Source organism: Arvicanthis niloticus, chromosome 19 (assembly GCF_011762505.2).
Source record: "Arvicanthis niloticus isolate mArvNil1 chromosome 19, mArvNil1.pat.X, whole genome shotgun sequence".
Taxonomy (NCBI): Eukaryota; Metazoa; Chordata; class Mammalia; order Rodentia; family Muridae; genus Arvicanthis; species Arvicanthis niloticus.
Genome location: NC_047676.1, coordinates 29,165,909 through 29,278,655, shown reverse-complemented (window position 1 = coordinate 29,278,655; position 112,747 = coordinate 29,165,909). Strand labels below are relative to the sequence as shown.

The 112,747-nt window shown below is 41.2% G+C and overlaps 2 protein-coding genes across 5 annotated transcripts; both read left to right on the top strand.

Annotated features, from left to right (window-relative positions):
- Positions 1-13,436: 13,436 nt before the first annotated feature.
- Cplane1 (ciliogenesis and planar polarity effector complex subunit 1) lies at positions 13,437-98,289 on the top strand. 4 transcript variants are annotated; one of them, XM_076916118.1, is made up of 53 exons: positions 13,441-13,852; positions 16,359-16,487; positions 22,208-22,343; positions 22,620-22,739; positions 23,729-23,961; positions 25,524-25,630; positions 26,960-27,116; positions 27,787-27,890; positions 29,043-29,225; positions 32,218-32,467; positions 32,605-32,757; positions 32,911-33,665; positions 34,448-34,656; positions 34,853-34,933; positions 40,243-40,407; positions 43,183-43,341; positions 45,123-45,348; positions 45,932-46,071; positions 46,616-46,833; positions 47,042-47,206; positions 48,922-49,060; positions 51,305-51,414; positions 51,565-51,723; positions 52,822-52,930; positions 54,928-55,222; positions 57,523-58,459; positions 60,358-60,497; positions 61,400-61,446; positions 62,107-62,177; positions 62,834-62,913; positions 65,713-65,790; positions 67,531-67,711; positions 67,912-68,184; positions 69,093-69,830; positions 71,558-71,715; positions 72,562-72,691; positions 73,501-73,555; positions 75,156-75,260; positions 77,412-77,483; positions 78,439-78,548; positions 78,862-79,057; positions 79,260-79,409; positions 81,254-81,555; positions 83,623-83,710; positions 84,779-84,943; positions 88,443-88,473; positions 89,894-90,025; positions 91,092-91,257; positions 92,951-93,009; positions 93,520-93,687; positions 94,260-94,384; positions 96,766-96,923; positions 97,815-98,289. In XM_076916118.1, the coding sequence occupies exons 2-53, from the start codon at positions 16,407-16,409 to the stop codon at positions 97,989-97,991; spliced, it is 9,546 nt and encodes a 3,181-aa protein (XP_076772233.1). In that variant the 5' UTR covers positions 13,441-13,852; positions 16,359-16,406; the 3' UTR covers positions 97,992-98,289. The 4 variants fall into 4 exon arrangements, with proteins under 4 accessions (XP_076772235.1, XP_076772233.1, XP_076772232.1 ...); XM_076916117.1 differs by having other exon boundaries at positions 61,400-61,566; XM_076916119.1 differs by lacking the exons at positions 13,441-13,852; positions 16,359-16,487; positions 22,208-22,343; positions 22,620-22,739; positions 23,729-23,961 and having other exon boundaries at positions 25,524-25,635; positions 61,400-61,566.
- An 8,020-nt stretch (positions 98,290-106,309) lies between these two features.
- LOC117723733 (endogenous retrovirus group K member 104 Pro protein-like) lies at positions 106,310-106,924 on the top strand. Its single transcript, XM_034523265.1, has one exon. It carries the CDS (start codon positions 106,310-106,312, stop codon positions 106,922-106,924), a length of 615 nt encoding a protein of 204 aa, XP_034379156.1.
- Positions 106,925-112,747: the final 5,823 nt, after the last annotated feature.

Genomic DNA, 112,747 nt, shown 5'->3' with positions numbered 1-112,747 from the left:
TCAGCTATTAAAACAATGACTTCATGAAATTCTTAGGCAAATTGATGGAACTAGAAAACATCATCCTGAGTGAGGTAACCCAGACACAAAAGAACACACATGGTATGTACTCACTGATAAGTGGATATTAGCCTAAAAGCTCAGAATACCTCTGATAAAACCCACAAACCATATGGAGCTTAAGAAGAAGGAAGACCAAAGTGTAGATGCTTCAATCCTACATAAAACAGGGAATTAAACAATCATAGGAGGTAGAGGGAGGGAGGTACCTGGAAGGGAGAGAGGAGGAAAGGAACAGGGAGAGGGGCAGGATCAAGCACTGGAAGAGATAGGAGAGAAGTACAGAGTGTCAAGAAATGGAATAGAAACATGTAGCAGTGGGGCACAGAGAGCTGGAGGTAGCCACTAGAAAGTCCCAGATACTAGGGAATCGGGAGGCTCCCAGGACCCAATAGTGATGACTTTAGCTGAAATATCCAATAAAGGGGAGATATAACCTGTAGAGACCACCTCCAGTAGATTGGCACTGCCCTCAGTTGAAGGATGGTGCTACCCATGCATCTCAAAATTTTTAACCCAGAAATGTTTCTGTCTTCAACCTTCTGGCCCAAAACCATCTGACAGACCTTAAGTGAAGCAGGAATTATGAAGGACTAATTTACTCTGTCTTGGCAGAGCTAAGCTGTCAACTATCCCAAATCATGTGTCCTTTCCTGGACAGTACTTTTTGTCTGTAGATGAATTAGGGCAATTCTTGCCCACTGGCTACCTTGCCACAACCGGAGCAACTATATGGACGTTATGATGCTCAGTATCTTCTTTGAATTTTGAAGGGTGAGGGTACTTTCAGGAGCAGACATGTCTCTTAGTCAAAATTCTGTTAATAATGAAATTATTTTAAATGTCATAATCTGTGGATTTCTGATGCTTTTGAAGTATATATATATGAACTATTAAACTCTTAGGTATTTCTAGCTGAATAATAATGAAAGCACCTTATTATAATTAAATCAGTATCTAATATAACCGTGAGTTTATGATCTGGCCCTTAACTTGCATTACTTAATCATCCTAAACAGTTTGTAATAACAGCTATTAGAAGGACTGGGTCAAAGCCTTATATTCTTAAATGAGTTGCATAGGCACAATGCCTGTCTGAGCATAACAATATTAATTTCAAATTTTGTATCAATATACAAAGATTTATACCAATGAAAACCTTAAACCTGTATCAATATATAAATTCTGTACCAATGTAAGGAATTAATAACTTCAAGTTTGGATCAAATACAAGATTTCTACCAATGTAAAATTATGGCTATACAATGCTTTGTTTAAGAATAATTTTAGCCAGGCAGTGGTGGCGCACGCCTTTAATCCCGGCACTTGGGAGGCAGAGGCAGGCGGATTTCTGAGTTCGAGGCCATCCTGGTCTACAGAGTGAGTTCCAGGATGGCCAGGGCTATATAGAGAAACCCTGTCTTGGAAAACAAAAAACAAAAACAAAAACAAAAGAATAATTTTAGTAATCCATCGCATATATCTAATTTTTTATTCTATCACTCTATCCCCCTTTTCCCTTCAACCTCCTTCCTTTACCTCAGAAGGAAAGAACAGAGAGGAGAGGAAAGACAGAAATCCCTAAGTCTAAGCTCTCTTTAGTGTCCTCCCTGTTCAAAATTATGACCATTTCTGAATTATCCCTCAAAATGACAGCCTATTTATAATTTATAAAATAACCATAACCAAGGGATTGGGATGGCAACTCTCCACATCTTCTTCCTGCTGAATTGGGTTGATGAATATTTTTAAGGGGTGGGAGGGGTAGGAAAATTGGAAAACAAAATGGTTAGACTTAAGAAAGCTAGCTTTAGCATCTGTTATCCAGTCTGTGTATGCTTAGAAGGCTCAGGGCTTGACTGAAGTGCTGACTGGATCCATCTGAAAGGCTGGATGAACTTAGTCATTCTGGAATCAGCAGCTATTCTTAAAGCTGTTCTGGAAGCAATTCTGTGGAAACAGCATCAGGAGGCAGGGAGCTGAAACAGCAGGTCATTTCAGCATCCATGCGTATGAATCTTGTCAGAGCTATACATTCTGCAATATATGAATCTTCCAACCAAAATTTTAGTACTCTAAGATATTTGTATGGATTATGCAAAATGCACAGATCAGTTAAGGATGAATTTTTGCTCCTTGTTTGAGCAGGTAAAAGACAAGCATCCTTTTTATGTGTTAATTTGATCTATAACCAGTTGTGATGAATCTTCATGCCATGTGAAGGAGTCCATGGCCAACAAGATTTATTGTCTAATTTTAGTTGAAGTTTTGGCTAGAGACATTTTTCTGTCTAAGCCAGTTACAGGGCTGTTCCCATGTGGAGGAATCGGCAACTCTATCCTGTTTGATCTTGAATTTTTCTTTTCTGTCCTTAACCAACATCATCAGGGATCTTCCCCTACCATATCTGATCCATATCACTTTGGAAGGGGTCTAAAGACTTTTCTTCTTTTTTATTAACACAAATATAGAGCCTCTCTCCCAAAATAGCATGTCCTTGGTCCAGTAGCCTGAAATCATCAAAGGTAGAGATTGATTCAAATTAGCATCCTCCTTTTCTTCAGGCCTGCTCTGTTTTGACCTCTCTCCCAGAGGATTTTAATATCATAACCACCTAACTTATAATCACACACATTTTGATAATTAAAACAATTCAAAGCAATTAAAGCAATCTAAACGATTATTGTTATCCGTTGAGACAGTGCCTCCTTCACTATCCCCTGCCTTGTTCTTACATGATTAATTTTTATAATGAGATCACAACCTAAAATGATTTATTCATCTCTGCATACCTAAATTCTCCCCTCTGTGGAGATTAATATCTGTGAATATATATATATATATATATATATAATTGTGTATATATATATACCTTTCTCTTTATATAACTTGAATTAACATCCTTTCCTATGTTTTTGACTTCAATTAAATTCCCTTCTACTTATACTTACTGTATAATTAATTATACAGTATAATTATAGTATAATTATAAGTATAATTCCCTTCTACTTACTGTATAAGCCTACTTCCAGGCCATTAATTTGTCATACTAGGCTAAGCAATCTGAAAACTACCTAAGTACTATAAGAAATTGAATCTGAAATGAGAAAAAAAGCAGTTCTTACCAAATGAATGTACAAATTTAATGCATTTCTAGTTAAATTCTTAGCTGAATATTTGAAAGGAAAATGTATACATTCTACTCTAAAACGTATATAGAAGGCCAATTCAGCAGTTCGTTCAGTTGTTGTGGATGCCTGCCATGAAGCCCGGTGACCTGAGTTTGATTGCCAGGACCATGGAGTAGAAAGAAGAGATCTGATTTGTAATGTGTTGTCCTCTGATCTTCACATATGTTCACACATGTACACAAAATAAGAAAATTTCCTATTGCATCCTGGGTAGCCCAAGAGACTCCCCACACAATGTTATCTATTGCTGTTGCACTCGGTTGCTTTTCAGAAGTTGAAGTTAAGTCCCTATTGCTGAAGACATCATACATTTCAAAAAGGACTCAGAAGATCTGACCTGAAAGCCTCCTCCCAGAGCTCTAGCTTTCATAATGCAAGGTACCAAAGAAAGGAATCCATCAATAGTCTACCCAGCTGTGATGCCTATGAACCACAACTGCACAGCAGGGCAAGGTATCCCTAAACGTCCCATGGTGGCATTTATACCTTGGCTGTTGCCAACAGCTAACAGGAAGACAATCATGGGCAGAACTGGAAAATCTAGCCTAGTGAGATCATGGATCTTCCAGGAGAACCTACTACGCCCACTTTACTAGACCGGCATGATTCTGGTTTTTTTTTTTTTTTTTTTTTCCGAGACAGGGTTTCTCTGTGTAGTCCTGGCTGTCCTGGAACTCACTCTGTAGACCAGGCTGGCCTCAAACTCAAAAATCTGCCTGCCTCTGCCTCTGCCTCTGCCTCCCAAGTGCTGGGATTAAAAGCATGCACCACCACTGCCCGAGACCAGCATGATTCTTAACTGCATTCTAGAGATTACATCCATGTGGAGCAGTGGGCAGTGCCCACTAGACAAAAAAACTGGTAAGGTCAAGCAGATTCAGGAACCCCAGCAATTCTAATTGAGAATGGTAGGCATTTAAATCTACTCCTGACCAGGTTCTGTCCTAGAGCATGTGACCACGAAACCCCAATTGAGAGAGAGGACTGTGACAATCAGTCACATAGGGAGAACACCTGAAGTCCTTCCACATGCAGATGAGGCATCCCTAACATCTCAGAGCCAGTAGAAAGCGTCTGCCTCTAGATCCTACCCCCCAAATGTTTATAAGGTCCTATCCATAAGGAATAAGTGCATAAGTTAGTTCACTAAATATTGTCTGAGATTGCCTGTCTTATTGAACTGTAACACTCCAGGGAAGAGTTTTCATTCCCAAAGCTTTCTTCACTGGACCCTGGCCTGGCCCAACCAGCTGAGTGTGCTTGCTTAACTACAGCCTCTTCCTGCTTGGTGACCCCTAGTTTGGCCCCTAGCTGACCCCTGCATCTTGTATCAGGCAGCAGCAGTCTCTAAGAGACCTTTCAGCCTGCGTTGCTCTGTCTTCCCCTCAAAGAACTGTAACACTTTGGTTGTTCTGGTGATGCTCAGTCCCCTTGAGACCTTTTGCTCCTGTCAGCTAGGCAAAGGATTCCCTGCTGGCTGCACCCCAGTATGCACACCAAAGATAAGTGTAGCTTTTCCCTGTCATCAAAGAAGTGTCTCTGCAGCAGAGAACGTTTCTGAAAGCCATAGTTAAGCACAATCCAGAGACCAACTGACCATGAAGCACCCATGAACACATCTACATAGTTCCTACACTGAAGGCTCAAAGAACGGCACAGAAGAGGGAGCAAAAAGAAATCAAGAACCAGAGGACTAGGAAGTGTACTGTGAAGGTATGTTAGCTGTAGACGACAGGGAAGCTATACCTATACCTATACCTATGATATCTCCACAGTCTAGCTGCCTAAAACCTGAACAAGGCCACTATGCCAATGTGGAAGGTAGAAATCACATAGAGCTTCAGTCCTAGACAACTATACGCACCTAAGGGATGCTCACTGATGGAGAATTTATCTTTTCCAGGGACGAGCCCCCTATTTGTGCATGCAATACCAAGTGGCCAGCCCTAAAATTGTATGCACACAAGCAACACTAAACAAACTCGGCAGGTTGTATTCATGCACCTGTGTAACAATAAAGGAAAGGGACTGTGAATACCGTGGAAGGGTTCATATGTGAGATGGGTGAAGGGAGAAACAAATGGGAAAGAGAAAAGGGTGTGGTTATATTTTAAGTCAACTTTAAAAACTAAAAATGGAAGTTAATATATAGAAATAATAGTAAAATGGCTTAAACAGTTTTCAAAAGTAAGAATAAACTTTAGTTTTGGGATAACTCTTTTTATACACTGTGTGACAATGTTTCTCTGTTCTTCTCCACCCGCCTAAGGCACTTTCTGATTGGATTAATAGAGTCAAATAGCCAATAGCTTGGCAAGATTCCTGAGCAGAAACAGAAACTCTGGGAAAGAATCAGGCATGGAAGCTTCACCAGCCAGACATGGAGGAAGTCATATGTATGAAACTGGGGAGAGGTAATGAACCATGTGGCAGAATGTAGATTAAAAGAAACCAGTTAATTTAAGAGTGGAAGGACTAAGTTAGCCAGTGCCAGGCTGACTCCACCACGACAGACTACAAATAGGCAGTTTGGGAGACTAGGCCTAAGTCTCTCTTTCCCAGAAATAAGAAACCCTAGATTCAGGAACCCATTGTCAGCCAATCACAGCCACAGGCAGCCAATCTGAAGACGTCATCTGGCCTGAAGTAAGAATATGTAACTAGAATGAGTAAGCAACCCCCTGGGCAGTCTCCAGAGCCTAACCAATTGTACAGTCAGTCGAGTTTATTTATTTTTCTTCATGCACGTGCATATGTGTTTGCTAACCAATCAAGGGTACACACCCCTCCCTGAAATTCCTCTGACAATAAAAGCTGGGCCTATGTGCCACCAGAGGTCTCCATTCCCAAACAGGGAGACCCCTGCATGCAAGAAATTCAGCTGAATAAATGCTCTTTGCTTTTACATACTATTTGGATCTGGGATATCATTATTTGGCTATTCATGGACCCTGACATTAGTTGAGAACAAGCCTAAGCTAAGGCCTAAAGCATTCATATTAATAAAAGATCTCTGTGACATTATTTAGGAGTTGGTGCTTCAGAGACAGTCCAGCAGTACTCAATGTCTCAGTAGTTAAGCCTGTGTACTGCTTTCGTCAAGGACCCAGGTTCAGTTTCCAGCACCCAAATTTCATTGCTCACAACTGTCTGCAATCCCAGGTTCTAGGGAGCCAGTGCCCTCTTCTGGCCTTGCAGATACATGGCATACAAACACATATGCATGTACAGGAACAAAAAAATAAACTTGAGCATATACTAATTGCAGTATTTTCTTACAAAGCTACATCAATTTGTTAAGTGGTGGTGGCACATGCTTTTAATCCCAGAACTCAGGAGGCAGAGGCAGATCTCTGAGCCAGGGCTACACAGAGAAACCATATCTTGGAAAAACAAACGAAAACCAGCACTTATGTTGAAGTAATGTTGTAAGAACAGATATATTAATGGAGCAGACTAGATACATATATGAACAGTTGATTTGCAGGAACAGTGCCAAGTTGAATGAGGGAGGACTAGTCAACAGATAGTACTAGAGCAACAGTAATAAAAAAAAAAAAAAACTGTATGGTATTGGCATAAAACAAACAGGCTGATCAATGGAATTGAATTGAAGACCCAGAAGTAAATCTACACACTTGCGGACAGATTGTAGGAGCCAGAGGGAATCAAGGACACCATAAGAAAACCCACAGAATTAACTAAACTGGCCTTATAGGGACTCACAGAGACAGAACTGCCAACCACGGAGTCTGCATGGGACTGACTTAGGCCCTCTGCATATGTGTTATACTGGTGTAATTTGGCCATCTTGTGGGTCAACAGTGGGAGCAGGAGCTATCTCTGACTCTGTTGCCTACTTTTGGAACCCTTTCCTGCTTCTGGGCTGCCTTGTCCACCTTAATAGAAGAGGAGGTGCCTACTCTTACTGAATTTGATATGCCATAACTAGATGATTTCTACGGGAGACCTGCCCTTTTCTGAAGTGAAACAGAGGAGGAGTGGAGGGAGGCCAAAGAGGAGGGAGGGAAAATGCGGTTGGATATAAAAATAAATAAACAAATAAATACATAGATAAATACATAAATATGAATTGTCCATTTTACTCATTTGCCCAGTCATTGACTGGATGATTTAGTTATATTTAGTTTTTTAAAATTCCTTGTTAGGGGTCTAGATACTGCCCCTGTTGTATATATTTGGCAAAGATTTTCACTCACTCTTTTTTTTTTTTTAAGATTTATTTATTTTATTTACATGAATACAAAGTAGCTGTCTTTAGACACACCAGAAGAGGGCATCGGATCCCATACAGATGGTTTGAGCCATCATGTGTTTGCTGGGAATTGAACTAGGGAACTCTGGAAGAGCAGTCAGTGCTCTTAACCGCTGAGCCATCTCTCCAGCCCTTCCACTCATTCTTTAGGCTGTCTTTTCAGTCTACAAATTGTTTTCTTTGCTGTGCAGTTTTCAACTTACGATACCCATTTGTTGAATCCTATAACTTGGAGCTCTGTCCTCCCCATTATTTGGCAGTTTCATTCGTATCACCTTCATTTACGTATATAATTTAGGAAACATCTTCTGCCTTAGGTTTTCAGATGACCCTTCAAATTGCCATTAATTTTAGTTGTCCTCTGGCTCCCCATCTCATCCTCCTGTTTCAGTCTGGCCATTTGCTCATCCACCCCTACCCCCCGCCCCCCATCCATAACTCTATTCTGTTTTCCCTTTCCAGGGAGATCTGTCCCCTCTGTCCCTTACTCTATATCTAACCTCTGTGGTTCTATGGATTGAGGTGCCCATCTTTTTGTGTTGGTTTTGTATCCTGCTATCTTGCTGAAAACATTTATCAGATCTAAGAGTTTTCTGATGGGGTCTTTAGGGTTTTTAAAGGATAGGATCATTTTATATGTTAATAGGGTTAATCTGACCTGTTAGTCAGGGTTCTCTAGAGAAACAACTGATTGAACGGATTTATGTATATGACAATGGAATTTATTAGAGTGGTTTAAAGGCTGTGGTCCAACTATGCCAACAATGGCTGACTCCGACAGAGAGTTCAAGAATCCAACTGTTGTTCAATCCATGAGGCTGAGACCTCTCAGCTAGTCTTCAATCTATGCTAGAATCATGAAGAAGGAGGTTCTAACACCAGTGAACAAATCAACTTGCCAAAGAGTTTATTGCCTGAGGGCAAGCCAGCAAAGAGCAAGTGCTTCCTTCTTCCTTGTCCTTTATAGACTGCCACCAGATGGTCTGGACCAAATGTATCATAGGTCTGGATTCAGGGCAATAGTCTGACCTCAAATGATCCAATTAAGAAAAATCCCTTATAGGTATACCCAGAAGCTTGAGTTTTGGTTAGTTGAGATGTAGTCAAGCAAGAGTAGACATCATACTTAACTCCTTTTCTCTTTCGCTCTCATTTCTTTCTCTTGATTTGTTGCTCTAAGACTTTGAGCAGTACATCAAAGAACAGAGACAGTGGGTACATTTGTCTCATTCCTTACTGTTGAGAAAATGATCTTTTTATATTTAATATAATGTTAGATATCTATAGATAGATACCATGAAGGGATGATGAACTTTGTTCTTTTTGCCCTTTCTGCATGTCTTAAAATAATCGCATTATTTCTGTCCCCAATTCTACTTACATGCTATGTTACATTCTTTGATTTGTATATTGATTTGTACATTGTTGAGCCATCATGCAATCATGGCATGAAAACAACTCAATCATAGTATATAATCTTTTAAATGTGTTGTAGGACTCAGTGTACAAATATTTTATTAAGAAAATCCACATCTAGCCGGGCGGTGGTGGCGCACGCCTTTAATCCCAGCACTTGGGAGGCAGAGGCCGGCGGATTTCTGAGTTCGAGGCCAGCCTGGTCTGCAGAGTGAGTTCCAGGACAGCCAGGACTACACAGAGAAACCCTGTCTCGAAAAACCAAAAAAAAAAAAAAAAAAAAAAAAAAAAAAAAAAAAAAAAAAAAAAGAAAAGAAAATTCACATCTATCTTCACCAGGGATATTGCTCTATAGGATGATTTTTGTTTTGTTTTGTTTTGTTTTTTTGCTGTGATTATCTGGGTTTAAATCCCAATAATGCTGGCTTCATAGAATGAGCTTGGTAGCATCCCTTCCCTTTTGGGCTAGTTTAAGGAAGATTAGCACTAGTTCTCTAGACACCTGGCTTTTCTATATTAGGATATTATTATTATAGCTTCAGTAACATTGCTTGTTATACATCTAAGTAGCTTATGTCTTCTTGACATATATGTTTAGGAACTTATTAATTTCTTCATGATTTTCAGTCTTTTTGAAATGTAGCTTTCAAAGTATTCTCTAATAGTCCCCTGGATTTCACTAGGATATGACCTTGGTGAGGCTCTTCCCTTTTTTCCTCTAAAATCTGCTGTTTCAGGCTGGCCTCTGTGTTAGGGAAAGGGAAAGACTGCAAGCACCTATGGGTATTAAAGATACTCTTTGAGAAATTTAAAAGCTAAGCCATCTCCAGTAGGCCTCATTATTACTTATCCCTAGTATAACAATGCCTGCAGTCTGAACAGGAGACTGAAAGCGCATCTTTGGGGAGAGAGCTTAATCAGGAGCTCCATGTGGCTTCTCACTGCATTTCCTTAGCCAATTCCTGTTGAATGACTGTAAGAGTCCAGTTTAATAAGGTATATTCCTTTCCACTCTGCTGGGTATCACAAGCTTCTAATTTGGTGATGTTTTCTTATGTGACGCTTCTGCCGATCTGCTACTTGTTATTTGTCCACCTGACTTACTCTCCATTTTTTCCCTATCAACTTCCTGTCAACTGGTTATTTACTCCACTTCTTGACCTATGTTGACTTTATTTTATCTTGTTTACAATAAACAGAAAGGTCTTGGATTAAATGTGTGTGTTAAGGCTGAGCCACACCACAATTAGAAACAGTTTCTCCAGTAAATAACACAATCTCAGTGTTCACAGTGTGATCAAATATCCTGCAACATGTATGATAGGAAATATTAATTAATTTTTATTTAAAACCTTACATTGTCAATTGACATCACTTACAGAAAAGTACTCAAACTACAGGCTACATTGTCTCTGAGTGGTGATTTGAGTAAGAATGGCCTCCGTAGGCTCTTATATTTGAATGCTTTGTCACCAGGGAGTGGACCTTCTTTGAAAGGATTAGAATGATTAGGAAGAGTGACCTTGTTGGAAAAAGTGTGTCACTGGAGGGTGGGCTTGGTGGCCTTGGTCATGATGTCTCTTCACAGCAATAGAACAGTGACTAAGATACTTAGTGAACACACCTATTAACCACTGTTGGAGAATTCTGTTATTAAGGTTGATGTCGCCCATGTCCAAATGGCTCTCCAAGCTCGACACAAAATGGAGGACTCCTCTTAGCTCCTTCTCCATCATCATGTCTGCCTGCATGTCACCATGTTCCCTGCCATGACTAAACATCTTAAACTGTAAGCCAGACCCAATTAAATGTTTTCCTTTATTTAAAAAAAAAAAAAATGTAAGATTCCCTTTCTCAGCAGGGCTTTCCTTTCTCTGCCTGACCTTGTCTGGAGAGTGTCCCTGAGCACGGGTGCCTGGCCTTGTCTGAAAAATGACCTTGTGCAGAGCTCTTTGCATATTTCAGCACAGTCCCTCTCTGGCTTCCTGCCTGTGTGATAATTAGGTACTGTGTTATGACCAATTAACCCTTTCCACCCATACCCCCCAAAGCCCTCATATACCCTATTCCTGGAACAATAAAGTAGCGTTGTCTCACTGCAGAGGTCTACAGACGTCCTTCAGCCATACAGCCGACTGGCCTCTGCTTGCTGCTTCTGCTCCCTTTGTCCTCCAGGAGCCAACCCTGAGAAGAAAGGAGACCTACAAACCACTGATTAAAGTGTAGAACTAGAAACTAGAGAGATGGCTCAGCGGTTAAGAGCACTGACTATTCTTCCAGAAGACCTGGATTGCTACTCCCTGCACCCTTAAGGAGGCTATAATCATGACTGCCTATAATTTGAGTTCTAGGAGATACTATGCCTTCTTCTGGCCTTCACAGGCATCAGGCACACACACTATGCAGACATACACACAAGCAACCATACAGAGAAAAATTTGTGTGTGTGTGTATGTGTAATTTATATATCTATGAGGCTGGGGGAGTATGGGTCATTCAGAAAAGGACTTTGCAAGCATGAGGATGTGAATTCTGTCTCTAACACTGACATAAAAAGGTGGCCATGGTGATTCTCTTTTATTTCCAATGTGGGGAACCTAGAGACAGGATTCATTTGGCTCATTGGCCATGTAGTCAGGTTCAATAGTTGACTCCAGGCCAGTGAGAGACTTGGAAGGATTCATATTATTAAAAAGTCCAACTAACCAAAGCCATCCTCAGATTTAATTCAACCTCATTCAAATACTAGCTACATTCTTCACACAACTAGAAAAACAATTCTACAATTTATATGGGAGTGAAAGAGATCCCTAATAGCCAAATCCATGTTGAACGAAAGAGCAAAGCTGAAGGCCTCGTGATCCCTAATTTCGAGACATGCACAGAGGCGCAGTAACAGAACAACACTGTACTGGTGTAAGGACAAACACAGAACAATGGGACGCACTGGAGCGCTCAGAAATAACCCCATGCGCTTCCAGCCGATTGACTCAAAGGTGACAAAAAACATACAAAAGACAGATTCTTCATCAAATGCTGCTAGGAAAACTGGATATTTACTGCAGATCAACCACCATCTCAACCAATACCCCAAGGGCTTACTAGGTAAAGATACTTGCTGCCAAGCCTCTGAGTTGAACTGGAACCGACATGGTGGAAGAAGAGAAATTACTGCTAGAATTTGTTCCCTGACCTCTATATATGAGCCGTAGATGTATGACTCTACACAAATAAAGGTGGAAAAGAATAAACTCAAAATGAGTCAGTTGTTTATGTAATACCTAAAACTCTAAAACAAAAACAAGAAAACATGGGAAACAGTTAAAGATATTGCTGTAAATAATGATTTTTTTTTTTTTTTTTGGATAGGATTCCAAATGCATGGGAAGCAAAATTTAAAAATGGCAAGTGGAATTACATGAAACTAAACTTTTTTTTTTTTTTGCATATCGAAGAAGACAAAACTCAAGAGACAATTTACAGCATGGGAAAGAATACTTGCTGGCTATTTATCTAACAGAGGTCTAATATCCAGAATCCATAAAGAGCCAAAAAAATAAACATAAAGAAGAACTACTTTAAAATAGAGTAAATAAACTAGATAGACACTTCTGAAAAGAAAAATTAAATCTGTACAAATGAAAAGTATATTCTAGGGCTGGAATAATGGCTCAGTGGTTAAGAGCACCGACTGCTCTTCCAAAGGTCCTGAGTTCAATTCCCAGCAACCACATGGTGGCTCACAACCATCTGTATGGGATCTGATGACCTCTTCTAGTGTGTCTGAAGACAGCAACAGTGTACTCATATACATTAAATAAATAAATAAATAAATATTAAAAAAAAGAAAAGTATATTCTATGGCTCTCCATCAGGAAAATCTATTTCATTAGTATTCTCACGAATGGATAGCAGTCAACCTTTTTCTTTCAGTTCTATGTAGGGCTCCTCTAGGGAGTTTTAGGGTGTTTGGGTTTTTTTGTTTGTTTTTGTTTTTACTTGTTATTTTATGAGTATTTTGCCCGCATGTATGTATGTGCACCACCTTTGTGCCTGGTGCCCACAGAAGCCAGAAAAGGGTGTCAAATCCCCTGGAACTGGAATTACTCAGGGTTATGTCACTATGTAGGGGCTGGGGATTGAAATCACGCCCTCTACAAATGCAACAACAGCTCTCCACAGCGCTGGTGCTGGTTCTTAAAGCATTCTCCAGCCAAGCTCCACGCAGAGCCCGGAAACTCAACAGAGTAGCACGAGAGGAAGCCATAGATGGAGAGAGAAGGGACTACAGAGCTGAGGAGAGAGCGGGCGGGCAGGACAAACCCGGTGGAGGAAGTTGACTCTGGCAGGCTGGCAGCGCTCTCCCAAAACATAGCTGGAGACAGCTAGGAGACGGCGCCGGGAGCCGCTAGGTGCCCGCCCACTGGGCGGCACGGAGCATGCGCAGTGGGGCGCCCCGCCCACGCGTCTCCTGGACACGGCTCTCGGGAGGCGGGCGCGGCCTCCTCGCCTCTCTTCAGGGCACAGCATTTTTTTGCAGGCTCTGGCGACCTCAACGGGAGGTAACGGCCTTGGAACCTTCCCCTGGGGCTGGGTCCCCGCGCCTCCCGTCTCCCAGGGTCTCCGGTCTAGCTGAGGCACCTCCGTTTTCCTCGCGACCGCTCGCCGTCCCGCCCCGGTCCTCCCTGGCGTCGCAGGCGCCCCCTCCCCGCCGTGGCCCCCCACACCTCCACGGGGGACCTTCGGGCAGGACTGTTCGGCCACAGTCACGAGGAAACTTCTGAGGAGACCCCAGCCGACGACAGAGCAGCGAGGAACGGACGCGGGTTCCTAGCATCCTCCGTGGCAGCAACCTCAGGACCTCAATGATTTTCTTGAAATTGCACACTCCGATTTGTTGGAAATAAAGGTACCCTTTCCCCGGTTCCCCTAGACTGGGCGGTTACTCCTGTCATATATTTTTGCTCAATGGAGCTGATTTTTAGCAATTCTTCCATCAGCGGTGCCTGATGTGTGGTGCTTGATCTCTATCCAGTAGCATCAGTGTTTTGAGAGGCTTTGCAGTATGCGTCAGAAAATGGTGTTTCCTGCATCCCAGGAGGTGATTTTTTAGAATTCTATATGATGGGACGTTGTACGTGATTCTGTAGGGCACCGTCCCGAAATCTTGAAGTAGTTTGCTGTCTTTTTTATCTTTAACGTTTTACTTGAAAAAAAAAATAATTCTACATATTTCCAAACAAATCCTTTGCATAAATCCTTGTTTATCTTTCATAAGTAAGGACGCATTAAACAAAAAAACATAGTACAATTAATCCCTCAAAACCAAAACTAACAATGTCTCCAGTACATCTATTAGAATAGTCACCAGTAGAATCTGAGTAACTGAATCGTGTTGTGTTTTCTTCAGTTGCCTTTTATCGATTTTGCATTTACATAAAAGTTGTAAAAATAATATGATTAAATATGTATTTTATTCAGATTAACCAGTTCTTTATGTTTTGCTGTACTTTATTTTTCTTTGCATGTGCAAATATTTAGGAACTATTAACTACCTAGAAATAGCTTTTGGGTTTTGAGGATGATTGCATGTATTTCCCATTATTAGATTCACTTGTCATATTCAGTACAATGCATATTTCTTTCTTTTTTTTTTTTTTTAATTTATTTATTTCACTTATATGAATACACTGTAGCTGTCTTCAGACACACCAGAACAGGGCACCAGATCCTATTACAGATGGTTGTGAGCCACCATGTGGTTGCTGGGAATTGAACTCAGGACCTCTGAAAGAGCAGTCAGTGCTCTTAACAGCTGAGCCATCTCTCCAGCCCCACAATGCATATTTCTAGTAATGCTTTTTTACATAAGTAGCCATCAAATTTAGGAAACAGCATTGAATAATATAGCATTTTGTTTTATTTTTTTTTTGGTTTCTGTGGCAGGATAAAAATGCTACATTTACCTGAGCTTTTTGTTTCTTCACTGATGCTGGTTAGCTAGTTTCTTGTCGATTTATCACAAACTAGAATCATTTGGGAAGAACCTGAGTTGAAAAAAAAAATGCCTGCCCTCCCCCACATTACCGCCCCCCCCATTGGTATGTGGCCAAGCCTGTGGGGCATTTTCTTGATTGATGATTGGTGTGAGACAGCTCATCCTTGGGCTGGTGGTCCTGGGGTGTATAAGAAAGGCTGTGCAAGCCTCAAGCAGTGGGGAACAAGTCTGTAAGCCCCACTGTTGAACTGAGAACCTCATATGCCAAACCAGTGCTGAGACAGGGTCGGCTGGCCATGAACTCAGTCTTGGCACAGAGAAGCCTTGGATTTAGTCCTCCTGCCTCAGCCTCTGGAGTAGCTGTAACGTCATGTGTAGCAACAGGACTGGCTAGGCTTCTTCAGATGAGCTAGTTTGGACTTGCTCACAGCCGTGTGGGCTGTTGGCAGTTTGCTTTATCTGGTTACTCCAGAGATTTCTTTTCTCACCTTTTGTGATTTAGCCTTGGATATTCATACTGTCACTTCCATTGTACGTTCTTGGCCCACGCTCTACCTTAACATCGAGGGAATAGGCAGAGCGGTAGCTAAGTCAGAGGAAGAGCAGGAGGCTAGGGAATTTTCCCTTCTTTACTAATATAGCCAGCTATACTGAGAAGTGCAGGTCATATGGAAACTTTATGTTTATGGCCATTGTCTGAGAAGTAATGTGTTTAAGCGAATACATTTTGCCCCCCGTTTAGGATGTGGATGAAATACAGAATGCATTTTTTTTTTAACCTTAAAAAGAGAATTATTGGGGCTGGAGAAGATGGCTCAGCAGTTAAGAGATCTCGCTGTTCTTCTAGAGGACCTGGATTCAATTTCTAGCACCGGCATGGCAGCTTGCAACTGTAACTCCAGCTCAAGGAGATCCGACAACCTCACACAGACATACATGCAGGAAAGACACCAATTCACATAAAGTAAAAATACATAAATTATTTTTTAAATAAATAAATCTTGACCTAAATTAACATGTTCAGTGTTATCATTTGAATTACAGATGTCTCCCACAGCCTCATTTGCTTGATTGATTACTTTGTCCCCAGCTTGTGATGCTGTTTTGGGAAGTTCAGGAAACTTCAGGACTTTGGTCTGGTTAGAGGACATAGGTCACTAGGGGTGCACCTTTGAAGGTTATACCTGCTCCACTATCCCTATCTTTGCTTTCTTTCTCCTGTGAGGTGAAGACTCTCCTCTTCCCTGTGCTCCTACAGCATGGTATTCTGTGCAAACAACTAGCTGTGAGTTGAGCCTTCTGAAACGATCTCTCCTCCCTTACTTAGGTGGTTTTCATCCGTTATTTTGTCAGTGTTGAGAAAACCTGTCCTTTGTAACTATTACAGGCTATTTGTTCTTGCTGTTGTTATTCACAGGACCTTGTGACTGGCTTTGCTTGACTGGTCATTGGTATCTCAACAAGCATGGAGATGAGATTAGAAGTTTTGACATCAACAAGTATCAAACAGAAAAAACCCTGGCCCAGAGTATCCTGGTTGGGTCAAGTGAGTTTTCCTTTATTTATATACTAAGGGATTTATATGTGTTAAATATGTGCTTTTCCTTGTAAGATATAGGAATAGTCTGTGGCTTCAAAAAAACAACAGTGTGTGTGTGTGTATGTGTGTGTGTGTGTGTGTGTATGTATGTATGTGTGTGTGTTAAAGCTATAATGTACAAGTTAGCATTTTCAGAAAACATGTATGGGTATGGCGGGTGAGTGTGTCAAAGTTATAATACATAAGTTAGCATTTACAGAGAATGGAGTCATCTAGGTGAAAGCTTTTGTTTTCAGTTTTTTTCTTCATATGAAGTTTCTTTATATCAAGGGAGTATTGAATTTCTTATACTTGCACTACCAAAACAGTGGAGTGTTTTCTAATATTGTGTCTTTCGTGAGTGTGCTATAAAATAACCTTAGAGCTGGAATAGAAGAGGTGGGCCATAAGGCATTACTAATCCAGGAATGCCATTTATAAAATATGATATAGCACTTACACCTCCCTTCTAGTTATAATGATCACTGACATAAAGATTCAAATTTTCAGTGAGAAATTCTACCCTTAAATAACTTACTTGTAACAGGAGTTTTTTTATTTTATTTTTTAAAAAAGATTAATTTTCTGTGTATAAACGTTTCCCTTTCATGTATGTAAGTAGACTACATGCATGGCTGGTTCCCACAGGACAGAAGAGAGGTACAGTTGTGAGCTGCACATGGGTGCTGGGGATTAAGCCCCCCCCCCAAAAAAAAAAAAAAGTAGCAAGTACTCTTAACCACTGAGCCATCCTCCAGCCCACGAGTTTTCAACTTTTATACTCATCAGAGTCATCTGGACAGGTGAAATTTATTCAGCCATAAAAGCAGAATTTTGAAGGATCATGTGTGAGATGGTCCTGTTGTAAACAAGAGAGGCCCAACACAGAAAGACAAGCCCTCCATGCACTTTCTCAAAATGTGAAAAAGCTGCATTTAAAAATAAATACATACATGATATGAAACTAGAAAGGGGACCCTGTGGAGGAAAAAGGGGTCCAGGCAGGGGGAGGAAGGAGGGTCCAGGGGGAGGAAGGAGGGGTCCAGGAGGAGAAAGGAGGGCTCCAGTGGGAGGAAGAAGGGTCCAGTGGGAGGAAGGAGGGTCCAGTGGGAGGAAGGAGGGTCCAGTGGGAGGAAGAAGGGTCCAGTGGGAGGAAGGAGGGTCCAGTGGGAGGAAGGAGGGTCCAGTGGGAGGAAGGAGGGTCCAGTGGGAGAAAGAAGGGTCCAGTGGGAGGAAGAAGGGTCCAGTGGGAGGAAGAAGGGTCCAGTGGGAGGAAGAAGGGTCCAGTGGGAGGAAGGAGGGTCCAGTGGGAGGAAGAAGGGTCCAGTGGGAAGAAGAAGGGTCCAGTGGGAGGAAGGAGGGTCCAGTGGGAGGAAGAAGGGTCCAGTGGGAGGAAGGAGGGTCCAGTGGGAGGAAGGAGGGTCCAGTGGGAGGAAGGAGGGTCTAGGGGAAGGAAGGAGGGTCCAGGGGAAGGAAGGAGGGTCCAGTGGGAGGAAGAAGGGTCCAGTGGGAGGAAGGAGGGTCCAGTGGGAGGAAGAAGGGTCCAGAGGGAGGAAGGAGGGTCCAGGGGGAAGGAAGGAGGGTCCAGTGGGAGGAAGGAGGGTCCAGTGGGAGGAAGAAGGGTCCAGGGGGGAGGAAGAAGGGTCCAGGGGGAGGAAGAAGGGTCCAGGGGGAGGAAGAAGGGGTCCAGAGGGAGGCAGGAGGGTCCAGTGGGAGGAAGGAGGGTCCAGGGTGAGGAAGAAGGGTCCAGTGGGAGGAAGGAGGGTCCAGTGGGAGGAAGAAGGGTCCAGTGGGAGGAAGAAGGGTCCAGTGGGAAGAAGAAGGGTCCAGTGGGAGGAAGGGGGGTCCAGAGGGAGGAAGGAGGGTCCAGGATGAGGAAGGAGTGTCCAGGGTGAGGAAGGAGTGTCCAGGGGAAGGAAGATGGGTCCAGTGGGAGGAAAAAGGGTCCAGTGGGAGAAAGGAGGGTCCAGTGGGAGGAAGAAGGGTCCAGGGTGAGGAAGGAGCGTCCAGGGGGAGGAAGAAGGGTCCAGAGGGAGGAAGAAAGGTCCAGTGGGAGGAAGGAGGGTCCAGGGGGTAGAAAAAGGGTCCAGAGGGAGGAAGAAGGGTCCAGTGGGAGGAAGAAGGGTCCAGTGGGAGGAAGGAGGGGTCCAGTGGGAGGAAGGAGGGTCCAGGGGGAGGAAGAAGGGGTCCAGTGGGAGGAAAAAGGGTCCAGTGGGAGAAAGGAGGGTTCAGTGGGAGAAAGGAGGGTTCAGTGGGAGGAAGGAGGGTCCAGGGGGAGGAAGAAGGGTCCAGTGGGAGGAAGGAGGGTCCAGGGTGAGGAAGGAGCATCCAGGGTGAGGAAGGAGCGTCCAGGGGAAGGAAGATGGGTCCAGTGGGAGGAAGGAGGGTCCAGAGGGAGGAAGGAGGGTCCAGGGTGAGGAAGGAGGGTCCAGTGGGAGGAAGAAGGGTCCAGTGGGAAGAAGGAGGGTCCAGTGGGAGGAAGGAGGGTCCAGGGGGTAGAAAAAGGGTCCAGAGGGAGGAAGAAGGGTCCAGTGGGAGGAAGGAGGGTCCAAGGGGAGGAAGAAGGGGTCCAGTGGGAAGAAAAAGGGTCCAGTGGGAAGAAGGAGGGTCCAGGGTGAGGAAGGAGCATCCAGGGTGAGGAAGGAGCGTCCAGGGGAAGGAAGATGGGTCCAGTGGGAGGAAAAAGGGTCCAGTGGGAGGAAGAAGGGTCCAGAGGGAGGAAGGAGGGTCCAGAGGGTAGAAAAAGGGTCCAGAGGGAGGAAGAAGGGTCCAGGGGGAGGAAGAAGGGTCCAGTGGGAGGAAGGACGGGTCCAGAGGGAGGAAGAAGGGTCCAGGGGGTAGAAGAAGGGTCCAGAGGGAGGAAGAAGGGTCCAGTGGGAGGAAGGGGGGTCCAGAGGGAGGAAGGAGTGTCCAGGATGAGGAAGGAGTGTCCAGGGTGAGGAAGGAGTGTCCAGGGGAAGGAAGATGGGTCCAGTGGGAGGAAAAAGGGTCCAGTGGGAGGAAGAAGGGTCCAGTGGGAGGAAGAAGGGTCCAGGGTGAGGAAGGAGTGTCCAGTGGGAGGAAGAAGGGTCCAGTGGGAAGAAGAAGGGTCCAGTGGGAGGAAGGAGGGTCCAGTGGGAGGAAGAAGGGTCCAGTGGGAGGAAGGAGGGTCCAGTGGGAGGAAGGAGGGTCCAGTGGGAGGAAGAAGGGTCCAGAGGGAGGAAGGAGGGTCCAGGGGAAGGAAGATGGGTCCAGTGGGAGGAAGGGGGGTCCAGAGGGAGGAAGGAGGGTCCAGGATGAGGAAGGAGTGTCCAGGGTGAGGAAGGAGTGTCCAGGGGAAGGAAGATGGGTCCAGTGGGAGGAAAAAGGGTCCAGTGGGAGAAAGGAGGGTCCAGTGGGAGGAAGAAGGGTCCAGGGTGAGGAAGGAGCATCCAGGGGGAGGAAGAAGGGTCCAGAGGGAGGAAGAAAGGTCCAGTGGGAGGAAGGAGGGGTCCAGTGGGAGGAAGGAGGGGTCCAGAGGGAGGAACGAGGGTCCAGGGTGAGGAAGGAGCATCCAGGGTGAGGAAGGAGCGTCCATGGGGAGGAAGGAGGGTCCAGGGTGAGGAAGGAGCATCCAGGGTGAGGAAGGAGCGTCCAGGGGAAGGAAGATGGGTCCAGTGGGAGGAAAAAGGGTCCAGTGGGAGAAAGAAGGGTCCAGAGGGTAGAAAAAGGGTCCAGAGGGAGGAAGAAGGGTCCAGGGGGAGGAAGAAGGGTCCAGTGGGAGGAAGGACGGGTCCAGAGGGAGGAAGAAGGGTCCAGGGGGTAGAAGAAGGGTCCAGAGGGAGGAATAAGGGTCCAGTGGGAGGAAGGAGGGTCCAGGGGGAGGAAGAAGGGGTCCAGTGGGAGGAAAAAGGGTCCAGTGGGAGGAAGGAGGGTCCAGTGGGAGGAAGGAGGGTCCAGAGGGAGGAAGGAGCATCCAGGGTGAGGAAGGAGCGTCCATGGGGAGGAAGGAGGGTCCAGGGTGAGGAAGGAGCATCCAGGGTGAGGAAGGAGCATCCAGGGGAAGGAAGATGGGTCCAGTGTTAGAAAAAAGGGTCCAGTGGGAGGAAAAAGGGTCCAGAGGGAGGAAGGTGGGTCCAGGGTGAGGAAGGAGCGTCCAGGGGAAGGAAGGTGGGTCCAATGGGAGGAAAAAGGGTCCAGTGGGAGGAAGGAGCGTCCAGAGGGAGGAAGGAGGGTCCAGGGTGAGGAAGGAGCGTCCAGGGAGAGGTAGTTATGACAAAAGAATGTGATGGAAAGGGAGACAGATAAATATGCTGTGCTTTTTTTCATGTTTCATGTTTCATCTAGACATTATATGTATGTGCATGTATGACAAAAACAGAAGGGGAGTGAGTTCTTGGAGGTAGGAAAGGGACAAGGAAGGTTAATGGGCCAATATGAGCAAAATATGTGTTTTCACCCTGGATGCTCCTTCCTCCCTCTGGACCCTCCTTCCTCCCACTGGACCCTTTTTCCTCCCACTGGACCCCTTCTTCCTCCCCCTGGACCCTCCTTCCTCCCACTGGACCCTTATTCCTCCCTCTGGACCCTTCTTCTACCCCCTGGACCCTTCTTCCTCCCTCTGGACCCGTCCTTCCTCCCACTGGACCCTTCTTCCTCCCCCTGGACCCTTCTTGAAATAAGTATGTTTTCAAGTATTGTAATGAAATGATTTTGAAGTACTTTTTACACTAACTAAAATAATAATAAAAATAGATTGCTGAGCGCCATAGCATTCCCAGCTCAGTAAGTCTGGGCCGCGGAATTTACGTTTTTCTGTTTGCTTATTTCGTTTTTTTAATGTTTAGAATGCTTCTTAACTTTGTTTATATATTTTATGTATATGAATATTTTGTTTGCATGTATGCTTGCATACCAGAAGAGAGTATCAGATTCCATGAAAATTCCATGAGACTACAGTTATAGTTGGTTGTGAGCTACCGTGTGGGTGCTGTGTATTGAATCAGGACCTCAGGAAGAACAGCCAGTGCTTTTTCTCCAGTTCTGGTAATTTGTTGTTTTTAACAGGTTCTGAGGTGTCATTGCTGCTGCCGGCTCCACAGACTTCATCAAAAATACCCTACTTTTTCTAGACAAAAAGAGTGATCAGAGTCATGAGCTTATGGATTTCCATAGCCATATGTGTTTTAATCTAATCAAACAGTATAAACACTTGTTCATACAAATGTTCACATAAATAGGACATTAACTTTCACCTTACCCTGCAATTTTAGCAAGAGGTATTTTATTATTATTATTTTTCCAAGACAGGGTTTTTCTGTATAGCCCTGGCTGTCCTGGAACTCGCTCTGTAGACCAGGCTGGCCTCAAACTCAGAAATCCGCCTGCCTCTGCCTCCCAAGTGCTGGGATCAAAGGTGTGAACCACCACTGCCCAGCTCGAGGTATTTTATTATTATTTACTTGTTTCATAGTCCTGGATGCAGAATCATGACCTCATGCATGCTGGACAAGCACTCCTATCACTGAGCAACACCCCGACCCAAGACATTTTAAAACAGAATGGAAAATGTTTAGATTGTAGGTTAATGTTTACTTTAGATCTGTGGTGTAAATTATTCTTGTTCTTAAATGTTATTTTGTTTTCCTTTCTAGAGTAACTTATATAGACAAGATTGAAATCACTCTTGGGATCACCTAAGACCTTCACATTTTTTTTTTTTCTTTTAGGAAAATGAAGCTGTTTTTCTTTTGGATGAGAAATTCATAAATGAGATTAATTTGCTGTCGGGAAGAACAAAGAAGAAGATTCCTAGTCTGCAGCCTTTGTTGAAGGATGTTGTTTTCCTGGCAACATCCACCAATGGTTAAGTCATGCTGACATTTTTTGTTTGTTTGTTTGTTTGTTTTGTTTTTTGAGACAGGGTTTCTCTGTGTAGTCCTGGCTGTCCTGAAACTCACTCTGTAGACCAGGCTGGACTGGAACTCAGAAATCTGCCTGCCTCTGCCTCCCAAGTGCTGGGATCAAAGGTGTGCACCACCACTGCCCAGCATCATGCTGACATTTCAAAGGCTAGCTTACTGTGGTTTTAAAGAAAATGAAGTGAGTGATGGTGTTAATGTTGACTTTGCTTTTGACCAGATGTGTGGCTGTCTGGGGTCCTCACTACTGGAGAGCTGTTCCTGTGGAACAAAGATCAGGATTGTTTGAAAAAGATCCAGGTGACTGACACGCCTAAGGAGGCTGTGAAAGCTGCAGTAGGTAGGGAGTTTGACATTTTTGTTTGAGGAGGGAAAGTATAAATTTTTTCATAGTGCTATTTTGATAACTGTATCTGTGCCTGTGTGCTTATGTGTGTCTGTTTCTGTCTGTATACTGTATGTTCCAAAATTTGGCTGGTGGTGCTTTGCACCTAATTCAGCTTGAAGGACAAAGCCTGGCATGTCTGTCATTGCTGTGATAACAGGTTCCTGCTGTCACATAATATTGCAGGTTTTATGGTACAGGTCTGTATTCCCAGCAATTCAGGAGATTGAGGCAGGAAGACCAGAAGGCTAAGTATTGCTTGTCCCTCAGATTGAGCTGAAGGTCAGTTTGAGTGCAGACCATGTCTTAAAATAAAAGATGAAAAGAACATTAGTAGTGGGTCTCAGTGTTAGAGCACTTGCCCAGCATGCACAAGGCAAAGACTCACTTCCTAATATGTTATCACTAATGCCAGGCATGGCCGTGCACACCTTTAATCCCAGCAGGGAGGTAGAGGCAGGTGGATCTCTGTGAATTTGAGGCCAGCCTGGTCTACATAGTAAGTTCTAGGACAACCGGAGCTACAAAGAGGGATTCTGTCTCAAGAAAACAAACAAAAAGTAGTAAATGTAATTGTTGCTTGTACTTTTATTATTAATACTTTAGTTCTAACATCCTGAATGTAAACAGCTTGAGGTAGCTAACCTTGCCAGGCAAGCATTTGGAAGGCTGAAGTAGGAGGATCACAGTGAGTTTGAGGCTAACCTGGCTACAGATTGAGACCCTATTTCTTAAAAGCCAAAAAAACCCAAAAAACAAAAAACCAAAACAAACAAAAACCAAAAAAAAAAAAAAAAAAAAAAAAAAAAAAAAACAAAAAACAAACAACCCCAAACCAACCAACCAAACAAACAAACAAACAAAAAAAAACCCTTGTGTTTTCTTTAAAAATTCAGATTTCAAAAGTTTAATTTTTCTGTTTTGTTTTGTTTTGTGTTAATTAGCAAGCTCTTCAAGACTATACTTATATGTAGCTGAAAATGGGAAAAGAATTCTGCTTATTACGTCTTCTGGCTGCATACTTCTGTGGGAATATTTGGAACTGAAGAATATCTTATCTTCTAAAAGCCTTTCTTTGGTGGGTCAGTGGTCCCAGATCCTGCCCGAAGAAGCAGTTTTATTGCCTTCCACTAAAGATAAAGAAGCTGTAGTGGATGCTGTTTTTGTAAAAAATGAGGTAAAATCCAAATGATACACTATGCATGGAGTAGAGCTCTTAGGCTTTGAGACCTGGTGCTGTCAGTGAAGCAGTTTAGTCAGCGGTATAACTGCATAACTATTTGTTACTAGTCAGCAGATGCGAGACTACTGTTTGGAAAGATGATTTTAAAAATGATTTCAATTTATAATTCCCTTTCTCCTAGTTCTTTTTTTCCCCCAAAAGTTATTTATTTTATATATTTTATGTATGTGAGTACATGCTATCTTCAGACACACCAGAAGAGAGAATCCCATTACATATGGTTGTGAGCCACCATGTGCTTGCTGGGAATTGAACTCAGGACCTCTGCAAGAGCAGTCAGTGTTCTTAACCGCTGAGTCATGTCTCCAGCCCTCTCCTAGTTCATGGTGGTACATACCTGCAGTCTGAGCACTTGGGAGGCAGATGTGCAAGGACTACCCCAAGTTTGAGCCATCCTGGGTTGAATATTAAGCTCCAGGCCATCTTGGCTATATAGCAAGGCCTTGTCATAACAACCAAGTTAAAACAAAAGGTGTTTTCTAAGTTAATAAGTTAGGACTGGTAGTGTTGAATAAGTTGTTACATTCTCAGGATATAGTAGATTCACTCTTTAAAATGTAAATTTAAAATAGTGTCAAGTCATCTCTGTATGAACTTTCATCTATTACTTAATCCACTTTTGTTAGACATTGTAGTTTGAAGTCAGGCCTGATGGTTCATGACTATAATCTCAGCATCATGGAAACAGAAGCAAGATGATCAGTTCAGACCAGCCTGGGCTATGTAAGAGCTGGGTGGTGGTGGTACAGGCCTTTAATCCCAGCACTTGGTAGGCAGAAGCGAGTTCTAGGACAGCCAGGGCTGTTACACAGAAAAACCCTGTTTTGAAAAACAAGATAAAAAAATACTGTATTTTGAAATTTTATTAGTCCCTTCCAGTAAGGTGATGCTCTAATATGAATAATATACACTATAATAGAGAATAACTTTACAGCACCCTTCCCAGCAACAGCAAATGGCAGTATATATTTTTAAACTAGTATTTGTACATATCTATGAAGTGGCATATAGTACTTCTATACATTTATATATTATATTCAAATCTCGATAATAAGCATTTCCATGCCATCAAGTATTAAACACATTAATATGTTGGGAGTTTTAATCTTTGAGTCACTTTGATGAAATTGTATTATCTTATATTTTATATTATCAATCATAATACTGATAATATGGTCAGCAGTTACCCTACTGTGCTATTGAAAAACCAGTACACAGATTCCTTTTCTTTGGCATCTCTTATTGGACTTGAATGTTAACAACATGCTCAAGGCCCTGGGTTTTCTCCCCAGCCCCAAAAAAGCTCTTTCCTGGCCTTAGGCTGATTTCCCATTTGGGTCTTGCTTCTGGGAAAAGAAAAATAATGTAGGCTTAAGCTTACTGTTAAAAATAAAAATATAAGCTGGGTCCTGATATTTTCCACTTACAGGAAACATTTTCATATGTCAATTTATTTTCAGATTAATTTTATACTAAATTACTAAATTTATCTACAGTTACTTGGCGACTGCTGCCTGTGTTCGTTTACTTTTTATTCTGGAGAATGCTTGAAGTTAACATTTCTGGCTATTCAGTGGTATGAGAATATATTTACATCTGTAAGGTGAGGTAAATATTTCCCTTTCTCTTATTTTCCACATTTAAACTAGCATTGTCATTTTTTGACCAGTATGTATTTAAGATTTTTAGATCTCCATTTTGGTTTTTCTAGCTTTGTAGATCTTTCTTTCCACCTTTCACTTTCAAACATTTAATCTAGACAGTCTCTCTTGCTTTTATTTCTTTTCCTAGAAGGGAGAACATATAAGAGATAACATGGTTTGTGGTGGCATATTTGTCTTGATACTATAAAAATAATTACTTTGAAATGAATTGAAATTTAAAAGGGGCAGAAATATTTGGATTTACATTGTACTTTCGAAATGCTCAACTGTTTTGTTTTACTCTGTGCTTTTGGACAAAGCCTCACTGTGTAGCCCTGGCTCTCCTGGGACTCTGTGTGAACCATGCTGGGCTCGGATGCAGAGATCTCTTGTTTTTATATCCCAAATGCAGGAGCCATCAGGCCTATCCAAGAGTTCTTTTTTTTTTCTATTAAAATTTTTTTAATAGTAAAATAGTTTGTATTTTACTAAGCTCCAGAAAACAGAGCAAAATATATTAAAAACTTGTAATTCCTATGTAATATTTGGAAGACGAATGTGCCTTTTATGATTTCTTTGTTAACAGTACATTGTTAGTCACATAAAATAAAACAGTTAAGTTTTTAAGTATGTGAGTAAATTTATACACCTATCTAGTTATGTCTCAGAACAAATGTGGAAAATTGGCATAATCTAAAAAGGTGGTCTGTTTTTCTCAGTTGAAAAACTGAGAAAAAAGGTGTACTTTTTTCTCAGTTTTTCAACTAATGTACATTAGTTGCATAAACAATAAGTTTCTTTATCCATTTTTCTTTCTTGTATTCATATCCCTAGCATCCTCGCTCAGCCCTCTTCTCTATTTTGATGATTCCAGTAAAATGTTTTCTGCCACATGAATGTTTAAACATTTAATTGAAGCAGGTATATTTAGGTTTGATTATGGAACATAATTCTATTTAGAAATCTCCAACACCAAACTAAATTGACTGACAGCTACTGAAGAGTCACTAATACATATATTTCCATGTCCTGAAGTGTAGGTCTACCCTTTTATTTTTTGTTATGTACTGTATATCAACTTCAGAATTATTGTATGAGTTTGGCATGGTCTCATATGCCTGCAGCCTGTTACTTGGGAGGCTGAGGAAGAAGGCTCACTTGCTTCTAGGAACTCAGTGCCAGTCTGGGTCATATGTTGAAACCTCATTTCAAAACAAAATACACACACATCAAAACTAAGTATACAAAATTATTAAAGCTTGCTATCATTTATTTCATTACTTTGTTAGGTCATTCCCATTTCGTGTTCACTGGGCACAACAGGAATGTCTTCTGTGTAATCTGATTCCTAAGTGTGCATCAGTGAAGTCAAGAGGAGCTTTGATCTCTGCCTTCTCAAGAGATGGCCTTGCCCTAGCAGTAACTCTTAATCAGAAAGATCCAACGGTCAGTAATAACCTCTGTCCTTACTACTACTTTGTTTTAAAATTGATGTTTTGAGTTGATTGTGTAAGTTATATAAATTAGCTGCTATAATTTTAAAAACTTGTTCTGGAAAAATATAAAATTAAAAAGTTTACCTTGGCTGGATACATCTTTAATCCAGCACTGGGGAGGCAAAAGCAGCCAGATCTCTAAATTCAAGACCATCCTGGTCTACAGAGTGAGTTCCAGGACAGCCAGGGCTACACGGAGAAATCCTGTCTCAAAAACAACAACAACAGCAGCTTATCTTGGTGGCAAATGCCTATAATCCCAGCACTCTGCACACTGGGACAGGAGGATTTGAGTTGAAGGCCAGCCTGGGCTACATAGCAGAACCCTGTTTCAACACAGCAAAACAGAATGAACAGTGAAAGGAGGATAGAAACAGGGAAGGAGAGTGGAGAGCAGGGCTGCATTTGTACTCACGCCAGCAGTGAGTACAAATTGCAGGACGGGGGTGGGAGGATTTCAAGTTTAAGGCTACTGTGAGCAGAGTCGTGGCGGGCTGTCAGTATGGTCTGATTTAGAAAGACTGCTTATAGCAGTGTATAACGGCCCTCTCAGCCTCCAGTGTTGTCAGCAGTGCACACAGCATGATAACTTCATTGCTTGTCATGTTTCCCCCGTCTAGGCAACTCAGGTGTTATTTATAAACACAATGAATTTTGTTACTATCTGTGGTGGCCTTAAAGGATGTAGTAATAAGAATCCTGTGGTTCCAGCTACACTTACCAGGTAAGAACACATGTACTTATTTCTAAGGAGGGCTTTTGTTTTCTTTCTAGTACTTTAAGAAGTTGGAAGCTCTACTAACACAGGAAATAGCAATTTGATGAAGAATTCAGCTTACCTTTTTATCTGGTAAATTCTGAAAGTTGCTTTACATAAAGAAAGCCTCAGATGATTTTAAAGGAAGGGTAGGGTAGAAAATACACAAATGTATTTTCTTTTTATTTCCCTATCTCCTTAGGAATGCAGTTGTGAGTAGGTAGAACAGTTTGAGGCTTTGTTAGGGATGGTAGATGGAAAACGCAGAAGGGAGACCGTCACTCATTCAGGAAGGCTGGGGTATGTATAGCCTTTAAGACAGTTGGCATTGATGGTGACTTTTGGATAACAACATGAACTATAAGATCTCTACAAGTTGGGTGTGGTGGCACACACCTTTAATCCCAGCACTCTGGAGGCAGAGGCAGGGAGATCTCAGGAAGTCTGAGGCTAGCTTGGTCTATGTAGCAAGTTTCATGATGGGGCTATAGAGAGAGATCCTGCCTCCAAGAAGAAAAACGAGATTATAAAAGATTGTAGTATAAATATTTCCTCTTAAGCTTCTGATATCTTTGTTTCTGAACTCCTGTGCTGTCCTCTGAGTCTGCAGAGTGGTTAGGTCATCCAGCCCCTTCTCTTCATTCCTACCCCACCCCCACCAGCTCCTTTTCAAGAGCAGCACTGCGCTCAGCTCAGGGGTCCTTTTGACTATGTCTGCCACTGTCAGAAGGGTTGGGAACTGCTTTTTATTCTAGTGACACATGATGCTGCCAGGGAGTTACAGAGCAAGGAACAGCCTTAGGAAGAGGCAGTGTGCTGGTGAGTGGATTTCTATTAGGCTGCAGAGTGGATAGGCACAGTCTCAGAATCTGTCCGTCAGTCTTGGTCATAGGCACTAGTGAGATCACAGTTCATTCTCATCAAAAGATCAGTGCCTCAACTTTGGGGAATATTTTCATTTCTGAATTGCTTACAAATCTAAGTAAATTTCTAATTGAAATGATGTTGAAATAGATATGTGTAAACCTTTTTTTTTCTTCTATGAAATAAAATTCACAAAATTTATGTGAGAGTTACCTACTATCCTGTCCTTTCTAAAACTGTCATTTGCCCTTTCAGGTCATACTGGGTTGGTGACATTAGCTGGACGCATGACAGTCTATTTCTGGCTTGTGTATTAAAACGTGGCTCCCTGGTTTTATTGACCTGCCTAGGTGAATTGCTAACATTAGTTACGTTTGGTTGCTCTATAGAATTTGGGCCAGCTGAATTTATTCCTCTTCATCCACTAATAACATATAGGTGAGAAATTTAAATTGTTTTGTTTACTAACTTAGTTTCTTTGGTGATTAATTTTATTATATTTTTACAAAACCAATTTCATCCCCAAATTTATTTTTTTCTTTCTGTGAGTCTGTCATGTCAATATCTGTTTCTTATCTGTTCCTAATTATTTATAGTTTTCTTCCTGTTTCTTTTTGTGGCTTAATCCTGGTGAAAATTTGACATTGTGACTATGTAAGTATAAAGTTATTTAAATTCTTAATAGTACTAAAAACTTTTCTTTACTATAAAAGACAATAAAACATGATGTTTGTTATTTTAAAAATGTAGTGCTCAGAGAAATTAGTAACTAAAAATTAACATATTTTTCCAAAGGTCAAAATCTGTTACTAATAAAATATACAGTGTATTTGGACTTTAATTGTGAAAGAAGGTAGCAATTTGACTTCGGAGTTAGACAAATCATTTCAAATACTAGTCTTCTATTTTCTAGTTCTGTAAGTGATAATTTTTTTTAATTCTCAGTTTTTTTTCTCATGAGATGAGGATGATAGTGATTGCCTTCTAGGACTGAGGGAATAAAGAAAGGACATGCATTTTATATGTGATTCTCAATAAGATAAGTGCTGAGTAATTTTTGATTTACTGTGTATAGTTATATGTATAGAGAGAGCTGTTTTAAAAATGAACACATCTTAAAAATTGTGTGAGGAGATGGGTGCAGTACGAGTGGAGGGGGAGCCTCAGACACCCCTGGGGCTGGAGTTATGGGGACTGAGTGCCCCACATGGGTGCTGGGGATCAAACTCCAGTCTTCCAGAAGGGCAGGAAAAGTTCTTAAACCAGTGAGCCATCTCTCCAGCCCCAAGGGCTATTTTTTAGATAGAAAAACTGAAGATGGCATTTGAAATTTATAATTCTATAGAAAGGAAACTGACACTGGTACATCCTTGATTTGTTTAGCACAAAAGCAATGCTTAATTTTTAGTGACAGATTAATGTTAAGAGAACACTGTCAATTCCTAGAGTGAAGGTTTTTTGTTAAGCCTTTATATTTTTATTTTGTGTATATGGGTATTTTGTCTGCGTGTATGTCTGTGAACTTTGTGCATATGGTGGCCAGGAAGGTCAGGTAAGGGTGTTAGCTCCTCTGGGGCTAGGGTTACAGGCACCTGTGAGCTTCCATGTGGGTGCTGAGAACTGAACTCCAAATCTGTGTTTCCTCACATTTCCTCACATTATTTTTTAAAATTACTGTTTTAAGGCATTTCAAATTGATTTTTCTTTTCTAATAGGTATTCATTATTTGAAAAAATTCTGAAAATCACAGCACATTATTAAATAGTATAAAAATTATTCTTAAATTCCAAATCCTCAGAGATAACAATTAATATCTTAGGGTATTAATTGTCTTCCAAACAAAATACTCATATTGCATTTATTATAATAGCAATATGTTTATTTCCTTCAACATATGATAGATTACGTGAAACAGCCTTTTATATTTTTATTTTTAAGTTAAGTGTATTTTGTATGTATGTATGTGCATGCTATGATGTGTGTATAGGCACAGGTATGCTGCAGTAAACATGTGGAAGCAATTCTCTTCTCCCACCTTAACATGTCAGACTTCTGTGACAAGTGCTTTTACTTACTGAGCTCAATGGGTCACCCTCATCTGGCCTCCTGGGCATGCACTGGCATTAATCTAGGCAAAACTCCCATGCACATAAACCAAAAGGTTAAAAATAAAATACTTTCACTGCAGGAAATGACAGTTTTCTACTAGCATTTATCTGTCACTGAATGTTAGGCATTACGTCAGGCTGTGGTGGTGCATACCTTTGATTCAGCACTTGGGAGGCCAAGGCAGGTGGATCTCTGTGAGATCAAGGCCAGCCTGGTCTTTTAAAAAAAGTTTCAGGACAGCCAGGGTTTACACAAAGAAACTGTGTCTCAAAGAAAAACAAATAAAATTAATTAAGTATGAGTACATAATAATGAGTACACTGTAGCTGTCTTCAAACATACCAGAAGAGGGCATCGGATCCCATTGCAGCACACCAGAAGAGGGCACCGGATCCCATTATAACACACCAGAAGAGGGCATCGGATCCCATTATAACACACCAGAAGAGGGCATCGGATCCCATTACAACACACCAGAAGAGGGCACTGGATCCCATTATAGATGGTTGTGAGCCACCATGTGGTTGCTAGGAATTGAACTCAGTGAGGACCTCTGGAAGAGCGGCCAGTGCTCTTGACCGCTGAGCCCCAGACACTGTTTTTTAATGGTTCCATACATTGGCTAATGAAAAACAGTCTGTACTAGAAATCTTGGGCATCCTGACTTGTGTTTGTGCAGTGCTAAAGATCAGACTCAGGACCTCATACGTGGTAGGCAGGTCTCTCATATCTGTATTTTAATAGTTCTCTAGCCCAACAAATTACAATGTATTAATCTGTCTCATATTTATAAAATGTTAACTATAATAAGCAGCTATATTGCATAATCAGAGTCAGCTATATATATCATTATAACAGATATGTATATTTATGTGACTCATTCAATTTTAAACTCATAAAATGTCACTCATGGTTATATTCTCCAAATTTTCTTTTTTTCTCTTTATTAACAATTGTACTGATTGTAATTACTGATTGTAATTGTAACTCCTATGCTTATATATTTTAGAAGGAAAGTCAGCTACTTAACTCTTTAATAATTAAAGTAAGATTTCACAGTTTTTTTTGAAACAGGTTGCATATAGTTTTAAAAAAACATAATAAATGCCACAAAATTGAGAAAAAAATCTGGAAACATATAAGGACATATGTTTTGATTAATATATGTTTCCTGGAAGATGAATATATGATTAATACATTCATGTCTGTCTCCTCTGCTTGCGCTCATCATTCTATGTGCTGACTTTGCCTTGTTTTGAATATTACTTCCTTTAAGATCCTTTCTCTTACTAATTCTTGACTTTTCATGTTTGTTTGCTAGACCCCAGCAGCTTCCATTTCAAGATTCAAACAATTGTGGAGACTCGTCAGCCTCTGAGAGTGACCCTCTGAGACAGAGGTTTTCTATAAAAGCACACTCGCGGCTACCCTACCTTATTATCTCTGATGGCTACATGGTCACAACCCTTCGGTTTCTTGATAACCAGTCTCCAACAGTGCTCATGAGGACCTTGCTTCTTGATTCAACCCAGAGGCTTGAGAAAGCCTACCAGAGGATGATGCTGTCGAAGGTACAGTACCATTGGGTGTCCTTTAAACATTAAAACTGTTGACAGTAATAATAGCCTTTTTAGCACTCACAGTTGTAATTGCTTTAGGTTTATAGATAAACATTTTTCTTGGAAATCATTTGTCTATTTTTCTACAGCCCAAGGACAAAGGGCTGAATTTGCGATCTCTGGATTCCTTGAGGTCTAGCCTGTTAAAGCGTCAAGGGAAGGAAAGTTCAGTACAATGCGCTGTCCCCAGATTTTTGCAGGTAGAAGAAACAATGAAGTTAAATGAAACCTCGGATGTTCAGGTACTTATTAGTACATACTGACTTTATTCTAAGCAATTCTTTGGTTTGTTGTTTTTGGTCTTTGTTGTTAAAGGAAATAGAAATTTAAGAATAATACAGTGATTCTCTGCATAAGGCTTGAATGGTATTAAATATTTCTCCCCTTGTGTTTAGGATTTTGAAGGAGAAGAAACTAATGAAGTTGAACAATTTCTAAACAGTTCATTTTCTTTTGGTAACCAAAGAAAAGATCTACTATTTAATATTGTCAAGGAAGGAAGATTGGAGTTTGCATCTATGTTTGATACAGTTCATGCAAAGGATGATTCCAAGGAGACAGACAGAACCACTGCAGAACTGCACTGTATCCAGAAAAAACTACTTACAGCTTGGACTATAGGAATTTCAAAAAATGTAACAGAAAAAAAGTTAATGTTAAATTACACAGTACTTTGCATCACTCATTTTTTCTATATTCTTCAGTTTATAAAATGTCCTTTGCCTAAGTTTGGCCTGTTTTTAAATAAGAGTCTGAAGCATAATACATGGGTACTTTGTATCTTTCAACTTTTTCATCAGTGTTTATCAATTCACTATTGGGATATGAGGTACAGACAAAATATGGGCCATTTGATAAAGCTCACCACAAATACTGTAAAGCTTTTATTGACTCAGCCACAGACAAATGGATTGTTCTCAGAAAAGCTTTCAGCTTGCCTTTCTTTACTCCAAACTGTGACTGACTATTTAAATGGCATATGCAGTCTTCAGCCTGAGGCTGTTCCAGCAGCAGCAGGCGAAAGTAGACCAGCAGAGCTAGACTCGTTAATGGTACCTATCTTTCAAGCTTCTAAGGAAAATTGGTCTTGGGGCTCATCTTTAAAGATTTATCCTCAAGTGACAAATCTTGTTCAGAAGCCAGGTCACAGGTAAGAATACTGATGTTAGTAAAACACCATTAGATTTCTTAGACTGTAATAACAAATGTATAATTGGTACTTTTTAGTATACTTAATAGGTTTTAAAACTGTTAGTACTAATCACAGAGTAATTTTTCACTCTAGAAGGAAACTTTGTAACCACTGAATTCCAGTATTAAAATATGTTAATTTAAAAATATTAAGTACCTGTTTCAGAATAGCAGCACATCTTTCTGATAGATCCATATGATTTTTAAACATTTTTAAAAATTTATGTCTGTGTATTTGTGTTTATTGAATCCTCTGGAGATGAAGTTACAGGCAGTTGTGAGCTGCACATTGTAGGTGCTGAGATGCAAACTCAGGTCCTCTGGAAGAGCAGCAAATGCTCTTAATCCCTGAGGCATCTTTCCAGCTTCTCTATATAAATTTTATTTGTCAATCAAAAATTGTTTCAGGTTTTTCCCCAGATATTAAAAAAAAAAACACACACATTTTGGGGGGGTGGTCTTGGGCAGCCATAATGATCTTGAAAGTATATAATAAAAGTTAAGTATGTAATGAAAAATGTACACAAGTGCATAAAAATTTTGTGAAGATCTTATGGTCCTTATATGCATTTGCCACATATAGTATATATCTTTTGATTGTGGACTGCGATCATTAACTTGGTCACTGTGTTCTGTTGGATCTGTGAGGAAACTAAGCAAAACATTGCTGATGAAGGGAGCTAAACTTATTCTTGTCACTCATAACATTTGGTTTTAAAGATTATCTAATTTTTTTTATAGATTGATTGCTCTTTGGAGACTATTATACAAAAAAACTTTATGGTATCAAGTGCAATTAAGCCGAAGAACTCCTGATGGTGACAGACAATTAACTGAAAATATAACACATGAAGTATCTTTTGTCAAGACTCTGTTATGTCATGTCCAGACTAACCTGCAGATGGCTGGGGAGAGCTTGAGTCAAGCCTTAGAACTTACACCTATCAGTGGTGAGTGTCTGTAAACACTTTCTAACTCCTTGGATATGTGAAGTGATGGCCTGTGCTTTGGGTTTTCAAAATGGGTTACACTTACTCGATTTTCAGAATAATTTCAGGCTGGAGATGTATCCACTGAATTTTAAAACAAAGCTTTTAAACGTTATGTAATGAACTGTAACTAACTGTTGGATACAATCATTTTTAGGTGAAGAATGTTTTCTGCTAGCATCATATGAAAAGTCAGTTTGCCTATGGAAGAAGGCTCTGCAAGAAACCCAAGAGAAAGGTAAGGAGTGTTGCCAAAAAAGTAACTCTGGAGTGGGAAGGACATAAATTAACTTGCTGCAGAGTTTAAAGATATTAAGTTCGGAGTGTTCGCACTATTTTATTACCTTATTCTCTAAGTAAGATGCAGATTGTAGGGAACTTGACTGTCACAAATACTGTATTTTAAGTTATTCTTGATTTTTAAAATCATGGCACCAAGAATCTTTTCAATGCACTCTAGTCTCCTGCCCGCCACACCCCACTTGTTTAATGATATACCTGTGGTTGAATGTTAATGGACAGAATGAGATTCACACCCTAAATATTTTTTTTCCTTTTTAAGGCACCACAAATATCTAAATGGGAAACTATAACTCAAATATCCTACCACCTTCCTACAGACACTGAGAGAACTATGGAGCTAAGCCTCCTGGCCTTTAAGAGATTTGAGTGTTTTAGGTTAAACAGCGTGGGAGTTAACTCTGATTTACATGGGGTTTTTATAATGACATAGGACTCTAGGTTCCAGAAACTGATGGCGTCTTTTATGATATTGGAGTGAAGGTGTGACTGAGGTGAAAAAGTAGTCACTGCCTGGTCAGAGCACTATGCTTCACATTTATTTTCTGGCTGTTGTAGCTCTGCATAGCTGGGCTGTGTCTGCTGTAGCTCTGCATAGCTGAGCTGTGTCTGTTGTAGCTCTGCATAGCTGGGCTGTGTCTGCTGTAGCTCTGCGTAGCTGGGCTGTGTGTCTGCTGTAGCTCTGCATAGCTGGGCTGTGTCTGTTGTAGCTCTGCATAGCTGGGCTGTGTGTCTGCTGTAGCTCTGCGTAGCTGAGCTGTGTGTCTGCTGTAGCTCTGCGTAGCTGAGCTGTGTCTGCTGTAGCTCTGCGTAGCTGAGCTGTGTCTGTTGTAGCTCTGCATAGCTGAGCTGTGTCTGTTGTAGCTCTGCATAGCTGGGCTGTGTCTGCTGTAGCTCTGCATAGCTGGGCTGTGTGTCTGCTGTAGCTCTGCGTACTCGCCTCTCCATCGACTAGTGTTTTCTCAGTGCTTGCTGTAGCCCAGCATTGCGCAAGACACTAGAGATAACAGAATAAAAAGCTTACCTTTTGTCATAGTTGGGCTCGGGAACACAAGAAGAGCACTTCCATACTCTAAGCCTGAAGGTACAGACCAGCTCCAGGGAATCCTGGAGAGGCTCATGTTTAAGGCTGAGTTAAAATCAGACAGTTCAGACAGCAGGCTGGGTTAACAGAGGACGAGCGTTCCTCATGAGTTTAGACCCTAAGTGAGGCAGGCAAGCTGGGTCGCACCGTTAGCCCTGCATCATAAAAGCTGTCACCAGCTTCATGAATCTAAAGAAATCAAAGGCCTGAGAGATGCTAAGAATTCGGCAAGGTGCAGATTGTTTACTCAGAATGTGTGATCCATGTATGCAGTATTAGTGTTTGGTAGGTCAGGAATGCTGAGAGGGAACAGTAGTGAAGAGGCCTGTATGAAGTGACAAGAAAGACAGTAGTGTCAGGTGATTTTTTAGTTTTAAAACCATGGTCTGTCTTTGTAGCTCTGGCTGGCCTCTGTTACTGTGTAGACCAGGCTGCCCTTGCCTGCACATCTCTCCACCCCTGCCGCCTGAGTGCTGGGATGATAGGCCAGTTTGAAAAATGACATTTGTTCATGTGGAGGGGTGCATATTTGCTACAGAATTTTCTGTGGAGGTCAGAGGATGCCTTGTAGGAGTCAGTTCTCCTTCCACCATGTGGGACCTGGGGTGGAACTCAGGTTGTCAGGCTTGTGGCATGGGGCTATCTTACTACTGGTCCACTTGTAGGGAAAAGACTGTCCAGGTGAGTACAGACGGTCCCTCATTTACAGTAGTTTATCTTTAAACTCTTAACTTAGCGATGACAGGAAAGTCATGTATATTCACTAGAAAGCTTCAGATTTGTTTTTCCAATTTGTCCTGAGCTAGACGTTCTGTGCAGTATGCATTGCTGAAAAGCAGCAGTGAATCTTAGCTCCTAGTCAGCTGTACAACACCAGGGTAGCAGCTAATACTCCATGGTGTGTTCTGATGATTGGTAGGTTAGGTATGTCATTGCATTTTTTAAATATTTATTTTTATGTTATGTGTATAAGTGATATGCTTGCATTTGTGCCTGATATCCGTGTACCATGTATGTGCCTGAGACCTGTGGAGGTCAGAAAGAAGGTGGTAGATCCCTGGGAAGTAGGTTACAGAGGGTCGTGTAGGTGATAGGAACCAATACCTAGGTTCTTTGCAAGAACTGCAAGTGCTCTTTAATGCAGATCTATCTTTCCAACTCACATAAATGCATTTTTAATTTATAATATTTTCTATTTATGATATGTTTACAAATCAAGGAGCCCCTTTATAGGTCAGTTAATAAGGTCACTTTATACATTTGTGGTCGGAGGGGAGTGGACTGTGTACAAAGCAAGACCTTTACTCTCATGAAGAGACTGAACCAAAGCAACATCTGTGCTAATGGAATGGAGTTTAAATTTAACAGACACACAGCAACTTTGATCAGTGGATATTGTGATTAAGTAGACGTGGGGGAAACGTTTAATGTAGTTCTTGGTTTTAAGATCTGATTAACTGGATAAAGGAGAGGGATTCAGTGAAATAGAAAGTTTTAGATCTGCGGCTCTCCTTTATTTTATTTTAACTTTATTGATTCTTTATGAATATCACATGTACCTCAATCCAATTCATCTCCCTGGCCTTCTGTATCTACTCTGCCCTTGCAACCTTCCCACAAAACAAGCACAAAAATACATCACTGTGGAAGTTGTGGTGTATGTCACAGTATACCCTTTTGCTTAAACAGCTTTAGTTGCAAATGTTCATTGCCGTGAATTATAGGTCTGGTTGAGGCCTCTGGCTTCTGCTACCTATCAGCACTGGATCTTCACATGGCCTCCTTGGATATCTGTGGTTGTCCTGTGTCATGGAGCTCTTACAGCTTTGGGTCGGGAGGATTAGCCTCTTCATGTGCTCCAGCAGTTTATAGATGGCATAGATGTTAGGGTGGTAGCTGAACTGGTCAGCTTGGCAGTTCTCCTGCACCCATATTGCAGGATATGTGACCACACTGTGAACCCTGAGATTGTGTTATTTGCTGGAAAAAAAAAAAAAAAAAACTGTTTCTACTTCCTTTTCCTCTTCCAGTGACTATGCCTAGAGGCACTCAGGATGGTCCAGCATTTGGCAGTTTTCACCCACACCAACAGGGCCAGCTCTGCTCTGCTGCCCAGGCAAGGTCAGGGCCAGCTCTCCCAAGTGCTACAGCTGGCAAGGGATAAGGCCAGCTCTCATGCCCATAGGACCAGCTCTTGCCATGCTGCCCAGGCAAGGAGAGGGATCATATCTCCCTCGCTTACACCACTGCATGCTCAGTGAGGGGTGGGGCCTGCTCTTTTGTGTTCACACCCTCAGGGCCTGCTTACCTGTAGCTCTCCAAACCAGGCCTGTGCTTCCTGGTTGCTCTCCCTAGTGCAGTGCTGCAGCCAGCAAGGGCCAGGCCAGCTCTCATGCCCTTTGGGCCAACTCTCCTGAGTGGTGGGCAGGGCTCATCTCCAGATCAGTGGTTATAAACCTGTGGGTTGAGACTCCTTGAGAATCAAACAACCCTTCACAGGGTTTGCCTAAGACCCATCAGAAATTACAGATACTTATGATTACATTACAGTTTATATAACATGACAGCACAATTGAAGTTAGGAAGTAGCAGGCAAATACTTTTTAAAAAAAAAAGATTTATTTATTTTATTTATATGAGTACACTGTTCTTTTCTTCAGACATACCAGAAGAGGCCATTGGATCCGATTACAGATGGTTATGAGCCACCATGTGGTTGCTGGGAATTGAACTCAGGACCTCTGGAAGAGCAGTCAGTACTCTTAACCGTGGAGCCATCTCTCCAGTCTGAGGCAAATACTTTTATACTTGAAGGTCACTACAATATGAACATCTTAATGGGTTGTAGCATTACGAAGTTGAGAAACACAGTTCTAGATGAAAATAGTTCCCTTATGAGTCCACTGTGGGCTGTTTTTTTTTTTTTTTTTATAACTCTACACATAGGTGTGACTTCTGATAGTGGACAGTTATAATAGCAGTGGCTTCAAAAGAAAGTGTCTTAGGGATGGACTAGAGGCTGGCAGACTTGGGCTGATTTGGTGTTTCTGTGTGCACCTCCAAGGACTTAGGCTCCTTTCATTTTTCTGCTCTGTTAGTATTAAGACTATTTCATGGGCCTTCGTTCCAGCCATCACATGCATGTGATTGGCAACTGACAGGGAAAGACCAGAAGCATGGGAAAAGGTCCCTTCCTAGCTGGGCTGCCTCCTGTAAGTGAGCAGCATTCTGTAATATTTGCACAGTGTCATGTCTTGGTTCACACAAGGGCTTATTGTATTAACCCCAAATAAAATTAAATTCTTTCCCTTTGAAACTTGAGGTAGAAATAAGCAGAAGATCTTCATGCTAAGATAGTGAGAATTTGCAGCTTTTGGGTCACATTGATCATCTTAGGGCCTACTAAAAAGAAAACAAAATGATTTAGAGTATAAAATGAAAAGACCTAAGTATTGCTGACTTGTTGTTGTTGTTATCGTTATTATTATTTTGAGATTGGGTCTTCCTTTGTAGCCTTGGTTAGCCTAGACTCTATATGTAGACCAGGTTGGCCTTGTTGAGAAATCCTATTGCCTCTGCCTCTGATTACTAGGATTAAAGGAATGAGCCACCATGCTTGTTTGCTGCCCTGTTTTGTTTTTTTTCTTTTTATAATATTTTTATTGATTATTTGAGAATTTCATATCCTGCACCCAGGTCTGCTCTCCAACCCTTGTGACCTCCCTCCAAAAAGGAGGAGGAGGAAGAAAGAGTTGAGTATGTGTTACTCATACTCACTGGAGCATGGTCAAACTCCCAGTAGCCAGTTCCTTAAAGAATACTGAGTCAGAAATTCTTTATTGAGCCGGGCGGTGGTGGTGCACGCCTTTAATCCCAGCACTTGGGAGGCAGAGGCAGTTGGATTTCTGAGTTCGAGACCAGCCTGGTCTACAGAGTGAGTTCCAGGACAGCCAGGACTACACAGAGAAACCCTGTCTTGAAAAACCAAAACAAAAGAAAAAAAAAGAAATTCTTTATTGAAGTATAGAACAGATGCAATAAAACTGCATGGCATAATTGTATAACTTGATGACTTTTCACAAATATCACACAGCTGTTGACATGGCAGTAGCCAAGAGCAGTCCCTTGCTTCCATGCTTGTAAGTTGAACTCTTCTGTTTCAGGAGGAAGAAGGACGTGTCTTCTTCAGTTACGCTACTATCTCTCTCTCCTATACTGTCACCTCTACTGCTATAATTTGAACGATGCTCAAGGATTATGTGATCACCTAGTAAGAGAGATACTCAACTGGTCCCAGCTACCTGTAAAAGAAAGTAAAGATTGCTCAGGTATATTTTTTAAAATTCACTATGTTATTTGTTTATTTTGAAGCAAGGTCTTGCTCTGTTTCTCTTTGACTTTCTTGATACTCATGTAACCAGCCCATGCTGGCCTCAGCCTCATGGCAATTCTCCTGCCTCACTCTCCTAGGTGCTGGGATTATAGGCATGTGCCATCCCACTGACTTAATAGCATTTTTCTTTTCTTTATGGATTTAGAGAACAAATTGTTTACATGTAAAAATTGCCTTGACTTTAACAGTGACTAAGTTATTCTTTGTGGATTTTGGACTGTCAGCTTCTAACATTACTGTTATTTGAGATTTATCTAAGAACTCACTAAAGTCATTTCTCTCAAGGAGTCAAAATATGTTCACTGGCTTCCTAATTTTTTGCTTTTCTCAGTTCTTTGTTATTTAAGTCCTTTGTATGTTCCGGATCTTAAGCTCTTGTAGGATATTAGCTGCTAAAGTTATCTCCTGCTTTGTGGGCTTCTTCATCACTAGGTTGATTGTTTCCTTTGCTGTGCAGAAGCTTTTCATCTGTCAGTTGTTGGCTTTGATTTGTGAGTGAATGGAATCCTGTTAGAGAGTTCTTTCCAGCCCCTGTATCCTGTGGAGGACTGTCTGTTTTCTTCTTGTAGTGTCAGGTTCCATATTGAGGTCTTTGAGTGAGTGGAGCTCTGTTACGCATGGTGAAAGATAGGGTTTGGTTTCATATTTCTAAATGTGGATGTCCAATTTTCTCAGCCTTATTTGTTTTAGTTTGCTTTTTGTTGTTACACTGACCAATAATCTCAGCAGTCAGGAGACAGAGGCAGGTGAATCTCTATTACTTCAGGGCCAGCCTGGTCTACATAGCGAGTTCCAGGTTAGCCAAGAGCCCTTGTCTCAGAACAACCAAGACAAAAGCAAATACACACACACACACACCCAAACCTCGAAACACTGATCAAAAGAAACTCGTGGAAGAAAGGGCTTATTTCACTTTACAGTGTACAGCCTGTTGTGAAAAGAAATGAGGCCAGGATCTAAAGGTAGACACTGAAGCAGAGAGCCTAGAGGAGTGCTGCTTACTGCCTTGCTCAGTGTACTTACTCTCTTAACCACCCAGGACTGAGGTGGCACTGTCCACTGTTGGCTTGGATCCTCCTAGAAAATATCCCACTGGCATGACTACAAGCAGTCTGATGGGTGCATTTTGTCAACTGAGGGTCCTCCTCCTAGGTAACTCTAGCTTGTGTTAAGCTGACAAAAAACTAACCAGGACACCATATACTGAAGTTGATGTCTTTCTTCAAGTTGTATTTCTGGAGTCTGTCAACTATTGGATGGTTATAATGACATATACTTAGGTTTGGATCTGGTATCCCATTCTGTTGATCTGCTTGTCTGTGTGTAGTACTCTGCTATTTTTATTACAGTAACTCTGTGACACAGCTTGAAATCTGAGTTAGTGATCCCTCTAGAATGTTCTTTTTACTCAGAATTCCTTGGCTATCTGAAATCTTTTGTGTTTCTCTATGAATTTTTTATTTTGGTGAAGAATATGAATATTTTGATTAGGATTGTAATGAATCTGGTTGAATCTGTAAATTGATTTTAACAGGATTGTCATTTTTTACATTATTCTAACTATCCATGAACATGGGAGATCTTTCAATCTTCTAGTGCCTTTCTCAGGTTAGGTTTATTCTTGGATATATTTATCTGCTGAGATTATTATGAATGGGAGTGTGTCCATGATTACTGTATTGTAATTGGTGTACAAAAGGCTACTGTTCTTTGTAAATTGACTTTGTGTGTTTGTGTATTCTGCCACTGTACTGAGAATTTTGGAATTTTGGTTTCTTTAAAAAACACAGAAATATTCTAAAAATGTTTTTGTCTGAATCCCAGGTGTAGGGTATGGAGCTGCTTCAGATCATCCATAGCAACTGTGTTTGCCTCCTGCTCTAGCAGAGGGATGATTTTGCCAGCTGCAGATAGTTTCTGCAGTTGTGTGATGTTTGGAATTCTGGGGACTTTTGAGAGGGTATATAAATGCTTGAGCCCTGAGAGACAGAGTGGGTTGTTGGTGGTTGTTGGTTGATGTTTGGTAAGTAGTGTGCAAAGGAAACAACAAGAAACTAGATATCCTGACAGTGAAGATCAAACTTGCCGCAAGGAATTTGACACCCCAATCAGCAGGAAATAGTTTAACGATAACATTGCCCCTGTTCTGACCCTGACAGTACTCAGGGAACTCTTTTCTTTCTCCTCTTTCCTTTTTTCTCTCCTGTCTAGTGTTTGGGGGGTGGGGGGGGGTTGAAAAGGTGGAAGAAAAGGGGTAAGAAGAAGGGTGGAAGAACGAAGATCCTACACACACAGTAACCTGCAACAGCTACAGCCACATTACTGAGTATATTGTTTGTTTATAGAAGTTTCCTGGTGAAATTCTTGGTATTTCTTAAATATATTTTCATATTTATGATATATGATATATGACGTCATATATCATAGATATAGGGATAATTTGACGTCTTTCCTATCACTGTCCCTTTAATTTCCTTCTTCTGTCTTAATGCTCTAGCTGTAGCTTGGAGCAGTGTGTTAAAAGTAGCTGTGCTCACCTTATCCCACCAGTGTACCACAAGCAGTACACTGGAAGGCGTGGGGATAGTGTAGAGCGGCTCCAGCTGGCCTGAGCATGTGGGCAGGTGGTTTGAGTCGGGGTCTGAGTCTCAAATAATTTTACTTTTTATAGCTTGTTGAGACTCTCTTGGTCATTTGCTCTATTGCTTAGATTCTGAGATTGCAGTGACTGGAAGTGTACACCCCGAGGCAGCAGTCAGAGTTGTCCAGTGTATGGCCCGTTTCATGGCTGCCTACTTCACCAATGAGCCGCTCTTTATCCTGCCGCCTCACAGCGTGAACATCCTTCCTCCGCTTCATGTGAAAACAGGTAATGCTAAAACGGTTCTACCTTGTTTTTTTCACGTGCTTTTTAAGTCTGTATCCTATTGAATTTACATGGTTTTCAGACTCAAGCTTGTCTCCTTTTCTGAACCTATAGTTTGTTTTTATTTTTTCATTTATTTGATTTTTTTTTTTGAGACAGGGTTTTTGCTTTAGCTTCTTGAATAGCTGAGATTATAGGTGTGAGCTGCACAGTTTATCTTTCTTCCTTTCATATTTTCCCTTGTTTATTACATCCTTCCACCCATCAATCCACCCATCACTCACCATCCACCGTCCACCCACCCATCCATCTATCTATCTGTCTGACCATTAGAGGTGTTAAAGTCAGAGTCTCATGCCTGTTTGGCAAGAGCTTTATCATTGAGGTGTACTTCAGACCCTTTTTTTTTCTTGTTGCTTGTTGAGCCAAGGTTTCGTGTAGCCCTCGTAAGCTTTAAACTCACTGTGTAGCCAGGAATGGCTTTGAACTCCTTTTGACCCTTTTGCTTCCTAAGTACTATAAGTGACATGTGCTATGTTTGGCTGCTAGTCTGTGTGTGTGTGTGTATGTGCTGAAGCCAGAGAAGACCTCGGGTCGTTGCTCAGGCACTAGCTACTCTTGCTTTCTTTGAACTCATTTTTGAGTCAGGACTGGTTCCCTCACTGGGTTGAAATACACCAAATAGATTATTCTGGTGGACCAGCAACTCAGGCTCAGTCTGTCTGTGCTGCCCCAGTACAGAGATCATAAACACACAGACAAGCATGCCTGGCTTTTGAAAATGTGGGTTCTGGAGATCAAACTCAAGTCTTCATGTGTATACGGCAACCACTTTATTGACTAAACTCTACCCAGATACCAGTCCTCTTTTTTAATGAAAAGTGATGTATTTTGTATGTTTTGAATATTTTCTGAAATTGGAAAAAAATTTTTGTGTCTATGGATAATGTAAAATGAAATAAAATAGTCTCTTTCAGATTTCATAATCTGCTATGAACAATAGGGACACATTTCTGAATAGTTCAGTTACTGTACATTATGATCCAATACATTTTAAAGATTATTTTATTTTTAGTATATGTGTATGTTTGTGGGTGGTTATGTACATATTACTGCAATGCCCAAGGAGGCCAGAAGAGGGCACTAGGTCCCTTGGAACTGGAGTTACAGGTGATTGTGAGCTGTCATGGGTGCTGGGACTGAATCCTCATCTGGTAGAGTAATCCATGCTCTTAACCACTGATCCTTTGTGGCCCAGCAGTGCTCAACCCATGGGTCGCGACCCCTTTGGGGGTCAAATAGCCCTTTCACAGGGGTTCCCTAAAGCCATCCTGGATATCTGATATTTACATTAACATTCATAACAGTAGCAAAATCACGGTTATACAGTAGCAGCAAAAATACTTTTATGGCTGGGGGTCACCACACCATGAGGAACTGTATTAAAGAGTCCTGGCATTAGGAAGGTTGAGAACCATGGCTGCAGCCCCTGGTCTGGTACATACGTATGTAGGTTTTATCTAACTCATTAAATAGTGTTTACCTTTATTTTGTGCACTTACTCTGTTTCTGCTGTGTTTTATTTTTTTTAGGGATGTTTGTATTTTACACATAGCCCATTTAAGGAAGCACATATTTCAGTACTAATAAAACTATTCTAGATGGCATTATTTTATTTTATATGCCTCTTCATTGTCATGTTTGAAAATATTAACTAAAAAATTATTTCATGAGTTTGGGTATATGTATGCAGTTGTGATATCATTGTCTCTAATTGATTGCAGAGCATTCCCTGCGACTGATTCCTCTACAGCACTCTAAGGTGGCCAGTATTGTTAGAGATCAGAACCTCTCCAATGTGTGGACAGTTGAATATACTCTCGAATTATTATTTATTGGTGGCCTGATTCCAGAGGCTGTGTGGATGGCACATAAACTTGGAGACTGGAAAACGTCTGTTTCCATTGGTGTGGCCTTCCAGCTGTTCTGTAAACATTGCAATTCTGGGCGGTATGGATTTTTAAAATACTTATTGTTTGTGTGCGTGCACATGTGTGAGTGCGTAGTGTCCTGTGTGCATATGTCATGGCACCTATGTGGAAGTCAGAAGAAAAGTTGTAGGAGTCAGTTCTCTCCTTCTACCTTGTGTGTTTCAGAGAATGAAGTCAGATTATCAGACATGGCAGCATGTCTTTTTACCTGCTAAGCCAGGTCACCAGCCCAAGGAATGGATTTTTAGATAAGCTTCAAATATTGCATAATACCAAGTGAGGGGAAGGCCAGAAACATCCCATGTAGGAGATGCCCCTTCAGATGCACACTGGAGGGTAGGTAGCATTTTGATGAACTGAGCATCCAAGGCGGGCGAGCATCTTATGCATGAGCAAGAGCATTTGGCAGAGAAGCTGTGGGTTACTTTGGGTAGAGGTAGGTATGAAGGACGGCAGTGGGAATAGAGAACTTGCATCCTCTGGATGCCTTGTTGTAAGTAACAGAGCAGTTGGCTCTAGATTTTCTTAAATATCCTTATTTTATTATGTAAAATCTTTTTTCAAAAATTTTATTTATTTCTCCTACCTTGATCTTATTGCAGGTCCAAGAAAAAGGGTATGGACCTCCCATTAAATATGATACCGGCACAGATTTTCCAGGAAAAGCTGCAGTGTTTTTTAGGTCAGCCAGTCTCTTTGGCAGCAAAAAATGAAAAGGGCTCAAAATATAAGCAATTTACAGGTATGTTACCTACATGAGCTCTAAGTGTATCACGTTAATATAAACCCTATGCTATTACAAAAACTTATGAATATTTCAAAATATAAACACCCTGAAGAATTATCAAAAATTTAATGATGATATTTATACTTAATCATGGGAGCACTGAAAACTGATGTCAGTGAGCTGGAGTGGCAGCTCAGTGGCAAAGGACTTTCCTGGCACGTGCTTTGTTCAAGGTCTGCTCTGAGCACCACAGGAAGAAAGAAAAGGAAAACTGATGTCAGGTGAAAACATGCTTACTCAGTAGTAGAACATACAACTCAGTAGTAGAACACTTGCTTGACATGTACGAGGTCCTGGATTCAATCTTCAGCACTGCCAAAACCAAAATAGCCATACTGGAGTATATTCTGTTTTGTCCATACATTTTTACTTACTGTTATCCTAGAGTTGGAGTCTTGTTAGCTATCCCAGTGTGACCTTGATCATTCCTTCTGAGTGCTAGGACTATAGTCGTGAGCTACCATACCTGGCTAATGTTACCTCCTGTCGTGTTTGTTAGATCCCATTGAAGAAGAAGATGCTAATCTGCTGTTCGGGTCTGTGCAAGAAGTGCTGAAAGCATCAGTCATGGCCGATGCAGATGTTGTTTCAGAAACACTACAGCTCTTGATGGACTCCGCTAAGGACTTCAGTAAGAAGCTGTGGGGCTTAGTGCCCATTGACTTGTATCTTCCAGCGCCTCCATTGTATTGCCCGCAGCCAGCTGTTCTTAGTGAGGTAAGCTCAGTGGAGTCTTCTCTTGGTAAAAGGTGATTTTGTCTGCTTTTTAAAAATAGCCTGCTTTTTAAAATGATCATGTTAGAAATGCAAGAGCTGAAGATAAACTAGTGTGCAGTGTAGTAAATATCTATTTACTACATGTACAGTCTCAGGTAACATACCCAACAGCTGTCTGAGTGATAGATGACTGTTTTGTTGTCTGCAGGAACATGGTGACAATCTTCTTTTAAAAGCTGAAAAAGATAATCGCCAAAAGCTGTCTGGAATCCTGCAGCGAGTTCTCTTGCTTTTCCGGGCATCTCGGTGTTCTTTTCCTGTAGCACAGTGGTACATCTTACAGCTGAGGTGGGCAAGAAAGGTCATGCAGAAGGTATGCAGTGTCTTAGTCATTCAGGCGCTCAGTGCTTTCCTAAGGAGTCCTGCCCTGTGAACCATAAATCTTGGGCTTATTTACAATAAACAACTCAGGCCAACTTCTGGCTGAGATGACACCATGAGGTGAGTCTCTGGATTAGCTCACTCTGTATGGTAATAGAAAGTGTCACGACATAGTAAATTCTTCCAGACTGTACCTATTCTTCCTGCCCCCCAAATATTGGAAGATTTCCTCTGTTTAGGACACCCCCCTTCTAGAAAGTTAAGATCTTTGTTCTGTGGCAACCCCAGTAGGTTCCAAGCGTGGACAGTTAAGAGTGAGTTCTTGGCTGTTTATGTCCCGAGACTTCTTTACTGACCAAGACTTCCTTCACTGTCTTCTGAGATGCACAGTTTGATTCTGGGCCTTCCATGCCTTTCCACCCTGACGTGTGCTGACTCACCTGTTCTGAAGCTGAGTGGGTATTGGATGTGTTTCTCTATATAGTTGTCCACTCTTACTGTTTCTGTGCATCAAAGTCCTTCCAGCCAAGCTGCTTCTACCACAGAGCTATTCATGGGTAACAGCAGAGCCGTGCTCCCTTCTAGTGCGTTTTCATGAAAATCTGTTTCCAGACTCATTGAGGTTGTGAGTGGCCGTGGGACTGAGGTTCCCATCTCCTTGCTGGGTCTCCCTCTTAGTAGCACCCTACCAGGAAAGTGTTGGATGGAGGGGCTGTCATTAGCATGCTTATGGAGCATTTGATTACATTGTATCTTTCTTGAAATAACAGGTAGAAAGATGCTATCAACTTACTGCTCATCTTTTTTTTTTTTTTTTTTTTGTATCTACAACAGCATCTTCCTCTTTAAAAAAAAAAAAAAAACAGGAAAAACCCCTTAATATATTAGAGAAGCAGTGGTTGTCCTGTACTCCATGTTTGTGATTGTTGAGTGCCATTCACCTTGTTCATTCTATTTATTTCCTGGAAGCTGGTTGTTGATGTCTACCCACTGAAATACACAGGTTTGATGATATTCAGGCTCGGATCTTCCTGGAAAGGATCCTTTGTAACTATCATATACTTCTCTGTCTTTTTCAGTTCTAAAAATGATATAGCACAAGGAATTAGGGTCAAGTCAGATCCTGTATCAAGTTCCGCTTCCACTCATCAGCTTCTTTTCTACTTTGACATTTGTTGATAGTCCGTATTTACAGTCATTATCTTTTAGGAGGTGCCAGTTCATGACTTGCTATTGTCATTTATAGATTTGTTTTTTAAAATTTATATAAGTAAGGTTCTTTTTTAACTTGTTTTAAGTACTGCACATTTAATTTCAGATGACATTTAAATATTTTCTGACTCATGACTGTTTAAATATTTAAATAAATATTTAAATAAAAATAAAATAAGTAAAAATAAATAAATAAAATAAAATATTTAAATAAAATATTTAAATATTTTAAATATTTTCTGAATCATGACTAGATGATTCTAGGAAACTGACAAGAGAATGCAACTGATTTAACACCTTTTTCTTTTCCCACAGAATGTAGTGATTGAATGGCTTGAACTAGATTTGTGAATGGAGTCTCTGAAAGTGCAGCCATTGCAGGGCTGCTTGTGCTCTAGCAGAGGCCTGGTGCTGCCTATGTTCTGTGTTTTCCTCGACTACCTCCCCTGTAAAGATTGTCTACTGTTGACTAACACATTCTACCCTTCCTTTCAGATTCGAGTGAAAGGCTCCCTTCCTTCTCTTAGTTCTTTCCCTGAATCCTTACTCAATTACTGTAAAGGAGGGATAGCATTCTTTAGACCTGGAGCAGCTGGAGACCACACGCTTGATGAAGTTTCCATCAAAATCCTAGGTTTGTCACAAATGAGCTACTTGGTTGGAACTCAGATGCATATGAACTGTAACAGGATTTTCACTTGGTCTGGGAAAGTTTTCTAAACGTATTAACTCTAGTTTGCTCTTTGATATTGTACCTAGGGGTTTACACTTAGACATTCTCCAGCATGTATATGTATGTGGATGCATTATGTATGGTCATAAATTAAACTTTTATTATATAAAACAAATTGTGACAATTATGACACTATTGTTGCTTCCTTGTTTAAATTTGGAATTTCAGCACTCAAGAATACCTTTTCTGTAGCATTCCTTGTAGGAGGGTGTCCTTACTACCACACTGTTATGTGGGCGGGCTTTGAACCTGTCTGTAGAGATGTGCCAATTTTGTTTCCTGTTTTTCTGATTTAACCTACCTAGGTTTCTTTTCATATATTATTATGAACTAGTTTTGATGGCTTTTATTAGCAGACAGGCATTCAGTTGTCTCTGGCATATCAGTTCTGACTTGGATTATGAAAAGTTTCCTTAAAGTCTCAAAAGTGGAATTTCTGAGTTAATGCATTTAGTTATTTCTTACCTCTTGAAATAGGATGTCAAATTTATTTGATGCCAAAAAAAATATTGTTAACTTTATGTTAACAATGGCCTTGATTTTGAGGTAGCATCTCCCTGAGATAGTTTTGAGCATCTTTATTTGGCTTTATGTTTTGAGAAAGTCTCTCATGCTCTGTAACCAGGTTAGCTGAGTTCATGCTCCACATCCTTTAGCCTTTGAAAGCTAGTACCGCACATATGTACCATCATGGCAAGCAAATCTAATGTCTTTATGACTAATTATATTGTTTAATTCTTTATTTGCGCTTTCCTTTATACATTAACTTTTCAGCTCATAGTTTGTGTCCAGTTATATGTACAACAGGTCTAAAAGGTAGCAAAACTTTGGAAGACAGAAACAGGGAGAGAAGGAAGGAGGGAGGGAGGGAGGGAGGGAGGGAGGGAGGGAGAGTGTGTGTGTGTGTGTGTGTGTGTGTGTGTTTTTTACAACATTAGGAGTCAGACTCAGGACCAGGTCTAAACAATAGAATCCTGCATTCAGGCCATATGACATGTTATATAAATTAGTACTCTGGGCCTGTGTAATGGCTCATCAGGTAAAGGTGCTTATAGCCTTGCCTGGCAATGCTGGAAAGCCGTGTCTGACAACCTAAATTCAATCCCGGAACCCAAGGAGAGCTGACTCTTGCATGTTGTGTTCTGATCACCAAATGAAAGCCTATGGGATATGCACAACTGTGCAAACACACAGACAAACACATGCGCACGCGCACCCGCGTGTGCACGCGCGCGCACACACACACACACACACACACACACACGCATGCATAAATAAAGTAAATGTAAAACTTCTAAAAATTAATATTGGCATTTGGTTTTAGAATTTAAAAAATTGAGCAGTACCAAAGCAGGTGGATTTCTATGAGTTCAAGGCCATCCTGGTCTGTATAATGAGTTTAAGTCCATCCAGGGCTACATAGTAAGACCCTGTCTCAAAAAAAGAAAAAAAGTTTAAGTAAAAATGCATATCAATAAGAAGTTTTCAGGTTCGTAGCTCAGTGTTAAAACATTTGCCTGCCAGGTATGAGGCCCTGGGTTCAATTCCTAGTGCTATAAAAAAGTAAGTGATACTCTGAATAATAATTATTATAGGGTTTGTGTTAAAATTGAAAAATATTTATAATACAGTATAAATTTATGAGCCAAGTAAATTGGAACTAAATAGATTAAATAATTTAGTCTGTAATTTTTTTATATCATACAACTGATATTTATAAAATATTCTAGAATATTATATATTAAAATGCTGGGAGTATCTCTATAACTTTTATATAAGATGCTTATAGTGACCACATTTTTGATTTTAGCATTGTGTATTTATATATATACATGTATGTGTTTGTATACACACATGTGTATGCATATGGAAGTCAGAGGTTGATATCATCCACCTTACTCTGGGCATCCTGCATCATCACCTCTTGAGTGCTAGGATTGCAGTGGGCTGCCACACTGTCCCAGTTTACCTGAGTGCTACAGGTCTGACTCTGATCTGTACACTTGCACGGCAGCAGGCACTTTACTCGTTGCACTGTCTACCCAGGCAGCCCTCACATTTTTCTTTTATAATAAACAGAGTAAAAACATAAATAACCTGCAGATGTAATATGCACATAATTTCCTTTTATGTTTGTGTTTTTAGGTTGCTTCAGAGAACTTTGTGCTTTGTGCTGGATGTTGCATATCCGGGATAAATTATCATACACTTGCAGGCAGTATCAGAAAGCAAGAGAAAATGCAAAGATAGAAAAGGTATCTATCAGCTCAAGAGTAGAAAATAAACATCACTTGGAAAATTATTGCTTAGTAGAAGTGTTTACTGTTTGTAGTAAACTCTTCTTTTGAACTTATTCTGGTCTGTCCATGTAAACTGAAAAGACAATTTTCTTCTTATCCACACAGGACCTCGAGGTGGAGTTTGATTCTTGTGTGGTTGAGCACTGTTTTCATGCACTGGAATGGGCCTGCAGGATGCTACCATTCTCTCGGTTTTTTAATATGGAAGAACTTATTCAGGATATAATTTTGAGCCTTATTGGAGAACTGCCACCAGTCAGAAAGGTAATATGATTGTTGGTAATAAAACAACAACAACAACAACAAAAAAACCCAAAAACTAAATCTGAATAATAGGCCCTGATGGATTTCTGTTGTTTTAGTTAGGGATAATGTTGCCATTTCCTGTCAGACTGATTGTACTTTGGATAATATCCTCCAGGTTCAGAAAGATTGCTACTGTACGATCTCACAGGTAGACCCTAAAGGTCATCAAAGCAGAGAGCAGCCAGGGCTGGGGTGTGCTGGAAATAGGGAGGCGTTAGAGGTACGGTAGACATGGGGTCATATCACCCCACAGTAAATAGTCATCCTCCTGTCTCTTCTTAAGCCTCTGATATCCTCTTTGCTTCTTGGAACGAACAGTTTCCATAAATCCTTGAGGCTAATGGATCATTGTCTCTCAGATCCATCTCAGTTTTTTTCCACAGATTTTTTTTTTAAATATTGGTTCTGAGTACATAGAGAAAAATAAACTATTTTTTAAAGGGTTGGGAGGGATGAAGAGATGTTGCCTAAAGTGTCCAAACTTGCATTCATAAGATGAATTAGTCCTAGGAGCTAGTGTACAGCATGGTGACTGTAATGAATTATATGCTATCGTTTACTGAGGTTTAGTGAAGGAGGTAGATGTAAAGTGTGCTCACCGTGTGTGCACATACAGTTGTTATTACATTTGGTTAACGACATGCTAATTTGGCTGATATACTCGGCATAAATTATATATCTGATTATTATATCCTCTACCTTGAGTACACATAATTTTGTAAATTTTTTTTTCTGGTTTTTTCGAGACAGGGTTTCTCTGTGTAGCCCTGGCTGTCCTGGAACTCACTCTGTAGACCAGGCTGGCCTTGAACTCAGAAATCCGCCGGCCTCTGCCTCCCAAGTGCTGGGATTAAAGGCGTGCGCCACCACCACCTGGCACAAATTTTTAAAATTCAATAAAAAGGAGTAAAAACGATGCTGATTTCTGGTAGCTTGGTTGAACAACAAAAGAGTTTTAAGTAGACATTTATGTTCTGACTTAAAGTGTTTGAAGAATAAAAAGGAGAAAGAAAAAGACAATGTTGCTCATAAAACATTAATTTTTTTTTTCTGAAGGTAGCAGAAATTTTTGTGAAAGCATTTCCCACTGCCGAGGCTATAAGGGTTCCTTTAAGAGAGAAATACCACTCTCTTCAACAGACACTCAGACATGCTGTTGTGAAAGGTATTTGCTATTTTTCTGATGTTTAATGGGTACATATGGTTGACGATGTTCTGTGTTTAAAGGATTTACTTTTATTTATGTGTGTATGCCACGGGTGTGCAAGTGCCTCTGGAGACCTCAGTTCCCCTGGAGCTGGAGTTACAGGCAGCTGTGAACCGCCTGATGTGTGAGCTGGGAGAACTGAACCCAGTCCTCTGGAAGAACAGCAGTGCTGGGAACTAGTGAGCCGTCTCTCCAGCTCTAAGATGCTCTTGTTTCAAAACTATCTGTTGTCTGACACCCAGGTATCTGAATTTCTACCCACCCCTAAAGGTAAAGAATGAGAAAGTAGATGTATGACCCCATTGCAGAACTAATTATGTTACCTTGCAATGAGATGTAGCCAACTTCATGTCATAGCTCTGTCAGTACCTGTGGCTTAGGCAAGTTGTTCAGTATCATTAGGCCTTTACTCTAGGCATCATATTCTTATTTATAACTAAAATAATTATTTTGTTACCTACTTGATTAATATGTATTGAGAGAGGACTATACAAGGCAAGAGATAGATACAAAATGAGCAGAGGGTCTGGGGTCCCCTGTGGGGAGGATTGCTTGTGCTCATGTTTTCAAAACCATTCTGGTCCATACAGAAGAATTTCCCCCCAAATGAAATAGATCCTGTGGTCTGTGCACTTCATATATTTATTGAAAACTCTTATTTTTTTCTCTTTGCTTAAAGATACTTACGTTTTTGATTTTATCCTGTACATTCAAGTTGGCCTTGTAGACTTTCTATTCTGACAAAATGTATAGAACACAAAGCCTGCCATGTCACCTTCCTGATGCAGAGCCTCTCGGCATCTTGCTCATGCTTCACCACCAAACTATGCCAGCCACAGAGAACCTTAAACTGTCTTTGTTGTTGTCTTAACTGAAGTAACAATTGGCTTCTTGTGTAACTTGCACTTGAATACTTCTTGATACTTTGTTCTATCTTCTAAAATATTCTCTTTTTATATTAATAATGCTTAAATTTTTAATAGACAATCTTGGGAAAACCTTATTGTTGTTATTATTTCTCATTACTTATAGTAAGAAAGACTTAATTTTTGCTAAAAATCTTCTCTATTTTCCCATTCAGTGAGAGTGGAAAATAATTGTTGCCATTCCTTATTCATAATTGCATGTCTTCTTAAGGAAACAAGGCATGTTTACTTGTCCATGTCTTCATTGAGGTACTTTTCAGTGACATGGTTGGCTTTGAGTTTCCTTGCTTGTAGCTCTTGCCTACTGTACAGTTGCAACCAGTCATGTTGTGGGTCTCTTCTTGTAAACCAGTTGTGCAGAGACTCGCCTACTCTAAGGCATTGACAGCTTCATGAGGAAGGCCGTCAGGGTGAAGGAGTTCTTCAGAATCTTTTTTAGAAAGTCATATTAGCATCTACTGTCTATATCAGAAGTAACTTCTTCAGCTGTGGTGGGGTTTGTTTGGTTCATTTTGAGATGGGTTTTCTAATCCACCTACTTCAGCGTCCTGAGTTAGTATAAAATGTGCAGGTGCACATTCATACCCAAAGATTATTTCCCCTTCTGATACTCTTTTTACAAAGGAGAGCAAGGGAATCTGGGTTCTTTGATTTATTATTATTTTTATTTATTACTTATTATTATTGGCTCTTATTCAGCTTCTGCAGTTCTGGAAAGGGCCAAAGCTTTCCAACTAATATCAAAGAAAACATAATCTGCAATAATGTGGAAATAAGCCTAAGTAGTTAGCTTGATTCCATGTCTTCAGTCAGAATCGGATCCCTTTCTTCCTCTCTTCCTTTCTTTGACACAGCCTTGTAGCCATAGATGGTCTGAAACTTAGTGTGTAGACAAGGCTGGCCGGAACCTGTTGTGATCCTCCTGTTTGTGCCCCCAAGTGCTGGTGTTGCAGTCATGTACTACTGGGCCTGCCTTAAATCTTGAGTTGAAACATTTCTATGAACCATAAGGACTTTGTTTCCCCCCAGGTCCTCAAACTGAGGAGCTGATGTCTACAGTCATGAGGTCTGCCCACAAAGTGAGGGTGAAAGCCCTAAAACGCGTGCAGAGGAACATAGGCGCTTTTGAGATGGATATATGGGAGCCGGATGAAGAAGAAAAACCAGCTGTTGCTCCTGCCGCTGACAGGTTTTCCCTGGGGACCAGTTTGAGCAGAAGTACACTCACGTTAGAACTGGGCAATTCTCTGCTACACAGTGATGCAGATACCTTCTCTGAAACCTTGTCTTTTGAAGAAAAAACTTGGATACACTTCTATCAAAGGTACACCTGGGAGGCGTAATACAAGTACCCACTTCCTCCAGAAGACGGGCAAACGATGAGCTTATTTCCAATCCCAGAATCCTCAGCAATATAAAAAGTAGATAAGTGCCAATCTCTAACTCACGAGAGCATTACAAGTTTATATATTTGAAATTCATTGTAAATATTACTGAGATTATGGAATGGTTTTGACATCTGAGATGACAGATAAGTAGACACAATTCAGTGGGTGACTTGAGGTCTTTTTTTTTTTTTTTAATAATCTTTAGATTTATTTAGGGTGAATGAGAGTGTGTGTGTGGTATTTGTTTTTATTTTGAGACAAGATCTTATTATGTAGCCCTAGCAGGCCTGGAATTCAGAGATCTGCCTGCCTCTGCATCCTGAATGCTGGGATTAAAGGTTTGTGCCACCATGTCCAGCTTAATCTTTATATTTAAATACAAATTTAACATACTTAACTTAAAAACCTAAAATATGAAATTCAGCTTTAAAATCCAGTAAAATACTAAAAGTTGAAAATTCATGCTTGATTTTTTTTTTTTTTAATGAGAGGTCAAAGTCAATATGTATACACACACACACACACACACACACACACACACAAAATATACTATCTAGACTTCCCCAGGCCACTAGAAGTAAGGATTATGGGATTATTTAAGATATAATAGATGGTTTTGTTTCTAGTGCTGGAGCAGGAACCCAGGCCCTTGTACATTACAGATAGTTATTACATCAGTAAGCTTCCACAGTTGGGCCTTATCCCCAAGACATTTCATTCCATATATGCAAATATCAACCCCCTGCCTCAACCAGTAAGAACCTACCCAGACTGAAAATACTTCTGGTCCCAAGAATTCTAGATAACAGATACATAATCTGTAATTCGAAGTGATTGGGTAGCCATGTTATGTTTGAGGACCCAAACAAAGAAACTTGAACAATCATCTTTAGAACTCATTATAGATTCCTGGCAGATTCTTCCCTATTGTATAAACCTGTGATTTAAGATCTTGGATTTTGTTGTTTTGATTAAAATTATAGTAACTGCAATGTAATATGTTCTCTTCAACTTAAAAATTATATAATCAATAATTTTCATCTTGATTTAAGTTAAATTATCATATGTACTCCAAACATACTTCAACAAGATCTAATAACATTTTAATAGCATGCTTTTTTGACAAAACAACTGTGCTTAAATACGTAGACCTACTCTGCAGGCTGCTTTTGTGCTGTCTAGGTAAGCAGACATGCACTGACTTGGGCCCAGGGACTTCCCAACTTGCTGAGAGATCTGAGTCTGTGTTCTACCCTAGCAACTGTATTGAAGAGTCACTTGAAAGCCGTTGTGCGTGATGGCTAAGGTGCCTGCCAAAAGCTTTCATGGAGCAATTTGTTTTCACTGTCATAATTTGAAAAGACTCAAGCATCTGCGTAGTAGAACTCAAGGAACTGTGCTCCTTGTTCACGCTGTGTCTCCAGGGTTGAGAGAGGCAGTGGGAAAAGAACTATGGAACACGGGATGCGTATTGGTGGTTCGTGACTTTTTTGTTGACTTTAATTTTCTAAATGTTTATGTTAGAGGGCCATTTTCACCTTCAGAATGGACATTCATGCGTTTTATTTTTATATTTGTATGTCTGTCTGGTATGTGGGGGATATGCATGTCATGGCATTCCTGTGGAGGTCAGAAAACAGTTTAAGAGAGTTGATTTTCTTGTTCCATTGTGTGGATTCCAGGGAAAAAACTCAGGTCATGAGACTTGCCAGCAAGTGCCTTTACCTGCTGAGCCATCTTGCCAGCAGCACCCTTATTCTCCTTCTGTAGTAAACTGTATGTGAACACATGTTAATTATGCCTAGTTTCCTTTGCATGTTGTACTTTAAAGATATTTATTTCTATTTTATGTGTATGTATGTGTACTAAGTGCATGCCTGGTTCCTATGGAGATAAGGAGAGGGCATTCGACTTCCTGAAACTTAAATTACAAATAGTTTTGAGCTGCCTGTTAGAAGCCAGACTTCGGTCCTCTGGAAGAGCAGCTGGTGCTCTCAACCGCTAAGCCAGTTCTTCAACGCCCTGTTCTTTCAGCCTTGTAGAATAGTCTGCTTATTAGAAATCATGTAGTTCATCATGCTTCATTGAAAAGATAGGCAACTGAAACACAAAAGTGATACACGACATGATCAATACAGAAATATTTTTAAAATTCATTATGAGATCAGTATTAAACAAACAATGGTTAAATTAATTTTGTTCTTCCTTTTTTTTTTTTTTTTTTTTTTTACCATAGGCATGCCCCAAGTCGTATGGAATTAGCATTGGTTGGTAAGCCCAGGGATAGAAAGAAAATAAGTAATCAGACAGAAAACTCCCAAAGGAAAGAAGATCATGCAACATCAGGGAAAGAAGCATTGCCTGTAATTGGTGTTTGGGAATTTGAACGTGATGATGATGAATATATTAACTTCCTTGAGCTCTTCTTGAGTTATGTTCTTGAAAGAGACCTTTGTTCCAGTGATCCTGGCATTCCATTTTTGACGAGCTTTTCTGGGCGCCTTAGAGAATATGAACTTAATTCTTTACTCTTTGATGTACATACAACATTAAAACGACGCCAGAGCAAAACCAGCAGTGAGAGTGTGTATAGAGCTGGTTCCTGCTTTGCTGTCACTCCTGAGTCACAGGAATTTGAAAACCTGTCCTCTTTAAACAGTGTGGGTGCCCGAAATTTAGAAAGCCAAGCCCTTTCAGCTTCAGAACTAAGTAAGCAGTCAGGGGGCACCTCAGAGAACCCTCTACCTGAAGTCGTGAACCTTGAAAGAACCGCAGGATTGTTTGGCTTAAAACAAAAGCCAATTTATAGAGTTCCAGATGACAGACGAGAGAAACCCACAGTGCAGAGATCATCAAGCCACTCCTCTTGGATCCCCAAGTCCATTAAAACCGTAAGACACAGGTTCCAAGCTCTGCAGTGCAGTGCTGGCCACCCTCGGGAAGACCTTCCTCTGGCACTTCAGAACATGTTTGGGGATGCGGGGAGACTGGTAGAGTGGATGACCCGGTGGTCAGATCGGAGACTCCTCTGTGACTCTGGGGTCACTCGGTCGTCCTGTAAATACAGTCCAGTAATTCGTGTGAAGACCTCTGCAGCTGCCATTCTCACCTCATTATGGCTTCTGGAGCGACCCTACTCTGCTGCATATATGGCAAGAAAGGGCGTTACTAAGGTAATTGCATGAGTCGCAACAAGTGAAGAACACACCATTCTAGTTTAAAACTGGTTTTACCCTGTAAAAACTTATTAAGTAATAGCAAATTAATGACAGTGCTGATTATACTCTGTATCACCCACTGTATTCTTTTTCTTCCTAAAGGGATTCCTTTCATTCTTTAAGAAAATTACAATGTAAGTGCCTTCAGGGAGGCTGGGAGGATTTTATTTATTTATTTTTTATGTTGTTTGTACACAGTAAAAGGGGAAGAAAACACTTTGTTAACATTTTAAATGTTTTTACGTTTCTGTTTTTTCTCTTTTAAGTCTCAGGTGTTAGTTGATAAAGGGACTGACTGGGCTACTTGGTTTCTGTTACTGAAGTTTTCAGCGAGTGCATTGGGGGTGTTTTTACTTGTACTCAAGACAAAGGTTGAAAAGTCTGACCCAGAAAAACAGCTATGGAGGAGCAATGCTTATAAGTTCTTCTTTAGCACATGAATAGCAAAGACCTTCCTTCTAAAAACAGTGCTGAAGAAGTGTGTGTGTGTGTGTGTGTGTGTGTGTGTGTGTGTGTGTGTGAGAGAGAGAGAGAGAGAGAGAGAGAGAGAGAGAGAGAGAGAACATTATTTTTTGTTTTTTTCTTTCCTTTTTAAAAAAATATCCATTTCTGTTATTTTAAGGTATAAAGTTTATGTGAAATGAGGGTACTTGTTTTCTTGAAGTTTGTATTTCTAGGTAACACATGTCTGAGTTAGACAACTACATTACTTGTATTGTTTTACATTTTTTTCCTTTTATTTTTGTGTGTATGGTGTTTTTGCCTGTATGTGTGTCTGTGCACCACACACATACAATGCCTGAGGAAACCAGGAGAAGGAGTTAGATCTCTTGAACTGGAGCTGTAGATGGTGGTAAGCCATGAAGTTAGTTCTGGGAATCAAATCAAATCCAGGTCCTCTGGGAGAGTGGCCAGTGCTTAACAACTGAGTCATCTCTCCAGCCCAGTCACTTGTGTTTTTAGGTGCATGTGATCATAAAAGTGTGTTTGTGTGTTTGTGTGTTTGTGTGTGTGTGTGTGTGTGTGTGTGTGTAGGGGGAGAACACATATGCTCACAGAGGCCTGAGTTTAACCTTAGATGTCATTTCTCAAGTGCCGTCTACCTGGTTTTCAGGCTGGGTCTCTCACTGTCCTAGAACTTGCTAGGAAGCTTGGCTTGCTGGCAGGTGAGCCCAGGGATCCTCTCTATCTGCCCATGGTTGGGGATACAGCTGTGTGCCAACACTTCTGGCTTTGTGCCATTAGTTCTAGGGGTCTAGCCTAGGACCTTATGCTTACACAGCAAGGAATTTGAGGACAGAGCTCTCTCTCCAGTTCCCAGATGTCATCATTAATGGCAAGCAGAGGGGGATAAGTGCATCCATTTTTTACTACTTTTGTTTTATGGCGAAAAAAAGTTATTATTGGTTAAGTATGTGGAAGAATTGTTTCATTTCTTTTCCTTTAAAAAAAAAAAAAAAATCCCCTGAAAGAGGGTTTCTCTGTGTGGCCCTGGCTGTCTTGGAACTCACTGCTGACCAGATTGGCCTTGACCTCAGAGATTCGCCTGCTTCTGCCTTCCCGGTGCTGGATTAAGGGTGGGCACCACCACTGCCTGGATTAAAGGTGTACACCACCACTGCCTGGCTGAAGACTGCTCTCTTTTTGAGCTTTATGTAGGAAATTAAACTTACTTTTTCCAGGTAGACTAAAGATTTGACCATTGCTTCTAAAAACAAACAATTGAATGTACAAATGCAGTAAATAATAAAAGTTTAAAAGAATCAGTTCTAAATAACACATGGATGATACAAAAGTATGCTTTTAAAAAGTGGTGTAATACTCCATATAAAATTCTAAAATGTTTTTTTTAGGTTCTAGAGAATCACACTGTGTCTCAAGTGGCAGCCGAGAGGGAGAGCAACAGTAATGTTGACTTTCCAGTTGCAGTAGCAGCTCAGACAGGAACTGAGGAGAGAAATGACCAGAGTGAATGCCATCAAAGCCTCTGGAAGTAAGTTGCTCTGTGTACCCTCCTTTTCAGTAAAGCCTATTGGCTTAGGAAGAAGAGTTTAGCTCTTAAAAATGAAAAGGAGGAACATTTCTTGGAACTACAGGAGCAGAATGTAAGCTTCCTGAAGTGCTTGGAATTCATTATAAACTGTTTCTTCCACATTGGTCTCACATGTCTTTTCTGAGAGAGGAACCAATTCCTTCTGAAAGACCCCTTTACTGTGAGACAACAGCAGGAGCAGTATTATTTGAGAACAGTTACTCGGGTTTCTGTCACTATGTTGATAAACATGAGGTAGGCAGCTTACAGAGAAAGGTTTATCTGGGCCACTGTATTAGAGGTTCCACTTTATGGCTGGTGGCCTAATTGCTTTAGCCCCTCACTGAGGCAGGATATCATGATGGAAGTACATGGTAGAACGAATCACCCACTTCTTGGCCAGAAAACAAAAAAGAGGAAGGGCCGGGACTCATCATCCTGTTTGAAGGTACACGTTCACCAACCTGTGACCCTCCTGGGGCAGCATTCCTACCTCTCAGTGCTGCCATCGCCGCCACCCAGTGCTGCTGCTCTGCGAGCTCAGCCTTGCACAGCAGCAGCCTCAGAGGGACAGTGACCTGCATACACCAAATACCATGGCAAAAGCATGGTGACTCCTCTGTGAAGGCATGAATTTTACTCTAAGCTAAATTTACTCTAGTGTTTTAAGTAAATGAAAGGCCCTTCCATGTATCAGAAATATAAGAACCATTTTTAAAAGGCTTAGAAAATGTGAAAATGAAATTTGTTTATTGTTGAAAAAATAATTAAATGATGAGAAATTTGTTGAAAAAATAATTAAATGATGAGAAATTGTTTGTCTCCAAGAATGGATCTAATTTTCATGGCTACATTTTCATTAGGAAAATGCCAGCTGAAGCAGAACACCGTGGAGTGAAGGAAGCTGAGGGTGAGCTCATTCCTGCGACTCATAGGACTGAGAGAGACTTTGTAGATGTTGACGAGAGTCATTCAGAAGTAGAGTCATTTACACAAGATGACATGGATATGCACATCTCAGACTCTGAAGGTCAGTTCATGCAGGTCATGATTTCCATTGGCATTACTAATTTACAATTAATAACATCTAAAATAACTTTTATTCTTAAATATATTTGCCTAAAACATGGAACTGAAGGATGTAAGTAGTATTTTTTAAAATGCAAAGCATATTAACTTACTTATAACTTGATTTTCTAATAGAACTGAAAATGTGCAAGACATTTTTATGTTAGTAGGTTTCTGAGCTGAACCTCTTACCATGCCTGGGTAGTGATTCTCAGCGTCTTGATTCCTGTAAACCAACTGTAGGCCTGTCCCCAACAGTCACATTTGAGACAGCTTCAGCAGCTTGGCTTGGACTTACACAAACTAGTGCAAGGCCTCTCGGGGCTCTCCTGACATTTACTAGGTGAAGAAATAGTTTCTAGGTGTTTTTGAAATGTATTTGTATGAGGTTAGGAAACATTTCTATCATATTATTTCCAGCAGTATCTCCTAAGCCTTAGAGAGCGAAAGAGAAAAGTTTATCTTTAAAGCTCAGCATTCCCTCCATTTCTAATCCTTCCAGAAGAACCTGTTAGGAGCCTCAGAGGTCCCAGTGCTGCCACCTGCATGCCAGTGTCACAGCTCTCGTCAGAGGTAAGCGGTGAGCAACACACGAGTATGTGACTGAGTCTTAGTGCTTAAATGACACCTCAGATGCTCATCCACTGTACAGTATGTTAGGGCAAAGCTGCTGTCTGTCACAGATGCACTGCCCTGAGGCAGTGTGCTGAATTTCTCCCTCTGAGATTCTGTTACATGTCCTGTACTTTCAGACACTGAAGCGTTCTATTTCCTGAAGTAGCAAGCTGGTCAGGAGTATGTGTGTGTCCTTGCTCATGAAGTGAGGTTCAATTTCAGTGTGATTTGCAAGTTTCTATGTATTTTTCAAAACCAAGTTTCTAAGTGGAACATAGATCTTTTCTGTTATTTTTACATTTATTAAAAGAAAGCATTAGTTTTTCCTCATTTTGTCATAGTGTTCATAAGTTAAGTGACATGTGATTTATAAAACAGTCTACGGCACCACCTCATCTTTCTACTTTGATAGACTCAGCAGCTCATCCTGATGAGCTAAAGGCAGTTCAAATGTATAAGGACTTGCTCAGAGCAGGACTGAACCTTTTAAGGTTCATTTCATCATTTGCTTTTTAGACTGGTATTTAATATAAAATTCAAAATACACAACAACCGTCATGCACATGTGTCTCACCTCTTTTTGTTGTGGGTACGGGCACTATTGACTTTTACAGCATTCCACAGAAGAGGCTCAGTGTTCCAGGAAAGAACCACTGGAGACCAGTGTGGATACAAAATTGACAGAACAGAAAGGGTAAGGAAAAGAAAGTATGGGCTGGGCGGTGGTGGCGCACGCCTTTGATCCCAGCACTTGGGAGGCAGAGGCAAGTGGATTTCTGAGTTCGAGGCCAGCCTGGTCTACAGAGTGAGTTCCAGGACAGCCAGGGCTACACAAAGAAACCCTGACTCGGAAAAAAAAAAAAAAAGAAAAAAAAAAAAGAAAAGAAAGTATGGCATATGTCCTTATCACTTTTCTATTGCTGTGAAAAAACATCATCACTAAGGCAACTCTTGTAAAACAAACCATTTAATTGGATGCTTGCTTACAGTTTCAGAGTCAGTGATCATCATAGTGCTGGAGCAGTAGCTGAAAGCTTTACATCCTGATCCACAGGCGGGGGGGGGGGGGGCAGGGGGAGAGGGAAGACAGGGAGGAGAGGGAGGGGAAAGGAAGGGGGAGGGAGAGAGAGAAAGACAGAGGGAAAGAAAGTGGGGAAGGAGAGATACACAGAAGGAGAGGGAGGGAGAGAGGGGAAGAGGGAAAGGGAGGAGAGGGAGAGGGAGATGGAGATGGAAAGGGCCTGCCATGGGCTTTTGAAACCTCAAAACCCAGTGACATACCTCCATCAAGGCCACACCTCTTCCACCAAGGCCAGCTCCTAACAATTCCACTACAAATTAGAGACAAAGCATTCAAACATAGGAGTGTATGGGGGCTTTTCTCATTCAAACCACAAAAACATGATTAGAAACTGTTTTTTTTTTTTTTTTTTTTTTTTTTTAGATCTTAAGCTTTCAGACATTTTTCATAATTTATATATTTTAGGTTGATATTATTGCTTTTATTTATAATGACAGTGAATTGTAAATGGAATCACTGGTAGAAGTAATTATTTCTTTTTTGCTTTTGTCCTCTAGTCACTTGGCCTACCAAAATGAATTCTGTCCATTAGGGCTATGCACGACGTGCATAATTTGTTTCTGGCACATCACTGTTTCAGGAAGAGGTGAAAATTTTAGAATTTTAGGAAGTGTAAGGGCTGGTGGATAGTTGCTCCAGTAAACTGCCTGTCATATAAACTGCATGTCATATAAGCACAGGACCTGAATTTCATGCCTAGTGCTCATGTAAAAAGCGGGTATGTTGGTATTCACTTAGGATTCTAGTGCTGATCAGTGGAAGTGGGCAGATCCCTAGGACCCGCTGGCCAGACAGCCTCACCTAATTGCTGAACACTTCCTGAGGAATGATACCCAAGGTTGACTGGCCTCTGTCCATGCCAATGCTCCTGCACACCATTTTACACAAGACACACACGAGGGGTTTCACCGTTGTCTGTTGTCTCTGTTTTTCTCCCCTCTTTTCCTCCCTCCCCCTCCCCCACTTGACACAAGCCATAGTTATCTGGGAAGAGGAAATCAGATGAGAAAATGCTTATCAGATTACTTACAGTATATAAGACATTTTATTGAGTACTGAGTGTTGTGAGAGGGACATATTACCCCTGAGCAGTTGGTCCTGGGTTGGATAAGAAAACAAAGTGAGCCAGCCAGTAAGAGTTTTACTCCACAGACTCTGCTTCAGTTCCTGCCTCCAGGTTCCTACCCTGGCTTCCTTCTGTGATCTTGTGAAGTGAAATAAACCATTTTCCTTGCTAAGTTGGTTTGGCTACTTTTTACCACAGTGATAGAAACCTAACTAAGACACTTGATAAAAGAGGTAACATTGGACTCCTTTTGTTTTCTCAGATCACAGATTTTATTTCTATCTTGAAAAGTTAATACAATTTTTTTGTTTTGGTTTTGAGACAAGACCTCATTATGTAGACCTGACTGGCCAAGAACTTGTGTAGACCAGGCTAGCCTCAAATTCATAATCTGCATGCTTCTGCCTCTCAAGTGCTAGGACTAAAAAGTGCTAGGACTAAAGGCATGTGTAGCCACCTGCAGCCACGAATCAACTAGGTTCACCTGAAAGGGGGGCTGGGAATGCAAGGGGACGAAGGGCGAGAAGAGATGAAGCCAAGACAAAGTTCTCTGATTAAGGCTCAAAGCTTTAATGTTCAGCTCTCGATTTAAAGGGGAAGGCCCAACCCAAAACCCCTCCTGGTTTTAGCCAGAGATGGGTGGGGTAATCCATAATCCATAATCCATAATTCTTAGTCACCAGCCAGGGATATCTCAAGGCAAGCCCAGGGGCAATTCTGCTTCTGTGTTCTGTGCAGCTAAGGTGGGAAACTCCACCTAGATCCTATCACTTGGTCTGTTGTGGTAAGCAAGGTCTCCCAGGCCTGCTCAAGGCTGGGGGAAGGGCACAGGCATGTGCCACCACAGCCAGCTGAAACATTTTTTTTCTTGAGGTGCTATGGATTGTGTGTAGGGCCTTACACATGATGGACAAGCACTTTACAAATGAGCTGTATCTCCTGTCCACTAAAGAATAAATGTAAAGTCTTGTGATGCCATTGTAAGTATTAGTATTAAGTATTTGTGTTTGTAAAAATTAATCTTCACAATTTCACATCTAACAGAGACTCTGCTCTGAGTAAAGTGGAACTGTGGGTCACAGGTGGCTTCGTGTCCTCTAGCTTTAGATTTGTTGCTAAGCGATCATTGCTGCTCGAGTTGTGTATCAAGTTCTCGAGTCTTTGCTGTTGTTTGAATCTGGAACTAATTACTATGGAGACCAGTGTAAACAGATTGTGATTATGAGCTAAGCATTGCAGCATTATTAGAGGAGGAGATTCTTAGGTGGCCAACCAGTAGTCGTCATGTGTGCATCTTAGAAAGTGTAAAGGATAGCGTGCTCCTAATCACTTAATTTTTTTTGTAGTACGACTGAAGCCTTGTCAAAACCTGAACATATCATTCCTCATTCACTTTGTATAGATGCAAATTCAGAAACTACTAGGTAAGAATTTTTATCTACTGTACAATTTTGAAATCATGTTTTAAAAATAAGAGAATGTACCTCCTGTGTCAGCCTGAAATAATTACTGAATGTTTGTTCTAAACACTAAGAAAATAAGTAAAAGTAATATACATTGAAAAAGCAGCGTAGGCAGAGTTTTGAGACCTCAAGTAATTATTTACAGATTTTCTTATATTTGTGTTTTAAAGAAATGAACTATGTTGGAACAGTCTTTTCAGAAAAAAAATCCAGTACTAGATGATAATATTGATGTTTGTAGTAGGACCGAAGCCTTGTCAAAATCTGAACATATCATTCCTCATTCACTTTGTATAGATGTTTCCATTCATCTTCTGGTCCCTAATATAAGAAATGCTTTTAGCCCATTTTAATATTCTTTCCTTCATTTTGCAGTTCTGGGTTGAACCTTAAGTCTCAAGCAGGCTTGATAAGCTGTCTACCACTGAGCTACCATAACCCAGTACTGTCCTGCCCCACCTGATTAACTTCTGAGAGCAGAGGGGGAGAGGTCAGGCTACTGTGCTGAAGACTTCATTATTGTTAGGTTTATCCTATTTGTCTTTGTAATTTCTTCTACAGAGTTAATCAGAATGCTAATAAAATTTGCTGAGTTAGAAGGAAAATTCAGTACCATTTTAGATAGAAAAAATTCTCAGTCTTGATCTCCTTGCTTGCTGATGAAAGTGAAACCCAGTAAAGTTGTATTAAAATCATCACATCAGTTGTGAAGTCTGTTGTCATAGATTTACTATGTAAGTGCAGTTTTGGTTTAAAGCATGCTCACTGCAGAACAAAAGGAAAATAACAGTGCTGAAAAGGAATGAATGAATGTAAGTTCAAATTTACTTGTAATTGTGGTTTTTTTTCTGTTCTGAAACAGTGATTGTTTATTTGAATATTACACTTGCCTGGTCCCTTATTTAGTTAATGAAGTTTATTTGCTTAGAAAATACTGGAAGTCTTTGTGGGTGGCATATACATTTAATCCCAGCACTTGGGGTGCAGAGGCAAGCAGTGCTCTGTAATTTAAGGCCACCCTGATCTACTTAGTGAGTTGCCGTTAGCCAGGGCTACACATATAGAGACCTTATTGAAAGAAAGGGTAGGGAGGGGCAGGAAAAAAAATACTTGGAGACTTACTATATTTAAGGAATCATTTCTTAATAATTGTTTTGTCCAAAAAACAAGACCTAAGAACTTATTTTGGTCTTTAACTTTTTGTTTTAAATAAATATTTTTGTTATGGTTTATTGTAAATGGAGACTCTAGTTTGTTTGAAAATGAAATGTTCACAGTTCTGTGGTTTTGTATTTAATAATTATCAGAAGTTATTTGTGCTAGTAACCTAGGAATTAAACATTATTTTATTCTTTTTTCTTCTTAACTCTATTTTCCAAAATTAATTTTACTGAAAACTTTATTCTTAAGTCCGTACCATTAATAAGGATGATTGACTCAGATGTCTTCAGGACCAGTGTGGGCAGTTCTAGGCTGTAACATTACTGATAGATAAGACGTGTGCAGACAAGACATAGACAAGACAAGGCATTCTGATGATAGATACTGGGGAGCCCTGAAAAATACATGAATGAAACCTTCAAGTCCAAGAAAAAATGGTGTCTAAATATTTAGGTTATAGACAACCGATTGTTTTGGGTTTTGTTGTTGTTGTTGTTATTGTTGATTAATGTATGTTTCTATCTAAATGTTTTCACACAGTGCACAGATTTCTGAACTTAAAGATAAATCATCCACAGTTGCACCCCTCATGTCAAATGGAGCCCAGGTTACTTCACAAACACCTCAGAAGACTCAGGGAAATGAACACAGGGTTCAGTTACCAGATTCTTCTGATTCTGTTAGGCAGATGCTCCAAGATGAGATGTTTAAATTAGTTCAGGTGAGCGTGTGGCTATGTAAGTAAATCTTCACCATATATATAATTTAAAATTAGCAAATTCATAGATGTGGACTAGTCAAAATGGAATTCCATGCATTTCTCTATCCTTATGAGTCATTGGTGTCATTCAACATTTGAGAATGGCTCTTGCTGTTACCTTCTTTTCATTGTTTTTAAGATCTCTTTTTGTTTTATTCTAGCTGCAGCAGATCAATTTTCTGAGCCTTATGCAAATAGTAGGACCATCTGTTGCTAATCTCCCAGGCATGCATGGACTTCTTCAGCAGGCACAGTCTGGGGAAAGCCAAGTATCAAATCCCACAAAGAGTGATTGTATTGAAGTCAACAGCAGACAGAGAGTTTTTGCTCAACCACAATCTGTGAAAGAGTGCACCAGGGAGCCTGGCACGAACAGCCCACCAGACCATGAAAGAACTAGCCAATATGATCAAAATAGTAATGGAGACACACAGGTAATTTACACAAAGATACTATTAGGACTAAGGAAATAACCCAGTGGCAAAGTGCTTGTTGAAGGCTTGAGTTCATTCCTCAGAACCAGTGTTAAAGAAAAGTCAGGCATGGTGGTGCATACTTAAAACCTCAGCACTGGGGAGGTAGTGATAGTCAGATCCCCGAAGCTCTCTGGCAAGAGCCTAACCTGCTGGGTGAGCACATGCCAGTGAGAGACCCTGTTTTAAAGCAACACAAGATAAAGCAAAAGAATGGTGGATGGCACCTGAAGAGTGACACCCCAGGTGTGACCTCTACCTGCACAGGTACTCTTACATTCTATTCTGGTTTTATTTCTGTTCCTGTCTTAAAATTCCCTGACAAAAGCAACTTGGGGGAGAAAGGGTTTATTTCTGCTTGCTGTTCCAGGCTATCACCTGTTATTGAAGGTCAAAGTAGAAGGAACTTGCAGTGTGTAGTCCCAGTCACATCCACAATCAAGCAGGAAATTAGTACACACCTTACTTGCTTATGCTCAGCTCCCTTCTCCACTTTACATGGTTCAGGACCCCATGCCCAGGGAATGGCGCCATGAGCTATGGGCCGGGTCCTCCCATGTCAATTAACCTAATCAAGACAGGCTTCCACAGAGATGGCCTTAGGCCAACTCAGTGTAGACAGCATGTTAATTAAAACAGTTTTTTCTGGTGATTCTAGATTATCTCGACTTGACAATTAAAGCTAGTCTTACACATGAAGTAGATAGCATTTGTGTCCTTCTCAGTTATTCATTGGCTTTTTGTTATTTGTATAAATGTATTTTTTAGCAATTTTTCTAAAATAGTATTTATTCAAATCATACTGAATATTATTTACAAAATAAGAAATTTGTAATATATTCTAAATTTATATAATATTTTTATTTCAGGATATTCCACATGGGAGTACTCCTTTGTGTCAATTAGATGGTCAGCCTAAGGTGAGAAGACAAACTGGAGCATCTCGAAGCTTCGCACCTACTTCCCTTCCTGCTCCTGCTGGAAATACTGGCCTCCAGCTTTTGTTCACACCTGCTGCTGTCCAGAAGATGCCTCAGCTCATTCCACCTGCCAGAACAGTCACTCCTGGTAGTGGGTTTCCTTTGCTTCATTTTCAGCCGAAGCATGAATTCAAGCCCCTTTCCTTACCTGTAGGAAGAATTCCAGAAGTTCCTTTCAGGCCACAGGCCCAACCAAAAGAAGCTTGGGGCTTGTCAGACTGTTGGCAGCCTCCTGTGTCTCAGAGAATAGTGCATACCGTGCCGCCATCTCCTTCAGATTCGAGCCGTTATAATGCTAAAGCCATGAAAAGAGCAGAGGCCACGCTCACGGGTGTCCTGAAGCCTGTGAGCGTGGACCAGTGCGCTGGGCAAGGGTTCCTGAAACCTCAGCAGGATGCTTCAATATTTATAAAGCCAGAGAATGTATTTGATGTTAAACCAAGGCCCCCGGAGACAGCTCTTCAGAATTCTTTTGGACTTCCTTTATTACACCTGCAATTTAAGCCTCCTTATGTATTCTCCACATCATCAAGATCATTAAGTAGATTTCCCTCAGTACCGGGCACAGAAGGAAGAAAACATCCGCCACTATCATTACTTCATCCATGCTTGCCCCCAGAGAATACGGTAATGACTTTCTGTGTGGTGATTGAAGAGCTGAGTCCTATGTTTTCCCATGCTGTAAATTCGTCTTGTATTTACAGGAGCACACATTTGGGAGCTCTAGAAAATATTTTAACAGCTATTTATTTTGGGTGTGAGTATATGTCTTAGGGTTACTACTGCTGTGATTAAAAAAAAAAAAAAGCAAAAAACAAAACAAAAAACATGACCAAAGGAACTTGGGGAGGAAAGGTTTATTTGGCTTAATACTTCCACATTGCTGTTCACTGAAGAAGTCAGGACAGAAACTCTTAACAGGGCGAGAACCTGGGGGCAGAAACTGATGCAGAGGCCATGGAGGGTGCTGCTTACTGGCTTGCTGATCATGGCTTGCTCAGCTTGCTTTCTTATAGAACCCAGGACCACCAGTCCAAGGATAGTACCACTCACAGTGCACTGGGCCCTCTCACATTAATCATAATTAAGAAAATTCCCTCCAGGCCTGTCTAGAGCCCATTCTTATGAAGACGTTTTCTTAATTAAGGTTCCCTCCTCTCAGCTGACTTTATATTGTGCCAAGCTGACATAAAACTATCCAGCACAGTGTACACATATATACATGCCATGAGCACATATTTGATTATTAAAGGACAGCTTGTGTGGACTAGTTCTCTTCTACCCTGTGGGTTTTGGGAATCAGACTCAAATCACCAGGGTGGGCAGCAAGCACTTTTACCTGATGAGCTGTTTTCTCAGCCCATTTCTTAAGAGAATTCTTCTGTTACAGACAATAGCATAAAATTCAGGTTTAAATAATTTTATATTTTAAATTTTATGTGTTTTGTATGCCTACCAGAATCTACACTTTTTTATATGTGTCTTTTTTTCTGCACAAAGAAGATGATAAGTAAAATCTGTTTCAGGTAAAAGTTTTTAAGTACATGCCAGCTTGTCAGTAGCAGTCCATGTAAAGGGACAGTAGCTTTATAAGTTCACTAAGTCCTCCTCAGAGATCCTTCCTTGATTTATGAAACTCAGATAGTTTAGCCTGTAACTGTGTCACTTAGGAGCACGTACTAGGTGGTAACTGAGTAACTTGTTCTGTGGTATACTTCTCCCAGATGCTACAGTGAAGAGAAGTGGTTATTCATTAGGAAAAGTATTAACCATGCCTCCTTTCCTTGATGTATTATGAACAGGAGAGATAATTATTGATGCAGAAGTGTTATTATTTTGAGAATAATTTTTTAGTTTTTATTAGAATAATATGCTAAAACCCAAATTCTTCTGATAATCCCTGTTTAGGAATCAGATAACCCCTGTTTAGGGATTATCAGAATATGCTGATATGCTTCCTCCATTTATAGCCTTTAAGCCATTACATTCTGCAGTGTATTTATAGTCAATTAAATGCTATACATATTTCCCTCACAGGGAGGAAGATTTTATATGGAAATGCAGTTTAGAAGATGGGGACTTCAAGATGATTCAGTTGAGGGCCAAGGAAGCCTGGCCAAGTACTGGCTTAGCATGCTCCAGGGCCTGAGTTACTTTCCAGGAGAGAGTAAGAAAGTCCTGTATGAAACATTAACAGCCCTCTCTTCACTGTTGGAGACAGATAGTCACTCTCCCTGTCCAAGCCGACCTATTGGATTGGATGTGTTCTGTCTCTTATGTGTCTTAGTTTAATTTAAATCTTTTGTTTGTTTTTCAACATAATTGTATATTTGAGTTATGTTTTCTTTTTGTAGTATAAGAAGCCTCAACTTATCCCACTTGAAAACCTCCTGGCATTTAAAAGAAGCCAACAAAAACTAGCATACAATGTATTTGAACAAGGTGATTCTGCTCATCTTCACTGTCTAAAAGTCAATATGGAAGCTTCTAAAATACCCCAAGGAAAGAAGAGGCAAGTTCTGAATGAAATGTCATCTGATAAATTGTATGTCAAAGTCATGGAGATGGCTCTGCTTCAGTCCCTTCACAGTGTACAGCTGAATGTGATTAGTAGTGTCCTTGTCATTTGCCATGTGTTAAAATTCATCTTATAGTTTGGAAAGATTTACTTGAGAAATGTGATCTTTTTCCCCCCTCTCCATTTTTCTTCAAGTTTTCCTTTTTTACCTTTTGTGGCTGGAGTGGTTTTTTCTGTGTTTCTGTGACAAAATGAACAATTATGTTTTATAGCACAAATCTTTGGGATCAGGTAAAATTCCAGTATTTATCTTTACTCACTCTACCATCTATCCCCAAACTGTTATAAAGTAGGAGGGTAGTGATGATATGAAGTGTTTCATATCTACACACACATGAGGAGTGCGCGTGTAGAAGCAAGGCTGCTCCAGACTGAAGAGCACCTGTTATAGTCTAGGCCCTGCAGTGTCTGTTCGATGTGTCAGTAGAACTTTATGTATACAGGACATGTGTTTAAGTGCTGTTTTTTCTGCCTCGAATGCTCCTTGCTAAGGTTTTTATTTAGCCTCTTCATGGAGCTTAGTGGAGATTTTTCATAGGGTTTCTAGCACCAGAAGAGTTTGAAACTGTTTAAAAGGTATATATCTATCCCCAGATTTTAGTGACTGTATCAGCACACTAAGTTCACTGTCAACTGTAATTATTTGTATTCTAGCAGAATATCTTGTTAGTTAAATCTTAGTGAAATAGATTTCCAGCAATTGTTTTCATGTAGCAAGATACAGATCAGAACCTAAAGTTGTGATAAGGGAAACCATGTTCTACATGTTATCTTCAACAGGCAAAGCAGACGAGCTGAAAGGGAGCTGCAAGAAGGAAGAGCTCAGAAGCCAAGAAGAAAACCAAATGTTAGTTTCCGGCCAGAGGATTCTCTCATTAGTAATGAGTCAGAAGTCATCATGAAACCCAAGGTACAGAAGAGCTACAGTAGACTCTTCCCTCACTTGCATGGAACAGTTTGGCGTTTCTTTGTGTCTGTAGCCTGGTTGCTGGAGTTTCAGGCCTTGGTTTGGAGAGTCAAGCCGGCATAGTTCATGAGATCTGTGCTGATCCCCTCCACAAATGGGCACCCTCGTTTACGGAAGTGAAAAACAACTGGACAGCACTCTGAAAAGACTGCTGCTTAGAGCCTCTGCCTGGTGACTTGCTGTGTGTGATGTCACTCTGGGCTTTTTCTCTGTCTTAATGCATATAATGATCATTTTCTGTCAAAGGCTGAGGTATCTCCAGAGTTATCCAGATAGATTTGCTATGTAACCTGTATTATAAGTCAAACCTGTTTAACCATTCATTCAATTTGGAACAAACATTAAAGAGATACATAATTTAATTTATGTATATGTTCTTAAAGCTTTGCTTTTTCATTAAGTCCTCATGAGCATGTCTGGAGGCACTTAGTCAAATGTCTTTTTGAGTTCATTGAGGACTTTAGCAGGACAGGGTATAGTTTGAACATCAAGTCAACCCTGCTGTGGAGGTAATTAGTAAGCTGGTATTAAATTGGTAATACTATTTTTGATTACTTGACTCTGGATTTCATGAACTTTTTGTACAGTTGCTTTGACAGAAGAAATAACTTGATAAAGTAAGCAGTTTTACCTAAAATGATAGAAGTTGAATCTGTAAAGAATTCAATCTTTATAGCTATTAGATATGTTTTTTCAAAAATAATAAATGACTTTGAGTTATTAATAGATTGATTATTTTGGACTCCATTTAGGAACAACTAGGACATCATGATTCTCAGCCTTTGGATAAATTTGACATTCCTTTTGGTATGTATACAAATGATTAATGTAATGTCTAAGTTTAGTGTTAAGTCAGCTGTCTAGAAATGAATGTAATAAGGCCAGGCATGGTGGCGCATGCTTTTAATCCCAGCACTTGGAAGGCATAGGTAGGTGGATTTCTGAGTTTGAGTTCTACAATTCAAGATCCTGGTCAGTCAGGGCTACACAGAGAAACCCTGTCTCGGGAATTTAAGAAAGAAAGAAAGAAAGTGAGAGTATATTAGTTTTAGTGTTCCATTGTTGTGAAGAGGTACCATGACTATACAAGTCTTTTGTTTATGTTTTGTTTTTCAAGATAGTTTCTCTGTGTATCCCTGCCTGTCCTGGAACTCACTTCATAAACCAGGCTAGCATTGAACTCAGCCTTCTGCCTCTGCCCCGCCTCCTGAGTGTTGGGGTCAAAGGTGTGCATCACCACTACATAGCAGTGCTCTCTTATAAGAGCAAGCATTTAATTGGAACAGTCCATTATCATCATGGCAGGAAGCACGGTGGTACACATGACTCTGGAACCGTAGCTGAGAGCTGTGTCCACAAGCAGAGAGAGACAAAGACACACACACACAGCTGGTGTGGGCTTTTGAAACCTCAGAGCCCATCCCCAGGGACACCTTTCCTTTAACAAGGCCACACCTCCCAATCCTTCTAATCCGTTTAAACAGTTCCAGTCCCTGGTGACTAAGCATTCAACTATATGAGCCTATGGGGCCATTTTTATTCAAACCACCACAGTAACTTTCCTATTCTATTTAACAAGATGGAAGGTTTTTGTACTTTGTGTTTTATCCAGTAGAGTAATGGTTGACAATTGAGGCCTCTAGACCATGCCTGCTTTCCTGACTCTAGTTTTACTGAAACATAACTTCTCACAGCTTTCTGATCATGACAAAGTAGAGGAGTTACTGTTGAGAAAGTAAGCTCTGCAGTAGACAGATGTAGTTAACTAGATTGTCAGAATAAAAAAGGCCTAAATAGGGAAATTATGGGAGAATATGCCCAACATTGGATTTGTCATAGAAAGTACACATATGTTAAAAATGCAAATCGGTTCAGAACAATGTCATTTGTATGATGCCATTTTTTTTGATGAATGTGTAGTACCCCAGGGGATGTGTATTGTATTATACCCAAAAACATTTCTACATTTATATTAATATCAGCCTAACCAAAAACAACCCAAAATTCTGCCTTTTACTTTTCCTTCTTACCCAGTAACCAATCCTAGCCTTTCTCACCTCCTTTATAATACTGCTCCAGAGGCCTTATCTGACTGTTTCAGTCTTACTCATTCAGATCTACTTCCCACATGTTGGATGGGGCGGGTTTTCTACAGTAATGATCTCATCGCATTGCTTCTACTGGATCTCCATTAGCTAGAACAGAAGGCTCTAGGTTTCTGGGTGTGACATATAGTGTCCTCTACTGGTGTGGGTTTGATTCACCTTGCCTTTAAGATGTAGTTTGTTCAGTACCTCATGTAGACAATGCACTCAGGTCACATCTCATCGCCCACTTCCTGTCACTGTGCTTCCACTGACACATTGGCTTGCAGTGATTGCTTTCTGTATTTTGTTTTCTATTTAAGAAATGTTAGAAGATGATGTTAATACTTCAGCGGGACTGCATTTCATGGCCTCTGTACGAAAGAAAGCGGTAGGAAGTCATGATGCAAGTACAAACACAGACCCAGGTAACTACTTTAAAAGTTAAAAAACATCATATATTGCAGCTGGAGGCATAGCTCAGAGGTTGAGAGCAGTTGCTGTTCTGTTCTTCCAGAGAACCACTTTGGTCCCCAGCATCCATGGCAGGCAAGCTCATAGGTAACTGTTATTTCAGCTCTAGGGTATCTGATGCAACCCTCTGCCCTCTGTGGGCATCTGTACTTATGTCAGCATACATACTAGCATACATATGATTTTTTTATATTGATTATCTCATTTATTCATAAAGCAACATATCCATCCATTTTTTATTCCTTTTATTATTATTATTATTATTTTTTTTTTTATAGTCCAGTTGTTACTCCCATCTCGGTCCACTCTCTGTCAGTTCCTCATCCCATTCCTCTTCCCTGGAGCCTCAAGTCTCTCAAGGATTAGGTACATCTTCTCTCATTGAGGCCAGACCAGACAGTCCTCTGCTGTACATGTGTTGGGGGTCCCAAACCAGCTAGTGACATACACATAATTTTAAAAAATTACATCTTTAAAAGTTTGCTGAGGTATTTATACTTTCTCTTTAAGACAGTGATTTAAAGGGAATTTAATATGTGATATTAGATATTTATCCCAAGTTATTCTCTTGGGAGATTCAAAATAGGGGAGGTGGTAATGGGGGGGAGAGAGGAGAGAGAAGGGCTGTTACTGGCATGTAAAGTGAATAAATAAGTTAATAAATAAAAAGAAATAGCATTTATAATAACTTGAACTTATAATGTAAATAAAACATAAAATAGAAATTTTTGTTGAAAGTTAACGTTACAGATTTCAAGTGAGTACAAACAATGTTGTAACTTAGACTCCCTAGGCTGTGAGTCTCCCTCATTGGAGTTGTAGCTCTGGAATGAGAGGTTTATGGTTCCAGCTGAGAAAGCAGGCATGAGAGGAAGGCTGGATTGTGGTCAGTCTGAGAGCAAATGACCATGAGTAGAAGCATCCAGAACCTTTCAAGTACTCATTGAATCTCCTCTGATGTTGTCTTCCTATGAAATGCTTAAGTACTCATTGGTATAGTACAGCAAGCTATGACAAATATGAAATCATACATTTCGCATAGCTAGGTAACAAGCATCGTGGAAGTGTTCTTCAATGCTCTGTGAGCGCCTGGCCCCCGGGTATTCCTGTATCCCTTGATTTTTCCCTGAGAGCTCAACTGTCATGTCCCAGCCTTGGTTTTTCTGTTACCTTTAGACACCCTCATAATGTATTGTAACATGCTGTTTCTTTGTACTGAATTGCATCTTAGAACACTTGCAGCAACATTGAACGTGATGTGTATGTGTGCTCAATCTTGTTGTATAGTTCATGCATACTAATAAAATCAATGCTAATTGAGAAGTGATGTTTAAAATACTTTATATTATATTATGTAATAGTCCTCACTATGTTGTTACATAGTTGTCAAAGTTGTATAAGTCTGTTTAAGAAAATTGGACAGCATGGGACATGTTATAGTCACCTCATACCTGAAATTACCAGCTAGCCTTATGTTCAGGAGTGCATTGAGTGCATTTCCTTTGATTTCTACTTACATTATACATTCTCTTTTATTGACAAGAGTATTTTAAAAGCATATTCCTTTTCTAGTCGTGCCATAAGATATTTAATCAGCTTCTGATTGTTGAGTGCATTGATGTGTTAGGCAGTTTTTAGAGCTGTTTTCTTTCTTTTCTTTGGGTCTCAGTATGTGGCTCTGGCTGGCTTAGAGCTGGCTGTGTAGAACCAGATAGATGGTCTTGTACTCATAGAGATTCATATGCCTCTGCTCCTGAATGCTGGGATTAAAAGCATGCACCACCTCTTCTCCTGGTCTTTGTCTTAAGGATTAGGGTCTTCACTGGCATAGTGGCTCATGCTTTTAAACTTTCTGTGAGTCTGGGGCTGGCCTGATCACCATAATGAGTTCCAGGTCAGCCAGAGCTATGTAGTAAGACCATGTCTCAGAGTAAAGTAAAATAAATTCTACAGTCATATTGCTTAAAAATTACATTAAGCTGGCAATCTATTTTCTGACTACCTTTTACATATACTAATTATCTGAATTTATATATTTAATTTCCATGTTTGTAAAATTCTTTTATTTTTTTCTTTTTTCCTCATATATCTGAATTTAACACAAGACAAGGAAGGTACTTCTCAAGAAGTTGATTCTGAAAGTAATAAAAATCAACAAGTCATTTCTACAAACTCAGGTGAGTTCTTTGTTGTATGAGAGTAGGTTGACTTATTACAGTTATGTCTGCATTATTGCTAAAGCTGAAGTCACTTCTCCCTTAGAAAGGACAGTTCAACCAAGCAAGTGGCTTCATAAAGATAGGTTGGCAATTTCAATAATTTTTGCTTCATTTTTTCTTTTTTTAAAAGATAAGCTGTGATTAAGTTCCATCTTTATTAGCAGTTTTTCAGTAAAGTCAATATAACATGAATTTTATTTTACATATGAATTTAAAGTAATACTTTATTAAAAATACTAGAAAAGCAGGTTTGAGTCATAGAACAAAAGCAGAGTTGAACTGTCTGCACCTCTGCAGCGATGACCCTCTTTATTTACTGTTGAATGAGCAGCAATTAGCTAGTGAAATTCAGATATTAAAACCTTTTAAACTGTAAAAGTTAGCGGTGAGTCCTACGATTATTGTAAGAGTATCTGAGTGAAAATAAACTATTGCAAGTTTTTAAAATGTAGCTAATATGTATGTTTCTCTTAAGTAAAATAACTAATATATTTAAAATAAAAATAGGAAATTATATTCTTTACAATTTTGCATAGTTTATTGTCCATGTATGTTATTCATAAGAATAGTTTTTTTGTCTTTGATTATAGAAAATCACTATTAGACTAATTTTTTTTTTTCCTGAGACAAGGTTTCTCTGTCTAGCCCTCACTGTCCTGGAACTTATTTTGTAGATCAGGCTGGCCTCAAACTCACAGAGATCCACTTGCCTCTGCCTCCTGAGTGCTAGGCTTGAAGATGTGCACCACCACTGCCTGGCAGTTTAATTTCTTTAATCTATTTATACCTAAGAAGTTTCTATTTAGATTTTTAAGAAATACACATTTTATGTTGTTTGTTACAAATGTATTCTTAGAAACGTAATGACTACAGACATGTTTAACATTTCTGATTTTCTTTCCTTAATTTCCAGGCCATGAACCTTTGAATGTTCCACAGCCTTTGATTCCAGATATCTATCTAAATGTCAGACTTCCCACTGGAGTATCAGAGAAACCTTTGTCTCCTTCCCCACCTCATATGGTAATAGCCTTGGTCTGTGCATTGAATTTTAATAATAACCATGTGTTATAACTTATTATGGTCATCCATATAGGATCCCATTTTATGGGTGAAATGAATATAAAAATGTGCATAGCCTTGTAAGAAAACTAGTTTAATGTTATGCCTTCCAGTACTGTAAACTAGAACCAGGAGCATACTTGGTGCTGCTTTCTCCAAGTTAGGCATGCATCCTCTTGTTAATAATAAGAGAGTGATGAATTAAACTAGCACTACCCCTTTTATGGTCATCTAAAGTAAAAAATGAAGAATGATTACTCTGTGTTTAACGCAGGCTAGACACACGTTTTTAGATGTGATTGACATTGAAGCTGATGATCTGTTGGGATTACCTGCCAGCGAGGAGCCTTCAGATGATGTTACCAAGCAGCAAAGCTGTCCTCCTCCAGAGCTTCCATCGTCTGCAGAGTTACATTGTATGGCAGCTTCAGTTGTCAATGCTGCTCCCCCTCATACTTTTCACAGTCAAGGTAATATTTTCTTACTTTAAGACAAATTAAACACTAAAATGTACTTAAAATGTAATTAGTCATTCTTACCCCACATCTTCTAGATCTCCTCCAGATACATTGCCCTTTGGCATGCTTCTATCACATCTAGAAATATTCTGTTAGCTTTCCAGATGCTAGGCTTGGACATTGACCCTCAAAGTTTGTGTGTTCTTTTTGATAGAATCTGCAAGTTCTACTCTGGGTTTAATTTCTGAACCTGCAAAAATGACCCAATCCTGTCAGAGTGGGGAAGGCTGGAGAAAAAGTGTTACAGAAGCAAAGGAGCCTGAGATTCCCTCCGTGATGGCACCAGACAGGCAACAGGAGGGAGGTAAACAAACCACCAGGGTGTACCTCATGGCCCGCCCTCCCTGGATCCCTTTTACATTAGAAAGAAGTGCTGCCACTAGATTAGTGCTAAAGCCCTTGCAAGAGAACTGAGGTATGTAACTGAGGTATGTAACTGAGGTGCAGCCAGGGCTCCAAGCCTGGGACCCTAAGTAGTTTGCAAGGAGACTTCAGGTCTACTTGTGCACCTTTCCCAAGGTAATAAGGCTGAAAATAAATGTCTCGTCAGTCAGAGTCCTTTAGTATTTTGATGTTTTAAAGAAATTCTCGTCTTTGAAAAGAAGGGAACTTCTGTGCCAGAAAAAGCACTTATACTTTCCAGCCTGATCACTTGAGTTCAACCACAGATTCCAGGACAGAAGGAGAAAACCAGCTTCCTACAAGTGTCCAGTGACCTTCATTCTCATATTGTGCCATACACACAAACACAAACGATATATGTGTAGGAAATTCTGAAATAGTGTGTAGTAAATACATGGGCATGGTAGCCAACCTAGTAATGTAGGTTTTTTGAGTTTTTTTGGTTTTTTTTGAGATTATAATATAATTATATCATTTCCTATCCCTTTTTTCCCTTCAGATCCTCCTATACTTCCTTCCTTGGTCTCTTTCAAATTCATGGACTTTTTTTCATTAACTGTCCATGTCTGTGTGTCTGTGTATAAGCATATACATTTTTAAATTCAGCCAGCTCCTTTCCTTACATGCCAAGGCCATGGTTTCTGCTGTATTTTTTACTTTAAGTCTGTGTGCACCAGATCTTCCTGAGGGAGATAAGAGGTGACACTTCAGGCTGCTGGGAAATATGAGAGTCAGCTGAAGCAGAGGTAAGCAGGGTAAGATCAGTACTGACAACATCTTCTCTTGGGAAGGCCTAACCAGGACTAGGGCCAGAGACTGTCGAAAAGCACCATTTATATTTGTTTATACTTCTCTTTTTTCAGAGTACTTTATTACAAAACTTGAACTTCATAACATTTCTGTGAGCTAAATGCAGTAGGCAAAAATCTGTTTTTGATGGATTTCTCATTGTGTAACTATTTAGGGACCCAATACTAGGAGTGAAAAAGTAATTGCAGATTGTCAGCCTGTGGGCAGTGACTGTGGAGACAGGAAGACAGAGGAGTAAAGGGATGATCGGGACACAGCTTGTCGGTGCTGTGAGGCATGGCTGATGGCGTTCTTAAGCAACATAGCCTCAGATGTCCTCAGGTGGATTAAAGGAGAGATACCAACAGCGATGGCTAACTGCACTCACACTGAGAGGATTAGCTGCAGGAGTACAGTTTTGTGAGCCTGCTGGGTTTGGGAAGTTCACCATTAGAATTGTTAAAAGCAGTAGCAAGAGCTGAGGGTTGGAGGTGGAAGAAGACTGTCATTGTTAGACATATTGAAACATGTAGACCTTTAAAGTGAAGGCATTGGAAAGGTTTTGGGGAAAAAAGTAACAGTTATCATATTTGTGTTTCTACTAGGTCCTGTTAGACTCTGTGAAAGTCAGTGGTAGCCAACACTGGATCCAGATTTTACTGTGTGATGCTGTTTGTTTTCAAAAAGTCAAAAAGAGCTTAAGTTGCTTTTGACGCACTGTGTAAGAAGGTATAAAGATGACATTCAAATTGCTGTGTGTAGAGCTTTGTGGGGCTACATTAGTATAGGTCTTAATTCACTACAGAGATACATTTCAGCAGTGTAGACACTGAGTTGAAATTACACATTTTTAATAAAATAGATTGGAAAAGTAATGGTATATTGGCTTAAAGTGAGAATATCTGTGTCTACTTTTTCCTTTAGTAAAACCAATGCTGATCTTTGATTATTGTTTAGGTATACTAGAAGAAAACGTACAGTTCAAGGAACAGAGCACAAATCTGGACTCTGTAGAACAGTCCCTGCTTTGGACCCTGCTACAGGATGGTTCTCCTGCATGTCCTCCTCCAAGCCCCGCTGCGTGTCCCCCTCCAAGCCCTGCTGCGTGTCCCACACCAAGCCCCGCTGCTCCAAAGTTTGAACATCTTACTGCCAAGCTTCAGAAGATGGATGAGCAGCTGTTAACAGTGCAGACCATTGCAGAAAATATAGAACAAGACTTCCCTGCACCAGAAGTGCTGAGTCTTCACTGGGAAAAGGTGTCATTCTTGTTTTCTGGTGGCTTTGTGGGTGTGAGAGCCTGTGGTGATGGCTGCAGTTGAGTTTATTAGATATATAGAATGATTACTAGGATAAAATGTTAGATATCTGTTAAATAATATGAAAAAAGTTAGGCTAGAATTTTTTAACCTCAGTATTGTCGACAGGCTAGATCAGCAGTTCTTAAACCTGTGGGTTCCTGACCCCTCTGGTAGTTAAACAACCCTTTCACAAGGGGTCACCTATTAATCAAGTGTCACTTGCCATTTTGCAAGTTTGTATTATGTAATATTGAAATAAACCTGTCTCCTCAAACATTCATCATTTCTCTGTAATGAAACTTTAGGAAATGCTTTCTTCCAGGTTTCTGAAATGTACAGTACATGACTGTTCCCTGTAGCCACCCTGATGTGCAGCACACAGTGTCTGCCTTCTGTGTGACTTGTGTCAGTCTTTTCCCGACCCTATCCCTCCATCACCACAGTTTCTCCAGCCCCGTGGTTTCTGTGAGAACACTACTTGCACTGCCCCAGAAGAGTGAAGTCATGTGCCTCTCTTTCTGTAACATAATGATCTTCAGTTTTGTCCATATTGGTATAGGTAACAGGGCTTTGTTGTTTTGTGTCTCTTATGTGTCCTATATTTTCTTTTTTCATTTGTCTACTTATGGACACTAAGATTGTTTCCATTTCTTGTTGTTAGGATCAAACTGTGAGCCAGAGGCTTGAGTGTGGGAGGGTGCTGAAGGTGTCCACTAGATCTGCTGTCTTAGGCAGGATAGATCTTACAGGCCACCTATGCTAAAGTGTCCATTTCTGGACTTCTGTGAATGGTACTACAGTGACCATACAAATCCAGATTTTTCTTTTCTATATATTTATTTATTTGGATATGGGATAGCTGGATTTTATTGTAGTTCTATTTTTAACTTTCTGAGGAATCTCCTTAGTGTTCTACATAACGGCTATTGTAATTTACACTCCCATGATCAGTATACAAGAATTGCCTCTTCCCACATCATCATCAGCACATGCAGCATTTCGTCTTTTTGACAATAGCCATTCTTTCTGGACTAGGTAACATATCCTGACTGTTCTTTTAATCCTTATATATTAAAAAGTTAAGATTAAACATGTGAAATCATATAAAATATGACTAAATCATTACTAATAACAGTACTGTGGTATTTATATGGTATGTTTTTGTTTATTTAGGTTTTTTTTTCTTTTGAGACAGAGTTTCTCTGTAGTCCTGGCTGTTCTGGAAATCCTTTTGTAGACCAGTCTGTCCTCAAACTCAGAGATCTGCCTACTTCTGCTTCCTGAATGCTGGGATTAACAAACACAAATGTTAATCCAAATGAATCTTGAGCATCAGAGTTGTCCCTGATGGTCTTTTCTTCAAAGACTCTCTTTTGAAATTGCCTTCTGAGCTAGTAGTAGAAGTTTATTTAAAGCCAGAAACATGTCTGTATGCATGCAGACACATAATACATGCATTCTTACGTAAGCTTATTGTTTCCCTATGACTTTTTAAATATCTGTAATGTCACTTCTCTCCCCTTCCTCCCTATCTCCGTACCTTCCCTCCTTCATCTCCAATTAAAGCACCAACATTTCCTTTTCCAAGTTTAACAAAGTAGTTTGCAGGCCTGGATGAGGCAGGGGAGTGGGATACCGTGAGCAAGTATTTACTTGGAAGTACAAGAACTTGTGTTGAAATCCATGACCTGGCACTGTGAGAATTGCTCAGTCTCTGGGCCTTGTTTTCTCATCTGAAAGTAGAAGAGTTTGTCACAATGGTGGCTAACTTTCTCTCCTATTACAGAACCAGACGAAGTCATCTCCTAACCCTTGTGAGATGTCACATCAGTTTGGCTATAAGTAGTAAGAGCTTCCTCTTTTTTTTTTCTATTGATCCCCAATAATTAGCTCAGACTAGATTTTACCCTATTTCTTTCATTTTTGTTGTATTATTTAAAGTACATAGAATTGTATATGACATTTTGATATTATGAAAGTTTAACATTGCAACAGTTGTTTTGCTGTGTTTGTTTTCTTCTGTAGGCTGGAGTGGTGGATCATGTTGGATTATCTTCTGGCCCTGAAATTGAAAAGCTACTAGCTTCAAAAGCCGTCAGCATTTCTGAAGAAGGTTTGTGTTGGCACCAGGGCTGGCATTGAAGCCTGGTTTCAAAAAAATCCTTCTTATGTGTGAGCCTCCCTATGTCTAATCCTTCACTTTTTCTTTATTTTTATGTTATGTTATATGGCTGTTTTGCCTACATGTATTTGTGTACCATGTGTGTGCATCCTGTGTCTGTATCTGCAAACATTTCATCCTCACTTCCATTATTTGTTCTTTCCAAGTCTGTGCCTGGTGAGGTATCTCCATCCTTGAAAATAGCTTTACTCTCTGACTGTGGGATTCCCACCTTTTCTCTAACTAGTGGTTTTTTTTTGTTTGTTTGTTTATTTTTTGTTATTTGAAGGCATTGTCCCAGTATTTATTGAGTTTTCTAATGGTTGAGCTTGCAATGCCTGTGTAATATTAGTCTTAAGTGCTGCTTTAAAATCTCTGATTGCCTTAAAATTTGCTTTTTACTCACTTTTCTTTTTTGATATAATGTCTAGGTATGAATTTCTATCTTAAACCTAGGTAGAGTCTCCACTTGGAAGATTTAACATTGGGAAGTTTATGCTGTTTCCATCTCCTTCCTCTCTGTTCTGAAAATACCTATTAGGTTTATTTTGGACCTTGTTCTATTTCTTTAGGTTTTTAAACTTACATGTTTGTTTATTTGCTTGAGGGCAGGGCAGTGCATCCCTAGAGGTCAGAGGCCAACCTGAGGGAGGTGTTTCCCTCCTGTGTGAGTCCTGTAGGTCCAACTGAAGTTCTCATGCTTGGCAGCAAACGCATTCATCTGCCAAGCCGTCTCACCGGTCCCTGTTGTGGCTTTGTGTGTTTGTTTTGCATGTGTGTGTTTTAAACACTTCACAATTTCTTCGTCTTTAGGGCTCCGGTATATTCACTAGTACTTCTCCAGATCTGCCCTCTCGTCACTAACTCTGCTCTCTGTCACCCTCGCTGTCCCATCGGTTCACTATTTGTTTGGTGACTTACCTTCAGCTAAAACTTTGTTTCCAAATCTTACTGTTTCTGCTCTGGTTTCTTATCTTTTCCCTTTATGTTTTTCATAATTGTATGCTTGCATTGGATTAGTGTCTTTCCAGACTCAAGAGGATGTGGAAGATCAAAACGATACAGAGAAGACTTCAGAGACTGAATTTTCAGTACCAGAAAATCATTCTAGCCAGAAAACCTTTGCTTGCCCTTCTGCGGGGTCTGCTGCTTGCTCTTCTGTGGACTGGAATATCGCTTCTCCCGGTACTGTTCCTCACTTCCTAGATTTATATGTTCTTATGTTGCATTAAAGTGTTACCGAACTGTACCTGGGAGGGGTATGGTATAAAGGTTTGTGAATTTTATAATATTCACTTCTGGGAAAAAGAATTTAAACATGCCATTCAACATAAAGAAGTCATAAACTCAGTTCAAATCATCTATAGTAATTTGTATTTCATTTTATAAAAATTGAGATGTTAATTATTAGAATTTTAACATTTAATTTATAACAGTACTGTTGGTTATTTGTTGGAACCCTGCCATGTACTGTGTTTCTTGCGTGGTTCCTTTGTAAGTTGAGAGTGAGGAATGCCATTATTGTCACTGCATAGCTAAGACTGAGGTGTAGACAGATGGGGAGCTACTGCTTGATTTCATTCGGAGATGCATCATTCGTACAAAGACATTCAGTCATATGAATAACAGGCATAGTATTTCTTACAGAACCCATGGAACCTGGATAAATTGAAATATTTTCCTCTAGTACTTAATGTATGATTGTAAACTTGAAAAGAAATAATTTACTGTTTTTTTTTTTTTTTTTTTTTTAAATATAAGAGTTTCAGCACCTAAAGTAGGAATCTCTGTCCAGGCTGGCTTCTTGTAAAGCATAGTGCCATTTCCTCACTGCCATGCTCAGTTCTGACCACAAAATAGCTTGGAGTTTTCTCTTCTGCAACATCCACTAAAAAAAAAAAAAAAAAAAGTTAGTGGAAAATAATTGGTTGACTGGGGTTGAATTTTAATTTTAGAAACAGCTGTAACATTCCCAAAGACACTGCTTATGCAAGAAGAAGATGGCAGACCTCATGTGACTACTTAGAATTTAAGAATTGTGGTTAACAGAGAATCACACTGATTAATTCTGCTTAACCATTTTTAAAGGCAGCCCCAAAGGAAGATTCAAAAATAGAGTTAGAATAACTACTTTAAAGTGTTCTTTATGGGGCTGCAGAGATGGCTCAGTGGTTATTCAATTCCCAGCACCCACATGACAGCTCATAACTGTAACTCCAGTTCCAGGGTATTTGGACCCCTCACACAGACATACATGCAGGCAAGACACCAATGCACATAAAATAAAAATAAATCAATCTTATCTGGGAATCCCAGCACTTGGAGGCAGAGGCAGGTGGATCTTTGAGTTCAAGATTAGCCTGGTCTACAGAGCAAGTTCCAGGACAATCAGGGATGCAGAGAAACCCTGTCTCAAAAAAAGAGAAAGAAAAAAAGAAAGAAAGAAAGAAAGAAAGAAAGAAAGAAAGAAAGAAAGAAAGAAAGAAAGAAAGAAAGAGAGAAAAGAAAGAAAAACAACCTTTTAAATATAACTCTTCTACTCTCTGACAAAAGCCATCTATTTCATTTCTTACTGGTCACTTTTCAAACTGTGTCCAGGTTTATGGTACTGTTTGAGAGTTAAATCTAAACCAGACTTCACGGTGTAGATAATACTGGCCTTGAATTCCACCTGCCTCTGCCTCACAAGTGCTTGGATTAAAAGATGCACCACCATATGCAGTTTACAGGGTGTGTCTTTAATGCATCCTGTCTTTCAGTTATATCTTTTTCACCTAAGAGAAAATCAGTAAAATAAGCAAGGTATTGTTTCTACTGACATCATCTTAGATTTATATAAAGCATTTCACTTTTCTTTTAATTAACTGCTGTGAAGAATTCACACTTGCCAGGCATGCTGGCAGACAACTTTAATCTCAGTGCCTGTGAGACAGGTGGGTTTCTGTGAGTTTGAGGTCAGCCTGGTCTACATTGGTGAGTCCCCAGACACCTAAGGCTACATATAAAGACCCTTTCTCAAAAAAAATTTTTTTACACTTGCCAGGTTTTAAGCAGGAAGATAAATCCTTACAATGAGGGGACAGGAATGGAATGTATCTGAGTTGGTAGAGTGCTGAGCCCTGCATGCCCAAAGTCTCCAGCACCACAGAATGCAGCTGTGGTGGGACACTCCTGTGATCCCAGCACTCAGGAGACGGATGCAGGGCCATCAGAAGTTCACTACTTCCTCTGTACACAAAAAGTCTGGAACCAGCTTGGGATACATAAGACTCCATCTCTCAAAAGGAGAATTTCTTGACTTGGAGATTGAGAAATAAAATATGCTCTTAACAAAACCAAAGTTATTGTATGTCAAAACACATGCTTATATAAGTTTTAGAGACAGTTTAGGCCAATCTAAGAAGATCTTAACAAGGGAAATTTTTAAGAGCTATCAGAACACTCTTCCCTCTAGAATGTGACTGGCTTTCAGGATCACACGTGTCGGTGCTTTACTTGAAAGAGACATACTTAATTTTGGAAAAGTCTCAAAAATAATTCTCTGGGTCCTCTTCTTCCAAGAAGATTGCCTCTAGATTGAAATAATTTGTTTCCAGGACATATTCTTTTCAGGTTGTCAGAGATTTCCTGTCTTCTTTGACTAATTTATACTCCATCATTCTCCAAAGGTACTAGGAAAAGGAAGGGTGTATTTTCTGATGTATTCTACATATACTTTAGACAGAAAAAAAAAAATGTGGGTTTTTTTTTTTTTTTTTTTTTTCGAGACAGGGTTTCTCTGTGTAGTCCTGGCTGTCCTGGAACTCACTCTGTAGACCAGGCTGGCCTCGAACTCAGAAATCCGCCTGCCTCTGCCTCCCAAGTGCTGGGATTAAAGGCGTGCGCCACCACTGCCTGGCAAAAAAGTGTAATTTTAAAATGTAGATAATACAGGCTGGTGAAATGTCTCAGTGATGAAGAGAATTTGCTCCTCTTGCAAAGGACTCTGGTCCCCAGAACTCATATAATGGCTTTTAACTGCCTGTAAGTCCAGTTCCTGGCTGTCTGATACCAAATTCTGGCCTCCATGGGCACCAGGCATACATAGTATACTTATATATGTGCACACAAAATATTCATAACATAAACTAAAAATGATCTTTTAAAATGTAGGTAATAATTACTACCAGATCATGTAAAGAAACACACACACACACACACTAGTTTAGACATCTAAAATGATTTTATTCTGGTTAAATAATTTCTAAATCTGATTAGGAATTGATGTTAAAGAATTGACCAGGGACCTGGGTAAATGGCTCAGTAGGTATAGGGCTTGCTTACTGTTGCAAGCATGTTAGTGTGGAGCTGTAGTCTCTACATAAAAAGCTGGGCTCAGCTAGTCTGGAAGGCAGAGATGTGAGCCTCCATGGGGCTGCCGGACCTCTATAGTCAAACCAGCCAGCTTCAGCTTCAGTGAGAAACCTCATCTCATGAAGTAAGGCAGAGAGTGATAGAAGGAGGTACTTGATGTTAACCTCCGGGCTCTACACATGCACACGTGTGCCTGTGCTTGCACACACATTAGTGCACACAAATGCTGAGCTAAGTTTTTAAAAATACTTGTTATTGAAAAATTTTCATACAGTGTATTCTAATCATAGATTTAAATCATTGTATTAACAATAATATTACTTTTTTTAAGGTGTGAATAACAGCAATGAATTATTTGAAAGGTAAATCTTTTAAGAATTCATGATTTTAAATGTATGTGTTAATATGTGTTATGGAAATTTTGTTTTTCCTATGAATGTGTGAACTTACCTTGCTTGTTTGTTTCTCTTGTATAGCCTGGCTATCCTGGATTCATTTTGTAGACCAGGCTGGCCTTGAACTGACAGAGATCTGTCTAACCATCCCCCCCCCCAAGTGCTGGGATTAAAGTCATGCACACCATGCCTGGCCAAATGTGAACTTTTGTAGATTAAATAAATATTATATATTTCCATTGGAAATGGGTATTTTAGGAAACTAGGGAAGGTTTATATATCTTTGCTGTTTTAATACAGGTCAGCAGAATGCAATGGACTGTATTGGCTGAATTCTCTTACATTATGTGTTATAAGATACAACAGTTCAGACCCATAGTTCTTTGTCATGAGACATAGCAACACCATGTTCTCTGTATGAGCATAACATCACCGTAGTGCTATTCTCAACAGAACACTGCATGGTTTAACCATGAGCAGAATAGAGACGCACCAAGGAGTGTTTCATAAGAAGACCAGCTAAGGTTTCTCAAAAGCATCAAGGTCATGAAAAAATGCAAAAGTGGAAATTGTTTTAGATTTGAGAAGACAAATGTCAAGGCAACTATACCAATACCAAAATTGACTCTAGGTGAGAAAGGGACATTAGTGGAACAATTAGAAAAACACGAATCCGCTCTATGGTTAGTAATAGGTCAGTCCATATTTTGTTATAAGGTGAAAATTATGTCAGGCAGTCACATTTGAAGAAACTGAGTAAGGGTATATTGGGGTGTTACTTTATTTTTTTTATTATGTATGTGGGTGCTTTACCTATATGTATCGCTGTGTACCCAGTAGAGTGCCACATGCCCATGAAAGCCTAAGAGGGCATCAGATCCCCTGGAAGTGGAGTTGTAGATGGTTCTGAGTCACCATGTGAGTGCTGGGATTTGAACACAAGTCCTCTGGAAGAGCAGCCAGTGCTCTTAACTGCTGTGCCATCTCTCCAGCTCAAGTTTTGTTACTTTGTTGCTGTTGTTGTTTAATATGTGTTTGTGGGTGTGTGCCCATGAGTGCCCCCTGAGGCCAGAGGCTTTGGATCTGTGGACCCTGTGGGCATTGTGAGCCACGTGACGTAGGTGCGCCGCCCTTCAGAACAGTGAGTTCCTTTAATCACCGAGCCATCTCTCCAGCCCATTTTGCTACTTTCTTAAAGTCTGGAACCATTTCAGATGAACTGTTAAACATTTTCCTCTGGGCTTAGAGCTCATCTTCTGAGAGCATCTATGAAATCATTATAACTAGGCTTTTCTACTGAGTGATCCCAAAATTATGGAAATAAAACTAAGAATAATGTGATTAAGTCATATATACAAACTTAAATTCCTGAAATTATATTTGCAAGCGTTTCTGAAGATCAACTCCAGGTGACTGGCTTGACAGATATTGCTGACATCATTGATGACCTTATAACTAAGAGTGGAGTGTCCAGCCACGAGCTTGGCTTAACAGAATGTCAAGCTAGAAATATATCCAGGTAATCAGTGGAAATGTGTTTATGCTAGTAATGGGGCCCTGGGTCTTGTGTGTGTGTGTACATACATATACTGTGTCATGTGTGTGTGTGTGTGTGTGTGTATGTGTGCTTGAGACCATCTCGGAGCCTTGCCCTTACACACTGTACCATTGGATTACACCCCGCCTCTGAAGACTCCAATCCACTTAAAATAACTGTAGTTCAAGAATATTTAGAATTTGCCAAATTTTAATCTAGTTTTATGAAGCAGATTTACAGCTGAGAATAGATGTTTTCCTAATGATGTGGTTGCGTGGTACACATGTGCTGTCTCTTCTCACTAACGGCACACTCACTGTTTAACTGAGTGCATCAGTGTTCTGGGAGCTTCCCCCAGACTCACTGTGCTAAATATACAATAGAAGACATTAAAGATTGATTCATGGTACTTGATCCTTGGCTACATTTTTTATTGTGTTTCTGTGGCACACTGGAGTTCATTTTCCACCCAGTCTTTCCTGGATGGAATCGGGCTGACTGTCCCAGTCAGGCATCCATAAGTTCTAGGCCTGCTTATATGACATAGGCAAGCTGGTCAGTTGTGAGTCCAGCCTGGACTACACAGAGAGAGACTGTCACATAGTAGAATTTAACTTAGAGTTAATCGAATTTAATTTGATTGAGTAGAACTGAATTTCCTAGTTCAATTATTAACTTACTGAAAACACAGTGTATTACAATCAAATACCAAAAAATAGAGCACAAAAAAGACTTTTTAAATTTTTAAAATTTGTGTGTGTGTGTGTGTGTCTGTGTGTCTGTCTGTGTGTCTGTCTGTCTGTCTGTCTGTCTGTCTGTGTCAGGGGGCAGAGTATAGGGTGTGTGCACATGCTCATGCCAGTGCCCATGGAAGCCAGACCCTTCAGGTCCCCTTGGAACTAGAGTTACGGATGATTGTGACCCACCCAACCTGGATACTTCGAGACAAACGTGGGTCCTCTGCATGATCAGAGGAGGTTGACTGAAGAGCATACGTGTGTAGCCTGCAAGCATATTGAAAAGCCCACGGTCCTTTCTTCTTTTTCAGGATTCAGCATCCTTCTGGCCGATGTCCCCAAAGAACTGACAAGGAGAGAAGAGAGATTAAAGCGTGGATGAAAAGAAAGCAAAAGGAACGGATGGCAGAGTACTTAGATCAGCTGGCCGAAAAGAGGGGGCAGGAGCGCAACCCCTTCTGCCCCAGAAGCAGCCCGGTAAGTCTGTAGTATCCCAGGAGAGGAGTTCTCACGACACATACTGGTTGGTTTTTTTCTGGCAGATATTCAAAAAAAAAGATGAGTGTAATTTAGATGCCTTTTTTATTGAGCAGATAGGAAAAGTTAACCAGTTCCCTGAACAAAGTGTGTTAGTATATTATGCAAACTGTGTTCTATTTAATGAATTTCAATATCGTTTTCTCTGTCAGGCTAACTAAGGCTCTGCTGTTTTAAACAAAGAGGTTGACTAGATGGCTAGTTGGAGTTACTTCTTCATTTTCAGTGAGACTCGTTGGTAGCTGATGCACTCAGTTAAACAGTGAGTGTGCCGTTAGTGAGAAGAGACAGCACATGTGTACCACGCAACCACATCATTAGGAAAACATCTATTCTCAGCTGCAAATCTGCTTCATAAAACTAGATTAAAATTTGGCAAATTCTAAATATTCTTGAACTACAGTTATTTTAAGTGGATTGGAGTCTTCAGAGGCGGGTGTAATCCAGTGGTACGGTGTGTAAGGGCTGAAGAAACGGCTCCATGACTAATGCAGGTGCTGCTCTTGCAGGGAAGTCAGGTTTGGTTGTCAGCACCCATTACAAGCAGATGACAGTCCCTGTGATTCAGCACCACAGGACTCCTTGGGCACTTTGATTCCTCTGTGCTATGTATACAAACAAATGCATAATAAATATTATCTATAAAGAATTCTTTTTAGAGACATGGTCCCTGACTGGTCTAGTGATTAATGCAGAACTAATTACCACAAGTCTTCCAGCCTCCATACACATAACATGGTATGCACATATCTACACATAACTACATACAAATAAATAACTGAAGTGTATAGTTTACTCACCTGACTCTGGGGGAAAGCCTGTGCTGTTAATATAAGTTTGTTTTTAAAATTATTCTATGTGTGTGCCCATTCTGCCTGCACGTTTGCACATGCCTCATGTGCCTGCTTGGTGCTCATCGAAGGCCAGAAGAGAGGGCATTGGCTCATCTGGCACTGGAGTTACTGATAGTTGAAAGCTGCCATGTGGGTGCTTGAAATCGTACCTAGATTCTTTGACTGAGCAGTCAGTACTTGTAGTCACTGAGGTATCTCAGCCTACATAGCTCTTTAAGTGACCTTGTAGGCACCATTGGAACTTTGAAGTCTATTGAAGTGTGAAATCAGAATCTTGACATGTATATGGATAGATGTCCGTGATCTCCTTTCCACTAACGATGGGCTCTGGCCCACTTTCAGTCAGATATAAAAAGCAGACATGTATCTGTGTACATTTAGAGTAAATTAATTGTAAATGTATAAGGACAAGTAGTCCGTTTTCTCTTCTATCCTATGGGTCCCAGGAATCAAACTTGGTCTTTAGATTTGGCAGGAAATATCTTTACTTGCTAAGCCATCTTGCTGGCCCTGATGCATAAATTTTGAAAATAGGTCATGCACTAGGTTTTTGGAAACAAGGTCTCTTTGTTTAGTCCAGGCTAACATGAAATCCATGATCCTCCTGCCTCAGTCACCTAAGTACTAATTTCATGGTGTTTGAATCTAAGATTATACTTTACGCTGAGAGAAAACTGTCTCAAACATGACAGTTTTTTGCCCCTTTGTAAATACCAGGAGAATGTCTAGTGCCTTAATTGTTGGGACTGAACAATAATGAACTGTTATTTCCTGTGCAGTTTTATATGACTTCGAGGCAGATCAGGCAAAGACAAAAGATGAAGCGTGAGAAAGATAGGTAAGTCCAGAAGCCGTGCCTCAACATGTTCTCTAGCTTGCTCGGGCCTTGAGACTGCATGATAGGTTTCTGTCAGTAAAGAGAATGTTATGGGGATAGCATTTTAACGAAGAAAAGCTGCGAAGGGATTCTCTTTCAAATACTACTTGAATGTCTACCATTCAATTTTTATGACCTTTATTTCTGCTGCCCCCATATCCAACTTGGATTTATCTGTATGTGTCTGAAATACCTCAGAAACCAAACGTACAAGCACCTTTATTTTGTTATCATCTTCGAACCTCGAAGTCATTATGGCCAGGCTGGCCTCACAGTAGGCTTCCTGCTTTAATCTCTGAAGTACAGAGATTATAAAGTGTGTGCCACACCTGTCTTACAGGGACAGTGATCCACAGCGCTGTCCACTGGCTTGGAGAACTCTGATAAGCCGGGAGGGTTTGTAAAGCGTGTGCTCCGACTAGAAGCGCACAGGAAAGGACTGGGAAGTGACCTTTAGTCTCCTGTCTACAGGTTGCAGCTGTCGCACCACTATAATCAGCGAATCTCACAAGCATACTGTCTGATGAATGAACTGCTGTCTGACTCAGCACAGATAACGGCACCTGCAGATAAACGCTTACCACACAGACGCCCCTCTGCTCAGCATTACACACGGCAGCAGTGCTCCCCTCCAAAGAGGTAAGACAGACAAGGCTGGCCTATCTAATCTCAGGACTCATCAACAGCATAGCACTAAGGTAGGGTCTCCTGTGTCCCAGGTTGGCCTTGAACTTGCTATGTGGTCATTGACAACACTGAACCTGCCATCCTCCTGCCTCTACCTTCTGGTGTCTAGGACTACACAGCCTGTGTGTGCTGGGGGTTACACCCAGAGCCTATGCATGGTAGACGCAGAAGGCGCAGTCCCAGCCCCACATGCAGCACTGTTGTGTCACAAGTTCAGTGTATCTTCATCCATGCTACCTGGAGTTATAATGAGAAAGGGAAGAAAAAAAATAGCTCCATAATTATGAACTCTTACAAATGTATAGAATCACCAAAGAAAAGGTAAGAAGGCCAGGCAGTGGTGGTGCACACCTTTAATCCCAGCGCTTGGGAGGCAGAGGCAGGTGGATTTCTAAGTTTGAGGCCAGCCTGATCTACAGCGTGAGTTCTAGGACAGCCAGGGCTACACAGAGAAACCCTGTCTCAAAAGAAAACAAAAACAAAAAAATACTAAAGTTTTAATAATTGTGCAATATCTACTTCAGAGAGAGTTCACATGGACAGAATTTATCTGTAAATAGACCTGGAGGAGGCCGACGTATTCCCAGATCAAGTCATCTCTGTAAGGGGGAGCCCTTGGGGCAGCCCCGAGGCTCATCTCAGCTACGAGGTAAGACCTGAAGCTTCCTTGGGTTTTGTGATTTGCCTGTGTTCTTCGTAGTCTCCAAAGTTATTTTATTAGTAAAATCCATAAAATCTCTCGATTCTAACAGAAAGTGTAGTATTGAGAATTGTTGAGCTTCCAGGATTATGTTGCATGATTTTGAAATGGGAGTTCTCCGACTCTGCTGTCTTATGTGCTTGGATTCCCAGTGTGAGCTACCATTCTGGCTCATGGCTGCTCCATGTCCTAGAAAAAAGCCTTGGATTCCATGGAAATAATATTTTAGATTTGTCCCATTTCAAGTCTTTTTTACTGCCTTGTTACCTTGTATTAGGACTGTGGCCATCGCCCCACTGTGCTCTGTTTACCTCACCTGCTCTTGCCGTAGCTCACACACCTATACAAAGACTGACAGGCTTTCTCCACAGCCTCAGGCCACATCCAGATACCAGGCTGTCTGCACTGTTCCTTACTGATCTCCTCTTCCCTTACTCCTTGAGTGCCTTTGAAGACATCAGCCTTCTAAATAGCGAGGAATGTAGACAGATGCCATCGCATGTGGCTGTAATACGCTCACTTTTAAATTTATTTTCATTTGTGAATGGAAGTCAACGTTTAACTTGCATAGTTGCTATGAAGATGCTGTAGTTAGTCTAAGACTTTTCATGGTCCATATTAGGCTAATTCTTTGGCTGTAGCAACACCTTGGTCATCATTTTTGTAAAGACTGTAAAGAAATGGAGAACTCTGTAGAAAACACAACTACCAAGCTGAGTCACTGAGAAACATGTGCAAGTGGCAGAAGTGTTCATCACGGGGAAGACTGGGTCTGTCTTGCCACTAGGTAGAAATCATCACAGATGTCCCTTACATGTAGGTTCTCAAAACAAACTAGACAATGGCACAGTCATTTGTAAAAACTTGTGCAAGTATAAAAGCATTCACCTGTCAGTAGTCTTTGTCAGTGAGCTGAGGTGGGAGATCTGTGAGAGAGAGGGGGGGAATTCTGGGAAATGGATATGAGAAATTGGCCAGTAATGCTGAAGGAGGCAGAAGCATGAAATGGAGAAGGCACATGGCACTCAGAATAAACGGGGATTTGCCCAGAACTCTAAGGAGAATAGAGCCAAAGCTATTGGCCCAAGTGTTTATTAATAATTAGTGTCAGAGTTGTCAGTTCTGGGAACAGTCATCAGAAGGAAAGAACAGGAAATGTAGACTAGAGGACAAAGGACACAATGTAACAAATGTGTAGCAGACAGACACCCCCCCCCCCAAAGAGTTGATAGACAGCGGTGGGGCCCTCAATAGTGTGATGTGTTGAGTTTTGTTGAAGGGGTGGCAATGGCCACTTTTGCTCGATGGGTGTCAGGTAGCAAAGAATGGGTAGCTGCCACCTGGTGAACTGTCAATTCATTGTACCATAGGACTAACCCATTTCATCATGCGGATGTTGTCACCATAGTAAGCATTCCACCGTGTGTATGTTTTCATAATCAACATAAAATTTATCATAAAATTAAAGCTTTGATCACACTGGAGGTAGGAAAATTCTATACACTGGTTCACAGAAATGCATGTTGTACTCTCTCAAGATTGTATTGGCCAAATAAATCAAAGAGAAAATCATGATCCAAAGAGAAGGAAACTACAGGGTCATCTTGGGTAAAATCAGGACCAAAGACAGCTATTGTCTCATGGTCTATGGAGACACCACTTATATCAGCAGTTCTCAGTCTGGGGGTCATGACCCCTTCACAGGCGCTGCCTAAGACCATTGAAAATTCCATAACAGTAGCAAAATTACAGCTAGGAAATAGCAACGAGATAATGTTATGGTTGGGGCGACAGCATGAGGAATGGTATTAAAGGGTCGCTCGCAGCATGAGGGAAGTTGAGTTCACTGGTTTCTGTCATCTTTCTAGATGTCAGTAGTGTGTTTATTGTACCAAGCATGGCATTCTATGACGTGTAGATCACAAGTTAACTATGGCAGACAGGGGTGGAATTGCATGCTGTTTACAGCCTGTGCTGACCTCTGATTCATACGTGAAGGAACAGCCTGGCTGCCCACATTCCTTTGTTTCTGCCTGGAAGACAGCCCACTCTAATGGTTAGACGTTGACTGTCTACCTGTGACATCTTTCTATCTCTCTGTTCTTCCCTTCCTTCCCTTTCCTTCCTGTTGTTTTGGGACAATGTCTCCTCACTAGTTGCTTCTAGAGATGAAATCACCATTACTTTCAAATCAAGAGGTGGTGAGAATTTGGTGTCCATGTCACATCCAGACCTTGTGGCTTGAATACTTGGGAACAGATGAGTGGCTTAGCCATGGCAGTAAGGTCACAGTCGTCAGCTCTGCTGTGTGTGCTGTTTTCCCTCTGCAGGCTCTAATCCTCCATGTCGGAGCCAGCGGGCCGTTGGGGAGGCTCCAGTGCAGCAGGCGTGCACAGAGGGTGAGAGGGAAGAGACGGTGGTGAGTCCCTGGACTCTGCCCTCTGAAATCCACAGGATTCTTCATGACAGGTCCGGGTCCCTCCCACAGGTAACGGCTGCCCCACACTCTGCAGTTGTCTTTGTCTGTACGTGCTTGCTTTGTTTGAGGCAGGATCTCACAGCCTCTGTTGGGTTTTGTTTGGTTTTTTCATTTTCTTTCAGCCAGTGATAAATTTTCAATATTTTCTAGTGCCTTCCTCCCTTTCCCAAAATAAGTATCATGGTCCCTTTGTGGTCTTATCTGGAATTCTATGCCCTCTAGGTCTGTCTGACTACACCGTTCCATGGAGTCTTTTCATTTCCCTCCTTTTTTGTTTCTTCTAAGTTGCTTGTATATCTGAGTGTTTGGTGTGTACATGCACAGGCCCCTAACCTATTCCATTAGACAGTGTTACTGAACCTGGAGCTCAGTCTTTTGTGCTATATTGGCAGGCCAGCATGTCCCCATGTCCATCCTGTGTACATGCAGCCATGTGTGTTTTTCTCCATGGGTACTGGGGTCTAAACGCAGGTCTTCATACTTGAGCAGCAAGCTCTCGTACCACTGAGCTCTCTCTCTCTCTCACCCTGGTTTGCTACCCACAGAACCCCCTTTGAGAAGTCTAGACAAGCTTCAAACATGATATAAAGTTGAGGTTATCCTTGAACTTGTGATCCTCCTGCCTCCGTTTTGGACTGCTAGAATTACATGCCTACAATGTGTGTCTAGCTCCTAGGGTTTCAAACTATATTCAGCAGATATTTAGCTATCAGAATTCTCCTTAACTTATATTGTTATTAAAAAGAAAGGACAGAGAACAGATTGCTGTACAGCAGGTATCAAACTCTATCTTGACTGCCCACACATGTGTCGTGTGTGACAGCTCCTTGTCATTGCACCTGCCTTCCTACATCCCCTGTACCTTTTGGATGAACCACATTTATTTCTCCAATCCCACAGGACATGTCACCAGCTGAAGAGGAAGAGCCCGAGCCCTCTCTTTTGGCGGGTGGCATGGACAGCGTGTCTGAGAGCACTGGCAGCATCCTCAGCAAACTTGACTGGAAAGCCATTGAAGACATGGTGGCCAGCGTGGAGGATAAGAACCTGTCTGTGCACTGGGCCTTAGACCAGTAGGACCTGCATGACATTCTCTTTCCAGGCACTGGCCAGAGTCTCAGAGATGTCCTCAGAGTTGTGTGGGTCTAAGGCGTGAAACACTGACAGAAATGAGAATTTATAGCCTGCAGCGTTAGGCTTCTCTGGGTTAACCATCCTAAGATGGAAAATAAACATGTATCAATAATATTGCCTTTATTAGGAAAGGTTGTTTAGAGAAAAGTATTATGTTTTGCATGTGCTTCATTTTAAATACATGTCAAGCCAGGTTTTCACAATATTTAAATTATTTTGAATAAAAAAATTGTATCTGCTACTTCCTTTACCACCCTCTGTGTTTTCAGAAACTCCTTATAAAGGAACCTCCTGTTGCTGAGGAGGAAGTCAGTCTCTGCTTTAAAGCTCAGTTTAAAGTCCTGCAGTTGAGCTGAGCAGGCTCTGGCCAAGGAGTGTCAGGAGCCAGCCCCTTCATACTGACCCTGGACTTGTGTCCAGGCCAGTCTGGACTGGTAGGTTTAGGGGAAGGAATGGCTGAGTGCCTTAGATGGTGAGGGCATGGAAATCCTGGTTAGTCAACACTCATCTTGTATTTATTGTGTGTGTGCATGGCATACTGTGGCACCTGCGACGTCACACAACAGTTTGCGGGAGTTGGTCCTCTCTGGCATGTAGGTCCCAGGGCTTGAATTCGAGTCATCAGGCTTAGCATCAAGCACCTTCTCCCTGCAGAGCCACCTCCTCACTGACCTATAGTGATCAACTTAACCCTGGAAAAATCACAGGGCTGAGGCCTGTTAGTTTTGGAGATCATTTTCAGAGAAATGACTAAAACTAGGAGCTTCCAACACTTGTCATTTGGGGTGGTATTATCTGAGAAAGCCGTGAACTATCCCAATGCCCTAAATCTACAAACTCTTAGAGGTGTGTGCAACCAGTTTTCATAAGCTTATATTGTAGGGTTGAGGATGTTGTGTCTGCCTACTGTGTGCAAGGCCCTGGCTATGTTCCCCAGCACCACAGAATGAAATCATGGAGAAACACTAAAGTTTTCTGTTTCCCCTACCCCTTCCATTTTGGGGGTGGTGGTGATAAGGATAAATCCCAGGTCATGCCAGAGGGATCTGAGCACTCTAGCGCTCAGCTCAGCTGGCTGAGAGGTCACCTCATCAGGGTTTGTCCTTGTACTGCCCACTCTGGCATTTGTGACTTGTGACAGCTCTGCTTTTGGTTGCAGGTTGGGTCTTGGGCTGTGTTTATTTCTACACCTCATTCCACTGTCAGTCACAGTTCATGTAGAACCCCATCTTTCTACACCTTTACAGCCTCCTCATTCTTGTCTACTTGATAAACCTTCCATAGTTTACCAGCCCCTGTCGTCTCTGGGCCCCAACAGTGCCATCTTTCTCCTTTAGCTGTTTCACCAGAGTCAAAACTTAATCCACACCCTCCTTCTCCTTATGCCCCTATAGACATATGTAATCGGACATCCATTCAGAGATTAACATTACTACAGTAGTTGAGGGTGACTTTGGTAATCTTCTGTCACCACTGTTGGTCTTCCCAACAATAAAATAGAGAAATATGCTAATTGAGTGACAGCACAAATCAGATACTTAAGGGCATCTACAGTACATTCCATCCAGACACTGCTCAAGCCCATGTGACGTTATCCAGAATAGACCACATTCGGTCACAAGGCAAATCTCAACAGGAAAAACTGAAATAATTCTATCTTACCTAACTGAAATGGGATAAAACTACAAAAAAAAAAAAAAAAAAAAAAAAAAAAGAGAGAGAGAGAGAGAGAGAAGAAAAGAAAAAGAAAAACCCTAAAAAGCACAAACTCATGGAGAGGAAACACCACACTTGAATAGTGACTGAGTCAAGAAATCAAGAAAGAAACAAAACAATTCTTTGAATCAAATGAAAATCAACCTGTGGCTTCCACTGAAAGTATTTCCAGAGGAAATTTATAGTTCAAGGTGTTTGCATTAGGAAATTAGAGATCTCAAGTAAACAATGATATACCTTAAAGCTCTGGAAAAAGAATAAGCCAAACCTCAAATCAGTACACAGAAATCACTAAGATCAGGGCAGAAGTTAATGAAAGGTTAAAAAACCAATAGAATCAATGAAACAGAGGTGGTTGTTGAAAAAAAAAATTGTCAAACCTCAGACCTTTGCCCAAACTAAGCAAAAGAAAGAGAAGATCCAAGTTAAAATTTATTTGTAATGGAAAGCTGTCACAACTGATAACCAATTAGAACATCATTAGATTTACCTTGAAAACATTCCACTAAATTGGAAAGGAGAAAAAGAAAAGCAGACTGGTTTGTGCATCTGAGGCTGCAGTGCACTCTGGGCTCATGCTATTGCGTCGAGGACCATGTCTGGGTCCATGTCCATGCATCAGTGGAGGTGGGGGGCTCTGGCCCCAGGAGCAGGCATAGGAGAGCAGGTCTCACACCTTGCCTGGGCAGCACAGTAGATCTGACCCTGGTCTCATGGGCCAGGGAGAGCTGGCAACGAGGGTATAAGGGCATAAGAGCAGGTGAGTTGGTGGACTGACTAGCTACCCCTCAACCCCAGGCCCAGATCCACGGCTTTGAATTGGCCCACCCCCAACATTTACCCCATCAGTGAACTGCTGAAGTGTGTAGGCATACATTTTTTTCCAGCCTACTTTTAATAAGGATTCAATTCAACCTCTCCTCTAGCCCACCACCCAGCAGAGGGAGTGGAAGAGAAAAATTACTAGGATATAGAGGAAGTGGACCTGTTCAGTGATAGTTCTTTTGGGGCAAGTTTGATCTTTGGCAGCAGTTCAGTCCTGAAGCAAACACCAAATATAACTCAGCAACTGCAGACCAGTCCTCTCGGCAGGCAGACACCAGGCACGAACCAGCAGCTTCAGTCCAGTCCTCTCAGCAGGCAGACACCAGGCAGCTGTAGTTCAATCCTGAAGGAACCTCAAGGTTCCCCAACTGGCCTGAATCTAGGCGGCTGGAACCTCACGAGCAGTTCTTGGGTGAACTTTTCCCAATGGAGGCGTTATCACAAGTTGAGCTAAACAACAATATGTAAGTCAAACCAATACATGCCTGTCTTTAGTGAAGAATATCAAGGTGGAGCAAGCCAAGGTTCAGTGCTCGTCTCCCACTGACTATGGGGTCATATTTATACTCCTTCATGAAGTGTCCTTACACGTGTCTGCTATATATCCAAACATCCTTTCACCTGTGTCTGCTTCAGGAAAACAGTCTTTCATGTTTGCTTTAGTAAGACATCCATTTACCTGTGTGCCCCAGCAAAGCATCATTTGACATAACTTTCCGAAGAACTAGAAGGTTCCACTTCAGGAATGCACGAAGGAGCTGGTTCTGTAGAGCCAAAGCTTCCGGATCCCCATGACATAGGGCAACAAGAGGATGTCCTAGAGGAGTCTTCGTAAGGATCCAGTATTGATAGTATAGCAGAAGCTGGAAGCCTCAGACCAGACCAATGGCTCATTGCAACAAAGTAAAGATGCACGGACAAAAGGGTCCATTGCATGACAGACTGCAGCTTCCACAGCAAGTGGGGGTTTTTTTTTTTTTCTTTTTTTACTTTACTTTTTGCTTATTTTGTTGGTGGGGCAAGTTTGCAAGGGTGAAGGGCAGATATGGAGGGGATGGAGAGATGAGTGGGATTGTGGTACATGCTCTGAAATTCACAAAGAATCAATAGAAAGTTAAAAGAATGAAACAAAATTCTTATATCTCACCCTGCATAAAAATTAACTCCTTGAGGCTGGAAAGATGGCTCAACTCAGATGTGTGTATACACACACACACACACACACACATATGATGAAATAAACTATATATTATATTGCTCTTGCAGAAGATCTGGGTTCTATTCCCAGCAATTATATCATTCTGGTTCACAACTATCTGTTACTCCAGTTCCAGGGTACTTAATGCCACTTGCTGGCTTCTAGGGGCACCAGGCACATATGTGGAGCACATACAACCCTACTGGTAAACCATACACTCATACAAATAAATCTTCAAACAAACAAACAAACAAACAAAATACCTTACAAATGGATCTGGGGAAATGCTCAGAGGGCCATCAGTTGATGAGTAGATAATGAAAATAATAAAAATAAAAATAAATAAGTAATAATAATAATAATAAATAAAATAATAAATTTAATACAATTTATTCAATTGTTAAGAAAAGTGAAATCCACGGGTAAATGAATGGGGTCTGGGAGAAGTGATTCTGAGGTGGGTAACACAGAAAGGTAAATACCACATTTTCTCTCGTTTGTGGATGTTAGCTTTGAATCTTAAGTTGTGTGTTTCATTTAGAATACCCATCGAGGTCAGAAAGTGTTAAGAGGCTACATGGGGGTTACCTTTAAGGGAGAGGAGATGACAGTCATGCTACAAAGGCTTAAAGTGGATTAATAGGCTGGATTTAACTGGGGTGGGAGAGTAGGAGAGCAGTGCAGAAGAGGGAACATGGACAGATAGATAACACTAAAACAAGTTATTTGGGAACTACCTACTAATGTAGAAACTTCCATAAAGAATTAAAATACATGGGGCTGGGGATTTAGCTCAGTGGTAGAGCTCTTGCCTAGCAAACACAAGGCCCTGGGTTCGGTCCTCAACTCTGATAAATATATATATTGAGAGTTAAAATAGAGTTCACCCTGTAATGGAACCATAGTGCCATATATTGAATATAAGCCCCAGTTCATGAGATGAAACCCATACCTGACACCAAGAACCTGTGACCACACAGTTCATAGGCTCTAGTGGAGAATCTAATATTACTCTGCTAAGTGGACATAATATTAAACTGGCGCCTAATGACTTATGTAAGGTTATGCACATAGATCAATGCATCTCTCAACTTCATCAGAGAAGCTTCCATTGTAGTAGATGGTGATTAACACAGATCCACACAAGGCCAAGCATTGCTCATCTCTAAATGGAACACCTATCTCACACACACCCCGGGGCTCAGGGATCGTTGTGAAAGAGGGGGTGGGAAGATCATGAGAATCAGGGGCAGGAAGGAATGCAAGGAAACAGTCTGTTGGACATGGCGGAGCCGTTGCACATAAGAACTCGGCAGTCATGACAGCAAATATAAAACCAGCCCAAGCACAACACAGACCACATGTCAGCAGGGAGAGGGAAGGTCCCATGAGGTCCCACTTTACTGCTGGGAGAGGAGGAGTCAGGTTTTTATAAGAGTTACCCATGGGAGGTTAACCACATCCCAGTGGAAGGTCACACATCCAGAGAATGTATGAGCAGTACAAAATGTATTTAATTGGTGAAAAAAAGAGAGAGAAAGGTAGGTAAGGAATGGGATAAGGGGATGAATATGATTGAAGCACTGTGTACAAAATTCTCAAAGAACTAATAAAAGAGTGTATCCCACACACACACACCCCAAATCCCTGAAACATGAAAACAAAACAAAAGAACCATCCAATCACCCCTCAAAAATAATTATAAAAAGAAAAGGGTCAACGCAGGACAAGCAACCTGAGCCTTTTTCTCCGGGGGCCTCTTGGCTCTCCGTGTGAGTATTACATAGACCTTTTTGTTTCATGTTTTTATTGATTTTTGTGTGGATGATGCACATGTGCCATGGTGTGCTGTGGAGATCAAGGTTACCTTTTGGGACATGGTTCTCTTCCATCACAACATATAAAGGAGTTGTGACAACTCACCTCTGTAAGTTTAATGTAAAGACTTACTAGTGGTGGTAGGTGGTAGCAGTACACTCCAGGCACTCGGGAGGCAGAGGCAGGTGTAGAGAGCTGCGATGTGCTGATGGCGCTGGCTCCTGCCCCCCCCCCCCGCCCGATGGCGAGTGCTCTCTAAGAAAAACAAGTCCTAATATGGACAAGGCTGGTGATCTGTGCTGCTTCCCCTTACATGTGCCTATCTGCTGCCACCAAGTAGCTTGCCAGGGTAGGTTGCTCCAGGAGTATTTAGCCTGTGGGCGGGCTTTCCCCAAGGTCAGAAGAAGATACAAAGTTCCTGAATAAACTGCTTGAGGAAGAGCTCCAGAGTCGTGGTGGCCCGTACGGGGAACGGAAGCTCAGAATGTCAAGCAGTCAGGGCGGTAGACAGGTAAGTTCCCAGGTTAAAGTGGGACAATAGAGAAGTTCCTCAGGGAAGAGGCAAGAAGGTCTCTGGAGAAAGCAATAAAGTCTCCAGAGCACAGAGCAGTAAAGTTTCGGCTTAGTGCTGGACAAAAGTGAAACTAAATTAAAGTTTCAGCACTAATGAAAGTGAAAGTAGGGCTGGTGAGATGGCTCAGTGGTTAAGAGCACTGACTGCTCTTCCAGAGGTCATGAGTTCAAATCCCAGCAACCACATGGTGGCTCACAACCATCCATAATGAGATATGATGCACTCATATGGGTGTCTGAAGACAGCTACAGTGTACTTACATAAAATAAATTATAAAAAAAAAAAGAAAGTGAAAGTAAAATGGGAAACTCTCTGTCTCACCCACCTTTAGTAGCTCTTCAGGAGTTGTTGACAGCTAAGGGGCTGAAAATGAAGAAGCAAACACTTGCCACCTTCCTTTCAGAGGTCGATACTGTGGCCCCATGGTTTGTGGTTTCTGGACATCTGACGTTGGCCAGTTGGGACAGGCTAGGAGAGGACTTAGACTTGGCATGGGATCAGGGTTGCTTAAGAGGAGGAGTAAGAGGGATGTGGAGATTAGTTAGGAGTTGTCTGACCGACGAGCGCTGCTGTCGAGCTCTGGAGAAGGGGTCAGAGGCGTTGGAACAACTTAAAGAAGAGAGATCCATAACGTCAGGAAAGGGAGAGTGACAGTAGTAGCCCGAGCTCCGAGGATGACCTGGAGAGTCTCGAGGAAGACCTAGAAGAGCTCATAGCCAGGTTTGAGGCCATAAATTGTAAGGAGGAGAAGAGGAACAAGAAAAGGGAAAGGCATAAAGAGCACAAAGAGGAAGGAAAAAATGAGGAAGTGCCTCCATTGCCAGTCCCCCCTTCGGCTCCCCCGCCTTTTGCGGAAGCTGAAGGAAAAGGAGAGGTGTGGAGGGAAGCTAGAATGGCCTTCCCAGTATTTCAAGATGCAAATGGCCAGAGATATCATGAGCCTCTAGATTTTAAGGTTTTAAAAAACCTTGCAGAATCAGTAAGGACATATGGCATAGCTGCTTCTTTTACTGTTGCCCAGCTGGAGGTCTTGGCCCGACATTGCATGACACTGTACGACTGGATGAGCACAGTTAAGGCTTGTCTAACTACTGGACAATATCTAGACTGGAAGGGTTTTTTTTTTTTTTTTTTTTTTTTCCAGCAAGCAGGATTAAACAGGCAGGCGGGTAATGCTGCCTGGGATTTTGACATGATAATGGGACATGGTCGCTATGCAGGTGCCCAGACTGGGTATCCCATCCAGGTCTATGAGCAAATTAACACCATTGCCATACGTGCCTGGAAGGCCCTGCCTAATAGAGGTGAAGTGGGTGGAAATCTGACTAAGATTGTACAGGGGGCCACTGAGCCGTTCTCAGACTTTGTGGCCCGCATGGTGGAGGCAGCGGGATGCTCTTTTGGGGATCCCGATACTGCAATGCCACTTATCCAACAATTGATTTTTGAGCAGTGTACCAAGGAGTGTTGCAGCGCTATTACACCATGCAAGTCTAAAGGACTTGATGCCTGGATGAAAATATGCAGAGAAATAGGGGGGCCCCTTTCTAATACAGGATTGGCTGCTACTGTTATGCAACTATCCAGAGGAAAAGGTAGTACCCCGGGCGGTGCCTGCTTCTGCTGTGGCAAGACAGGACACCTTAAAAGGCAATGTCCTGAAAAGGGAAGGATGGAGGAGCCACGCCCTAGTGGGCCAGGTCTCTGCCCACGGTGCAAAAAGGGAAATCATTGGGCCAACGAATGTCATTCTGTTAAGGACATCAATGGCCAGCCTTTAGCCCCAGCCTTTGGAGGTGCTCGGTCAAAAAAATGGGCAGAGGGGCCCCAGACCTCAGGGCCCTCAAATATATGGGGCAGTAGAGAACAGTCAGAGAGTCTGGCCGAGCCTTCAACCTCCCAGCCAGGGAGAGCGACACCAGGATCTTCAGGGCTGGACCTTCGCTGCACCACCAGAGTCGTATTGACCCCTCAGATGGGGGTGTAGCTGCTGGAGACAGATCTGATCTTCAGGGTCCTTTACCACCTAACACTGTAGGACTCCTGATTGGCCGATCCTCTTCGTCTTTAAAGGGCTTAATAGTCCACCCTGGTGTCATAGATTCATATTTTGAAGGAGTGGTCAAGATCATGGCTTCATCCCCTCGAGGGATTGTTGCTATCTCTCCTGGGGACCGCATTGTGCAACTACTGCTATTACCCAGCTTGCATTCCCAGTTTCCAGCACAAAAGCAGAAATGGGGAGGGAAGGGCTTTGGCTCTTCCGGGAACCCTACTGTTTTCTTATCCTTGGATCTGGATCAGCGCCCCTTGATTGAGTTGAATGTTAATGGAAAACAGATTATGGGACTTCTAGACACTGAGGCTGACAGTAGTATTGTAGCCATTAAAGATTGGCCCTCTGACTGGCCCATACAGCAATCAGCTCTGACCCTTCAAGGGCTGGGCTATGCCAAGACACCAGATATGAGTGCTCAGGAGTTACCCGGGAAGGATCAGGAAGGGCATCAGGAATGTTTCCAACCTTATGTTCTGGAGCTCCCAGTTAGTTTGTGGGGCAGAGATCTTTTGAGAGATATGAGGCTCAGGGTGACCAATGAGGGACAGTATTCCAAAGCTTCACAAGAGATGATGAGGGCTATGGGCTGGCATCCCTCTCATGATGTTGGGAAGTACCTCCAGGGACATAATGCCCCTATTACACCTGCCCCAAGGAAAACAAGACAGGGTTTGGGTTTTTCTTAGGGGCCACTGAGGAGGGAATTCCCATTACCTGGAGTATGGAGGATCTGGTTTGGATTCCTCAGTGGCTTTTATCCTCTGAAAAGCTTCAAGCTGCACAAGAACTTGTAAAGGAGCAGTTGGCCATGAAACATATTCGACCGTCAGTATCCCCTTGGAATACTCCTATTTTTGTAATAAAGAAGAAGTCTGGAAAGTGGAGATTGTTACATGACCTGTGGGTTATTAATGCGCAGATGCAGGTCATGGGGGTGGTGCAGCGGGGCTTACCTCTGTTGACTGCTTTACCCAAGGATTGGCCAATAATTGTAATTGATATTAAGGACTGCTTCTTTTCCATCCCTCTACATCCCAAAGATTGTGAGCGCTTTGCTTTTACTTTGCCATTCATTAATCAAGAAGAACCAGATCAGAGATTTGAGTGGGTAGTTTTACTACAGGGGATGGCAAATAGCCCCACTATGTGTCAACTTTATGTAGGAGCGGCCATTCAGCCATTGAGAGATTCTTTCCCTTCCCTGAAATGCTTGCATTACATGGATGATATCCTTTTAGTACATAAAAGTGAAAAAATTTTTATATACTGCCTATCAAGATCTGGTGCAAAAGTTAAAGGATCATGGTCTCCATATATCCCCAGAGAAAGTACAACAAGAGCAGGTAGTAAGTTACCTGGGAGCAAGGATAGGGCCCAATGAAGTCCGTCCTCAGAAAATTGAATTGAGAGTAGATCATCTTAAAACTTTAAATGATTTTCAGAAATTATTAGGAGATATAAATTGGATTAGGCCCTATTTGAAGATCCCAAATTATGAATTGAAACCTTTGTATGACATTCTAGTAGGGGATTCTGCATTAGATTCCTCACGGGTGTTGACCCCTGAAGGGAGAAAAGCACTTCGTAGGGTAGAGAATGGGCTACAAGAAGCCATGCTACAGCGTTGTACATTGGGACAACCAATTTTGTTATGTGTCCTTTCTACCCTGACGCAACCCACAGCAGCGCTGTGGCAAGCTGGCCCACTAATGTGGATACATCCAAAGATATCAGCAGCTAAAACAGTGGAACATTACCCTACCACCATGGCAGGTTTGGCAGAGGAGGGAATTCGACCAAGTTTACAATATTTCGGCCTAGAGCCAGCGACGATTGTCGTCCCTTACAATAGTGACCAAGTGAGAGTCTTGTGCGCAACTGTTGATGATTGGGCTATCTTAAGGTGTGGATATAAAGGAGAAATTGATAATCATTATCCAAGGCATCCACTAATGAGCTTTTATCGTGCCCATCCCATTGTTTTTCCAGAGATTACCCAAGCAGCTCCTATTGCTGGGGCAGTAACCATCTTTACTGATGGATCCAAAATGGGATGTGGTTCTTATAAGATAGGAGGCATGGATCCTGTGGTTATACAATTTTCCCCTGGATCGCCTCAGATTATCGAGTTCAAAATTGTATTGGAAGTTTTTTAAAGTTTATAAGGATGCTTTCAACTTGCTTTCAGATTCATTATATGTTGTTAATTTAGTTAAGGTTATAGAAGTGGTGGGAAAGATTAAAAGTAACAGTCCCATTTATCCCTTGTTATCACAATTGCAGACCCTGATTCGGCAAAGAAAAGACCCGTTTTATGTACAACATGTTTGTGTACACACTGGCCTCCCTGGACCCCTGAGTAACAATAATAATGAGGTAGATCAAGCCACCAGAAGAGAATTTATCTTTCTTCAGGAGGAGAGTCCAATTTGCAAAGCAGAAGATTTTCATGCTCAGTTTCATGTTAATGCTCGAATGTTGCAGTTTAAATTTAAAATAACTAGAGAAGCTGCTCGCTCCATTGTGTTGCAATGCCCTACTTGTATTGTTTTTCAACATCCTCCCTGTATAGGGGTCAATCCTAAAGGACTTTTGCCATTACAACTTTGGCAAATGGACGTTATGCATTTCCCTGAGTCCGGTAAGCTAAAGTATGTTCATGTGTCTGTGGATACATGTTCAGGTCTTATTGTCGCAACTCCCCTGAGTGGAGAAAAGGCAAGAAATGTTATATCCCATTGCCTGGAAGCCTGGGGGGCTTGGGGCAAACCTCTACAATTAAAAACTGATAATGGCCCTGGTTATACAGTCCACTCTTTTGTTTCCTTTTGTTCTCAAATGCAAGTTATACTTAAACATGGCCTTCCTTATAACCCGCAAGGTCAAGGTATGGTGGAGCTTGCACACTGCACACTAAAGGAATGTTTACAAAAACAAAAAAGGGGAATAAGCCAAGGCCGCACCCCTAGAGACAGAATAGCCCTTGCCTTATTTACCTTAAATTTTTGGGAAATGGATGAGGAAGGCCGTTCGGCTGCTGAAAAACATAGTATTCGACATGGATCCTTAAAAGGTTATGTCAAATGGAAAGATGTGTTGACAGGAGAATGTAATGGACTGGATCCAGTGTTGGCATGGGCCTGGGGTTCTGTTTGTGTTTTCCCGCAGAACCGAGATGGACCGCTCTGGGTACCAGAAAGGCTGGTGCGCAAATGTCACTTCTTGAATACTCATGCTCCTGCTGGGAACGATGATCGTGAGGAGTCAAGAGGAGCAAAGTTGGGGGACCCTGTCGGTCCTCCTGAGACCCATGCCGATATGCCATGATGCTTAAGTTTATCCCCACCTTTTTATTAGTAATAGAAGTTTGAACTTACCCTTTTTGCCTAAGGATAGTGACATAGCCAGCACTATTGAAGATAGGAGCTTTGTTTTATTAGGTAGTTTGTGCGTTGTAAAAGTTAGAAATATAAGTGATAAGAGTGATTGTATTATGCTTTATAACCAGACTGCTGCCTGGTTTGATGTGCCAGATGATTCCATGTCTGGAACAGCTTATATGATGGGCACTTGGATTGAGGGATAGTGGCCTGCCAATTATGGCCAAGAATGGTTAGACGGAAGCTGGAGTGCTATACAGAATTTTTCCAGGCCTCCTAGTCTACCCCATTGGGCACCCTTTTGTATGGATTATACTGTAGAGAGTCTTTTGTTTCCGTGGACAGGATGCCAGGCTAGGGGGAGTGCAATGGGCAAACTTGCCATTGCTTTAGATTTGCAAACATCCTTGAATGTCCAATTGAAAGGAGGGCTTATGCTGGTTAACAGAAGAGGTGACCTTGTTCAAGAACAAGTAGATACCTTGTGGCAGCTGTCCAAGCTGGCTGTGAGTGGAAATTTCATGGGCTATGCGTTACCTCCATTCAATGTCATAATTATACCCAGGCTGCTAACTTTTCTCGTCAGTTGTCTGCTTATTTGACAGGAAGCTGGGCTGCGGATTTTGAAGGCCTGATGAAACAGCTGCAGATGGCCATCGTGGCAGTGAATTCCACGTGCCTGGACCCCAGTTTCATGACCGGGTTCACAGCTTGGATTGCCAGAGCCGTGGACCACATAAAAGAGTGGGCGGATCTTGGGGCCTTGAGCCCTATGGTGGGTTTAGTTAGTGTTTTAGGCCTGTGGTGCGTGTGCAAGATGAGAGCCACACAGAGGCAGAATGTGGCCATGATCATTCAAGTCTTTACAGTTGTAGGAGTTGGATCCTCCCCCAAGCATGGCTGGCTGCCATGAAAGAATAAGATCTTCACGTTCAGGTTGTGAGGCTAAGCACTGCACTTGAGGCATGCTGATTGCCACTGGCAGCCTTGAGTTGAGCATGTCTGATTTATGTGGGTTTGTGCCACCCTTATTCCAGCACTTTTCAGTGTTCTTCCCGCCTCTGAGAAAATTGGCATGGGATGGGTCAGGCTTGAATTGGGCTGATGAAGCCTATAGGAGAGCCTGTACAATGTCCTTCTATGTTTGCTTCAGAGATCAGACCCCTACTCTCACCTGTTTTGTCTTTAAAACAAAATAGGGGGAATTGTAGAGAGCTGCGATGTGCTGTGCTGTAAAGCTGGCGCTAGCTCCTGTGCCCTATCTTCCCGATGGCGAGTGCTCTCTAAGAAAAACAAGTCCTAATATGGACAAGGCTGGTGATCTGTGCTGCTTCCCCTTACGTGTGCCTATCTGCTGCCGCCACGTAGCTTGCTGGGGTAGGTTGCTCCAGGAGTATTTAGCCTGTGGGCGGGCTTTCCCCGAGGTCAGAAGAAGATACAAAGTTCCTGAATAAACTGCTTGAGGAAGAGCTCTGGCGTTGTGTCTTCCTTGCTGGACGAGGTGGGCGCGAGACACACACACACACACACACACACACAAGTTTTAAAATATAATTAAAATATTTTTAAAGCCCTGAAGAAACTAGAAGAAACACAACTCAAAATAATAAAGGCGGGGCTGGAGACATGGCTCAGCAGTTAAGAGCACTGACTGATCTTCCAGAGGACCTGAGTTCAATTCCCAGCAACCAGATGGTGGCTCACAAGTATCTGTAATGGGATCCTATGCCCTCTTCTGGTGTGTCTGAAGACAGCAACAGTGTACTCTCATATATACAATAAATAAATCTTTAAAGAAAGGCTGTGCATGACAGAATTAGAGCCAACAATGTCATTGAATGGGAAAACAAAGCATTTGCTGTTTGCAATCTTCACTATAGCAACGAGGTAAACAAAAGAAGGCTTCAAATAGGAAACGGTCAAATATTCTCTGTTTGTGGATGACATGATCTTAAATCAAAACCACCCTCAAGACTTAAGCTCTGGTGAGCACTTTCAGCTGAGCAACGGGACATGAACTTACCTGTATCTCTTCAGCCCTAGTTAGGTTTCTGTTCAGACAAAAAACACTGACCAGCCCAGGGAGGAAAGGTGTGATTTTTACATTATCACTTCCAGCTGATCATAAAGAGAAGTCAGGGCTGAACTCGGGCCGCTGGAGGCAGGAAGTACAGCAGAGAGCATGGGGCAACACTGCCTACTAGCCTGCTTTTTACGATGCACAACCCTCTTCTATGATCCAGGACCATCTGCACAGGGACAGCATCACCCACAGTGAGCTGGGCCCTCCTGCAGTAACCATCAATCAAGAAAACTCTCCACAGATTTCCAGGCCAGCCTGATGGAGACAATTCCCTAAGTGGGAGTGCTTTCCCACATGTGTCTAGGTTTGTCTTGAGTTGACAAAAACAACCAGCGCACTTTCCTTTTCTCTCTCTCTCTTTCTTTCTTTCTCTCTTTCTTTCTCTCTCTCTCTTCCTTCCTTCCTTCCTTCCTTCCTTCCTTCCTTCCTTCCTTCCTTTCTTTTTTTCTTTCTTTCTTTGAGACAGGCTACACTCCCCTAAAACCCCTACCCTACTGCTAACTGTCCTGGAGCTTGCCAGGTAGAGCAGGCTGGATTTAAACTCAGTGAGATCCTCCTGCCTCGGCCTCTGAGTACTGCTCCACCACAACCTGCCTTAGACAGACAGCATACAGCCAAGGCAGGCCTTGAACCCTCATCTTCTGCCTTTACCTTCCAAGTGCTAAGACTCCAGGCCCCAAGTACCATACATGGCAAAAAATAAAATAGAATAAAATAAAATAAAACCAGCGTGGCTTTCAAAGTATCAATAATGAACTTGCTTGTTAAGAAACAGAATAAAACAACACATTGTTAACAGCTTAAAATATACCTAGGAATAAGTCTAAGCGGCGAGGTGTGAGACTCTTACACTGAAAACTTTAAAACACCGAAGAAAAAATGTGAAGAAACTAGTAGATGGGAAACCCCCTTACTGACAAAATGGGCAGAATATTCTGGAAATGGCCATAAAACTTGTATTAGGGTCTAGAAGAACAGAAACAACGGAATGAATACACACACACACACACACACACACACACACACACACACACACACATCTGTGT

Excerpts from the sequence above, each read along its gene's own strand:
- Cplane1 (XM_076916117.1), top strand. The coding sequence starts at position 16,407 with ATGGAGATGAGATTAGAAGTTTTGACATCAACAAGTATCAAACAGAAA. Across the intron at positions 67,712-67,911 it reads AGATGTTTAAATTAGTTCAG|CTGCAGCAGATCAATTTTCT; the intron begins GTGAGCGTGTGG and ends GTTTTATTCTAG. Across the intron at positions 93,010-93,519 it reads ATGAAGCGTGAGAAAGATAG|GTTGCAGCTGTCGCACCACT; the intron begins GTAAGTCCAGAA and ends TCCTGTCTACAG.
- LOC117723733 (XM_034523265.1), top strand. The coding sequence starts at position 106,310 with ATGGCTTCATCCCCTCGAGGGATTGTTGCTATCTCTCCTGGGGACCGC.